Source organism: Myxocyprinus asiaticus, chromosome 30 (genome assembly GCF_019703515.2).
Source record: "Myxocyprinus asiaticus isolate MX2 ecotype Aquarium Trade chromosome 30, UBuf_Myxa_2, whole genome shotgun sequence".
Classification (NCBI taxonomy): domain Eukaryota; kingdom Metazoa; phylum Chordata; class Actinopteri; order Cypriniformes; family Catostomidae; genus Myxocyprinus; species Myxocyprinus asiaticus.
The window spans coordinates 4,609,246-4,749,721 of NC_059373.1; the positions used below are offsets into that span (position 1 = coordinate 4,609,246).

Below are 140,476 nucleotides of genomic sequence, written 5' to 3' on the forward strand. Positions count from 1 at the left end.
ACATTGGAAGTGCCTAACTGTAACTAAAATTTTTGCTTTTGAGTTGAAACAGTATGCCACAAATGCTGTCGATTGAGCTGAACTTGTATTAAACCTGGAATATTCCATTAAAAATTATATGATCATATGAAGCATGTTTCCTACTCTTGACAGACAAAACATGTTAAACCTCTTAAAGGAACTACCAGTTCTTAGTAAAATCGCATTGTTTTCCCCTGGAAAATCATTTGCATTTAGGCACCAAGCCAAATTCAGAAAATGTTTCATATTAATCTAATATTTATGGATTTCCTACTATTTTTTTTTTTTTTCAGACGTTTTAAAGTCTAATCCATTCAAAAAGTCTTATATACAAACTTACTAGCAAATTATCACATGTATAAAACTGATTTGTAGAATTTATTCTGACCTTGGCATCTGGCTCTCCAAAAAGTCATAGAAAGGGTGTTACATTTGCAGTCTCTCCTTTTGCCATGTACTTTACACTTTTAACGGTATAGTGTTGTACAGCACTTGACTTCATTTGCCTAAACAGTCAATATAAAATGAGCCTTGAAATGTTTGCATCCATTCACTGAATACGGATATGGTAGAAAATCATCATGAGCCTTACAACTGACTGATACAGACAGAATACAAGAGCAACAATGACCTGTGAATGATTTACATTGTAAACACTGTATTGTACACAGTACACTAACTACAGTAGCATAGCTCCTCTAATCTTTGATTAAACACTTTAACATCTTAATTTAGTCAAGTTCAAATGCTATAAAGTAACTGAACACTTTTAAAAAATAAAGGTTCCAGTTAGTTAGAACCAGATGTGTGGAATCATTTTAAATTCCAAATAATACATTCTTTAATCTCTAAAGAAGTTATTTTGGGGGATTTTAAATGATTTGTTTCTGGGTTCTTAAAGCACCAGTACATGTTTTCTAGCGAGTCTTTAGAAAACATGTTCTGGTGCTTTAAGAAATCAGAAACCAATACACTGATCTGAAGAACCTATATATGAACAGCTCTTGAAAGAGGTTCTTTGATGTCATTTTTATGCAAGTATGCAGTGATTTAGTATAAATGAAAAAGTATGTAAACACCCCTATTGCATGATTCTTTTTTTTCTTTTTTTTTTTTTTTTTTTTTTTTTTGCATTCATTTATTTTAAGTACATTTCAGGTATACATATAATTTAATCTATTTATAAATGTTGCATATAAGAGTGTTCGCCCTTGATATCTACCACGCGCGCCTGTGACACTACCGTGACAGGTGTGCGCGCGTGCCTGAGCAGCGGGTCAGCGTGGCATTACGTGACGTCATAATGCACAACAGGACCGCTCGCCTTTGATATGACCGTGTGCGGCGCATTCCAGACATTCCAGAAGTTCCCGACAAGAACAAATCACTTTGCAAGCTGCACGAATCAATGAATTAAATTCACTAAAGAAGCGAATAGTTTGATCTAATAATTTTGCATTCACTCTAGATCATCAGCAGCGCTCACTGCCGCCGGTATGTCCCAAAGAACCCTTCCTTTGCTGATAATAAACCTCGGCGGAGAAATGCTCTACATTCTGGACCAGCGCCTTCGAGCGCAGGATGAAAACCATGATAAAACTCAGAGAGGTAACCAACAGTAGTGTCAACCCCCCTGGCCCACAGTAGCTTCTTAGAGAGCTTAATCCCTGTAAACTGCTATTCACCAGAAATGCCCTCTATCGCTCGTGTAGTTCTTTACACATTTGTGGTAGTTTGTTTAGCATAATGAGAATAAAACCAGTGAGAACAAAGACAGTACACGCAAAAAGAGTCTATGGATCTGGACAGTTCCCTCATTAAAACAGATGATTTGGAATGCAACAACATTTATAAACAAAAATGCACGATTGTATTGACGTATATTTACATTCTATACACTGTATAAAGTGGTAACCTGCAACTCTACCTGTTCTAACTCCTTAAATACATTTTACTGCTTTAACCTAATGTATTAAGGTTGATCAGTGATGTTAAATGTTTTTCAGGTGCTACCACAAGAGGCTTTATTCAAGATATACACGGTCTATATAGTATATATGTATGTATGTATACACTATATTGCCAAAAGTATTCGCTCACCCATCCAAATAATTGAATTCAGGTGTTCCAATCACTTCCATGGCCACAGGTGTATAAAATGAAGCACCTAGGCATGCAGACTGCTTCTACAAACATTTGTGAAAGAATGGGCCGCTCTCAGGAGCTCAATGAATTCCAGCGTGGTACTGTGATAGGATGCCACCTGTGCAACAAGTCCAGTCGTGAAATTTCCTCGCTACTAAATATTCCACAGTCAACTGTCAGTGGTGTTATAACAAAGTGGAAGCGATTGGGAATGACAGCAACTCAGCCACGAAGTGGTAGGCCACGTAAAATGACAGAGTGGGGTCAGCGGATGCTGAGGCGCATAGTGCGCAGAGGTCACCAACTTTCTGCAGAGTCAATCGCTACAGACCTCCAAAGTTCATGTGGCCTTCAGATTAGCTCAAGAACAGTGTGTAGAGAGCTTCATGGAATGGGTTTCCATGGCCGAGCAGCTGCATCCAAGCCATACATCACCAAGTGCAATGCAAAGCGTCGGATGCAGTGGTGTAAAGCACGCCGCCACTGGACTCTAGAGCAGTGGAGATGCGTTCTCTGGAGTGACGAATCACGCTTCTCCATCTGGCAATCTGATGGACGAGTCTGGGTTTGGCGGTTGCCAGGAGAATGGTACTTGTCTGACTGCATTGTGCCAACTGTGAAGTTTGGTGGAGGGGGGATTATGGTGTGGGGGGTTGTTTTTCAGGAGCTGGGCTTGGCCTCTTAGCTCCAGTGAAAGGAACTCTGAATGCTTCAGCATACCAAGAGATTTTGGACAATTCCATGCTCCCAACTTTGTGGGAACAGTTTGGGAATGGCCCCTTCCTGTTCCAACATGACTGCGCACCAGTGCACAAAGCAAGGTCCATAAAGACATGGATGAGCGAGTTTGGTGTGGAAGAACTTGACTGGCCTGCACAGAGTCCTGACCTCAACCCGATAGAGCACCTTTGGGATGAATTAGAGCGAAGACTGCGAGCCAGGCCTTCTCGTCCAACATCAGTGTCTGACCTCACAAATGCGCTTCTGGAAGAATGGTCAAAAATTCCCATAAACACACTCCTAAACCTTGTGGAAAGCCTTCTCAGAAGAGTTGAAGCTGTTATAGCTGCAGAGGGTGGGCCAACGTCATATTAAAACCTATGGATTAAGAATGGGATGTCACTTAAGTTCATATGCGTCTAAAGGCAGATGAGCGAATACTTTTGGCAATATAGTGTATAAAGGTGCTCAATCTTTATTGATAAATTTAAAAAGTCCTTGCCACTGTAAAAAGTTATTACATGCAGTACTTGATTTGATCCTTAAAATGACTTTATTTGGTGCAACCTAATGCAGTCATATTAAGTCATATATTTTTACTTTAATGAGACATTTCCAAGGTTGACTGACAATTTTTTCCCCCCTATTATTTAAATTCTGCTCTAGTTAAATGTAGAGAGATTCTGATTTGGCACGCCACTTATTTATTCCTTTTATATTTTTCCTTATAAGTTCAGCTGACTTTATGTGGCATCAGTAAAAATACTTTTTTTATAAGAAATATAGTGGATGAAACCTATATCAATTACCTATATCTATACTCTAATTTACTAATTTAATAAAATTTATATTTGTCTAAGAAATGTATGGAATTTTTAAGCACCATGTCAGGATGTATAGACAACAATCTGACCAATCTGGAAGGTAATATGCGTAACACAGATTCATGTACCATGTCTAATCTGTAATTACACAAACTTACAGAACTAACCGATGGGTAATTGTATTAACTCACTCTAATGTAACACAAGAATGTGGCTTGGACTTGAGGGAATTTTACTGTGCATTGTTTCTGTTGCAGGTAGTTGGACAGAAGATGACAGAAAAAGAGGTACATTAGTTTTTGATCTCCTCTCACATCCTGTATCTTTTATATCAATGTCAGTGACCTCTGGTTGAGGACTTGATCCAAATACCTGTTGATACATGCCTTGATACGTGCTATGTGTCATGCTAAACTTTCTTTCTTTCTTTCTTTCTTTCAGTAATGAATGATATAGTAGGCACTATGTTCAGTAAGGTGTTTCTAGAGGAGCTCTTGCAGCCGCAGGATCTGTACACCCATCGAGCCTTGCGGACAGTTCTGACACGGATAGCACATGCCTCCATCTTGCGTCTCAACCCCGCCAGCATGGACAAGGTATAAAACTCACCTGGCACAAGCATGTGTCAATCAAATTTCTATTCCAATCGTGCACTTATTTTTAGTGACATTTCACTAAACATTTCAACTGGTCTATATATAAGTAATATGCTTATTATTAAAAAGTAAAGAATCTTGTTGCACTAAGTGTAGTGGACTGTTTTGACATTTAAGACCAAACTAATTGTTATTATTTGCTCCAACAGCCTTTCCAAAAGAGGGAAAAAAATACATAGAGAGAAATGGTTTACAGCATTTAGGAAAGAAAAATATCTAATTAACTGTCACTCCCTCAGCAGCTGTATTTGAATCCCCATTGCAACATGGGTGAATAGTTTTTTGTTTTTTTTCTCCCCTTTTCCCCCCAATTTGGAATGCCCAGTTCCCAATGCGCTCTAAGTCCTCGTGGTGCCGTAGTGACTCACCTCAATCTGGGTGGCAGAGGACGAATCTCAGTTGCCTCCGTGTTTGAGACCGTCAATATGCGCATCTTATAATGCGTGGCTTGTTGAGCACGTTACCGCGGAGACATAGCACGTGTGGAGGCTTCACACTATTCTCCGCAGCATCCACACACAACTCACCACGTGCCCCACCGAGAGTAAGAACCACATTATAGCGACCACCAGGAGGTTACCCCATGTGACTCTACCCTCCCTAGCAACCAGGCCAATTTGGTTGCTTACGAGACCTGGCTGGAGTCACTCAGCATGCCCTGGATTCGAACTCGTGACTCCAGGGGTGGTAGTCAGCGTCTTTACTCCCTGAGTTACCCAGGCCCCCGGGTGAATAATTTTTTAATTAATCCCAGCATAAGATAGCTCAAAGATTAATGTTATAATTGACATTAAATCATAAAAAAAAAAAAAAAAAGTTTGCTAGCTTTATGCTGCTAAATAAATACGAATCACGTGATCACAGTCTGTGAAAAAAGGTCTATTGAGTTTTCTTTTAGGCCTGTTCCATTTGTTAAAGATTAGTTTACTCAGGACAAATGCCAAATGCTTGACTGACAAATGTATGATTAAATGACAGAACAAGACAGCTGGCGTCAATGGTCTTGATTCTGCAGGAATGCATTAATGAAGAGTCAAGGCTCGTTGTCCTGTTCGACAATATGCAAATTAGACTTTGTTTTGGTTGGAATTATCACCTATACTCCTGGTGGTATTTAAACTACTACGTTTTTATATGATTGATGTAACTTAATGTAGTCAGGTTAATATAGTCCATAATGTGTTTCCATCATAGTTTATGCACATTTCTTCTTATTGAATAAAAAATTGTTTCCACCTCAAGCAAGCATGTTTTTAAGCGCATTTTGGAGATTTTATTCCCATCTTGGTGTTTCCATCAGTGGCGTAGTGGGCGAAAATTTGGCCCATCCATTTTTATTGAGGCCCACGCAAAAGTAATTTCCTGGCTAAGCCCTTGGTTTCCATCCAGTAGTTTTTATGCAAAATTCCAAAATGTGCATAAAATACGTGCATGGAAACCCAGCTTATGTTGCTGTGTAGGGCTGGTCGGGACACTCTAACAAATGGATGTTTTGATGACTCAACAGTGTTCCACTTTTCATGGAAATCAACCTACAAATCGCCTACTTATAGGTGACTTTGGATCATCTTTAATATTTATTTTATGTTTACATTTGACTGTGCTGTCTATTCTGTAGCTGTACGATTTGATGACTATGGCCTTTAAGTACCAGATCATTCTGTGTCCCCGTCCACAAGATTTACTGCTTATCACCTTCAACCACACTGACACCATCAAGGAGCTGGTCAAAGACAATCCCAGCCTAGTTAACCAGATCAACGAAGCCCAGCGACAGCTTATAGAGGTAAATGTCCACTGCTGCCCAGTGTGAAGTTATTTATGGTAAATAGTAGGGCAAAGTTCATTATTAAGATGAATAACAATAATTGTCCCACTTTACCTTAATTCACCCTACCTGACATCCCATGACAATGTTCTGGTTATACAGTGTGCATTACATTGCAAAATGAAAATGTTTTGAAAAGAATCTATTTTTCTAAGGTGTACACACCCTTATCAGATGGTGAGTTTCAACTCATTCGACACACACTGCTGCTTCTGTTTCAAGATATGCAAATCAGGGTAAGCTGTTTACCTATTGTAAAGCCTGGCCTGTTTGAAATGGATAACAGCCAAAACATACAGCTGTATGAAAATCTTAGTACTTAATGAGTCATTGCATTTTTCATTATGAAAAATAGCTATATTGTGATGAAATCTTAATGAAGCTTAGATATTTTGTGATATGATCTTCCATCAGGTCTCGATTTTCTTGAAAGAACAAATCCAGAATCTAAACGGGCGTTTTGTGCTGCCGACCTCAGGGCCAGTGCCACACGGATTTGAGGTTCCTGGTTTTATCAGGTAACGTGGCAAGAAAAGGTCAGAGGTCACAGACAGACCTCCAATGTTGCAAATCTGTCCTGACCCCAAAGTTATTGTGAATGCTTTAATAGTAGCTCTTGGAAAACACTGACACTTCATGGGAATAGGTTGACATCCTCACAATCATACATACCAATAGACAAACATATGTCTCTTTATTTCCAAATTCCATTATATATTCTCACCTCACAGGTGGTTTAACGCTAAAGGTCGCGAGGTGAGGAGAACAGGGTTTTCCAGTGGAGGAAGCTACTCAAGCGCTCTACACGAGGGCTCATTTGACCTGTCTGGAGACAGAGTCACACATTTGGGCACAAACATGTAAATATCTGAAAAAAAAAAAAAAAAAAAAGATAATAATTAGGAAGTATAAATACATTTAAAAATTCTACCATTATACATGATTAATATTTAATATTTAAACATTAATTATACATAAAGTAATAAAGTTTAATTTGTATAAATAATATAGAAACCAATTAACTGATGCATATCTAAATGTTAATTATAATTATTATTATTATTTTTCATCATTTTATATTTTATAATTCATATGTATTATATATAGTAATTATACACAATATAAAAGTAATAAAATATAATGTGTATAAAAAATAATATATTTTTTTCATAATTCTGTATTTTACAATCATCATATATTTGTAATAATTCAACTTTATAAAAAGCATATAAAATATATTTTAATAATACATATATATATATATATATACATATACAGTTTTTAACACAGATTTTAAAAAAAACAATTGTTTTACATTTTGTTATGTTGCAGCCTTTTGCTAAAATGCTTTAAATTGTTTCTTTTTCACATCAACCTACACTCCATTCCCCATAATGACAAAGCAAAAAACTGATTTTTGATAACTTTGCAAATTTATTAAAAAGAATAAACTGAAATATCACACTGACATAAGTATTCAGACTCTGAACTCAGTTCTTAGTTGAAGCACCTTTGGCAGCGATTACAGCCTTAAGTCTTTTTGGGTATGATGCAACAGCTTTGCACACCTGGATTTGGGGATTTTCTGCCATTCTTCTCTGCAGATCCTCTCAAGCGCTGTCGGGTTGGATGGGGACTGTTGATGGACAGCTGTTTTCAGATCTCTCCAGAGATGTTCGATTGGGTTCAAGTCTGGGATATGGCTGGGCCACTCAAGGACATTCACAAAGTTGTCCCTAAGCCACTCTTGCATTGTCTTGGCTGTGTGCTTAGGGTCATTGTCCTGTTGGAAGTTGAACCTTCGGCCCAGTCTGAGGTCCTGAGCGCTCTAGAACAGGTTTTCATTAAGGATATCTCTGTATTTGCTGCATTCAGCTTTCCTTCAACCCTGACCAGTCCCCCAGTCTCTGCAACTTAAAAACACCCCACAGCATGATGCTGTCACCACCAGGCTTCAGCGTTGGGATGGTATTGCACAGGTGATGAAGGGTGCCTGGTTTCCTCCAGACATGACACTTGGAATTGAGGGCAAACAGTTCAATCTTCATTTCATCAGACCAGAGAATCTAGTTTCTCACATGCTGAGAATCCTTTAGGTGCTTTTTTGCAAATTCCAAGTGGGCTTTCATGTGTCTTGTACTGAGGAGTGGCTTCCGTCTGGCCACTCTGCCTAAAGCCCAGATCGGTGGAGTGTTGCAGTGATGGTTGTCCTTCTGCAAGTTTCTCCTATCCCACACATGATCTCTGGAGCTCAACCAGCATGACCATTGGGTTCTTGGTCACCTCTCTTACCAAGGCCCTTCTCCCCCGATTGCTCAGTTTGCCCAGGCGGCCAGCTCTAGAAAGAGTCCTGGTTGTTCCAAACTTCTTCCATTTTTAAGAATTATAGAGGCCACTGTGCTCTTGAGAACCATCAATGCAGCTGATTTATTTATTTATTTATTTATTTATTTATTTTTTGTAGCCTTCCCCAGATCTGTGCCTCGACACAATCCTGTCTCTGAGCTCTGCAGGCAGTTCCTTTGACTGGGCTTGGTTTATGCTCTGATATACATTTTCAGCTGTGAGCCCTTATATAGACAGGTGTGTGCCTTTCCAAATCATGTCCAATCAATTTAATTTGCCACAGATTGACTCCAATCAAAGTGTAGAAACATCTCAAAGATGATCCAGAGAAATGGGATGCACCTGAGCTAAATTTCAAGTGTCATAGCAAAGGATCTGAATACTTATGTCAATGTGATATTTCAGTTTTTTCTTTTTAATAAACTTGCAAAGTTATCAAAAATCTGTTTTTTGCTTTATCATTATGGGGTATGGAGTGTAGGTTGATGTGAAAAAAATGTAATAATTTAAAATATTTTTGCACAAGGCTGCAACAAATGTTAAATAAATGAAGGGGTCTGAATATTTTCTGAATGCACTGTATATATATATATATATATATATATATATATATTATACTGTACATACACTGGTGGCCAAAAGTTTGGAATAATGTACAGATTTTGCTGTTTCAGAAGGAAATTGGCACTTTAATTCACCAAAGAGGCATTCAGCTGATCACAAAGTATAGTCAGGACTTTACTGATTTTTACTTTTCTAGACAGGCCCCATTTCCAGCAGCCATCACTCCAACACTTTATCCTTGAGTAATCATGCTAAATTGCTAATTTGGTACTAGAAAATCACTTGCCATTAAATCAAACAGCTGAAAGCTATTTGGTTCATTAAATGAAGCTTAACATTGTCTTTGTGTTTGTTTTTGAGTTGCCACAGTATGCAATAGACTGGCATGTCTTAAGGTCAATATTAGGTCAAAAATGGCAAAAAAGAAACAGCTTTCTTTAGAAACTCATCAGTCAATCATTGTTTTGAGGAATGAAGGCTATAGAATGCTTGAAACTGCCAAAAAATGGAAGATTTCATACAAAGGTGTACACTACAGTCTTCAAAGACAAAGGACAACTGGCTCTAACAAGAACAGAAAGAGATGTGGAAGACCAGATGTACAACTAAACAAGAGGATACGTACATCAGAGTCTCTAGTTTGAGAAATAGACACCTCACATGTCCTCAGCTGACAGCTTCATTGAATTCTACCCGCTCAACACCAGTTTCATGTACAACAGTAAAGAGACGTCTCAGGGGTGCAGGCCTTATGGGAAGAATTGCAAAGAAAAAGCCACTTTTGAAACAGAAAAACTAAAAGAAAAGGTTTGAGTGGGCAAAGAAACACAGACATTGGACAACAGATAATTGGAAAAGAGTGTTATGGATCTTAACCCCATTGAGCTTTTGTGGGATCAGCTAGACTGTAAGGTGCGTGAGAAGTGCCCGACAAGACAGCCACATCTATGGCAAGTGCTACAGGAAGTGTGGGGTGAAATGTCACCTGAGTATCTGGACAAACTGACAGCTAGAATGTCAAGGATCTGCAAAGCTGTCATTGCTGCACATGGAGGATTTTTTTGATGAGAAATCTTTGAAGTAATTTAAGAAGTTCTGAACATTTTTTCAAATTGTAATAGTAATTTTTCATGTTATTAATATCCTGACTATACATTGTGATCAGTTGAATGCCACTTTGGTGAATAAAAGTACCAGTTTCTTTCCATAAGAGCAAAATCTATACATTATTCCAAACATTTGGCTGCCAGTGTATATATACTACATTTTATATATAATATATGTATATATAAATAAAAAATAACCATGAAAAATTAAACATTTGGATTTGTGTGCTGATAAGTGGTTGGATCCTTATGGTATATCACATAAATATTGATAGTTTCTTTGTTTTTGATAATGTAAATCTCTGGTGACTTCTGTACAGGTACAGTGCACCCGCACCTAAAGACACGTACCCATCAGACACCATGAGGAAACAAAAGCAGGTACTATGAGGGATTCTAAGATGTCATGTTGAGTAAAACTAAATTTATGCTTAGGTCACGCTTATATAGCCAATGGTTATATATTTGTCAGCCTGATCTCACAGTGAAATCGGAGAGAGTAGACCGACTTTTATTTAGTCAAAATCGGTATACGTTGTACGAAATTTCTAAACACGGCCCCCAGTGGCCAAAGCGGTAAGTGTTGTAGGGCATATGGGCACATGTGAGCTCCAATGATGTCCAGGAGAGGTTGCCAAAACTAGTAGCGAAGCAAGTTGTTTTCAGCTTTACAGGACATTATACAATGAAGAGAAAAGCATACATTTATAGGTTTCTATCCCCCAACCCAAACCCAAACCTTACCTTAACCATTAGTGGAGTAAAAAGTAAAGTTAGAGGGAAAAGTGAAACCTCCAAAACAAGCTTGTCATTGATTATTTAAACATGGTTACTGTATGGCTTTGAAGCCTAGTCTCTCACACAGCTGATGCAATGCACTGCCAATCGCACCAATTGCGGAAAGATTGATACTTGCTTGTCAGCGCGTCGGCATACAGTCGCAGATCCTAGGGTACCAAAAATATCAGAAACATCATGCCGACTTCACGTGTGATCATGTTTATATTTGTTGAAGCTGTATTAGAAATGTTATACTTAAAACCTAAAGCCCTCTGGATGTTATTGTGTTTTTTATCAAATTTTGCTAGTTGACAAATAACATGTCTATTGGCTTTTTCAACATCAAGAGTTTAGATTAAAATCTATGTATAATGGAAACAAGTTTGAAAAGCTTGTTGTAAACAGGTCGACACAATTCCCAACCCTCTGGCCACAGAGGAACTGAACCTGCTTGCTAAACTCATGGGTGGAATGGAAGTGCAGAAACAACTGAATGTGGATACTGCCTTCAGAGTGAACCTGTTGGCCTTTGACCAGGATGAGGACAGCGGGTAAGTATTACTAATCCGGATGTAATCCTGTCATGTACACTCAGTACACACTGAGTAAAACTCAGCTATTGTCAGGTCAAAAATCTTTGTTTTTGTAAAAAACTGATCCCTCAAACTTTCTTCCAGTGGAATTTTAGAAGGGGCGGAGCAACAGTCACCCAGAGTTATCAACATACAAGCCACGCAGGTAAAATGTCACATACGTCACACATCTGCTGATGTACTTGCTATTTGTATTGCCCATGGTGAAGAATGTTTTATGCTACTAGTTAAATCTGTTGTCATTTACTAAGAAACACCAGTGCAGCCCCAGGGGAAGATTAGCGTGTTTTGGCATATAACTTCAATTTCATTCAAATTTATGTTACCGGGAATTTAAGACTAAAACTATAGCACTCACACATTTGTTTAGCTGTACATTTTGGAATGTTTTGTGAGTTGCTGTATAGTGTTAACAGCTCTGGCAAGTAATTTATGAACTTTTATAATGACATGACAACAAGGTTAATATATTCCATCTCATAAAAATTCCAAAGCACATCACTACAGTTATGTGTATTGGTCCCAAAAAGTGTTTAGACACTTTAGCCACATTTAAAATGCATGCAATTGCATTAGATAACAAATATCACACCAAGTGGAAATTATTTTACAGATGATGAACTACACCTAAACACACCAAAAAGACTTATGTTCTATTAGTGAAATCCATAAGAATCTTTACTAATATTGAACCTATAAGCCTCAATTAATGGTACAATATATATTTAATCAGAACACAATGTAAAGCTCTTTAATATAATGCCAATGATTAGTCGTTCCTGAGTGTGGTCATTGGAGTTCTTGTCTGTTTCCAGGATCAACTCACCAGTACTGAGCTGGCACGCATAGCAGGAGAGTTTACTGGAGAGGGAGAGCAGACAGATGGACACTGGGACAAAGGAGATGACCTGCTGGCGATGATGGATGATCTCTGAAAGACAATCATTATAGACTGTAGACCTGGTGGACAGAAGCATGTGGTGGATCTGAAAATGCCTGACATATTGTACACATTCAGAAACAGGATTAGTAACAAGCTGGATCAGTTAATACATTTTGTACATGATTTGTTATGAAAATGTGTAATTACTGCATTTTGCCTTTGCAGGGCAGTATATCGTACATCCCAACCTAGTCTCATAGAATGAACGTTACTAAAACTACATTTTTGCAAACTGACTTTTACGTGCCACGTTCTTCATTTGTTGCCATTTCCTGGTGAAATTAACAGGCGCTACAACAATTGTGTGTTTTATTTACTTTCACAAATCACGACTACAATGGCTGATTATGACTGGGTGTTACACACACACTGCTGCTATGATATCGAAACACTTTTACTACAACGCATCATTTGAAAAACTATACATTTTAATGCTTGTATTAGAGACCCACCTATATTTACACATTTATCCCAGTGTGATTAGCTTGCATGGTAGCTCACCTGAGAGAGTGTTGGATTTTGAACTCGGCAGTCCACGGCTGGAGCCCAACCAAGCCAACTAGGTATACCTGCAGGCCAGAGATCTCCAAATGGGGAATGAATCTCCATAATAAGGTGTAGTTTCTCCAGAAGAGGGTGGGGTTACTCCAAAAGGGGGTGACACCTCCACAGATGGTTAGGGTTAGGGAAAGGGTTTGGTAAATGGCTCTCTATGACTTTGCTGCCGTTTTGAAGCTCCCACCCCTTTTTGGAGTTTTGTCTGCAGCTATACCCTCCTCAGCCAAACCCAAGTAGGTATACCTGCAGGCCAGAAATCTCCAAATGGGGCGGAATCTCCAAATAAGGCGTGGTTTATCCAGAAGGGGATGACGTTACTCCAAAAGGGAGTGACACCTCAACAGACGGTTAGGGCTAGAGAAAGGGTTTGGTAAATGGCTCTTTATGACTTTGCTGCCGTTTTGGAGCTCCTGCCCCTTTTTGGAGCTCTGTCTGCAGCTATACCCTCCTCAGCCAAACCCAAGTAGGTATATCTGCAGGCCAGAGATCTACAAATGGGGGTGGAATATCCAAAATTGAGTGTGGTCTCTCCAGAAGGGGGAATGGTTACTACATTTACATATATGCATTTGGCAGACACTTTTATCCAAAGCAACTTACAGTGCCCTTATTACAGGGACAATCCCCCTGGAGCAACCTGGAGTTAAGTGCCTTGCTCAAGGACACAATGGTGGTGGCTGTGGGGATTGAACCAACAACCTTCTGCTTACATGTTCAGCGCTTTAGTCCACTACGCCACCACCACTCCAAAAGGGGGATGCACCAACTCCAAAAGGGGGTGACACCTCCACAGACGGTTAGGGTTAGGTAAGGGGATCCCTATATCTTTGCTGGTGATTTGGAGCTCCCACCCTTTTTTGGAGCTCTGTCTGCAGCTATACCCTCCTCAAGTTATACCCTCCTCAGCCAGCCAAACCAAGTAGGTATAGCTGCAGGCCAGAAATTGGGTGTGGTTTCTCCAGAAGGGGGAATGGTTACTCCAAAAGGGTGTTGCGCCAACTCCAAAAGGGTTGACACCTCCACAGACGGTTAGGGTTAGGGAAAGGGTTAGGTAAGGGGCTCCTTATATTTTTGTTGGCGATTAGGAGCTCCTGCCCCTTTTTGGAGCTCTGTCTGAAGCTATAAACTCCTCAGCCAAACCTGGAAGCTGACACATGAAACGAAAGTGCCATAGAAGCCACATGAAATGTGAAAAAAGGGCTTTTGATTTCGCATTTTGTTGGTTAGGTTTAGGTGTTAGTGTAGGGTAAGGATGTCTGTTTTGTTTAGGTTTAGGTTAAAGTTTTAGATTAGGAAGGTACATTTTACTCAATAAAACCTCCATCTAATAGTCACCTTAAAAACTTTGTCTGATTACGAGGTTTTTCACTCACTTTTGGTGCCCCTCTGCTGGACATTTCACTGAGAAACTGCAGCGAAACGTGTAATAAGGCATGTAATTTTGTTTCGCAAAAATGTTGCCATGGTCATGTAATGTTTATGAGATCAGGCTGGCATGTCTCCATTTAAAACATGTATGTGTGCATGCCAATCAGGGATCAGATATCTAGTACTATTGTATGTATTTTCTTTTTCCGTTTTATTTTACAGTGTGTCTTATTTGACAGATATTAGGCTAAAGATTTCCAGTGTTTGTTACGTCCTGGATTTCTAACCATATTATACTATTCTGCTCTAAGGGAAAACATGTTTTAGCAAGAATGACTAGATCATCTTTAAGCTAATTATACTGCAACAAAATAAAAGTCAATCATTGGAAAAAATATGCATTGTGACATTTAAAATCATGGGATGGAAAAAAAAAAAACACAATGACTTCCTGCTGTTATTTATTCAAATCTCACGGAGTCCTATTCTACTGGTACCAAACTGTTTTCATACACATAAGCTTTAGAGGGCATGACATGATTATTATCATAGAGGAGAGCGGGGCTAGTTGTTACATGCCACAAAAGGGACAAATCTTACAATATGGTTTAGTATTCCCTAATCATTCCCATGATTTAGTTTAGTTTTGTATGTTGGTTTAAACCCTAAAAAGTTTTTTTGTATCCTGGGGGATACAAGCATTTAAGTGGCTGGGGAGAGGATTGGCATGAGTGAGTCTATCAAATTTTTCTGTAAAATAATGAAAAGGGGGTCTCTAAAAATACTCACAGTCTTTATCTAAAATTAAAAAGGTAGCATTTTTTGAGAAGGCAGCTGACTTTGAGGCAAAAGCTCCTATCTTTTCAATGTTATTTTCATGATTCTACGAGCTATAAAACTGAAAATAAAAGCAATGTTTTAGAAGAATCCATGGAAATGTATTATGTGGGCCCTAATGTGTTAAAAAAAAGCAATTAGTTCATTTTCAGAGCTTCTTTTATATGCTTGCCCTTTTTAGGGTTAAAATGCTTAGCTCAAAACTTTCTTAAAGGAATAATCTGGCTTCAGTACAAGTTAAGCTCAGTCAGCAGCATTTGTGGCATAATGTTGATTACCACAAAAATGTATTTCAAATTGTTCCTTTTCTTTAAAAAAAGCAAACATCGAGGTTACAGTGAGGCACTTACAATGGAAGTGAATGGGGCCAATTTTTGGAGGGTTTAAAAAGGCAGAAAAGTGAAGCTTACAATTTTATAAAAGCACTTACAATAATTATGCTGTTAAAACTTGTGTATTATTTGAGCTGTAAATTGTTTGAATTGTAATTTTTACAGTCGTTTTAGGGTTTTCAGCGTCACGTCGTCATGGCAACGAAGTTGTACTGTACCAATGGAAATAATTTTACACAGATAAGGTTAGTAAGTGATTTTATCACACTGTGAATGTTAAAATACTCATTGTTTCAACGTAGAGCCACAAGACGCAAACAATGTGTGTAAACATTATTTTAATGTGATAACATCATTAACTAATCTTTTCTGTGTAAAGTTATAGCCAGTTTTTCAACTTTGTTACCATGACGATGTCATGCAAACAAGCCCTATAATGACCGTAAAAATTAAGGTTCAAACTTCTTTATAGTACAGCAAATAAGTTTTAACAGAAGAATTATTGTAAGTGCTTTTATAAAATTATAAACTTCACATTTCTGCCTTTAAACCCTCCAAAAATTGGCCCCATTCACTTTCATTGTAAGTGCCTCACTGTAACCTCGATTTTTGCTTCTTTTTTTTTTTTTAAGAAAAAGACGATTGAGTTGAAATGTTTTTGTGGTTATCAACATTATGCCACAAATGCTGTCGACTGAGCTTAACTTGTATTGAACACAGAATATTCCTTAAAATTAGGATCATTTTTGTGAATTCTATTCTCTAAACTAAAATTCAGATTTCATCATATTTTTGAAATAGCTGTTGTGTTAATAATTAAACACAATAAAACCACACTAGCATCAGTAAATTTAGTCATAGGTCAACTATAGGCTAATGAATGTAGATATAACTGTTCTCAGGACAAGGATTTTTTTAATTTCTTTTTTTATAAATGTTAGGTTGTCACATATTATAATTTTCTATTACTCATTAAGTACAGTTTCTATTTGCCAAAACTATGATTTGATATATTTGTTTAATAATGTTTTTCTTTTCTTTTTTTGCCGTTAAATAGCCCATAATACATTTAAAAAATATGCTTTTTTTTTTTAGGCTTTTCTGTAGCTAAGACTTTAAGGTTTGTATCTTTATAGAATTATTGACTGCCCTGACAAATACTTTCTGGAGTTAAACGTGTGACAACAAGCCCTGATTTCCTTATCATGTAATTTTTGTCAAAGAATGTGAAAGTAATCCCTCGCTAGAGGGAGCATGAACAGCGGGGCCCTTTTTGATGTCATCACACTGCTGCTCCGTGAGCCGAGGAAGCGTGCGAAACAACTCGTGATGTAAATAACACGATTTCAGCAATGTATAATGCTGCAGGAAAGATAACGAAAGTCATATTTTTACTGAAATATGCATATATGGGATACTTTGAATTCGATGAGAATAAAACATTTGTGTGAAGCAGATCGTGTCTGATCTATAGCAAGTTGTACTTTCTTGGAAGTGTTATGAACTTATTTTGTGACTTCTCTTGCCCCACAATATGTACCCACCTGTATAACCTAATATCCATATTTTGTGTGAAATCATTTCATTAGATGGAATGTATGGAACTCTCACCAGTGGCTTTTAGGAACCTGTAATTATCGAGAATTATGTGCGAGAATTAACACATCAACACATTTATATTGGATATTCGTTAGACATTCGATCCTTCCTTTAACATTAATTGGTATGTAATTGTCTCGTTCAGATAACACTGTAAATCATAATAGCAAAAGTAATGATGATGTTATTTGATAAATGTAATTGTTTTAAGCATCAAAAGTGAAAAATGCAAAACAGCGTTCCAACAAAGGCAATTCAAGTTAGGGAGTGTCTCAAAAGTGCAAAACTATGGGGTTATTTTTGTTTCATATTAACATACAAATGGAAAGAGATTTACAAATAAAAAGTTGGTTCACAAATAAATTAAATCAGATCCACAAATAAATGTAAGGAGTTTCACAAAAATAAAGTGAATTCACAAATAAATAAAATGAGATCTGCAAACCAGAGTCACAGCACTCTCATGAGCATGGAATATAGCACATACAGATAAGCTCCAAGACCGCAAACTTTTAAAGAAACGGACGCCATCAGAGGAATACTGTGACTTATTTATAAACATACTTACTTGTTATAAACATGTGTAGTGTCTTGTTAAATGTCGACAGCTGAAAATTATTATCTTTATAGCTAACCTGATTGACTATATGAGTCTGCAATTTTAATTTTAACAAAGTTTCTTGACTGAAATGTGTCATCAAAACCTTTACTCTTAATGTTACATGGTAGAGCCAAACAGACACACTACTAGACACTACAAAAAAACAAATTATTGGCATAGCAGATCTTGTACATCGTGTAATATAGGGTATTCATTTATGGTTTGTGCTCCTAAGATAATCTAATATGATTCATTTTTTTATAAAGACACTATCTGTACTACTGATCTTTTGTAGTGTCTAGTAGTGTGTCTGTTTGGCTCTGCCATGTAACATTAAGGGTAAAGGTTTTGACAACACATTTCAGTCAAGAAACTTTGTTAAAATTAAAATAGCAGACTCATACAGTCAGCCATGTTATCTATAAAGCTAATGATCAGGACAGTCTACAAATTGGCAATTTTCAGCCGTCAACATTTAACAAGACACTACACATGTTTATAACTGAGAGAAAATGATATGAACCTTAAATCACAGTATTCCTCTGATGGCGTCCATTTCTTTCAAAGTTTGCGGCCTTGGAGCTTATCTGTATGTGCTGGATTCCATGCTCATGAGAGCGCTGTGACTCTGGTCCCACACTGATAGTAGAAAATAAAATATGCTAAGATTGGTCCGAGTTATGTGGCCGTTATCTGACTGGCTTGAGTAGACGATGGGTGATGTCCACCTATTTGTAGATTTGTGTGCACGTCTTGACGCTAGATTTGTTTCAAAATCGACAAATGCATGTAGCGATCCGCAAATGCACAGGAAGCGATCCACAAATAAATGCTGGACAGAGTTGTGTTTGTGAGTTAAAAATATATTTGTAAATGTTTTATTTGCAAATCTCATTTTATTTATTTGTGAATTGACTATTTTTGTGAAACTCCTAACATATATTTGTAAATCTCACTCTTTTTATTTGTGACTTCATTTTATTTTTGTGAAACTCCTTACATTAATTTGTGGATCTGATTCAATTTGTTTGTGAACCAACTTTCTAAAGGTAAATCCCTTTCCATTTTTATGTTAATATGCAACAATTCTATCTCCATACAAAATGCACAAATATCAGTTAAGAGATGCATTATTCCATGACTACATTAAAAAGTGGTTCTTTTTACATGTGTAATGTTTATGTTGGTAAACAAATTAAGATAATTTTTAATTTTCTTATGATTTATATCCCTGTTATAACTATTTAATGTAAACTGAATGCTTTAATTAAATAAATCTATTTAACTTTCTGGCTTTTTTACCTGAAGATCTCACTTCACCTGCAATGTATTTATACACACCTGCTACATATCTTAAACAGCTTTGAGCTGTTAAGTCCTTTTTTGCTAGAAATTCTTCTCCCTGCCTAGTAGGGGGCGATATGCATGAAGAATGTGAATTGGGGAGGATAATTTACAATAAAAATAAACTTAAATATTGATCTGTTTCTCACCCACACCTATCATATCAATTCTAAAGATATGGATTTAACCACTGGAGTCTTATAGATTACTTTTATGCTGACTTGTGTGCTTTTTAGAGCTTCAACATTTTGGCACCCATTCACTTGCATTGTATGGACCTGCAGGGCTGAAAAAGTCTTCTAAAAATCTTCATTTGTGTTCAGCAGAAGAAAGAAAGTCGTACACATCTGGGTGAGTATGAGGGTGAGTAAATCATGAGAGAAATGTCATTTTTGGGTAAACTACCCCTTTAAGGATTTCTCTCTGCACACAGGTGAACATGGAGGTGACCCATTTGATCCGTGAACGCACCATAGCCGAGAACAGTTTGGTGATTCTCTTGCAAGGTCTGCATGGCGAGGTGATTACCATTGACCTGAGAGATGAGAGCACGGCGAGGGGATGTGTTATTAATGCGGACGCTTTCATGAACATCCACTTGGAGGACGTTCTTTACAAGGACCGGTGTGGACGCATGTCCAGTATGGATGATCTGTTTATCACGGGCAGAAATGTCCGCTACATCCACATTCCAGATCATAGGAATATTATAGAGACAATACAGACCCAGCTCGCCAAAATACACCGTGTTCGCAACTTTGGAGCAGGTGGTGGACAGAAAGAATATTCAAAGAAAAAATAGGTTTTGTGTGAAACACATTTTATTTTTTTGAATCAACAATTATTCATTACATTTTTAAAAGAGTGCCCTCATTAAGCAAAAAAGTAATGCATAGTTTAGTTTGATTTTTTTTTTTTTTTTTTGCCATTTGATGACTCTAGTTGTGAAATAGTTGAAAAGGTGATGACTGTTTACCATTTTACTGCTGTTTGAAAATGCAATAAATAATTGGACAATGTAACATAACTATTGATTATGAGTGGGCCTACTTCAGCTTGTGTTTCAAGTTGTGTTTGTGCGTTAATTTTATTGCTTGTTTTGCTTTCTTGTTTGTTAAAGTAATAGTTCACCCATAAATGAAAAATCTGTCATCATTTACTCATCCTCATGCCATCCCAGATGTGTATGACTTTCTTTCTTCTTCAGATCACAAACAAAGATTTTTAGAAAAATATTTCTGATCTATAGGTCCAAACAATGCAAGTGAGTGGTGATCAGAACAGAACTTTGAATCTTCAAAAAGCACATAAAGGCAGAATGAAAGTAATCCATATGACTCCAGTGGTTAAATCAAGTCTTCAGAAGTCCTATAATGTGGAGTTTATTTTAAAAAAAATGGCACTTTAAGGGCTTTATTTGTGGAATTTGTTTACACATTGTTTGCAACTTGTCTCATTTTGTGAAGATGTGAATTTTATGGTCATAAAAACAGAAAAGCTCTATAAGTTAGTAGCAGTATCACACGCATCAACATGCTTTGAGAAGTTAATCGGCCGATATTTGGCCATTTTGGGGTTATCTGCATCAGCCGATAGCCGTGTTCGCTTAGCCGACTGTCAGAAGTATTAACTTTCCCTTCTCTTAGTTTCAAAATCTACCCATAGATTTGTCAATGGATTGTGAAATCTTTTTTATTTTCTTATTTTTTCAAGTTTAAGCAAATTCGAGTAAATAATGCATAAAATAAGTGTTTGTTTCACTTTAGGAATTTTGTGTGCATCTGATTTGCTGTTGTTAAATTGTATTATGTTTATCAGCATTTATATCAGTCATCCTGCTTTCTAGATGGGTATCGGCATCCGCCTTTGAAAAGCCCATATCGGTCGACCACTAGCTGTGAAAATACCTAATCTATGATGATTGCCTGGAATAGCATTTAATGGAAAAGTCTCGACCATAGTTTTGGAAATGAGTCATGCTACATGACAGTCTGTTGGAGACTTCTAAAACTAAATATGGTTAATTGTAGCTAGAATTTTACAAAAGTCCCATATTGAGCAATCAAATGGATCTCAATAGTTAAACCCAACTTGATCCAAACTAAAATTCAAATAATTCTGTCTCTAAAAATGCTCTGCTGCTTTTGTCTCGGCTCATGGTCAATGTGGCAAGAGTGATCAAGGTTTTATGTCTTATTTTGGAACAATATTATTTTTGCTTCCAGAATTCTACATATATTTTGGCATTGGGCATGAGGAAGCGGATTTTTCAGTCTCCACATAATCATCAGCTATGAAATGACTCATAAACCCCATCGTTCAAGCCACATTCACATAAAATTCTGGTAAACACAAACATTACACAACACAAAAATATATACATTTAGAAAATTTAAGGGGTTGACTGTGATTAAACCAGTCAAATTATGCAACATCTCATTTTGTTTTCCACAGAAAAAAAGAAGCTCATGCAGGTTTGGAGCAACATGTGGTTGAGTAAATGATGACAGAATTTTTTTTTTTTTTTTTTTTTTTTTGGGTGAACTACCCCTTTAAAGGAATAGCTCACCCAAAAATGAAAATTCTCTCATCATTAATTTACCCTCATTTCATCCCAGATGTGTATGACTTTCTTCTGCTGAACAGAAACTAATAGATTTTGAAGAATATTTCAGCTCTGTAGGTCCTCACAATGCAAGTGAATGGTGATCAGATCTCAGAAGCGCTAGAAAGCACATAAAGTCAGCAATACGACTCCAGTGGTTTAATCCATGTCTTCAGAAGCAATATGAAAGGTGTGGGTGAGAAACAGATCAATATTTAAGTCCTTTTTTACTCTGAATCTCCACTTTCAAACAGCCCTCCTAAGCACTCTTCTCTCCTAAGAGTTCTTCTTTTGTTTTTGGCGATTCACATTCTTTGTGCATATCACCACCTACCGGGCAGGGAGGAGAATTTATAACAAAAACGGTCTTAAATATTGACCTGTTTCTCACCCACACCTAACATATCACTTCTGAAGACATGGATTTAACCACTGGAGTCGAATGGATGACTTTCATGCTACCTTTATGTGCTTTTTTTAGCTTCAAAGTTTTGGGCACTGTTGACTTGCATTCTATGGCCCTAGAAAGCTGAGATATTCTTCTGAAAATGTTAATTTGTGTTCAACTGATGAAAGAAAGTCAAACACATCTGGAATGGCTTGGTTGTTACTATCCCTTTAACCTAATCTGCATTCCTTCATATATTGAGCTGCCATGTTCATGTCATAAATTTACCAGTCCTGAGGCCAAACAGCATGCAGTTATGTCTCTCTCAGACACAACAAACATACTTATTAGAATAGCATGCATGACCCCAATTTACTGTTAAACTTTACAATTGAGTCACAGCTAAAGGGTTGAGACAACACATGAGTCAGTTTAGTCTCTTCAGGTGCCTAACTCTCTTTAGATTGAAACACAAAGAGCTCTTTTAATCCAACGGTAGCCTGAAGCATCAGGCACTGTGCCCGCTGCAGCTGTTTCCTGTTCTACCCCACGGGGTTAAACCCTGAACACTCAGAGCTCTCTGGCATGTTGGACGTGGCCCGCCCCACAGCCTGGGCGTTTGGTCCTATTCAAGCCTGCACAGGCAGAGAAAGACATCATTTAGGCATCTGAGTCAAAATTAGAAAGACGTTTTACACACTCAAAACAATAATATTAAGATTCACACATTTCAATTTCATAACAAAATTCCATTCAGATTATGTTATTAATTTAAGTAAAAAAAAATTGAGTGCATGTGTAAGCTGTCACATTATGAGCCCTGCATATTACATATGAGGTTTATATTGCTTTGTAAAATATACAGTGGCCCCCAAAAGTACAAACTTAATGTCTGAATGTCATCGCATTAGATACAAAGTATCAAACCAAGTGGCATCTGCAAACAATTAATGCTAGAGCATGTCTCAGAACTAACTTCACTTTTCTGCGTCATTTCTGTAATTACTTTTAACCATACTGGTGTTGTATGAATTCAGTTCCCCTCAAGTTCACGCAGGTGTCCTAGCTGAGTAACAACAGGTGTAGTTCATCACATCAACTAAGTTCCACTAATGTTTGATGACCAGAAAGTGTCCATATGCATTTTATCTTGAATTTTTACCGGTTAAAGTAAACACTGTTTTTAGCATTGGGAACTCCAATTCATTTTAGTGAGTCGGTTCGTTTGGACGTTTCATGTATAATATGTAATATTTCACGTGTAATATAAAATATGATGCTTTCTAGTTTTTATTAGTTTCTTTCGAATAGTTCGTTCAAATGAACCGGTTAAAATCAAGGGCGTAGCCAGGAAATTACTTTTGGGTGACCCCAATGAAATTGGATGGGCCAAATTTTCGCCCAATTTTTTTTATTTTATTTTTTTTTTACAAAATTTCCCTTAACAACAGAGAAGCGGCACATTCAAACAGTTCTTTCACACTTTCAGAAATCAGAATACGTGCATTTTTAAACTACCTTTATAAATATATATTTGAAGTCAAAGAATAGTCTCTAATATTCTGAGTGGGCCTGGGTCTAATTTGGGTGGACCCTGGCCCACCCGTGGCTACGCCACTGGTTAAAATAAACTATTCAGCTATTCAGCTATTCAATTCATTTTGGTGAGTCTGTTCGTTCGGATGTATTTAACATAAATGATTAACTGATTCACTTGAGCGGCAAACCTTTTGTAAGTAACTTGCAGTGTAGCTACTTTTTTAAAAGAGTCGCTTGACTGATTTAAGTAGCTTGTGGTTTTTATATTTGATCATATCTTACCAAAAAAAAATCCTAGATTTTTCATTATGGCTTAAAAACTGTTTGGAGCCACAATATATTGTATAAACTATAGAATAGACTATATATTTTAGGTACTCAATGGTCTAGATTCATGTCCACTTTAAAGAAAACTTTGAAAGCAATACAAACTACATTTAGCACAGCATATGTTCTATATACTGCCTGGGCTTAAACAAACAGACATAGTGTTAATGTGGCCTGCACACCCACACAAAACATTCAAAATACATGTGTGCCCCAATATTAGAGGTTTACACTGATCCAGTAGCCAGCGGGTGTGAAATGTGGCCTGAACCATACTGCCATTCCAAGGGTGTAAATTCTAGTCTCATGCTGTGCACCCCTCCCTTACTCCATTTTCCCCTCTGACAGGAAATGCCTCCCTTTAACCAAAATGCTTTTCTATCATCTTGCCCCAGACAGAGAGAGAGAGAGAGAGAGAGAGAGAGAGAGAGAGAGAGAGAGACAGAGAGAGAGAGAGCGATGTGGACGTGTGATCACAGAGGGCTGCTTGAGTTTCTACAAAGTTTTCTCTGATGTCAGACGTGTGTGAAAGAAGACGTGTGTGAAAGAACAGAGAGACAGAGAGAGAGAGAGAGAGAGAGAGAGAGAGAGAGAGAGAGAGAGAGAGAGAGAGAGAGAGTGTCAGTCTGTTTGATTCTGGCTCAACCGAGGAACTTAAACACCTCTTAGCGATTAGTGTCCCAGCATGGTGAGGTCACAGTACCTTTGCCCTCTGGTTATGGGATTCATCTGTCCGACAGTCCATGTGTTTTATAATGATGGTTCGTTAGCAAAGGTGAGAAATATTTTACTTTTCTTTTTTCTTTTCTTTTTTTGGAGGGCTTTGAGATTTCTATCTTTGACATTTTAAATTGACCTGATCTGATGTCAGTTAAAATTGTGACATAGATGGCTGGATTTGTTTACAGTGTCTTGCTGGCATATTTACTTAAAGGGATAGTGCACCCATATATGAAAATTCTGCTGTCATTATTTACTCACCCTCATGTTGTTACACACCCTTATGTCTTTATTTCTTCTGTGGAACACAAAAGAAGATGTTAAGCACAATGACAAGCGCTCAGTCACCATTCACTTTCACTGTATGAAAAATAGACGCAATGGAAGTGAATTGTGAGCGAGGCTGTCATTCAGCATCAAATCTTTTGTATATTATGCTTATTTTGATATTTAGTGAACACAACTCATCCTGCACTGTTGCTAAGGAACGGTGTGCTTTAAAATAAAAAATATGGCAGAAAAATTACAATGAACTTGCACTGAGGGAGGGAGCTTTGCCACTTTTAGGGGTCAGAATATCACATCACCCGAAACACATCTAAAAACCAGGTGTAAACAGGGTTTGTAGAGACTTGGGGGGAGTGCTCATTTGACTTGGGCAGGTAAGCAATCACGAGTAAACACCCAGAACACTAGCAATGCCTTATCTTCCACCCACAGCACACCAGCATTAAGTGTGTGCCTCGAGAATATTTTTGATGCCCCCGCCCTGACTTACAGCGAAACGATCAAGTGGTACTCTGCCCCCTGGGTGGATGGCGAAACGATCAACATCGCACCCCCCGTTGCATGATCGCATCCTAGTACCAGCCCTGAATCCAACACACTGAACCAAATAAAATAAATGATTCACTTATATTCAGCGTTGGGAAATCCAATTCATTTCAGTGAGTCAGTTTGCTCCAATACTTCATGTAAATTAACTAGATCATATAAATGATTCATTGATTCACTTGAGCCCCGCCCAGCCTTAAAGGGGCTTTCTCTTTTTTTTTTTTTTAATTGCGGCTGTTTATCACTATATTTCGACTCAGTAATATAAAATACAGTGTTTTCTAGTTTTATGTCTTTATATTTATTATATGTTCAATTATATATTTAAACAATATTTTCTTCTTTAAATATCTTCAATGTAGTTAGCTACTTTTAGTTAGTAATTTGTAGTGTAGCTTACTGCTTTTTTTAAAATAGCAGCTGGACTGTAGTTTAACTACATTAAATTATGGGTAGCTTAGCTTAGGGTACATCCACGCTAATTCGTTTTTTGTTTTTTTTGTTAGTGATTTTTTTAAAACACATTCATTTTGCTATGTTTACACCTCTAATGCACACTTGAACGATGTTTTCCTCCACTTACAAGACTTTTGAAAAATGCTCCGCATTATCACATACTTTGGAAAATGATGACGCAGAGCCACTGAAAGCGGAGTTTTCAAAAAATAAAAATAAACAGATTAGTGTGAATGTGCACCACTCAAATATTCTTTCATACAACAGCCTTTAAAACTAACATTTTCAGGTTTGTTTTGATTATGACAAAACTACAATCCTGAGACAATGAGCCCTATGATACCTGACACATGACTTTAGAACAAGATGCTCATACAGAACAGAGCTGGACTCTGATTGGGTGCTTTCAGGTGAATGTACAGAGAAACACATGAGCTCAGCAGCTTTTCCAAGCATCTGCCACTACATGCCTTCTGCAGGTTTGCTCTTCTGGGAATCGGTCTGACGGGTGGGAGATGGTATGCTTCAAAGATGTTTTGTATTTTTGGAGCATGTGGCATACGTCCCACATTAATTGCTGCTTGGAGCAGGACATGACAATGTTAACAAGCTTCTTAAGTAATCTCTCATTCCTGGCATCCTAGTTTGCGTTTGCCATTTGTTTGTGTGAGAGAATACAGTTGGGGTTTGCCAATCCGCACTGACTATCTTCAGAATTGGAGGGGCTTCACAGAGTGATGTTGAGTCCAGGAGGATACAGAAATACCTGCTTGAAATTTTTAACGTCTTGAAGCATTATCTCTCAAACACCCCAAAGGAAAATTGAATTGCTCAAAGGTTGATCTTTCAAAGCTGGATTAACTTTGTCTCAGGTGTTTCTCTTAACATTGTTTGGGAGAAATAAAAAGACACAATTACGACACTGGTTGATAAAAAGTACAAATAAAATGAATGTGGAGGATATACAGCTCAGATAATTTGGAAGAATTTGATGAGAAATGCTTGCTTAATTACTGAGATTTTTTACATTGATTGCTGACTTGCAGGCGAGTCTAAGTTTAATATGAGACACTATTTCGATTTCTTCTTGCATCTGAGATTGTTAAATCTTTTGCTTAGGAGAAACACCTCATGTGTGTCTTTTTTTTTATCAACATCTATAAAATATTTTAATTATCTATAAAATATTTCTCTGGGCATCTTTGAGGAGGTTTAGAGGATTTTAACCATGAAGATATGTAACTGCAGTGAACACAATGTACTTTGCTCTAGTGTACTTGAATGTGTGCCCTTGTTCTGCCAAGAGCGTGGCAGAGAGCGATCAAGGCGGCTGAGACTTTGGGAGTTAATGGTGTAGATTAAAGTTTGCTGTAATTACAGGCCCCAAGAGGAAACAAACAGGAAGGCAATAACATGGCACCTCTTCCGTGATCTCGGCATGGTCGCAGCGACTGTGGATTTTATGGTGTGGATGCTCACAGGAAGTCGCCTTATTTAAAATCTCATGGTTTTTATTGTTTCCTCATTGGTGCTAGAGGAGATTCTCACCCAGCACACATCCAAGACACGTGTAGCTCTGACTGACACCTTGGGAAATCCTGATCCCAGATGCGTTGCATTTACTAAGTTCGTTTTTAGTTCTGTTTAATTTTCGATTTTTCCTTTCAATTTTGTTCAGCTCTCTTTATTATTCACACTGTTCGTTTTTAAGGCTAATTTATACTTACTGGGCAAACATACTTTTTTATTTTGCCTAAAATTACAGGTGCATCTCAATAAATTAGAATGTCGTGGAAAAGTTCATTTATTTCAGTAATTCAACTCAAATTGTGAAACTCGTGTATTAAATAAATTCAATGCACACAGACTGAAGTAGTTTAAGTCTTTGGTTCTTTTAATTGTGATGATTTTGGCTCACATTTAACAAAAACCCACCAATTCACTATCTCAACAAATTAGAATACATCACAAGACCAATAAAAAAAAACATTTTTAGTGAATTGTTGGCCTTCTGGAAAGTATGTTCATTTACTGTATATGTACTCAATACTTGGTAGGGGCTCCTTTTGCTTTAATTACTGCCTCAATTTGGCGTGGCATGGAGGTGATCAGTTTGTGGCACTGCTGAGGTGGTATGGAAGCCCAGGTTTCTTTGACAGTGGCCTTCAGCTCATCTGCATTTTTTGGTCTCTTGTTTCTCATTTTCCTCTTGACAATACTCCATAGATTCTCTATGGGGTTCAGGTCTGGTGAGTTTGCTGGCCAGTCAAGCACACCAACACCATGGTCATTTAACCAACTTTTGGTGCTTTTGGCAGTGTGGGCAGGTGCCAAATCCTGCTGGAAAATGAAATCAGCATCTTTAAAAAGCTGGTCAGCAGAAGGAAGCATGAAGTGCTCCAAAATTTCTTGGTAAACGGGTGCAGTGACTTTGCTTTTCAAAAAACACAATGGACCAACACCAGCAGATGACATTGCACCCCAAATCATCACAGACTGTGGGAACTTAACACTGGACTTCAAGCAACTTGGGCTATGAGCTTCTCCACCCTTCCTCCAGACTCTAGGACCTTGGTTTCCAAATGAAATACAAAACTTGCTCTCATCTGAAAAGAGGACTTTGGAACACTGGGCAACAGTCCAGTTCTTCTTCTCCTTAGCCCAGGTAAGATGCCTCTGATGTTGTCTGTGGTTCAGGAGTGGCTTAACAAGAGGAATACGACAACTGTAGCCAAATTCCTTGACATGTCTGTGTGTGGTAGCTCTTGATGCCTTGACCCCAGCCTCAGTCCATTCCTTGTGAAGTTCACCCAAATTCTTGAATTGATTTTGCTTGACAATCGTAAGGCTGCGGTTCTCTCGGTTGGTTGTGCATCTTTTTCTTCCACACTTTTTCCTTCCACTCAACTTTCTGTTAACATGCTTGGATACAGCACTCTGTGAACAGCCAGCTTCTTTGGCAATGAATGTTTGTGGCTTACCCTCCTTGTGAAAGGTGTCAATGATTGTCTTCTGGACAACTGTCAGATCAGCAGTCTTCCCCATGATTGTGTAGCCTAGTGAACCAAACTGAGAGACCATTTTGAAGGCTCAGGAAACCTTTGCAGGTGTTTTGAGTTGATTAGCTGATTGGCATGTCACCATATTCAAATTTTTTGAGATAGTGAATTGGTGGGTTTTTGTTAAATGTGAGCCAAAATCATCACAATTAAAAGAACCAAAGACTTAAACTACTTCAGTCTGTGTGCATTGAATTTATTTAATACACGAGTTTCACAATTTGAGCTGAATTACTGAAATAAATGAACTTTTCCATGACATTCTAATTTATTGAGATGCACCTGTATGATGTAATGCACTTTTGTTCTGCTAGGGTGTTCCTTTTGGTGATATTTGTCCCATTCTGGGAGAACTCAGCTAATCAAAGGGGTGGTTTGAACGTAACATTCTGTATTTACATTTGCGCGTACCAGCTGAGGAGATTGTAGCTGGCTAGGTTACTCCACGTTAACGCTAAAAGTAATGCTAACATTAAAAGTTGATAGTTTTGAAGCCTGTTTCAGCTCAACGCAACTTTGCCTCGCATAGTAAAAACATTTTGTGTGCTAAGTTTGCCTAGGGAGCTTTAGTTCGTTCAGGGAAAAGATAAGTTTTCTGTGTATTTTAGGACAAAGTTAATGCATTGACTGACATAATTTAAATATGTTTAATAACGTCAAATTTCTCAAGCCTATCTAGTGTTATCACCATCTAGCGGCATTTGAAGGTGGGTAATAAAGGTTTAAAATTTTATAATTAACTGTGTTAAAAACTAAAATTGATTTCATTAATAATTGTTAAAATTGACAATTAATAAAATAAATTGTAAAAAATTAATTAATTTAAAAAATCAGTTTTGGAGTCATGAAAAGTAGTTTAGTTTTAAAAAAAAAATTCAGATATGTTTATTTCTATATTTACTTTCTTTAGTTTCGTATACATTTTCAATTTAGATTCTGTTAATAATAATAACATTGATGCAGGACTTGTGTGGTTCCGTCACATGACGGTTGAAGTTTTCTTGGGAAATCCTGATCCCAGATGTTCAGCTTTAATCCTCCCCATCCTCACTTCCTTCTCAGAGAGAGTGACACAAGCTGGAATCTTCCCAGTTTCCCAGGGAAGAGTCCCAAATGGACCCTGGGCATGCATGTGAAAGTCGCCATCGATTCTAGTTTCCTGTGGGAAAAATGGGAAATCTGTCAGCGAGCGGAGAGTGAATCTTGGGTCATTGCAAGAACAACAACAGTTACAAATGGCCTGTGTGGAAAGAAACGGATACATTTCTGCTCTGCTCATTCAGGCAACAAGGCTAATGGCACAATTAGTGCAATTAAAAGGGCATATTTGTCTAATTGTGCATGGAAGAGCGTGTTTGTTCAGTGCTGTTTGTTTATGCAAGCATCGCAGTTATCTAAAAAACTAATATGTTAACCATACAGTTCCCCTTTATAAATCATCTATACAATACATGTGTTTTTCGCAACAGGGGCTGACCGTGGTGCAATAAATTAACAAAAAGAAAATAAATCGTCTACAGCCCGCCAGAAAGAATCAACATGAACCCAATTCGGAAAGACATGGAGCTGCTGAGTCACAGCATGGCTACTTATGCCCATATAAAAGGTAGGACCACTCACCATAAACACCTCATTACAACCCAGGTTAAGACATCAAATTCTGAAAGGTACACCTGGTTGAGATCTGATATAGAATTGGATCAGTTTCATTGAACTTTGTTTTTAAAATAAGATTTCCTCACACTTCTTACCCCAAGGACAAAACAAAAGCCCATTCCAAGGACATCTGTTGGATTTGGCTTCACACTTCTGAAAAAATGGCTTAAGTGTTTATCAAAGAGAAAGGGTGAAAGGGTGAAAGGGTTTAGGGTGAAATTAAGGTTTTTATTAGTCTTGTTAATGTGCAAACCATACAACAATAGAAAAAAACTGAAGAACTTTAATCTTAAACATAAGGGTTTAACACCTAAAGTTGATTAAAGAAATAATTTCTTTCCAAGAGCCATTGTTCTTGGGTTGGCTATATGGTTCTTTATAGATTAAAAACGTTTTTGGTCATACATTATCGGTTCTTTATGTGAATTTACGGCAAGTTTGCAAGTGTTTTCACACTTAAGATGCCTAAACTCAGACCCCTTTATGTGGAGTAGAAATGTCTACTGAAGTTCTCTCTGCATTTACACTATCACTGACCTCAAATTTGGGTTTATTAGATCTTATTTCAGTCCATTAGTTAAGAATGGGTCTCAGTCCACTTTCCATTCACACTGACATCTGGACTAGAACCTGGAACATGGCTGAGATGGTCCCAGTTCAGTTCCATTTTGAAGGGGTTTGAGTTAAGCTATAAATTCTTGCTGCCCATATCTCAGACCCCTGAATATTAGTGTAAAAAAAACTAAAGCACCAGTAAATCGATGGTTTTCTAAAGGACTAGAGAATAGACGTTATTTGTGGAACTTAAAGGAATAGTTCACCCAAAAATGAAAATTTGCTGATAATTTACTCACCCTCAGACCATCCAAGAGGTATCTGAGTTTCTTTCTTCATCAAAACAGAATTTAAGATTTTTAGGATTTCATTTCAGGCCTCCTCCTCTAAACAATGCAAGTGAATGTACTCCATTTTTTGATGGTCCAAAATGCATATTTAGGGAGCATCAAAATAATCCACACGACAAATAAAGGTCTTCTGAATGCAAACGATTGATTATTTTGAGAAACAAAACAATACTTATATACTTTTTAACTACAAATGTTCCCTTCCGTACATCTCTGTGACGTGCGCTCATGAGACGGATGACGTAAGCTCGTTGGTAAGGTCACGCATCACGTGGAGGCGGAGTCAGGAAGCGTGTCATTGTTTACAAGAGAAACTTGTGCCGTTCACAAAGCAAAACAGTCCAAAACAATATAAAATAATAAAACAAACAAAAAAAAAATCATTTCCAAATAATAATATATATGTAAACAATGACACGCTTCCTGACTCCGCCTCCACGTGACGTGTGACATTACCAACGAGCTTACGTCATCCCTCTCATGAGCGCACGTCACTGAGATGTACGGAAGGGAACATTTGTAGTTAAAAAGTATATAAGTATTGTTTTGTTTCTCAAAATAATCAATCGTTTGGGTTCAGAAGAACTTTATTTGTCGACTGGAGTCATGTGGATTATTTTGATGCACCCTAAATATGCATTTTGGACCGTCAAAAAATGGAGGACATTCACTTGCATTGTTTAGAGGAGGAGGCCTGAAATGAAAAGTGTCCTAAAAGTCTTAAATTCTGTTTTGATGAAGAGAGAAACTCAGACACATCTTGGATGGCCTGAAGGTGAGTAAATTATCAGCAAATTAAAATTTTTGGGTGAACTATTCCTTTAAGAAGGTACTTATGTGACATCAGACTCTAAAATCCTTTTTTGTTTCTGACTTTAACCTTTATTTTTACAATTGTTTTTCTCTTTTCTCTACTTCTTGTAGATTGGACAAACTGGTACCAAATTCTAACATTTTTCAGTTGTGGTGGCATTTAGAGCATTGAGATTGTATTCTGGCTTAATGCTGCATTTACGTTGGAATTGCTGCTATTACGAGATGGCAACTGTTGACGTCCAGGGACCTCAGAAGTTATTAGTTTCTATGGCAACAGTCATAATGCCAAAATGGCCAAAATATTTATAACTACATTATTCACCTCTATATGTTGCTGGAAAATGTTTAAGAACAAATAAAATGCTCCAGGTAACAATGGCATATCATATGTGTTCACTTTTATTGTTAAGGCCGCTGCCATATTGGTTCTTTTTACATGACATCACGACTGTTAAGCCTGAGCTTTCATACGGTGCGTTGACGTCAAGTCGGATTAACTGCAATTACGAGATTCTGAATTGTACAAAACATTCATGTCTTTGTAAAAATCTTAGTTACAAGTTGTGCTTATAATGTAATTACAATTTGACTGTCGTGACGTCATATAAAACGAATTAAACTGGCAGCGGCCTCAACAGTTTAAGGTAGTTTACATATATTTACAGTATGTTTGATATGCCATTTTTATTATAGCAAGTGTTACCTGGATTGGTGTCTTTGTTCTTAATTTTGCAAGAATGCAAATTTTACCACACATAGATCCACTGACACACATGAATCTCGAATAATTTCCAAGGTTCAAGGTCGTGACAGCTCCAAGTAGAATCTCTGAGTTGTCATCTTTTTTTTTTTTTTTTGCAGTAATTCCAACATGACGTGAACACATAAGTGGAGTTAGGAATATATGGCCATAGTCTACATGATCTTTTACTCATGATTCATTATTCTCCCCATGTATCCAACACAGAAAACATGGAGAGTTTTGCGCTGTACTTCATGTTGGGCGTATGTTCGGGTCTTCTCCTGGCCCTGGTCCTCCTGATCCTCGGCATCGCCTGCAGACCACACTTAAAGAAAAAGACACCCTCATTACCAGACAAGAGACGCCTTAAAGAGTCCAGCAAGGAAGAGGAAGACAAGGATGAGGAGGAAAGTGAAGCTGGAGATGTTGAGGACTTAGAAGTCCAGACAGTCACTGAGAGCCCCATAAGCGATCAGAGTGACTGGAATGGGACTATTAAGAGTGTAAACGTCTTTACTTCAGCAGAGGAGCTGGAGAGAGCCAGGCGATTGGAGGAGAGAGAACGTATCGTCCGGGAGATCTGGCGGAATGGACAGCCAGATATTTTGGTGACCGGCTCGGGCACGCTTGGTCGAGTTCACTATTGCTAGTGCCACGATTTCTCTCATGGACAACACTCTCTTCGTTTGAAATAGATCTGAAATGCCAAAGGACATTAAACTATGCAACAGACTTGGATGAAATGCTCCTTTAAAGACACCATGAAATAAAAATGGGAGTTTTGTGGCTTTTGGTCCATACGCATTAGCTTTTGCAGCTGTCGATGTGCTAGAACAGTGGTTCTCAACTGGTCAAAAATGGGTTGGAGGTCTGTTCTGATATGGTGGCGGAAAGAAAGGACAAACAATGCAAAATGCAAATAATAAAATGAAACTAAAAGTTTAATGCATAATTAGGATAGTAAAACAGGCTTATTAACTTTCAAAAGGGTGGAGAATACGCTTCCCATATCTTTTTGTTGTTGACATCAAATGCTGCACGATCAATCAAGTTCTACCATATTTTTTCTCAGATTTATCTGTCCTAATATGGTTAATACTACCGCAATATCTGGGCCAGTTTTTGTTTCATTGGGTTAGGCTGGTAAATCGCACTCCAATTGTTATTTATGCATTTGTAAAATTTTAAACGATCATTTTCAGTCTGTCATGTTAATAATTCGGCATATTGTTGAATCTATGCAGTTCATGGTAACATTCAAGGTGCTGTAAGCGATTTTAGCATTCTGAAACTTTCACTTGAGCCAATGAATTAGCCACGCCCCCTCGTTCCAAAATCCCGCCCTCCAAAGATAATTTGAGACCAAAACTGAGCAAAAGAGTAGCACTGTTTGTTCCTGTGGCTGTCAGATTCAGTAGTGGTAGTAATTCTGTGTTCTATTCAAAGTCGTATGTAGGGTATTCCTTCTTGATATTTCTGATCTCTGACCATAAAGTAATTCAGCTGTATGATGTTCGGAATACCAGACAAACTGGCAATGCTCCTGTTATCTTAACAGTTGTTCAATGCAACTAAGTTGTGGAGGATAAGCGATGCTATGCAATGCTAGCATTTTATTTTATTTTTTACAGGTGTACGATTATCTAAAGAGATTATAATTAATCATGTTTTACACACCGATTTTGAAAAATGATTGCTAAATAAGTTGTATTATTATGTAATGTTAGAACTTTGACTCATTTATGCTTTTTATTTGCTTAAAAGTGAATGTTTATTATTACAGTTGCCAGCATTCGCCACTGAATAATTTTCACATGCAAATGAGCTTTGCCGCAAACTCTTCACTGTCGCCAAAGGTTTGCTGCAGGTTCACCACTACCGGTGAAGAGCTGCAGACTTCTGGCAAACATTTGCGGTGAATAACAAACTGATTTGCATGTGAAAATAATAAGCGGTGAATTTGCCACAAGTTTGCAGCAATTTTGCGGCAACTCTAGATTACATGCAGCTCCTATCTACTTGAATGGGGAAAGGCCAAAATCTCCCAAATGGTTGGTCAGGATTACAATCAAAGAACATATTTCAAATCAGCAGTCAAATCCAAGGGCGTAGGATTTGGATTGAACATTGGGGTGGGGGTTACAATGTAAAGAATTTACATGTTCCCATTGATCACGGTATAAATATGTGGGGGTGGGGTGGGGTGGGGGGTTCTGATAACAATAGCATCATACATTTTGCTTCTTTAGCTCAGATCACGCAAAATAACACTATTTTTCCAGGTTGGTCCAGCTAAAGCGCATGCACTTTCTCGTTCACTGACAGGCGATGTCTGTATCTTAAAGGTGATTGGCTCTTTTTTTTTTTTTTTTTTTTTTACATCCGCCATATTGGGCGTTCCAATTTCTCCTATTCATTTCTCCCATTCAAGTGCTCCATCTTGGGCTATTTTTTTTTATTTATTTATTTTGTGGTTGGTTTTACAAGCACTTGCTTGTTTATTTTGATTTTAAAAAGTGCTTAATATTTGATGTATCTGTAAATACAGTATAGCATGTAAAACAAATTAAAAAAAATTATCAATACCAATGATTAACACAAAATTTTCACATTTGGATAACTGCTTGGCAGAACTCTTAAGTCAGTGTATTAGAAATGAGAATGTGCCACAAATGTCAAGACGAAACCTCCAAAAGGAAGAGAAGGCCTTAATGCCATAACCCTTAATATCTCGGCTCTCAGCTCCCCTTTCTTTTTTCATACTCCTGCTCTGTCTGAAAAACAGTTTTCTTTTTGTGTCCTTGGAAAGTGTTTTCTTGAAGGCATCTGAAGAAAGTGAATCTAAAGTCCCTTTAAATGTTATTAGTTCCATTCCTTTAAACTTCCAAAATGCTCCAGAGATGTTGGCAGCATTGTCAAGTTGACCAAAGACAGATATTGACTGTCTCATCTACTGCTCTGAAAAGTATAAGGCTAACTGTCTACTGCATACTATTTTTTATTAATAGTATGTGAAACAGTAGGCATTTAAAACATGTATCAAAGCATTTCACATCTCATTGCATAACTGCAGCTGAACCTCTTCATACAATTGTTGAAAGCAGCTGTTACAACTCATGTCTTAAAGGGCCAATAATAGCTTCAAACAAAAACAAGACGACTTATAACAAAGGATGGATTTATTTCAAAATCAACATGGAGACTGAAAGCACTGACTGAGCAATTTGTAAAATGCTAACAGAAGTTTTGAGTCACAGCATTACAGTTATGTCATCACATCAGTTGTCTAAGGGACAGAAAGAAGCAGAGTCCTATTTGAATTCTCTCAAATGCAGAGAATTCCTTAACAGATCAGCAAAGTACAGTGGAGCACACAAATGTTAATGTGATTATCGTCAAATGTATCACGGTCTGATCTAAAGACATGCAAGTGATAACTATTATACATGTTGGTTCATAGGTTTTGCTTAAATAAAAATTCCATGCAGCTGCTTGCATGTTCTTGGATTGTAGTAATTATCTACTTTAAAATCAGATGAATATTGATCTAAAAATTATAAGATTTTTTTCCCTTAGAATCTGACACTTTATTTCCTCTCTTTTTTTTTTTCTTTACATTTTAAGTTGTCATTAGTGGTGTCATTTATGGGAAGAAAATAAACTAATTTAATTTGGAAGTCACACATGAACGGGAACCCATTTACTATGCATTGTCTACAGCCAAACTTTAGAGCTCCAGTGTACAGTGGATTGGTCCAAATAAGGATATGCACCAATGATACACTAAAACCTAGACCATTGAGACTGTAAAGTAAAAGGGGAAAAATTATAAACGATTGCATCATAATTTACATGTAATAAAAAAAAAAAGAAAAGGGGGGGACAATCTATCAGCAAAATATTAAAAAAGCTAAAAAAATAAAATAAATAAAAAACAAACAAACAAACAGTAAAACTGCTGTTAAACCTAAGGCACAAGTGCATTGATTTTTCTATTGCACTTTTTAAAAAAAAACACACACATAAAAAAAAAACAACAACAAAAAACATACGCATCTGTATGGATCACAAACAACATATTTGTACGGAGGCATTCTTTGCAGGGTACCTTCTCTTTACAGGATCAATTTCAGTTTCAACCACTGCATAAAAAAGTGATTATTTTTTACAATCACTCATAAAGAAAACGAACACCTTCCATACCCTTTAAACAAAAAAACAAAACAACATCAGAGATGATGAGGAAAAAAGAAACAGAAGCAGTTTCCCCATTGTAAATTATAGAATGTTTGATTATATAACCCACATCACTCTGTACAGAGCTTTACGAATGCATCAGGGACACACTTCTAAGGGTGGCTCACTTTGCGCTAGCTGCTGTTGAACTACAGTTGTCGAGAGACAGGATGGGTAAACAGATAGGGAAAGTTTACCCAAAAATGAAAATTCTGTCATTTATTATCCTCATACTGTTCCAAACCTGTATGACTTTCTTCTGTGGAACACAAAACAAAATGTTAGGCAGAATGTTAGTCTCAGTCACCACCTTCTCATGGAATTAAAGAGTCGTGCAGGTTTGGAACAATAAAGTGCATAAATAAAAAAATTAAAATCATTTTTGGGTGAACTATCGGTTTATTAATAATCTATGGCTTGGAAGCAGTGTTTTCCCCTGACTTGTCGTCATCTTTGAGGCTGTGCTCTGTGCTGCCATCTCCCATGTCTCCCTGCTCGGCGTTACCCTGGAACATGTCGTGGGTCCATTTGGGGCTGCCGCCACTCTTGCGAATCATGAAAGTGCCTCTGCCGCGTGGGAAATTTCCTCTGCCTCGCCCCCGAGTTTCCAACCACTTCATTTCACCTTCCTTGTCCCGGTCATCATGCTACAGTCGGGCGAGAGATTATGAGAAACAAAAAAGAACAGAAAAAGAGGGGGGGGAAAAATGAAAGAATGAATTGAAATAAGGGTTTTCCTTTTTGTTCACTTTCAAGAAATAGAAATGTGTAAAATATTCAAAACAAATTGATAATTAACAAATTAACTAATTGAAGGGTGAATCGATCCTAAAGTACCGATTCTTCTGATTCTGATGTTGTATCAAGAGGATCAATCCTCACATAAAAATATTGATACTACGGGTGTGTTCACACTTGGCAGGTTTGGTTCGATTAAAACGAACTCTGGTGCGATTGCTCTGTTAGTGCGGTTCATTTGAACAAGTGTGAACGCTGCCACCCGAACCTTGGTGCGCACCAAACAAGCGGACCGAGACCGCCTGAATAGTGGGTCTCGGTCAGCTTCCAAACGAACTCTGTTGCATTCATATATCAATCAAACCGCACCATGGACCAAAGACGTCTAAACGGACCAAAAACAGGAAGTAATTTGCCTAATACTGACCTCAAGCATACCTGGTTCTTCTCATCATAGGAGCTATGTTGCCCATTACAGTTCGGTACAGGCGTCGGTACCGCCGTCAGACGTCCTTGCAGCATATCTTCGTTTGTGTGTGCAACGGAGGAATTCCTGGCGCTGTTTTGACTCCTTTACACATTTTATTAGCTCTTCGTTTGTTCTCAGCTGGTAAAAATACCACCATATATACATATATAAATATAACGAGCGCATTTCGCCCAGCAGCCAGCATTGTTTTGGATGTTCAGCAAGTTCCGTCGCAAAACATATGTCATTAAAGCTGTCCAATCAGGTTGTGATTTTTCCTGATGCCGTTTGTTGTTCGGTGTTAAAAATGCCAGTGTGAACGCTAAGCGAACCAGGACTAAATGTATCATTTTCTTTTTTGGTCCGGACCAAGAGAACCGAACTACAAGTGTGAACACACCCTTAAGATATTTACTAAGCTAGTTATTTTTTTTAATGTATTATTAACCATGAAAATGATTGCGTTTCATTAGATTCAACATGAAAAAAAAAATCTAAGCAATTAGTTGTCTATGATTAATATATTTCTCCTTTCGCTCATTTTAGTGACAGAAAAGCTGAAAGACACAAGCATCTGCAGACACGATCAGTCATAACACTTGTTATAAATTTAATGAGATTAAAATCTGCTAAAAGACTGAAAATGTTCTGTTGTTGTTAAATTATAAATAAAAATAGATATCGGATCATTTGCAATTTAGGCCTATAAATAAAAAACAATGACGGCTTTTAAATAAAACGTTAAATGGCTAAAATGATCCATTTTATCCTCAGAAATTGCACAAAAAAAAAAAAATCAGTTTCAGTATCGAGATAAATGATATAGGCCTTGATAGAACATAGCCTTAATTTTCTGTACATTTCATTTGCCATCATATAATTATGACAATATCTACAGTTTGATATTATATTTGTATATAAAAAAATAATAAAATAAAAAACATTGGTTGACCACTTGGAATGTCATAAAAAAAAAAACTATACATTGATTGGCACGTTATTTTCTCGATACGTTTCTTGAGGCATCAATATATTAACAGACATTTAAATTAGAAGCCTAATTTGTGTGCTTTCCAACTCACTGTCAGTTGGCCTTCTGTTTAATGTAGACTGGTGTAATAGCTTTGGGAGACCACAAGGGGTGTAATATAACATATACTGAAGCCTGTCGTACACTGGACAAGAAGCGCCGTGTTGCGTGCATCAAGGAACAGTTATCACACACAGGACGCGTCGATGCGGTGCAGATGGCAGTCCAAAGTTGTGAATCTAGTCACCATATTCACAAAAGTTACGAAGGTTTTTGTACTTCTTCAAGAATGAACAGTGACGTCGATGAGTTTGCAGGTTAGTGTACGAAACTGGTGTAACTGCGCAGACTGAACAATTTGAAATAGTGATGTTTATTATGCAATTTCTCTGTATGTAGCCTTGAATAGGTTTCATTCAAGCTGTCAAACCACAAAAAGACATACTTGTAGGCTATTTTAAAAATAAATATGCACAATATATCATACAGTGATGGCTAAATTACATAATCTTTGTCTTTTGATAATGCTTTGGGTAAAATTTTATGTAAAACTATGTCCGTGGCACTGCCAGACAGCAAGCGACAGTGGTGTGCGTACCTTCATAGAAAATAATGGTTTCTAATTTTAGTACGCGCTGTCGTCTGCCAGATGCGTCCGGTGTGTGACCCCCTTTTAAGTTACCCAGTTGCTCAAATTTCACCAAAGTTGTGTTGAGAATTTTGTACAAAGATACAAAGACTATAAGCCCTATTTATATCAGAAAAAATGCCTATGTAGATCGATAACCACTGGGCAACTTTTATGATTATCGATGCGTGAAAAAGGCATCGAATCCAACCCTACTGACCACTAATAACCGTCAATATGACATGGTTTGATCAATTCTGAAGCTCACCTGGAAGTACTTCCGACTCTTGGGGGTGTATTCAGGGTCCCACTCCTCATCTTGGGGGCGTGGGGGGGCGGCCATATTCTGAGGGTTATTGTTGGGGTTGTTGCCAGGGTAATTTCCCCTATTCCATCCTCTACCTCTCATTCTGGGCTGCAAATACAAAAGAACTACAGATCAGCTGCAGATAGACCATATTTTACAGTCACAAACAGTAGCAACCTGGCATTCAAAACATAAATGAAAATATCATTTGATAATCTTTTAAAATAATTCTTGTGACAAATCAATAAGCCCCATCAATGTCACATAAAACATTGGAGTACTTACAAATCCTCTGTCATAACCCCCACGACCCCTGTCGTATCCTCCTCGATCATAACCTCCTCTGCCCCTCTCATAACCCCTGTCCATATGACCCTCATAGTCCCGAGGGCCGCCGCGCTCCATGGACCCGAGATACTCCCTGGACCCCAGACGAGCCTTATTAAACCCCCCTCCTCCCTCCATGTGCTCCTCCCCATGGAACTCCCTCCCTCTGTACAAACGAGGGGAGGGAGATGATGATGAAGAGGAGGAAGAGGAAGGAGAGCGCTCTCGTTTCTTTTTGCTTTTCCTTTAGAAAGGAGAACAGAGTTAAAAACCATCTATTCAATCAGCTACTGAGAGATAATGAGTCAGCACTTAATATATGGTTTGAAATAACAGAGAAGCAAAGAGCTGTAGTTATTCAGATTAAGATTACAGGGTGTTGAGAAAGGTGTCAAAAAACGTAGCCATAGTCTGTCCAAAATTAAAACACAATTCTATAATCAGTCCTACATAAGCAATGGCCCCATTTACACGGGTTTTAATATGCGCTTTAGGATCTGTTTGAAACTGGACGATGGTAAAAACAGGCGTTAACCAGGTTCAAAATATTTTGTGATTTGTCCACTTCAACCACATTTGAAGGTTGTCAAAAGAGATCGAAAAAGCATGTGACTACACTGGCCTCGTAGTGTAAACAATCATCCGTTCGAATAGCAGTGAAGAATTGGCAACTCGCCCGTCAATCAACCAATGCGCTAAAGCCCAAAATGAACTTCAGTCAGATGCGGGAAGCAAATATGGTCATCAGAGTGCTCAAGTACTGAATGCGCTCAGCACATTTTTTCTAGCCATGCGTTAATGCTTCTGGAATTATTTATTACAGCATTCAGCTATGCGTAGACACTCTGTGTTCGTGTCAAAACCGAAGTATACAAGAATTTTAACGAAACGTGTGGTTTTAAAGAAAATAACCATTCGATTGGAAAATTGAAAACATGCAAACATAACCATGCACAATAACCTCACAGATCTTCTGCAGTTCACATCTGAAGCTCAGTTAATACAGGTAACTCCTCAAAATAACATTTGGATTCATAGCAAGTATAATGGGGAGAAATGGAGCAAAACAATTTTCACATTTCTTTTTACCTTTATTTTCTTTTACTTTATCATGCAGTAATATACTGATATGGAGATTGATGTATGTTGTCATGAAATCAGAGACCTTCCCCTTGAAATCCGACCAAGTGATTAATGGAGATGCATACAGTTGAAGTCAGAAGTTTCCATACACTTAGGTTGAAGTCATTAAAACTAAACTAAAAAAGTTTGAGTTGATTTATTATCAGCTTCAAAGGCTATTTCAAGCAAAAACAACTACAGTTGCACTCAGCTTCCACAAGCTTCTCACAATAAGTTGCTGGAATTTTGGCCCATTCCTCCAGACAGAACTGGTGTAACCGAGTCAGGTTTGTAGGCCTCCTTGCTCACACATGCTTTTTTCAGTTCTGCCCACAAATTTTCTATTGGATTGAGGTCAGGGCTTTGTGATGGCCACTCCAATACCTTGACTTAGTTGTCCTCAAGCCATTTTGCCACAACTTTGGAGGTATGCTTGGGGTCATTGACCATTTGGAAGACCCATTTGCAACCGAGCTTTAATGTCCTGGCTGATGTCTTGAGATGTTGCTTCAATATATCCACATAATTTTCCTTCCTCATGATGCCACCCCCATGCTTCAGGGTTGGGATGGTGTTCTTCGGCTTGCAAGCCTCACCCTTTTTCCTCCAAACATAACGATGGTCATTATGGCCAAACAGTTAAATTTTTGTTTAATCAGACCAGAGGACATTTCTCCAAAAAGATCTTTGTCCCCATGTGCACTTGCAAACTGTAGTCTGGCTTTTTGTACTATGGCGGTTTTGGAGCAGTGGCTTCTTCCTTGCTGAGCAGCCTTTCAGGTTATGTCGATATAGGACTCATTTTACTGTGGATATAGATATTTGTCTACTTGTTTCATCCAGCATCTTCACAAGGTCCTTTGCTGTTGTTCTGTTATTGATTTGCACTTTCAGCACCAAACTTTGTTCATCTCAAGGAGACAAAATGCATCTCCTTCCTGAGCGGTATGATGGCTGCATGGTCCTATTGTGTTTATATTTGCGTACTATTGTTTGTACAGATGCACGTGGTACCTTCAGACACTTGGAAATTGCTCCCAAGGAAACCAGACTTGTGAAGGTCCACAATTTGTTTTCTGAGGTCTTGGCTGATTTCTTTTGTATTTTCCCATGTCAAGCAAATTGGCATTGAGTTTGAAGGTAGGCCTTAAAATAGATTTACAGGTACACCTCCAATTGACTCAAATTAGCCTATCAGACTCTAATTGTCTAAAGGCTTGACATCATTTTCTGGAATTTTCCAAGCGGCTTAAAGGCAAAGTTAACTTGGTGTATGCAAACTTCTGACCCACTGGAATTGTGATATAGTCAATTCAAAGTGAAACAATCTGTCTGAAAACAATTGTTGGAAAAATGACTCGTGTCATGCACAAACGACTTGCCAAAACTATAGTTTGCTAATATGAAATCTGTGGAGTGGTTAAAAAATGAGTTTAATGACTTCAACCTAAGTGTATGTAAACTTCTGACTTCAACTGTAGATATCAAACAATCGATAAACGCATTCCATAAAAAATGATAGTGTATGGGACAAAGAAGGTTAGTCAATCCTCTACAATATGACAATTCTATAAAAGATTCTTTAGCTTGTGATAAATATTCTAAAAGCTTTTTAAATGGTGATGTGTCTTGCTTGTCAACTTTTGATTGGACTGCCCAAAATGCATCTTAGTACCAGGTGTAAACAGAGCCATTGATACTCATTTCCAGTAAAAGTGTCTGAAGAATGAGGATTTATGAATAGATTTACATTCCCTGGAGTGAATAATCACAAAAACATCTTTGCAATGCAAGACAGATATAAATGGTTATATAGACACAAGACCGAAACAGTTTAGCATGCAAATAATTGCAATAAAGATGATTAACAATTCTTAATGCACATATTGCAAAGACATCAGCATTGTTGATTATATTTTGGATGATGGATGATGTTACAATGTTAACCAATACACTAACAATGTCTTCTAAAAAAATAAAGGTTATAATAAAATAAATAGCACAACTAGGTTTGAATGAAGTCTGTACGTGAGCTGCTTCAAACTCATTGCAAAAAAACCTGTGAAATATGTCATACTAAAAAAAAAAAAAAAAACTGTTTTAGATATTAACAAAGTCAATAAACTGTAAAATGTAAATGACAATAGATAAGTTAAACGAACTTGATATCATTACAGTATCTGTTAAGAACAAAGGCTCAAATGAAACCTACTTTGACTTCTTATGTTTGGAGGATCTGTCAGGGGAGAGCTCATGGCTAGGCGTCCGTGACCCAGCTGAACTCTTTCCCCCATCTCGTTTAGGGTCCTTTTTACGGCGCTCAATAGCCAATCGAAGGTCCAATGAATCACCTTCATGCTTTTTACCATGATCCTGTGGAGACACAACAATGACCCGAAATGTTAACAAATTTATTTGAATTGATACAGTGTACACCCAGTAAACTTAAGATAAAACTTCTTCAAGCCCAGATTAATGCTATGTCAAAATAACCGTAATTTCTAAAGGACAAACTCCAAATATTAGTTTTTATGGAAACGCTCATAATGGCAAATAGATCCACGTGCGACTTTTTAATTGATGATGGCAAAATACTTAAATTCTCTACATTCTTTTACAAAATCCTGAACCAAAACAGCGCACCAGGTAATGTTGGCTAAAACAAAATAACATATTAAACAGACATACAGTATGTAGCCATCTTTAACGGTTGAATCTGCTGCCATTTTGGTTGTTTTTACATGACGTAAAAAGGTCAAGGTAGAGAAATACATAAAATACGCCATTTCCAACTTGTAATTATGAGTTTGACTTGAACAGTTTTTACTAGTCGGAAATGTTACAGTAATCCCAATGTTATGTGAATGCAGCATAAGGTTTGCCAGACCAAGTTGGACTACAATGCAATTTCAATAATCATGTTTTGAACTGAACTTAAAATTAAACTTTGACTTAAGAAAAATGTAAGGATTTGGGTTAACCTGGGCAAAGAAAGTAAAACATTTAATTGATAGCTAAAGTAAAACTAAATGAACCAGAACACATTGAGAACGGTTTACTCACACTGTAAAGGCAGATTACTATAATCCTGACAGTCAAAACCCAGCTGAAAAATTCCATCTAATGGCCACTTTAGGAATAACCTCAAAATCCAACCTTATTTTATTCAGTCACCCTCTCTGACTTGAAAAGTATTGGTTGGTCTCAGAATTTAGTTTGGCCAAGATGTAACAACCAACGATATGGGTTTGTGTAATCTGAGAGGTAATATGATGTTATATACCATATCATACATTGAGACATCCACTGAATTTGTGACATACATCTAACAAGTGACTTGATGACAGAAAACGCACAAATCTCATGAGAAAGCAGCATGCTCCTTGCTTTCCTCATATTGACTAGTACTGAGCCTCACGTTTGTTTATTAACACATTTTTGAAGAGATATACTTACTATTGCATTGGTTAGCGGTCCAGTGAAAGGCTTGGACACAGGATCAATTGTCACTTCCATTTGATTAGCCATTTTGTTTGGGTAAGTATGTACCCACGATTAATCATACGACAAAGGCTGGAGGGTAAGAGCATAAAGCTCAGTAATACAAGACTGCAATTGGGGTTCTTGAGTATTAGCATTAGAGACCTCATTGCACATTTCTGCTGTTTCAGCTGGTACACATTTGGGCAGGAATTTCAGATTTGAAAACGCTCTGTCACCTTGTAGCCGCTCTCTTCGAAATCCTCAAACAGGTGAGAGTGCTTCTTAAAAGCACTGGGAGACACATCGATTCTCCTGTAAAAGAACACTGAGGAATTATGAATGGGAAAAGAAAACAAGGCAAATAAACCATAATTAGGAAGTATTTATGGGTGTTTTTATTCTTCGAGTTGAACGGAATCAGAATGCAATGCACCTACCTGTGGATCTCAGGACTCTTCTTTGGCTTCATCATTTCCATCTCTGCTGCTTTTCTTTGGTATATTCCAAATCGTTCATTCAGAGTCATCCCAGATGACTGGAAATGTTGAGCTATATTCATAGGGTAAAAAAGTAATTTCCTGGATGTCATCATATTGAAGTACAAGTACAAAAATTAAGCCAAAAATCTCATTACATTTCACACAAAAATGGTCCGAGGACTGAACCTTGAGGGTACCTCAAAAAACACCCTCTCTTGTTGTTCCAAACCAAAGCATTCAGAAACATTTACACTAAAATTAAACTATGGAGATGTAAGGTAGAATGCTAGCCTCAGTCACCATTCACTTTTTTCCATACATTCTGCCTAACATCTCCTGTTGTATTTCACTAGGGGAAAACTCAAATATGTTTGGAATAACATGAGGGTGAGTAAATGATGACAATTTTTATTTTTGAGTGAACAATCCCTTTATAGACTAACAAGAGTTGTACACAACCACTAGCTTAGACAGGAATTACCTTTAATATGATGTACTATGGTGACTATGTGTTGAGCAAATAGCTCCGAAGGGCTCCTGCGAAGCTGAGCAGCCTGAATATGTTGGAAGATTGAGCGAAACTCCTCATGATCTTTTTTACCAGGGTGCAAGAGATCCCGTGATAAATGTCTTTCTTTACCTAATGCACCTGATGAGCTGAGGGAAAGCAATTAGAGTGATACACATGCATCCAGCAGTCATACAGAAATGACAACAAAATTAGCATGACTAGAAAAGCAGTAAATGTGATTTCCAGAAACAACATTTTCTATGCATACCTCTCTCCTTCATCAGTAAATGCTTTTACACTGAAATTAAACTTTGGTTCTCTTTTCACTGTGGATTTAGCTGGGGGTGAGGCCTCTCTTCCAGCTGGGAACACTGGCCTGCCTATAGAGGGCGACAGAGAGGACGGACTTATCCTGCTCTTTTTCTTTTCCTTCTTCTTGGCGGCCTTCTCTTCCTTTCTTGTCGCGTGCTTCCGACTGCAGTAAAGTTCCACATCCAGTTCCTCCTCGACGTCTTCATCCCTCCGTGAAGAAGCTTTGTTGGAGAGATAGACAGAGTCGTCCCATTTGCCGAAACGCTCCTCGCTAAAGTCTCGCAATGAGAGAGGGACTTTGTCTTTATACTTGGACTCTTCCTCATTCTTCCTATCTTTCATTTCCTGGCGGTACTCCTCCTCCTCAGGGTCGAGAAAAGGAAGTCCTTTATCTGTCTTTGAGCCATCATAGCCAGACTCCGTTGTGTCGAAAATCCCTCTCGACTTAACGCTGCTCTTTTCATTGTCAGGGTCTCCCGTGGATAAAGCCTCATCCCTGCCATTATCCCTGTCTGATGAGGGCTTTTTCTTTTCTGCCAAAAACCTGGTAAAGGATCAGATGTAAATCATATTTTCGTACATCAAAGAGCAGACTGTATTGGACTACATTGAGATTTTCAAAACATTTGACATTGAGTTTGACACCTTTGAATGTTCACAGCAAGATAAGAAAAGCTCCTTACAACATAAACGATAAAGACAAAACACATGCGCAAACTTATGGTTCAACTTTGCAGAAATGCAGAGACGACTAACCAGGATGGGGGTTTTTATTCCATACTTACATCATTAAAACCTTTTCTCCTAAATTATTGGATTGCAAACAACCTCATAGCACAGGTAAATGCCCAGCAAGTTTTGGATTGTGACATTTGAGTTTGTAATTAGCTGGTTTCCATTATAAGCTCTATTCTTCCAAGGATCTTTGTCACTGTACAAGGACTAAACACATTTGAGAGAGTGGTGATTATCGTTAAACTGCCAGGAGGACAAAAGGAAAGAGGGAAAACATCCAAAAGACAAAACAAAAGAAGAACCAACATACTTTTTGAAAGCAGTTGAGATGGAAGCGGACTTGTCCCCTGCCTTCGTTTCTTCCTTGGAAAAGAAGCCAAAGCAAGCTGAAGTTGACTCCTTTGCCGGCGGGCTTTTGCTGGCAGGACCGATGCTTCGCCACAGTGAACCACCATTGCCAGCACCTCCAGAAAGGGACACTTTAGCCTCTGACTGACCGCCAGTAGATGTTGCATTGCCCGAGCGTTTGGGGCTGCCATCATAATCACTCAGGCCTTCCCATTTACTAGCAGATTCGTCAGGGGTACTTCCCGCAGGCTTGGATGCTTCCTTGGTGGATCCCTTACCCTCGCCAGGTGAGACCCTTCCCTTGGAATCTTTTGAATGGGTTCTTCCAGAGCTAGAGTTGCGTCGTCGTGGAGACGAGGAGCAGGAGGAGGAGCTAGAGTGTCTGGAACGGCCAGAGGACGATCTGTTGGAATGGCGTGATCTGCTTCGACTCCTTGAACGCTTGCGGGGCGAGTGGGACCGAGAGCGTCCCCTCCTGGGACTGTAAGAGTGGTCATAAGGCTGCTGCTGGTCTCTATGGCCATGCCAGTTGTTGGAACGGTAACCATAGGTGCCACCACCTCTGTGATAGTTACCTCGCGGGAAGTAGCCGCGCCCTCTGCCCCGGTTGTAATGGAACGGCCTCCGGTAGCCACGGAAACCACGGTTATATCCGCGATTGCCCTGAAAATCTCTAGTAGAGTAGTTCCTCTCTTTGCTATGTGAACGGGATCTTGATCTGGAACTAAAGGAAACAGATGGAGAGATACAATTATGGTTCATGGCCACTTGAGGGCACCATAGAATCACTGTTGTATTTGCAATGTGCAAGCAAAGACCATTTGGCTAAGTTATGTGCTTTCATTGACAGTGCTATATCATTTCCTTTAAATTTCACAACACATGCTGTTCTTGCAGCTGCTTTTAACACTGACTGTATGATTATGCTGCATAAATGTATGCCTTAATCATAAACTTTCCAAGTTACATAGGCTATATCAACCAAAACAATACCATATATATACTGGAAATCACCTGAAATTTCCCATAAAGGAACTGCAAACTTCACTATCTACATAAAATTCCAATCCATGAAATCTGTCACTCTCTTTCTACAATTACCAATTTCCTGGACATAACAAAAAGCACAAGGGCTTTACTGAAGGTATTATGATCCAAATTTACCACCAACTAAACCAAACACATTCACTACACCACCAACACAAAGCAAGTCTTTTCATTGGAAAAAGGTTATTAAGAGTAATGTTAACGAATCAGCATAGCTAACTTCCTGACTGCGGGAAAGACATGCGAAGACTTCGGAAAGCACACAAAGTGGAAAGAGGTAGTCACCCCAGACAAAAGGGAAATGTTTTTAATTCTAACACTCACAGGACACATACAAAAATAAAATTAAAAAACAACACAAAGAGACTGACAAATGGGAGGAGCAGCAGCCTTGGTACAGCTGAAGTCAGAAGTTTACATACACTTAGGTTGAAGTCATTAAAACTCATTTTTTAACCACTCCACAGATTTACTATTAACAAACTATAGTTTTGGCAAGTCATTTAGGACATCTACTTTGTGCATGACAAGTAATTTTTCCAACAATTGTTTACAGACAGATTGTTTCACGTTTAATTGACTATATCACAATTCCAGTGGGTCAGAAGTTTACATACACCAAGTTAACTGTGCCTTTAAGCAGCTTGGAATATTCCAGAAAATGATGTCAAGCCTTTAGACAATTAGCTTCTGATAGGAGGTGTACCTGATGTATTTGAAGGCCTACCTTCAAACTCAATACCTCTTTTCTTGACATCATGGGAAAATCAAAAGAATTCAGCCAAGACCTCATAAAAAATGTGGACCTCCACAAGTCTGCTTCATCCTTGGGAGCAAATTTCCAAATGCCTTAGGGTACGCAAAGTATAAACACCATGGGGCCACGCAGCCATCATACCGCTCAGGAAGGAGACACATTCTGTCTCCAGGAGATGAATGTAGTTTGGAGTGAAAAGTGTAAATCAATCCCAGAACAACAGCAAAGGACCTTGTGAAGATGCTCATGGAAACAGGTAGACAAGTATCTATATCCACAGTAAAACGAGTCCTATATCAACATAACTTGAAAGGCTGCTCAGCAAGGAAGAAGACAATGCTCCAAAACCACCATAAAAAAGCCAGACAACAGTTTGCAAGTGCACATGGGGACAAAGATCTTGCTTTTTGGAGAAATTTCCTCTGGTCTGATGAAACAAAAATTGAACTTTTTGGCCATAATGACCATCGTTATGTTTGGAGGAAAAAGGGTGAAGCTTGCAAGCTGAAGAACACCATCCCAACCGCTAAGCATGGGGGTGGCAGCATCAGTTGTGGGGGTGCTTTGCTGCAGGAGGGACTGGTGCATTTCACAAAATAGATGGCATCATTAGGAAGGAAATTATATGGATATATTGAAGCAACATCTCAAGCCAGGAAGTTAAAGCTCGGTCGCAAATGGGTCTTCCAAATGGACAATGACCCCAAGTATACCTCCAAAGTTGTGGCAAAATGGCTAAAGACAACAAAGTCAAGCTATTGGAGTGGCCATCACAAAGCCCTGACCTCAATATTATAGAAAATTGTTAGGGCAGAACTGAAAAAGCTTGTGCGAGCAAGGAGGCCTACAAACCTGACTCAGTTACACCAGTTCTGTCTGGAGGAATGTGAAAAAATTCCAGCAACTTACTGTGAGAAGCTTGTGGAAGGCTACCCAAAACATTTGACCCAAGTTAAACAACTTAAAGGCAATGCTACCAAATACTAACAAATTGTATGTAAACTTCTGACCCACTGGGAACGTGATGAAAGAAATAAAAGCTGAAAAAAAAAAAAATCACTCTCTCTATTATTATTCTGACCTTTCACATTCTTAAAATAAAGTAGTGATCCTAACTGACCTAAGACAGGGAATGTTTTCTACAAATAAATGTCAGGAATTGTGAAAAACTGAGTTTAAATGTATTTGGCTAAGGTGTATGTAAAATTCGGACTTCAACTGTATCGTATCATATCCTGGTTGTTTCTATTTGAATGTTAATGACCTTAAATCAAGGGCATGATAGAGCGCTTAGGTGCAGCTGTTTTCAAACTCAGCTATTTTCTGAGCTGTGACATTACAGTGGTTTAAAATCAGCCCATGTTAATCCACAACAGCAGTTATCTGTTTTTTATATGCCAGTGTACTCCTAAAGGGTCAAATGTGCTTAAGTGTTCTGAAAATTATGTCACAATGCAAAAAAAATCCTAAAGGTCCTAAAAATATATATATTTATATACAATATTTTTTTTTATGAAAAATGTAATTTCATATTTTTGTCAATTGATTTGCGGTTAAATGTGACCAGAACATTTTCTTCACTGGTTTCTTGAGAATCTCTTTTTGGGACAACAAACCAAAAACATTGCTGTTTCATCTCTTACACACTGGCATACAAATTTTTGTCCAACAAAATGCTCTCTAGAATGAGAATTAACTATATCGGCCACCATATCGGTAATCTGTGAATTTTCCCCCTCTAAAATCGGTATCGGTCTCAAAAATCCCATATCGGTCGGGCTCTAATTCATTCGTTAGACATTTATTTATAGTATTATTTATAAATGCTTGTTTAAATTCCAAACAATAAGAGAAGCCCACTGGTTTTACTATTAAGCAACTGATAAATTACCAACTACTTTAGAATAGTCAAATTTAGGACTTTGTCTACCTGTAGCGATGCTTCCTGGACCTTGACCGAGAGCGGCTCCTCGAGTGAGACCGAGTGTAAGACCTTGATCTAGACCGGGACCTAGATCTGGACTGGGAATGAGATGCAGAATTCGGGGGCTTAGACATCTTTGCACTCACAGTATCTTCAGACCTAAAAGACAAGGAAACCGAGTTATTGCCAAACTGCAACATATAGTACCACAGTTCTCTCGAGCTTGCAGTATTACAATGTACCATTATGATACAAAGAATTGTGGGGGGAAAAAAGGACACCACCATGATACTTACGACCAAAGTTTGATAGACCTTAAGTGGTTGGAGACCCTTTAAACACCACAAAACAGGCTTTTAGTAAACTTGTCAGTGGGTTTACAGGTTTCATTGGTTCAAACACAAGATGTAACGTTCTGATAAACTTGAATCAAATAGTTCTAGAATTTCCCGCCAGTGTTTAAGGAATATTTTGGGTTCAACACAACTTAAGCTTGTTCAACAGTATTTGTGGCATAAAGTTTATTACCACAAAAAATTATTTTGATTCATCCCTCCTTTTCTTTAACAAAACAAAAATCGAGGTTACAGTGAGGCACTTACAATGGAAGTGAATGGAGCCAATTTTGGAGGGTTTAAAGGCAGCAATGTGAAGCTTTTAATTTTATAAAAGCACTTACATTAATTCTTCTGTTGAAACTTATGTATTACTTGCGCTGTCAAGTTGTTAAAATCTTAATTTTTACAGTTGTTTTAGGATTTTACTGTTTACGAGTTACGTTGTCATGGCAGCAAAGTTGTAAAATTGAACATAACTTTACACAGAAAAGGTTAGTATGCAATTTTATCACACTAAAATCATGTTTACATGCATATTGTTAATGTCTGGTCACTTTGGCGGTCCAAAAGTCACATTTAGGCAGCATAAAAGTAATTCACACGACTTCAGTCGTTCAATAAATGTCTTCTGAAGCAAATCAATAGGTTTATGTAAGAAACAAGTCGATAATTAAAACATTTTTAACTTTAAATCGCCGCTTCCGTCCAGGGCTCTGATGCTGTTTGAAATGGCCGAACTCTCACGTGACATTCATTCTGTTGTAAATAAGCACCACTTCCAAATTCTCACATGAAATCACCGACGCGCTTACATCACATGACAGCAACGTGATGTGTCAACTGCCGGCAGTTAATGATATTTTAATTGTCAATGTATTTTTTACACAAACATATCGGTTTGCTTCAGAAGACATTCACTGGTTGACTGGAGTCGTGTGGATTACTTTTATGCTGCCTAAATGTGACTTCTGAACTGTCAAAGTGCTGGCACCAGTTTACTTGCATTATAAGGACCTAACAGAGCTCTATCTTCTTCTAAAAATCTTCATTTGTGTTCTGCTGAAGAAAGACAGTCATACACATCTGGGATGTTATCAGGGTAAATGAATAATGATAATTTGATAATTTTTGATAAAGTGCTCATTTTCATTTTTGGGTGAACTATTAATATTCCTGTAGAACAAGTCAGCAGAGAGCTAACACGTCATGGAAATCTTTTCATTGGATGTAGCATCCGTCAGTTATGAAAATAGCTTTTAACACACAATTCATTTAGCATTTTCTGTATTTTTAAGCTATTCAAATTAACTGTCCGTATCTGTCTTGAGAGCAACAATTATAAATGGAGAGTGTCCATCACTGGGATCGCAGCATCTTTAAAAATACATGGAATTAATTGAAAAATAAATACATTATATGTATCTTAATGATAGTACAACCATATTATATATATGTATACACACACAGACACACTGGCAGCCAAAAGTTTGGAATAATGTACAGATTTTGCTGTTTCGGATGGAAACTGGTACTTTCATTCACCAAAGTGGCATTCAGCTGATCACAAAGTATAGTCAGGACATTACTGATGTAAAAAACAGCACCATCACTATTTGAAAAAAGTCATTTTTGACCAAATCTAGACAGGCCCCATTTCCAACACCTTATCCTTGAGTAATCATGCTAAATTGCTAATTTGGTACTAGAAAATCACTTGCCATTATATCAAACACAGTTGAAAGCTATTTGGTTCATTAAATGAAGCTTAACATTGTCTTTGTGTTTGTTTTTGAGTTGCCACAGTATGCAATAGACTGGCATGTCTTAAGGTCAATATTAGGTCAAAAATGGCAAAAAAGAAACAGCTTTCTCTAGAAACTTGTCAGTAAATCATTGTTTTGAGGAATGAGGGCTATACAATGCTTGAAATTGTCAAAAAAATGAAGATTTCATACAAAGGTATACACTACAGTCTTCAAAGACAAAGGACAACTGGCTCTAACAAGGACAGAAAGAGATGTGGAAGACCAGATGTACAACTAAACAAGAGGATAAGTACATCAGAGTCTCTAGTTTGAGAAATAGACACCTCACATGTCCTCAGCTGACAGCTTCATTGAATTCTACCCGCTCAACACCAGTTTCATGTACAACAGTAAAGAGAAGACTCAGGGGTGCAGGCCTTATGGGAAGAATTGCAAAGAAAAAGCCACTTTTGAAACAGAAAAACAAAAAGAAAAGGTTCAAGTGGGCAAAGAAACACAGACATTGGACAACAGATAATTGGAAAAGAGTGTTATGGATCTTAACCCCATTGAGCTTTTGTGGGATCAGCTAGACTGTAAGGTGCGTGAGAAGTGCCCGACAAGACAGTCACATCTATGGCAAGTGCTACAGGAAGTGTGGGGTGAAATGTCACCTGAGTATCTGGACAAACTGACAGCTAGAATGTCAAGGATCTGTAAAGTTGTCATTGCTGCACGTGGAGGATTTTTTGATGAGAACTCTTTGAAGTCATTTAAGAAGTTCTGGGTTTTTTTTTTTCAAATTGTAATAGTCATTTTTCACGTTATTAATGTTCTGACTATGCATTGTGATCAGTTGAATGCCACTTTGGTGAATAAAAGTACCAATTTCTTTCCATAAGAGAAAAATCTGTACATTATTCCAAACTTTTAGCCACCAGTGTATATATATGCCTACCTTTAAATTATAAATATAATCTCTTCAGTAAACTGGTATAGCACTGTCAGCTCAAGGGAATACAGCACCATTGATCATGCTCACCTGAAATAACTGATGGTAAATATACTGCACAGTTCTTACCGTAACTGATGGTACTAGGGAACCAAGTCCAAAACAATATTTATCATCAAACATGTGTGCTTTATTTCATACTTATAAACAGATAACCACATCATCAGTGTGTGTGTTTTTGTTTTTACCTTGACCTACTTTATTTAAACCAATGGAGGGAAGAACTGTGTGGCTGCAGCAATGGAAGAACCCTATTTACTGTGTTGACTGTTGACCAGAAAAGCAAATAGCTAAGCATTAACAGAAGACAAATCTAAAAGTATGCAGTAAATAACCACAAGGACGAAAGTCAGGACACTGTTTACACAAGGGGCCGGAAATCCACACCCCCAGATCACAGGGCAGCATAGTTTCAGATCCTTAACAGCATCCAGTAGTTTCAGATCCTTAACCAATGTAAACAGACTTCCTAAACAATTAAGCAGGTTTGCAATAATTGCAATAACAATCCACTGGTTAACCATTATTCTACTACATGATTCTAAGCATTTACAAAAGCCTGCATGAAGGCTACTGAATAAATCGGCCTGCTTTGCTTTCTCCTTTATTGCATTCATCTAGTATCATGAGAACCCTAGTGAATTGAACTGCAGTATTATTCAGGTTGGGAAGACATTAGGGTGTGTCTGTATGCATGACAGACTCTTATGTGTATATAGTCCATGTATTTGCATTCACAGTAAAAGCAGGAACTGGAAACAGCCACCAAACAACAATTTTAACTCAGTCCTTCAGGGTTTTGGTTTTCAAAGTTGAAATGCAAGAAGAAATCCATCCCAACCGGTGCAGCTAGTTTTCAATCAATCCAGGACATGCATGAAGTTAAACACTTCTGCGTTGATCTAATCATCAGTACTGACTGAGGACAGTTTAGATAGGATGATTCACTGGCTGTGTCTCAAAACCTAGTGAGCTGCCTACCTACACAGCATTTTTGGGTATCTCAGGAGTGTTTAAAGCCTAGATCACAAGCTTTTGAGAAACATTGAGATACCTAAAATGCTACCCATATAGGCAGGTCTCCAAGTCCCTAAAGTGTTCTAATTAGTTGGCTCACTAGGTTTCGAGACATTTAGAAAACCATTCTCTACATAAGCAGCTCACTAGGTACCCAAAATGTCATCTAGATAGACAATATACTAGGCTGTGAGCCATTGGAATACCCCAAAACACTAGCAACTCTGTGCCTAAAATGCTGTCTAGATAGGGAGCTCACTAGGTGCCTAAAATGTCATCTAGTTAGGCTGTGAGCCATTGGAATACTCCAAAACACTAGCAACTCTGTGCCTAAAATGCTGTCTAGATAGGCAGCTCACTATGTGCCTAAAATGTCATCTAGACAGATTATTTACTAGGCTGTGAGCCATTGGAATACCCCAAAACATCAGCAACTCTGTGCCTAAAATGTCATCTAAATTGATGATTTACTAGACTGTGAGCCATTGGAATACCCCAAAACATCAGCAACTCTGTGCCTAAAATGCTGTCTAGATAGCCAGCTCACTAGGTGCCTAAAATGTCATCTAGGTAGGCTGTGAGCCATTGGAATACCCCAAAACTCTAGCAACTCTGTTCTTAAAATGCTGTCTAGATAGGCAGCTCACTATGTGCCTAAAATGTCATCTAGATAGATTATTTACTAGGCTATGAGCCATTGGAATACCCCAAAACACTAGCAACTCTGTGCCTAAAATGCTGTCTAGATAGGCAGCTCACTAGGTGCCTAAAATGTAATCTAGTTGTTAGGCTGTGAGCCATTAGAATACCCCAAACACTAGCAACTCTGTGCCTAAAATGCTGTCTAGATAGGCAGCTCACTATGTGCCTAATATGTCATCTAGTTAGGCTGTGAGCCATTGGAATACCCCACAACACTAGCAACACTGTGACTAAAATGCTGTCTAGATAGGCAGCTCACTAGGTGCCTAAAATGTCATCTAGACAGATGTATTTATCTAGGGCTGTGAGCCATTGGAATACCCCACAACACTAGCAACACTGTGACTAAAATGCTGTCTAGATAGGCAGCTCACTAGGTGCCTAAAATGTCATCTAGACAGATTATTTACTAGGCTGTGAGCCATTGGAATACCCCACAACACTAGCAACACTGTGACTAAAATGCTGTCTAGATAGGCAGCTCACTAGGTGCCTAAAATGTCATCTAGATAGATGATTTACTAGGCTGTGAGCCATTGGAATACCCCAAAACATCAGCAACTCTGTGCCTAAAATGTCATCTAAATTGATGATTTACTAGACTGTGAGCCATTGGAATACCCCAAAACATCAGCAACTCTGTGCCTAAAATGCTGTCTAGATAGGCAGCTCACTATGTGCCTAAAATGTCATCTAGACAGATTATTTACTAGGCTATGAGCCATTGGAATACCGCAAAACATTAGCAACTCTGTGCCTAAAATGCTGTCTAGATAGCCAGCTCACTAGGTGCCCAAAATGTCATCTAGTTAGGCTGTGAGCCATTGGAATACCCCACAACACTAGCAACTCTGTGACTAAAATGCTGTCTAGATAGGCAGCTCACTAGGTGCCTAAAATGTCATCTAGATAGATGATTTACTAGGCTGTGAGCCATTGGAATACCCCAAAACATCAGCAACTCTGTGCCTAAAATGTCATCTAAATTGATGATTTACTAGACTGTGAGCCATTGGAATACCCCAAAACATCAGCAACTCTGTGCCTAAAATGCTGTCTAGATAGCCAGCTCACTAGGTGCCTAAAATGTCATCTAGTTAGGCTGTGAGCCATTGGAATACCCCAAAACTCTAGCAACTCTGTGCTTAAAATGCTGTCTAGATAGGCAGCTCACTATGTGCCTAAAATGTCATCTAGATAGATTATTTACTAGGCTATGAGCCATTGGAATACCGCAAAACACTAGCAACTCTGTGCCTAAAATGCTGTCTAGATAGGCAGCTCACTAGGTGCCTAAAATGTAATCTAGTTGTTAGGCTGTGAGCCATTAGAATACCCCAAAACACTAGCAACTCTGTGCCTAAAATGCTGTCTAGATAGCCAGCTCACTAGGTGCCCAAAATGTCATCTAGTTAGGCTGAGAGCCATTGCAATACCCCAAAACACTAGCAACTCTGTGCCTAAAATGCTGTCTAGATAGCCAGCTCACTAGGTGCCTAAAATGTCATCTAGTTAGGCTGTGAGCCATTGGAATACCCCAAAAATCTAGCAACTCTGTGCTTAAAATGCTGTCTAGATAGGCAGCTCACTAGGTGCCTAAAATGTCATCTAGATAGATGATTTACTAGGCTGTGAGCCACTGGAATACCCCAAAACATCAGCAACTCTGTGCCTAAAATGTCATCTAAATTGATGATTTACTAGACTGTGAGCCATTGGAATACCCCAAAACATCAGCAACTCTGTGACTAAAATGCTGTCTAGATAGGCAGCTCACTAGGTTAAGAAAACACTACTATTCTTCAGCTATATATAGTAAATTGTAAAAACACTTATTTTAAAGCCATTTAACAGCAATACTGGGTTTTATGAGCCATTATCAAAACTATACAAAAACACTTTCATTTTCACTTTCCTCACCTAAATGGGTGGAAACAATGAATTTAACGCGTATCAGACACATTACAGTTGTACATTTAGACTGGATTTGATCTTCAACATTCATACTCTTTAAAAAAAGGTTGATTATGAGTGTTGAGGCTAAATTTAAGGACATTAACTGACAGAAATTACATGTATATCAACCAACATGCGGTCAGAACGATAATATCTGGCTCCACTATAAATTACATTATATCGTCATTTAGAAGTACAGTTGCCAGATATTACATATTAAATCCTCAAATTATGCGGCTAAAAAAAACACAGAACATTGTTAAATATCCGAGTAAACTGGGGTGTTTCGTTGATATTAGCTACTATGCTAACACCAGCACCATTAGCTCATCTGCAACGAGCAAAAACGGCCACAAGGACATGAAAATAACACAAAAGCAACATTTTAGTAGTTTAACAATCAGAATATAAGTCACATTCGAGCGTTATAGTGTAAGAAAATTGTAAAGATAGACTAACCTGCTAGTCGAACGTGATTAGCGCGAGCGCACAGCAGTCTGAGCAATGCGTGCACGCGACGGAGCAATGGCGTGTGTAACAAACACTCAATCAATATAAGTCTTATTTTCTATAAATGTATCCTCTTTGTCTTATTGGCTCTCCTAATTCTGTAATTTAAAATGTTTGATTAAACAACATCTCTGAGAAGAAGCCATTTGTTCCCTTCAGAAAACGCAAGAGGTTTCTGGGAGACAGATCAAATCTTCCAAGTGGTCGACACACACACACACACACACACACACACACACACACACACACACACACACACACACACACACACACACACACTTAATTGTAATTTAATACGACTAAAAATATTTTTAGCATTCTAAGCAAAGTTTAATAATTAATACTATAAATAATAATAACTAATAATAACTAATTACAGCAATAACATCAATAATATTATTAGGCTCAAAACCATTTTAATAATTAAATAATTTTTCTTATTTGTTTGTTGATTTGTTTTATTTTGTTCCCACACAAATTTCTCAAATTTGTTTCATTGCAGCTAAACGGTTCTTGAATTCTTATTTTAAACTTTATAAAAGCTTTAACTGTTCAATTTAAACTGTTTCAAATTATTTAATTGTAATTTAATATGAATTTAAAAACATGTTTCGCCTTCAGAGCAAAGTTTAATAAACAATACATAATAATATAATATAAAATAATAATAGTAATAAATCAATAATATAATTATAATTATATTATACTAAATATCATTATAATATATATTACTATAATATATATAAATATAATATATATATATATATATATATATATATATATATATATATATATATATATATATATAAAACTTCAGAAGACATGAATAATAATGACTATTATTATTACTATTATTGATTTTAAAACAATATGATTATAATTAATAAAAAACAATGTAAAAAAAATTATATTTTGTTTTTAATTAAAGGAATAGTTCATCCAAAAATGAAAATTCTCTCATCATTTACTCGCCCTCATGCCATCCCAGATGTGTATGACTTTCTTTCTTCTGCAGAACACAAACGAAGATTTTTAAAAGAATATTTAAGCTCTGTCGGTCCATTCAGTGCAGGTGAATGGTGACCAAAACTTTAAAGCTCCAAAAAAAGAGATAAAGTCAGCATAAAGGTAATCAATAAGACTCCAGTGGTTTAGTCATTGTCTTCTGAATCAATCCAATCAGTTTAGGGTGAGAACAGACCAAAATGTATTTTTCAATGGACATCTTGCCATTGCAGTCTCTAGATAATCATGATTTCAAGCTTGATTACACTTCCTAGTGCTTGATGCATAAGCAGAGCACTAGATGGCGCTGTAGGAAGAGTAATCGCGCTTGAAATCATGATCGCCAAGGATTATGCTGTCAAGACTTATAGTGAAAAAGGAGTTACATTTTGGTCTGTTTTCACCCAAAACTGACTGAATCACATCAGAAGACATGGATTAAACAACTGGAGTCTTATGGTTTGTTTAAGCTGACTTTGCCTGCTTTTTGGAGCTTCAAACGCCTGGCCACCATTCACTTGAATTGAATGAACCAACAGAGCTGAGATATTCTTCTAAAAATCTGAATTTGTGTTCTGCAGAAGAAAGAAGAAAGTCATGCACATCTTAGAGATCATGAGGGTGAGTAAAAGATGAGAGAATATTCATTTTTGGGTGAACTAAACCTTTAATAATAAGTAATAATTTATATTAATAATAACATGATAATAACCTTGATGTAGGACTTTGTAGGTAAAACCGTGAGTGGGGCTGAGTTACAGCTTTCTATCTATCACTTCTGTCAGAAATATATGTTGGCGTCTTGGTACAATACCCTTTGTTGTAGAGTTGTAGATTCCCTCATTCATTTTTATCTAAACTTGAAAGTTGGGAAAGACCAAAAAATGCCTGTCAATGGAATATAAAGCCTTATTCTTTCCTCTGAGCTACACTACGACATCTACACAAAACAGACACGGTGTCTCCATTTCAGACACCTGTTGGAGACTTCTCAGAGTGACAGCTGTAATCACTGGCCATTGAGCCGCTTCATATCTGTCCAACACCAGGCAATATTTCACTGAGAGGAAATACTACCGAGCCTACATATGCCAATCTATAACCACTCTCAGACATGTTTAATGTAATGATACATTAACAAAACAAAGCCACAGCACAGCTAAATATAGTTCAATAACTAAAATATAAAAAACTCACTCTATACGGTATGTTCTTGTTTTTCTCTGCTGACATTTTATGACCCGAATCAAACTTGGAGTGATTTAGTGTTCACGGGTCATTCTCTATAAAGAGTAACAATTTCAGCTAAACATTTATGCCTTTCTTGTTTTGTGGTTTTGTGTTCAGTTGGTCTAGAATAATTTTGTTCTGGTCTAAAAACTAAGCTATTCTTCTTTTCTCTGCAGTCTGGTCAAGTACAGTAGCTCAACATATAATACATTTTAAAATCATGCTTGTTTTTTATTTGTGGTTAGATTGTCAGTGGCAGATGCCATTGTAAAAGCACATAAAATGTTCAAAGCATCATAACAGAGCGAATATAATGCCTCATGGTTTTTACTTTGCATGCATTTGGTCTCTAAATGAGTGAAAGTGGCATGTTTTATTATTCTGGATTTGACAATAACACACTAATTACACGTTATGCCGCTATTTCAAAGAGGAGATGCATTACAAACCATAGGCTACACCACATCTGCTGAAAAATGCATTGTTTAGGACACAATATTCATATTAAACAAACAATCTAAAAAAATAAGAAGAAAAACTACATGAAAGAGATAGAGTGAAATATATAGGATACTACTTTTCTTGCAGTGTATGTACAGTATGTCAATTTCTAGGCCATGAGACCACAAAGTATATCTCAAAACCAATCAAATGGCCTCATAACAACCATTATCACATCAAATCACTCTCAAAACCATTTAGAAACATGCACACGAGATATATGATGAAAAACAAAGAAAGCAGCCTCACCTCTGGTGTTGGAGAGCATATAAGAGAAAATGAAAGTAAGGATTGAACATAGAGCTTCCTGTGTTTGAGGGATGGGGCTGCAGGCTACTACGCATGTGCTACATGCGCCACAGTAGGTCTAAATGAATAAAAATGTATAAAGTGGGCTAATATGCACATGACATAACTACAGTAAGTGTTATTTATTGACATATAGTCTAAACACTTGATAGATATTTGGTGGGGGTAGTCAAATTTCTTTGATCCAATGGTTCAAAGATGCAAAGATCTGATTCTTTTAAATGTGTTCATGTAAATCACATCTAAATATTAATTACTTCTTAAATTCCCAATGTAATCGTGGTGAATGTTTGGAAAAATCTTGTTGGTTTGCCTGAAAAATGCCTTTAAATTATAAATTTTCAAGTACTTTAGATATGAAAAATTAAATAATAATAATACAAATATTTTAATTTGTTATCTATTAAAATTAATATAACAAACAAGACATATTAACCCCGAAGTATTGTTTGACCTATACGTGAAGGGAGGAAGCAAAAGTTTTGTGCGAAACGTATTTTATTCCTAGGGGGGAACGCAAATGGTTTGCAAGAGCACGCAAAATAATTAGCAAGAGATCGCAAAAGTTTTGCGAGCGAACGCAAAGTTTCTCGGGGGAACGCAAATGTTTTGTGAGAGAATGAAATGCATTAATTTATTTTTTTCCCCACCCAACTAATTTCCCCCACCATCTTGTTCCTTTAGGGGCTATGTAAGATAAATATATAACTTTAAACTTAAAAGAACAAAACTAATGTATTGGGGTGTGGTGGTTTTATGGTGCCTTGGGTGAAATCCGCTTCAAAATGCCCCCAAAATTGTTGACCGTGGGGGGGGGGCATCCCCCCGCAAGATGCCACCCTGGGCAACTGCACATGTCGCCCATGCCTAAATCCTCTACTGTGCATACTCACCCCACACATATTTACACACAAAAGACACTCATAGACACAACTATGTGAAGGAAACACTTATCAACGGTAACCAAAACAGCACCACAACAAACAAACTATGAATTAGTTGTCTTCACATTTTACAGTGACTGATAAAATGTACAGTGAGCCTGTGACTTGATATTGTCCATTGCAGGGGGTAACAGCTGGGTCCTCAATATGTAAACAAAGGGGAGGTGGGGAGTCAAAATCAAAAGTAACAGTCAGTATCTGATGTGGCCACCAGCTGCATTAAGTACTGCAGTGCATCTCCTCCTCATGAACTGCACCAGATTTGCCAGTTCTTGCTGTGAGATGTTACCCCACTCTTCCACCAAGGCACTTGCAAGTTCCCGGACATTTCTGGGGGGAATGGCCCTAGCCCTCACCCTCTGATCAAACAGGTCCTAGATGTGCTCAATTGGATTGAGATCCGGGCTCTTCGCTGGCCATGGCAGAACACTGACATTCCTGTCTTGCAGGAAATCATGCACAGAACGAGCAGTATGGCTGGAGGCATTGTCATGCTGGAGGGTCATGTCAGGATGAGCCTGCAGGAAGGGTATCACATGAGGGAGGAGGATGTCTTCCCTGTAGCGCACAGCGTTGTGATTGCCTGCAATGACAATAAGCTCAATTCGATGATGCTGTGACACACCGCCTCAGACCATGACAGACCCTCCACCTCCAAATCGATCCCGCTCCAGAGTACAGGCCTCGATGTAACGCTCATTCCTTCGATGATAATCGCAAGTCCAACCATCTCCCCTGGTGAGACAAAACCGAGACTCGTCAGTGAAGAGCACTTTTTGCCAGTCCTGTCTGGTCCAGCAAAGGTGGGTTTGTGCCCATAGGCGGCGTTTTTGCCAGTGATGTCTGGTAAGGACCTGCCTTACAACAGGCCTACAAGCCCTTAGTCCAGCCTCTCTCAGCCTATTGCGGACAGTCTGAGTACTGATGGAGAGATTGTGTATTCCTGGTGTAACTCGGGCAGTTGTTGTTGCCATCCTGTACCTGTCCCGCAGGTGTGATATTCGGATGTACTGATCCTGTGCAGGTGTTGTTACATGTGGTCTGCCACTGCGAGGACGATCAGCTGTCCTTCCTGTCTCCCTGTAGCGCGTTCTTAGGTGTCTCACAGTACGGACATTGCAGTTTATTGCCCTGGCCACATCTGCAGTCCTCATGCCTCCATGCAGCATGCCTAAGGCACATTCACGCAGATAAGCGGGGACCCTGGGCATCTTTCTTTTGGTGTTTTTCAGAGTCAGTAGAAAGGTCTCTTTAGTGTCCTAAGTTTTTATAACTGGGACCTTAATTGCCTACTGTCTGTAAACTTTTAGTATCTTAACGACCGTTCCACAGGTGCATGTTCATGAATTGTTTATGGTTCATTGAACAAGCATGGAAAACATTGTTTAAACCCTTTACAATAAAGATCTGTAAAGGTATTTGGATTTTTACAAAATTATCTTTAAAATACAGTGTCCTGAAAAGGGGATGTTTCTTTTCTTTCTTTTTTTTTTTGCTGAGTTTATATTGAGGAATAAAACTCAGAGTCAGGTTTTGCAATAATTAGTTGAGAGAGTTTACTCTGATTGTTCTCTGCAGGTTGAATAAGCATCACTAGTCGATGAGATACAACAGTTAGAAAGACAGGAAGTCGAAGTGAAGTTTTACAAACATTCCAAGGAATTATAGTCATATGCAAATTACATTAAAGGTGTCATCATACCACAATTTCTAGCATTCTGGTAGATCAGCTACTTCAAACATTTTAACATATTCCAAATATGGACCGTTTCTGTCTTGGTGCAAACAATAATTGTTAGCCACAAAATTAATCGAGGTCCCATCCTTGGTTGAGACAAACTTATGATCAGATATCAGAGGTTAGCTATCAGTTATGACTACTCCTTATTTCTTTACGTAAAAGGGGTACCAAGGAGAGCAATTAAAATCCTTGGAAGTTATTTTCGACTATGGCAAAGTCACATTTGAGAGGGCACAATAACCATAAATAATTCAGAGATATAAGTTATCTAGACATTCATTGTATCGGTGCTATCTTCTCCTCTGGAATAGAGGTCTTCTCCCCAAAACTTGCTGGAATGTCAGGACTCATCATCTGAGGAATATTAGGACATAGATCAGGAGAAAACACAGAAAGCATACACAAGGCCAAACGAAACATAGTATAATATCACATTAAAGAAACTAAAATCTCTCTCTCTCTCTCTCTCTCTCTCTCTCTCTCTCTCTCTCTCTCTCTCTCTCTCTCTCTCTCATACAATTAATAATGACTGAATAAAACAGAATACAATGGTTTCAGATACAGTAAATGCATATTCTCCAGAAGCTGAGCTAAATGAGTAATCACTGTTACTGCACTCCTGGCATAAGCCAGACACTCAGTCACCCCTCAGATCATAACAATAAATGAGGACAATAAAAGATAAGGTATAACTTTTACAAATAAATAAAAGGATTTTGAAAATCCACCCCTTCACCATCTTGAGTGTCAAGGGGCTAGGGCCCTCATGAAGGGGGTACGCTAAGGTCCTCCATGGTATAGCGTCACATTCCTGTAATATTTTTGTCTCGGGCCCATTGAATTCTAGCGATGGCACAATATTACCTCTAATAGTCTGAGAAGAATTATTCTGTTCCCAACTTCTGCTGGAAATGTTGCAATTCAAATCTTTTGAGATTAAACAGATAATCTTGTTCTTTGCCTGAACTGCACAGTTCAACCCCAACAGCAACATCTATATTTCATTAAGTTTTCTGATATATACAAGATTTGTACAAGAATGCAATCTGAGCATTAAAATGTTGCTCAAAGTTATTCAAAACTAATGAAAACAGTTGACGTGTTTCAGTGGCCTACGGTGGTGTTGTGTCACTCATTCAACTCCTGTCATTTAGGATGGGGTCCTGTTCGTACTTTTCATGCCAAATGAATTAACACCGAACTGGAAGTGTCCACTTTGATCATAAATCAATTTGTGTCTGTTATCACCCGTCTAAAAATACAGAGTTTGTCATGACTAGTATACTCTGCTCAGGGCCAAGAATGGGTCTATGAGAAAAATTCTGATGTCAATGTGTGGTGTGTGGACCATCCAAACATTGGATGGTCATTGCCAGAGTTTGACCTGTTTGAGGGAAACAAACTATACTTTTATAAGAGCAGGCTAAATATTACACAATATAATATTGCTATACTGTCCTCTTTTCTTCATACATAACCATGCATGCACAGACACCCACATGAGGACAGCAACAAGGTTTAGGTTGTAAATATGTACATACTGTATACATACACCAACCTGTATTTATCATAAATAAAGTTTATAGTTTCTGATGCAAGATGAATATGCAACGTGTACTTTAGTTAATGCACATCATAAATCAAGTGTGCATAAGTCTGACACATGATGAATACAGAAAATTGCACACTACTTAATGCACATCAAAAATCAAGTGTGCATAAGTCTGACACAGGGTAAATACATAAAGTGCCAACTAGTTAGTTCACATCATAAATCAAGTGTGCATAAGTCTGACACAGGGCGAATAGGCTACGTACAGTGCACATTCGCTAGTGCACATTAAAAACCAAGTGTGCATAAGTTTGATAGAGGGTGGATATGTAAAGTGCACACAAATTAGTCCTCATCAAAAATCAAGCTTGCATAAGTTTGACACAGGGTGAATCTGTAAAGTGTACATTAGTTTGTGTACTTTATAAACCAAGCAGGCATTAGTGTGACAAAGGGTGGATACATAAAGTGCACACTAGTTAGTGCGCATCATTAGGTTATGATACACGATGCATATGGGAAGTGTTCACTAGATAGTGCACATCATAAATCAAGTGTGCATAGCATGAATCTGATAAATGGTGAATCCGTAAGTGCACACTTTTAGTGCACATAACAAATCAAGTGTGAACATTATAAATGAAATAAGTCTAATGCAGGGTGAATATGTAAAGTGCACACTAGATAGTGCACATCATAAATCAAATATGCATACATCTGACATATGTATATAGAAAAGTGCACACTAGCTAGAGCACATCAACATCAAGTGTGCATAGGTTATGATACACAATGCATATGGAAAGTGCTCACTAGTTAGCACATCTTAAATCAAGTGTGCATAGCATAAATCTGATAAATGGTGAATCTGTAAGTGCACACTAATTAGTGCACATATCAAATCAAATGTGAACATTATAAATAAAATAAGTTTTATGCCGAGTGAATGCATAAAGTGCATACTTGCAAGTGCACATAATAAATCAAGTGTGCATACGTCTTACACAGGGCGAATAGGCTACGTAAAGTGCACACAAGCTAGTGTTATCATCGATCACATTGATACAGGATGAATATGTAAAGTGCACGCTTGTTAGTGCATATCATAAATCAAGTGTGGATTGGTTAAGATACACACTGAATATGGAAAATGTCGACTATTTAGTACACATCATAAATCAAGTGTGTATAACATAAGTCTAATGAAGGTTAAAATGGTGAAACTGTAAGTGGACAATATTTAGTGTACATTGTAAATCAAGTGGGAACATTATAAAATAAATAATTCTGATGCATGGTGTGCACACTGTATACTAGTTAGTGCACATCATAAATCAAGTGTACATATCATAAATCTAATAAGGCTGAGTACATACAATGCACATTAAGTTGGTGCACACCATAAATCAAGTGTGCATAAGTCCGGGATACAGGGTGAATACATAAAGCGCTCACTAGTAAGTGCACATCGTGAATCAAGTGTGTATGAGTAAGACAGGGTGAACAGGCTAAATAAAGTGCAAACTAGCAAGTTCACATCAAAAACCAAGTGTGCAGTAGTCTGATGGATGGGTCGATGTGCAAAGTGCAAACTAGTTAGTGCACATCAAAATCAAATCAAGTGTGCAGAAGTCTGACACAGGGTGAATATTTAAGGTGCACACTAGCTAGTGGACATTCTAAATCAAGTGTGCATAGGTCTGATACAGGATGAATATGTAAAGTGCACATCATAAATCAAGTGTACATAAGTCTAAAAAAGGGTAAATATGCAAAGTGAAAACTAGATAAGTAGTACATAAGTGAATAAACACAGCGCACACTAGTTAGTGCACACCATAAATAAAGACTTTATAAATGCATGATGCAGGTTGAGCTTTGTATATGAGCTTTTCTTGTCTGATTCAGGGTTGAAAGATCGTGCTGCCCTCTACTTGCTGAAATTGATCAGTGAATCATATCACAATATAAACGAAAAATATGTACTCCCACACACAAAACCCTTTCATAAAGATTTATTCCACAGGTATGTCATAGTCAGGCAAATATACAATAAAACACAGAATATCGCCCTCCTCTGATGCTCCACACATTAAATAACGCAATAATTCAAGACATACACTTTTTCTACTTAAAAAGAACAGTACGATACATCATAACAACAACAACAATAATTCATATCATAATGATAGCCAAACATTGTGTATTTCCATGATTAATTTTCTTCCTAAAATTCATTATATAGTGACTCTTTTAAGGTGCACCACATAATCCGCAGGTGACTTTTTTAAAAGAAACTCAACAATGTTGCACCATGACACACAGTGAAATAGACAGACTTTTTGCAAACTATTTATATGTATAAAAGTGTCTTTTTTTAAGGTTCTCCTCCCCCTATTTCAGACCCACAAAGTGCTTCCACAGAAATTAGAGCTTTCAGTCTTGCAGTGTTTGTAAAGTTAATGCAGTCTAAGTTGGTTTGGCACATGTCACAGGTGGAAGCAGTTGCTCTCTTGAGCACTATAAGCGTAAGGCTTTCCTTCTCTTTCAGAGAGATCCGCACTCACAGAACCTCTGCAGGGGAAGGAAGATAGAAAATAGCATGTAAACAAATTAAATTTGGCTGTTAACATAAGTACACATTCTTTCATATTTTGTAGATGAAATTGTCACACAGAAATATACATTATAATTTTAAGTTCATAAACATTAGTGTTGAGAAATTTGAATTATCCCAGAAACTCGGTTTTGAATCTGTTCACCAAAATGATTTGTTCATATTAGGACACTGATTCATTCAGTGACCATTTCTAAAAACGAGAATGGTTCATTGAATTAAAAGATTTATTCAAAACACTGAGCCGTTCACAACGGAAACAATGGAAGTGAACGATTTGGTCACTTAAAAGATTTGTTCAAAACAATGAGTTGTTCTCGACCGAAAAAATGGAAATGAACAAGATGTTTTGATCACTTAAAAGATCCATTCAAAACGCTGAGTCGCTCACATCCGAAACAATGGAAGTGAAGGTGAGCGATTTGCTCCCTTAAAAGATTTGTTCAAAACACTGAGTTGTTCATGACTGAAACAATGGATGTGAATGACAACAATTAATTCACCAAAAAGATATGTTCAAAACAATGATTTGTTTGCGACTGAAACAATGTTAGCATGAACGATTCTTTCACTTAAAAAATTTTTTTAAAACATTGAGTCGTTCACGACCGACACAGTGGAAGACAACGAGAGTGATTCGTTCACTTAAAAGATTTGTGTAAAACATTAAACCGTTCAAGACTGACACACAAACTGAACTAAACACAATATGATTTTAAAATGTTACAAATGACTGCTAAGCTAATGTTCAATAACTAAGCTAATAAGTTCAATAATTGTATATTCTTTAATTGAACATTTTTAAACAACTCTAGACAGTTCTGCAGAATGTGCTAAAAATGTCAACTATGTTACCTTTTGCCCACTATATTACCTTTACTGGGTGACATTGTTAACCAGTAACATATTTCTCCCCAATTTGGAATGCCCAATTCCCAATGCGCTCTAAGTCCTCGTGGTGGCGTAGTGACTCGCCTCAATCCGGGTGATGGAGGACGAAACTCAGTTGCCTCCGCGTCTGAGACCATCAATCGGCGCATCTTATCACGTGGCTTGTTGAGCGCGTTACCGTGGAGACATAGCGCATGTGGAGGCTTCACGCCATTCTCTGCGGCATCCACGCACAACTCACCACGTGCCCCACTGAGAGCGAACCACATTATAGTGACCACGAAAGGTTACCCCATGTGACTCTACCCTCCCAAGCAACCGGACCAATTTAGTTGCTTAGGAGACCTGGCTGGAGTCACTCAGCACACCCTGGATTCGAACTCGCAACTCCAAGGGTGGTAGTCAGCGTCTTTACTCGCTGAGCTACCCAGCCACCTGACCAGTAACATTGTTGACGTTTTTTTTTATCATTTAGGATCTTTACTCAACATAGGGGGCCTAGAACTACTGAGCACATGGTCTCTTTGGAAATGCATTTTCAAAAATATTGAAACATTTTTAGTAATTTTTTCTTTTAAAGCGATAAAACTTGAGTAACACTGTTGACAGTCGATTAATCTACTCTTGACTCAGGCTTGGCTTTATAACAAATATTTGGGAAAAAGAGAAATAACATAACTTTAAATCCTTCATCCATGTGTTTCCTGAAAAAAATTACACCATGTTGTGCAAGTCATGTGATATTGGGACAAACGGTTCCTTTTTGAAGTGGGTGATTCAGATTGGTAACTTAGTTGACAACGCTTTTTCAGACTAACACAAAAAACTTGTAGTGCATAAAATGTCTTGATAATCTTGAAATCTATATAAAGGAAGAAGTATGAAAATCATTTATGTTTGAGGTCATTTTCATGCATATTTGCAAAGTAGAATGACCAACTCTACAAAATTGGACTGCTGAATACCAAGGTTTTATGTCCCATACACCTTATTTTTGAAGAAAAGTGATGGCTTTTCCAACAAATAATGACGTGATTTGGAAAAATATAATTATGTACTAAGAAAATAAGCATTGGTACTATATCTTGATGAAAATGCATTAAACATATATCCCACGGGCATGAAATGTAAATGCAATTATAGAATGACTCATATATAGTTAGTCTAAAGATCTTCAGCATATCACATAAGGCTACATCCACAACGTGAATTAAGGTAAAGATATGTGTGACCTCCAGACCTCCAGAATCAAAGCACATGCTTATTCGTAATTCCGAAACTTTACTGTGATAAACCATTTAGACTTTGGTTATAACCTGTTACCAACAGTCAAAAATAACATTTATAACATTTTTCGTTCATTTGAACGTTTTCAGTCCCTGGTTACAAGTAAATAACGGTGCTTTTTATGCTTTTACATTGTATTTAGTCATGCTGTTAATGAAACACAATCATACCTGCCACATGTTGAGGTTTAATAGGCCCCGCCTTCATCATGAACGGTTCCCCACCCTCAAAGGCCATGATTGGGTCAGCAGGTTGACCCTGCCCACTGCTACTGCCACTGTGATTGGACAGCTTGATGATTTCCTCAAAATCTGCTGTCTCTCCATTGGAGGAAAGTCCATTCTGATGCTTGTTGGTCTGGACACCATTAATTATTGGCGATGAATCCCAAGACATAGGGCTGAGAAACAAACATGAAATAAAACACACATTTGGGATCTATGGCTCTGATTTACAACAAAACTCAAACAATCTGGGAGTCATTTTCATTGTTTGATCTATAGTCAGATTTTAGCAACAAGTACTTTGGCTACGTTCAACATGACACTAATTACACCGATGGACCATAAAAACTATGAAACTTCTGTGCTTTGCAAATCATAACTATGCTTACCTTGTTTTCATGTCACCCTGTGATTGGTTTAAATTTGTCGCACCACTATGGAGAGAGTCTGAAGGATTTTTCTGGATTACTGAAAGACATATATTTCTCACTCAAACTCAGTAAACAAACTCTCCTCACCATTTACAGATATGTCAGATGACTATTAAGATTAATCAAAAGAGAAAAGAGTTATTATTCAAAAGCTATACCACATGCACAATACTAAACAATACATGAAAAATCAAAAAGTGTATAACCAGTCAATATTTACCGCTGTCAGAGATTTTGCCATTCACTTGCGCTGGAGACTTTGCATCCTTCTGCAAAGAAACAAATAAGTGAAGTTTATTTACCTGTCCATCTGTGTTTGTATGTGCATGTGACATACATTTAGACTAAATTAAAAACAGATTTATCCCACCTGTCCTCCTGCATCACTCTTACGAGTCCTTTTCATGATTTCCTCTAGACGCTAGAGAGGTCAACAAAGACACGTTAGTCACACTTATCTACCAGTAGGGTTATTTAACCCTTATTTTGTGTTCCGGTCATTTTGATGCAGATGACTTTTGTTTTCGTAGTTTTTTTTTTTTTTTTTTTTAATCCATTAAAATTCCTTGACTTTGTTCATATATGGTATCTGATTATTTGTTTATTTTTTTGTACAATTTTCTTTACTTTTTTGGTTTTATTTCACTTTGTTACACTTGTTGTGCTCCCGGTCAAAAATGACCGGCCATTGGAAATGAATGAATTAGACTACAAAATACAGAAATAATTTAAATATAATAGTTTAGGAGCATCCCAAACCTTCAGATGAGCAAATACGTGGATGTGTGTTTGCACACACAAAGTCCACAGACATGTGCACACACACACACACACACACACACACACACACACACACACACAATGTGTGTTGAGTGCCCTTTTTTGCATCGTCTTTCCATGTACACTCTTTGAGGAATATTTCAAGATGTACTTATCATATTATGTTGTATTTGGGTTTGTTTGAATCGGGATAGTCTGCTGTAAGTTACGATATGTCATTGTCTACATTACATGTATGTGTACTGTATGTTTCAGGAAGAAATAAGGAAAAACCTGACAAAAAGCCTCTCCTGTTTATTATATTTATGTGTATAAGTGGTCATTATTCATTTATTATGTAATTATTATTATTATTTTATTATTATTATTATTATTATTATATTATCACTATTGTTTTCCACAAGGAATATATATATATAAAGAAAAGAACAAAACCCATCATAAGTACTAAAAGAACAAAACCCATCATAAGTACTAAAAAAGAAGTTATAAAAATATCTAATGTAATATCTTGTGATAATATTTGCAATATGAGAGATTTGTAAACAGTCTTAATGGGCTGGTCATTTTTGACAGGGAACACAAAATGTGTTAGCACAAAACGAACACAAGGGTTAAATGTCTTTTTATATAGCACTGAAAAAAGTCAAATTTGGATTTTTATTTATTTTTTTAATAAAGGAGTGTCCTATGAAACACAGTGTGCTTGTGACTAATTATACACACACAGATATAGACAATTAAAACAAAAAGTATTTTGTCTATTAGCGAACATTCCCTCTTTCTCTCTCGACTTACCTTCTTTCTTTCTAGGCGCTCTTGTTCTTCTTTCTGGAAGTGTTTCTCCCTCTCAATTCTCTGTCTCTCTGCTTCTTCTCTGGCTTTGGATTCGGCATCTTCTCGCTGCAAAGAAACACTTGAAATTACATAACAAATTCGTTACACAACAAACACTAACAAGCCACGTTTAATCAAGTCAAGTCAATTTATATGTCATTTGCACAACTTACACAGGTAATGGGCATTGAAACGCTCACGACACAGCCCAGAACCCAGACAATGTATCAAAAGAGGAAATTAATTATATTATATTCATAAATGTATGTATTTATCAAATTGCATTATATAATATCAAATGGTATAGCAAAAAGGTGAGTGTTGCTTTCAATAGAGATGAAACATTTCAAGAACCGATGCCCGATATATCACACATCTAACGGCGATGTAGTCATGCCAGAAATGACTTATTATCAAGTTCAAGAATAAAACAAATTAAAGTGGACAGTTGAACTGTTTTGTCCTCCAATATATCACAAGTAGTGATTTCAATTTAACTCCCAGCCACAAGGCGGAAGCAGAGAGCAATATTTCTTCTGTGTAGGAATGGTTGTGATGTAACTGATATAAATGATATACTGTAAATTCATGGTATACTTTCTATAAGATCAGACTAGACCAAGTATCTTTCAAAGGTTTACAAGTATTTGTATTATATGTACAATAACAAATGAATAAAGTGCACTGCATATAAAGGTTCCTCTTAATCTTAAAGTCATTTGGGCTCAGATCCAGATGCTGCATCAGTTCAATCTGCTTATGTATATCTAGTGTCTTTTCTCATATCAGAAGATTAAACCTTGAGAAAATACTTTTTGATGCTTCACAGAAACCACAGATGTTCTTTGCACTGTACATCCAGAGAGCCACAGACAGCCTTATTAAGCCTGTCCTGCATCATCAAATCAAACCGCACTGCATCCCACATACACAGACAGAATACACATTACATGGGCTCTGTGCGCACTGACACAGTCCTGTTACTCTAATGATCCCATTAAGAGCATCAGCTGAGTGTTGCCCGGGGGCTCACAGGACGTCCTCTCTTGTGCACAGTTCTCAACAGCAGCTCATACACTGCAGGGACTCTTAACTGAGACTGTCATTAGAAAGCACTCACATTAAACACCCCTTTGTCTGCATGTGCCTCGGTCACCTTGATGCTTTATGTTAAAATTGAACGATTTTACTGAGGACTGCACTGAAATAAAGTTGGTAACACTTTAAAATAAAGTTCTATTTTCTCACATTAGTTAATGCATTAGGTATCATGAAGTAACAATTAACAATATTTTTAACAGCATTTATTCCTCGTTGTTAATTTATCAAAATTTTGTTCATTGTTTGTTCATGTTAGTTCATGTAATTAATGATAATGAGTACAACTGTAAAAACACATTAGTGAATGTAGAAATTGTATATTATTATTATATTATATTAAATTAGTTATTTATTATGATACATTATGTATTAGTATAATATTTACTATTATTACATTGCTATTAATATTATCTATATTATATTATTATCTAATTATTAAAATAATGTATTATCATTTTATTATTTATTATTGCATTATGAATATATATATATATATATATATATATATATATATATATATATATATATATATATATATATATATATATATAAATATAATTTTATTTTATTTTATTTACCTGCTTGGCCAATTAACAGAAATGTAACTTTAGAAATGTAATATTTAATATTTTTTTAATAATACAATTAAATTAAATTAAATTTTTGTATAATGAATGCTTAATGGTATAATTAATTCTAGTCAACTGATCTACATAAATTAGTCATAAATGGAGTCTATTACCCATCATGCTCTGCTCACCTGTCTCTGGAGTCGCAGGTTTTCCTCCTGCTCGGCTTGTGCTCTCTCCTGCGCCTCCCTCTCCTCCTGTAGACGCTGCTGCTCTGCCATGAAGCGCGCCTCCTCTTCCCTTCGCCTCCTCTCCTCCTCCTCACGCTTGGCGTGCTCCTCACGCAGTGCTCTGAATGAAGACAGGACTGTATTAGCATTTATAGTCTAGATAGTGATGACCAAACACATTTTGTCTCAACCACAGATGGTGCAACTACGGACCGTCTGACCAAAATCGCTTAATTCTGATTGGCTGGTTTAAACAAAATTTTGGCATTGTTGTTTTTAGACCAAAGCTTGTCAAGGCTGGCAGACCAACTCTAATCAGTTAAGACCAGCAAACCAAGTAACTGACCTGCTCCTCTGCTCCTGTTCTCGTTTATCTTGTTCCTCTCTTTCTCTCTGCTCACGGGCTTGACGTCTCTTCTCCGCCAGCACCCTGGCTGCTTCCTCAGGGTCACTGGTCCCAGCTGTTGGCTTGGCAACCGGAGGTCCGGGCTCTGGAGAGAGAGATCTAGAAGGTGTGGAGACCACTTTGGCCACCTCTGGAGTCTGAGGAGCTGTTTTGATCGGCGGAGAGACAGTGGAGGGCGTGGCTGGAGCAGAGGAGACGGTGATGTCAGGAATACTGGGTGTTGCTAAACCAAAAAAAGAGGAGAAATGTTTATAAAACAGTGCAGGCCAAAGGAACAGATATTTCATAAACTCGTAATAATAAATAAACTCCTTAAAACACACTTTTTACTTTCTTAATAATTAGTAACTAATATTTTCATGTCAGTTTAGAAAAGTACCGACAGCCTTGTGAGTGGATAATTTTGTACTCTAAACATGAATTTTGTTGTAAATTATTATGCATTTCTCCGTGAATATTGTGCAAAATAATTAAATATTAATTTCATTTTAGCTATTTTGTAGGGTATTGAATAAGGTTTTTACCATTATATATTTATATATAATTTTTTTACATGGTTTTCTGGAATACTTGATTCTGATTGGTCACTTACAGAATTCTGTGGTCAGATATTTTTGTATGACTGCTAAACGTTATAATTAGCTGTCGTCCCAAGCAACCGATGTTCTACATAAATTAGTCATAAAACACACTTTTTTACTTTTCTTACTATTTAATAAAACATTTTTTTTTACACACTTGGCACTCCCTTGAAACTTCAAGGTAGTTTATGTTTCAATTTATTTAGAGCATGTAGTCTGCAATATTACTTATGCTGGTTAAATCAAAGATGCTCTAAATCCAGTCTAAGTACGTCACTTCCTAGTGCTTGACGCATGCGCAGAGCACAAGATAGCACTATTGGAAGTGCTATCGAGCTTGAAATCACAATCGCCAAGGAGACTGCTGATGTTAAGATTTATAGTGAAAAAGAAGTCATATTTTGGTCTGTTCTCACCCAAAACCAATTGGATCGCTTCAGAAGACATGGATTAAACCACTGGAGTCCTATGGATTACTTTTATGCTGCCTTTATGTGCTTTTTGGAGCTTCAAAGTTCTAGTCACCGTTCACTTGCATTGTATGGACCTACAGAGCTGAAATATTCATCTAAAAATCTTCATTTGTGTTCTGCAGAAGAAAGGAAGTCATACACATCTGGGATGGCATGAGGGTGAGTTAATGATGAGAGAATTTTCATTTTTCGGTGAACTTTGACTTTAAGGCAACTAACTAGACAAAACTAACCAAGAAGCCCTGAGACAAAACACAAAATTGCAATCTAAATCAGATTACAATCGTCATTAAGTTATTTATGATGGTGTTTTTAAAATCTGTATGGTTTAATGACATAATGTCAAGACTAACAGCACTATCAAAGTTGAATAAATTGGTTTTATTCCGAGAATTATGGAATGTTGTCTCTACACAGAGATAGCACTCACAAAGCACAATAGAGCACAACAGTGATCGCCCACTTTTTCAGCCACCTTGGTTCCAGAAGCATTTTTCTCATATATTGTTTTCCATAGGGATTTCATAAAAAATCCTTCATTAAAGGGTTTAAAGCCATGAACCGAACCAATCAGCCACAAGGTGAATCACAGTTTTAGTAAAACATTTTTTTTATGCTCTTTGTATTATTTGACAAAATTACCAGTTGACTGGAAAAGAGGCACAATAAAAATAATCACAAATGAGATTTACTTGATTTTGCTTTGTTTTCTTTGCACATCGCATTCTTACACTTTTGTCTCCTTTGTAACCAAGTACACTAACTTTTTGAGAAAAAAAAAAATTATTAAGAAATGACACTGCAATTGTTGTAATTTGCATACATACACACACACACACACATTAAATGTGCATTTGAGAACACATTCAGCTGTCACAGAGATTTATCTGATAGTAAAAGCAACTCTTAAGAGCTCAAGGAAGCATCTTTGCTTTGGTCTTCATGATGATCACACTCACCATTTGTCTCCTTGGGAAGGTCAGCCTGACTGGGCTCTTTCTTTGTTTCCACAGCGACAGCAACGACGGCAGGTTGCTGCACGCGGGCGGGAGTCTGAGCTCGTTTAGGTCGGGTCTTGGTGCCAGGAGGGGTCCGACCAGAAGATGAGCCGGGTTTAGAGGACACTGTGGGGTTGGGGGAGAGTGGACGACTCCTGGGGTTCGCAGGTGAAGACGATCTGTTTTTGGCTTTGACATTTGGACTGAGAAGAGATTAAGAACATATTACAATCTAGACTAAAAACAACTGCCTCCAACACCAATTCCTAACCAGGTACAATCTGATTGAGTGACAAATGATAAATCTCATCCATGGTAACCAGAGTCCTGCGCAGCCCCACCCACAATGAAACCTCACTGGTCCAAATCCCTGCTAACAAACTAGATTTTTACTAGGGCCGAAAATTTAACATGTTAATTTAGAGCAATTAATTATACAAAAATGGATGGAATGCAAATACCTGGGACAGATTGATAAACTCAACTGTAAAATGGATCGCTGTGGACTGTAGGCCAGTTGTAGGCATATGTTCAAAGATATGGAAATAAAACAAACAACATATTGACTTTTTGTATTGTCTAATCAACACTTTACTGGTCTGTCACAATAATGTCATGTATTTGAATTATCTGAATTTATATATATCTTTAAAAAAAAAAATATATATATATATATATATATATATATATATATATATATATATTTTTTTTTTTTTTAATTAAACATTTTAATTATTTATTGAATTATGTTTATTTTTATTATATTTTTTATTTTATTTATTATATTTACTCGTCTGTCACAATAATGTCAAGTATTTGAATTATCTGAATTTATATATTATTTTTAATAAATTACAATTTTAATTAAAAATTATATTTATTTATTGAATAATGTTTATTTTTATTATAATTTTTATTTTAATATATTATAATAAAAATGTAATTTGAATTTTAATTATATACTGAATTATCTTTATTTGGGGTGTGGGGGTGTTCTTGGCAAATAGGCTTTATTGGTCCAAATCTATTCTAACAAACTAGATTTTTACTAGGGTCGTCAATTTAACAAAATCATTTAGTGAGGTTAATTCTATAAAAATGAATATATGCAATTCATTCGATTAATTAATTTGCACATCATGTAATTTATTCAATAATAAAAAAAGAATCTATTGACAGCTCAAATTTGTACAATTTTTTTAAGAAAATTTGGAGATTGCCCATGCAGCTGTCGCCGCCATGATGCTAGGGTGTTTTGGGTGTTCGTGAGGGCATTTCTATGTGGTTGCCATGGTGTTCTGAGTGGTTGCTAGGGCGTTATTAGGTAGTTGCTAGGGTGTTCTGGGTAGTTGAGTAAAAAGTGAAAAGAGTCCACCCCCATGTCTCTATAATATTCTGGACTATTGAAATGACTGTCCTTCAGTGCAAGTCTATGGGATTTTATAGTGTTTTTGCAAGTCTATGGGAACTGTTTTGTTGTCCGCCAGGAGAAAATCATAAGTTTGATAGGTTACAAAAGTAATGGCACCCCTCTCCTCACTCAACAAGCCACACAATTTGTGTGTGTGTGTGTGTGTGTGTGTGTGAATCACCAGGCTTCTGTTTTTGTTCTGGTTATGCTCTGGGACTGTCTCTTCTTCTCTACTTGATCTTTAGACAGAGCATTCTTCTCCTTTTCATTCTCTCGTTCCTTGTCTTTCTTTTCTTTCTTCTTCTTCTCAAACTAAATGCCAAAAAAGCAATGCATTAGTTTCAATGGGTCATATCATGGATAATGGAGATTGATGTACTATGTAGACATACTTTAGCGTTCACTACACAAAGTACCCTCCCTAGTTCGCCCAGGCCATTTATAAAAACTGCTACATTTGTGAACTACACTGGTAAGTGAAGATTCACTAATGATAGCAGAGGTCTTAAAGGTACAGTAGCAAAAACAGCATGTTTAATTAAGTGAGAGCGAGGGTGGATAATGATCTGCTTTTGGTGCATGAACCTTAACATTATTAGTTCAGTGTTAAATGTTTAAAGTTCATTATATTGAATAACATTGTTTGTGGATGTCAGGGGGAAAAAAGTGTAGAATAGTGTAGAATATGGCCCTTTTAATACTTAGTATATTGAGATTTCTTCACATTAATAGCTCTGATTATTTTTTCTAAATTATTTTTAAAAGTTAATAGTTCATGACCTGAGCGTGTTGTTCTGTGACTGGACTTGTTTGTGTTTACGTGCTTACCCATGTAGCGTTGCGTCTGTGTTGGCGCTGTGTGATGTCAGGCGTGCTGGTGGAGACTCTCCAGCGTTCAGTGTTGTGCTGGTGAGGACGATGATGAGAGCAGCCCGTCAGAGGAGACACAGACGAAGAGCGCGAACACTGATCTGAGATCAGACACAGACATCAACAAAGACGATACTTTATATAACCTCAAAACATTACAAACTGATCTGAGATCAGATAGAGAAGATGTCTCATTCAGTTATTTGATCTCAAAACACTACAGTATATACTGATCTGAGACCAGACAGAAATACAAAATATATCAAAAAATTGAGAATTCCGTTTGGGATATCAGATAAACAATTACATCAGGTATAAAATACACACATTAAGCGAACTGCAAAAATAATTTTCTTACTCAGTATTTTTGTCTTTCCAGTAAAAATATCTAAAAATCCTTAAAACAAGAGACATTTACTTGAGAAGCAAAATGACAACATATTAAGTCTTGTTTTCAGAGAAATCTAACAAAATTAAGTTAGGGTTTATGCTTAAAACTAGAAAACAATGCCCAGTGGGGTAAGAAAAATACACCTAATACAAAGCAAGGGCATAGCCAGTAAATTATTTTTGGGTGGGCCTCAATAAAAAGGGATTTGGCAAGTTTTCGACCAATAATTTTTTATTTTTTTTTTTACCAAATTTTCCTTAAAAACATTCAGAAAGTTCTTTCACACTTTCAGAAATCAGAATTTATGCATTTTTTAAACGATTTATGAATATATATTTTAAGTCAAAGAATAATCTGGGTGGTATAATGTGTAACTCACGGGGGTCACTGCTGTTCTGTAGGGTGGCTACGCTCCGACTCCGAGCCAGAAAGGAAAGAGTAGGCATCATCAGTCTCTCCACAATGCGGCTCTCCCACGGGCTCAGATGCAAACTGCGGGCTGATACAAGAGGGCACATCAACACACACGGACACATAGAGCAGGTCACTTGACAAAGGACCTTCAACCACTCAGCTGGCTGTTAGACCCAACGACAGCTTAACCAATCAGAGTTGCTGTTTTGTCAGGAGTGCCTTTCGTTGAGAGAACACTGAAATCAATTTTTTTAGACTCTGCTGGTCTACTACTGGAGACCTAATCTACACTATAAGTTTTGTGAATGCTCATGTCTTCTAAATGAGTGAACAGCTGTGATTCTGATATGCACGCACGCACACACACACACACACACACACACACACACACACACACACACACATGTTGATGCGGCTATCCTTATAAGGACTCTCCATAGACATAATGATTTTTATACTGTAAGAACTATAGATTCTGTCCCCTAACCCTAACCCTACCCCTAAACCTAACCCTCACAAAAAAATTCCTGCATTTTTACATTTTCAGAAAAACATTGTTTAGTGTGTTTTTTTATGCAATTTGAATTATGGGGACACTAGAAATGTCCTCATAAACCACATTTATAGCATAATACCCTTGTAATTACCAGTTTGTGACCTAAAAAATGTCCTCGTAAACCATCCAAACCCGCCCACACACACACACACACACACACACACACACACACACACTTGGACACTCCCTTGAAACTTCAAGGTAGTTTATGTTTCAATTTATTTAGAGCATGTAGTCTGCAACATTACTTATGCTGGTTAAATCAAAGATGCTCTAAATCCAGTCTAAGTACGTCACTTCCTAGTGCTTGACGCATGCGCAGAGCACAAGATAGCACTATTGGAAGTGCTATCGAGCTTGAAATCACGATCGCCAAGGAGACTGCTGATGTTAAGATTTATAGTGAAAAAGAAGTCATATTTTGGTCTGTTCTCACCCAAAACCAATTGGATCGCTTCAGAAGACATGGATTAAACCACTGGAGTCCTATGGATTACTTTTATGCTGCCTTTATGTGCTTTTCGGAGCTTCAAAGCTCTAGTCACCGTTCACTTGCATTGTATGGACCTACAGAGCTGAAATATTCATCTAAAAATCTTCATTTGTGTTCTGCAGAAGAAAGGAAGTCATACACATCTGGGATGGCATGAGGGTGAGTAAATGATGAGAGAAGTTTCATTTTTGGGTGAACTTTGACTTTAAGGCAACTAACTAGACAAAACTAACCAAGAAGCCCTGAGACAAAACACAAAATTGCAATCTAAATCAGATTACAATCGTCATTAAGTTATTTATGATGGTGTTTTTAAAATCTGTATGGTTTAATGACATAATGTCAAGACTAACAGCACTATCAAAGCTGAATAAATTGGTTTTATTCCGAGAATTATGGAATGTTGTCTCTATACAGAGATAGCACTCACAAAGCACAATAGAGCACAACAGTGATCGCCCACTTTTTCAGCCACCTTGGTTCCAGAAGCATTTTTCTCATATATTTTTTTCCATAGGGATTTCATAAAAAATCCTTCATTAAAGGGTTTAAAGCCATGAACCGAACCAATCAGCCACAAGGTGAATCACAGCATTACAATCCTTTATTTAAACCAAAAAAGTATTTGAAAATCAGACAAAAACACAAAGGTACAAGACTGTGAACCTACCGTCTGTCATGAAGAAATGAACTTTTCTTTTTAATCGAAATAAAAACAATTAATTTTAAGGTGTTTATTATAAGTATAGAATCAAAATATTTAAAGTATATTGCAAAATATTCAGATAAGTACAAATATATAAGTAGTTTGAGAGTGTAGAGAGATTGACTCGGTTGTTATTCACAGTGTGATGGAAGTGGGCGCTCGCTACAGAGATCTTTTGGCGCGCTTTGATTGCCAGGACTCTCTGATTGGTCGATTTGTTTGCTCAGGATCATGGGTAGTGTAGTTCATTACCAGGAATTCCACTATTAAACACGATATTTTCAAACTGATGGTTTTAACAGTAGCATTTACAATCAAGTGATAACCTCAGAAGTCACAGTAGGTCTGTCTTTAAAGGATAATAATATATCATTAAAAAAATCTCTTATGGATATATGTGAAAATTAATGGGATTTTTTTATTTCCAGAACCAGACTGTTGCACTCTATAGAAATTTCCATGACTTTTCTAGGCCTAGAAATCACAGTTTTAAAATGTCAAGGTTTTCCATGACTGTGGAAACCCTGGATATGTTGATGTATTACATTAATAAGACAACAATAAAATGAGATCAGATAATTTGGGCTGTCACAAAGATGATTGAATGACAGTCATTGCGATCAGACTCTGCAGAGATGAGACAGTTTCAATTAGTCGCTTCTCTACAGACATGAGAAGACACGTGACGAACATGTGATGTGACGAAGGAATTAATCTGTGGTCTTGGCTCCACTCCTCCACCAAATCACCATTTTATCCCTATAAATACAAACACACACACACTCCCATTCAGGCACAAACGCACTTCAAATTCAATACACACAGTATCTGACAACCATGTAACATTCAAACAATACTGTGTATCAAAACGAATCCTTGTTCGCAAGCATCACAGCGAGTAACAAGGTGGTGCTCCAATCTGACACTTTGGAAACACAACAAAATTTACAACATTTTGTGACAGCTGGTCACTGGCTGTTGCTAGGCAACAGCTGCCTTTTTATTCCACCACTGCGGCAAAACACTGCTGTTGCCTGAACTACTGTAACAGAAGGCTTCATCATGATCTATCATTTAGATTGTTGCTTCAAGACAATCTTCACACCGTACGTTATAAAATGAAAAGTGGATGAACAAATACAGTAGCCATGGTAGCCTCTAACAGGAACATAGTTATAAATCTTGAATGTCAACTATCTCAGTAACAGCTCTGGGAGGTCTTTTTTTTCTCTCCCAATTTGGAATGCCCAATTCCCAATGTGCTTTTAAGTCCTCAAGGTCGCGTAGTGATTCGCCTCAGTTTGCCTCAGGAGGACGAATCTCAGTTGCCTCCACGTCTGAGATCGTCAACCCGCGCATCTTATCACGTGGCTTGTTGAGCACGTTGCCACGGAGACATAGCGCATGTGGAGGCTTCACGCCATCCACCGCGGCAACCACCACGCGCCCCACCGAGAACGAACCACATTATAGTGACCACGAGGAGTTTACCCCATGTGACTCTACCCTCCCTAGCAACCGGGCCAATTTGGTTGCTTAGGAGACCTAGCTGGAGTCACTCAGCACACCCTGGGATTTGAACTAGCGAACTCCAGGGGTGGTAGACAGCGTCTTTACCACTGAGCTACCCAGGCCCCCTCTGGGAGGTCATTTCTAATGATAGAGATGTAGATTTCTAAACACTAATTTCAGACTATGAGCTATGCAGTTAAGTACTACCATGCACAATGCAGTTATTATGTTGATTTTTGTGCATCTGCACAATCATAAGTTGCTACATTCAGCTGTATGTGGATTCCAGCGTTCTAAAAAGCCATTATATCCTTGCAGAGAAAATTACAGAGACTATGCTCAGAATAGCATAGTACCATACTAATTTTACTATATGTATGAAGTATGCCATTTCTTGGATATTGCCTACAGGCTATTGGTTGAACCAGTGTTGTTATATCAAACTAACCAACAGATTGCAATTCCGTTTGTGGCATAATGTTGATTACCATAAAAATGTATTTCGACTCATCCCTCCTTTTCTTATAAAAAAGCAAAAATTGAGGCTATAGTGAGGCACATACAATGGAAGTGAATGTGGCCAGTTTTTGGAGGGTTTAGAGACAGAAATGTGAAGCTCATAATTTTTTTAAAGCACTAAGAAAGTTGTGACAATTGAGCTGTAAAGTTGTTTAAATTGTCGTTTTTAGGGGTGTTTCTGGTTTGTAGGGTTTACGCGTTACAACGTCATGGCAACAAAGTTGTAAAATTGGATATAACTTTCCACAGAAAAGGTTATTAAGAAATGTTTTTCACACCAAAATCATGTTAATATGCATATTGTTTACATCTTGTGGCTATACTTTTGAATCAGTATTTTAATGTTTACAAATTGGCCCCCTTCACTTCCACTGTAAGTGCCTCACTGGAACCAAGATTTTTACTTGCTTTAAAAAGAAAATTAGGAGCGAGTCTAAATAATTTTTTTTGGTAATCAATATTACGCCACAAATACTGTCAATGGAGAGTAACCTGTATTGAACCAGGAATATTTATTTAACCTTTAAGACATTTTTACACAGGAATGGATAAAAAAATGAAAATAACCACTAATGTGACAACAATGTAGCATAATACTGTTTAATATGTGTATCGTTGCTTAATGCAAACTATTTCACATAATATTTTTTGAAAAAGGTAGGCAGTAGTTTAAGCTGCACAGTGTGCTAATATTTCATTCCAAATATTCAGCCAGATTTCACGCCCATTGCTGCTTCTTATGTATACTTAAAGGTTCCCAGATGTATGACTTTCTTTCTTCTGCTGAAAACAAGTGAAGATTTTTAGAAGAATATCTCAGCTTTGTAGGTTCACACAATGCAAGTCAATGGTGACAAACATTTTGAGGCTCCAAAAAGCATATAAAGGCAGCATGAAAGTAATCCATCAGACTCCAGTGGTTGAATCCATATCTTCAGCAGCAGTATGATAGGTGTTGATGAGAAACAAATAAATATTTAAGTCATTTTTTCTATAAATTCTCCTCCCTGCCCAGTAGGTGGCAATATGCACAAAGAATGTGAATCACCAAAAACGGAAGAAGAAGAATGTGAAAGTGAAAAAAGAGATTTATAGTAAAAAAAGGACTTAAATATTGATCTGTTTCACATCCACACTTATCATATCGCTTCTGAAGGATATGGATTAAACCACTGAAGTCTTATGGATTACTTTTATGCTGCTCTTGGAGCTTCAAAATGTTGGCACCCATTCACTAGTATTGTGAGGACGTACAGAGCTGAAATATTCTTCTAAAAAAGTACAAATCTTTGTTTGTGTTCAGCAGAAGAAAGAAAGTCATACACATCTGGGATGGCATGATGGTGAGTGAATGATGAGATAATTTTCATTTTTGGGTGAACTATCCCTTTAAAGAATGCTTTTACATATTGTATTAGTTTGACTACTTTCAACAGTTTCACAATATCAGTCATCTGCATTAATTGGCCAATCAATTAAATTGATTATAATAAGATTAGTAAATTAAAATGACAAATATTATTGATCCTAACTAGCATAGCAAGTCCTTAGCAATCAAAGTTTTCAGTCAGTCTCAATATGATTATTTGATGATCAGCTTTTCAAATCACACAATCAGGTTAAAAATCCACCACCAACATCACAATCCACAACCCACACCAACAGTGAAAGTGATTTGTGACACAAAAGAAAGAACTTGAAACAAAAATATATTTTCACCACTTACTGGACCACAGATAAAGTAGCATCACAGACTATGATGTAACAATGTGAGCACCATTCAAAAAGTGCACAAAAAAGAGATTACCCACGATGCAACACGAGAACGAGGGGTTGTGGGGTGGGGGGTGGATAAAGGGTATGTGAAAATGACCACCGATCACCAGGCACAGGCACAGGCAAGCAGGCCAGCAGAAATGAACAAAGCAAAATGAAAAAGAAAAAAACAAAAAAACAACAGAACTGAAGAACCAGAAACCAGACGGAGGGTTTGGGAGGAGGTGAAACGCGGGAGTCGCTCCATTCTTACTTCTGCAGGGAGAGTTCCAGAGTGTTGCAGAGGACTTGGACAGCCTGTTGTTTAGCACAGGCTCCGTCTGTCGCGGCAGGTTGACCGTGGAGGCCGAGCATCTGCCTGCAGAACGCAACACAGAGAGCAAAGCGTTCATACTGACCGCGAGAGGTGAGGGGGCGGGATACTGGAACGAGGTTATTCCCGAAAGAAACTCCTGGAGAGCCATGCAGTCTTTCAAGGGAAGCGCTAGAAGGGGGGCTGGAGACTCTTATGTAAACATGAAAGCCGATCATTTAAGATGATCTTATATTTAAGATGAAATTCCATATCATGCTGACAACCATTTTTACAGTTTTTCTCAATCGCTTTGGCTCAATTCTCGAATTAGAATAATTTGATTCAAAACAATATGTTAAACTCTCTGAACAGTTAGTTTCTTTGTTCACACCAGTTTTGAATTTCTTATTCATTTAAGCAAATTGCACGTGTTTTGGCACATGTGTGCAAAAAAGTAAGTACAATTGTCTACAATTTGCACAATAACTAAATGCACATGGCTTGCTGATCAAAACCGATGAGCTGATTCTCAGTGAAATTGTCATACTATACTATATATGACTTTACATGTAAGAAATGTGCAAAAATGGACATGCAAATGTGAATTTTCTGTTTACTTGTAACGCAGTGCTACAAAAATAAATGTACTGTATACATACAAATGTGCATATCCTTTTTCTGTATACTACAGTATTGTACAGTATTGACTTTCCCCAGTACACTTTTACCTACTGTTGAAATCGGTATCTAAAAAGTATCGGTATCTCAGTGTGATACACAATAACACTCAGCTAGACAAAACTAACATTCTTGTATAGTACAGTAAGCAGTCAGTGTCAAAAAAGTAGAACAAAAATGAAATTTGTATATAACAAACATTTCCAGGGTTGACTGCCATGGTGAAAAATCATCTAAATATTTTGACCAGTACGGCTCACACAATGACAAAAAAACTTTTCATTTTGGTGGCATTGGCCAATTTACTGACGCAATAACTAGGTTTTGAAGCATGAATTAAATGTTTTGGGTGAGTTATTACATTTTGCAGACATGCAATAGAGTTGTGATGTCTCATAAAACAGTTGTGACAATTGCACTCACAGTTCAGAGAATGTAAAGACTGTTTCAAAAAATGAGCCAAAGCGATTGAGAAAAACTATAAATGCTGACTGACTTTACAAACTGTGTCTTTTTAAAGAAATATTCTGGGTTCAATACAAGTTAAGCAACTGTAAGTCGACAGCATTTGTGGCATAATGTTGATAACCATAAAAAATTATACTTATTTTATATATAAAATAGCAAAAATCGAGGTCACAGTGAGGCACTTACAATGGAAGTGAATGGGGCCAATTTTTGGAGGGTTTAAAGGTAGAAATGTGAAGCCTATAATTTTATAAAATCACTTACATTAATTCTTCTGTTAAAACTCATGTATCATTTGAGCTGTAAAGTTCTTTAAATTGCCGCTTTTACTGTCTTTTTAAGGTTTAAGGGTTTCCGGCATTACGCTGTCATGGCAACAAAGTTGTGTATATTAACGTTTACGGATTGGTCCCATTCACTTCCATTGTAAGTGCCTCACTGTAACCCAGATTTTTGCTTTTTTTAAAGAAAAGGAGGGGCAAGTCGAATTATTATTATTATTATTATTATTTTGGTAATCAACATTATGCCACAAATGCTGCCGATTGAGCTTAACTTGTAATAAACGCGGAATATACCTTTAAAGGCAATGATACTATCACCTCTAAATGCTAACCAAAGGATCATTCCAGTGTCTTTTTGAAGTTAAATATCTAGATAAATACATAATATCTACATTATCTATTGTAGTACAATACTACCCTACTGAAAAGACCAGCTTTATGTTACATGTGGGATGCTGGTATGACTTAACCAGCAAGACTTCCAATATCATCCAGCTTCACCTTTAAAAAAAACATGTCGGTCAACCAGTATGATCAGCTCCAAACCAGAACTGCCTGGACCGGCAGGTCTTTTCAACAGGGCAGGACTGTGCAAAGTCAATCAAATCTTAACCACACTAACATGATGTCACTTCCTGCAATACACACTTGGTCACATCAGACACCGACATTTTATATATAGAAAAAAGTACTCGAATCTGAAAATCCTATGTTATGACTGTATAAACCCTAAGGGGCCGTTCAGACCGAATGTGTTCTTATGATAAAAAAGCAAGGCTCTATGTAATGCATATAACAGAACACAGGTGTCTCGAGGTGCACATTAAAATGTTGCTGTCTTTTTAAACCAGATACAGTGTCTAAAAACGTAGCCTCCCTGTGCAAGATGCTGAAAAAACAGCGAGATGTGGCACAATGGTCAAAGATGTCTAGCGCATGTTTATATAGCAAAACAATGGAAAAACAGCACAGACGGACGCAAAAACTCGTTCAGTTTGAACGGCCCCCAACACCACTCTCAAACTTCTTTTGTCTGTGGTATGAGGAATCACATCTTACAGTGAATGATGAAGAATATGTCACAATCCTTTACAAACGTATACATCGGTTTAACTAATTACACTAACAACAATCAATTCACTGTGAGAGTGTCAAAAAGCCCATCAATGTTTTGAAAGAATGCCAACTATAAAATAACAATGATGTAAGCAAGTTTTGTGGTGGTGAAACCAACGTCATATTATTACTTTTCCCTCATGCTCCAGTGTGAACTAGATGTGAACTAGAATTGAACCAAAAAACGGACACATATTTACCGTCTGCCTATAAAACAAATAGAGTTGTAAAATCTCAGCAGTTATTTTCCTTCCACTATGAAGACAAACTGTTTGATTTACATTATCCTCATGGACACATGACAAACAGTGCTTGAATTTGACACATATGAAGTAAAATACAATGTTGTAGCAGCAGAAGAAGTTTCCAAATTTATTCAGGTTCTCTACTCCTTCCTAGGTACTGCTGTGGAAGGTATTGATAACTCTAGTACTAATTGTAAAGTTGGACAGGACTGTAAGGTGAATAACGGGTGATGACGCTTACTCTCTCTGCGTGAAGTCTGGTTCAATCCACCGGCCCACGACCACCTCTGCTGACGAATCTCAGCCCATGTTTTTTTGGTTGATCTCTTTATGGCAGACTCATAACGCTCCTACAGTGAGAAACACAATTGCAAGGTCAGGATGAACTTCATTTTGGTTCATTTAGAGTCAGAAACAAAATAGCTTTTATTCATCAGCACATGTCTGGCATTGCAGAATTTGCTACGGTACATTGAAATATACTCTACAAGAAAACCGTACACAAATAACACTACCAGTAAAATGTTTGGACACACTTGACTGAATCTATGATACTACTGATCTTAAAACCCTTTTGATAGTAAAGCTAATGCCTAAATGCTTGAAATTAGTTATGGAAACATGAAATCCGATGTCCAGCATTAATGGGGTCTCTTTCAAAACGGTTTAAAAAGCATCCCAGGACACACCTCACAAAGTGAGCTGAGTGAATGACTAGAGTGTTCAGAGCTCGCTCAAGAAAATATTAATACTGTAACTATATAGGTAAAGTTTGTGATGACAAACTTTGATGTTGGCTTAACAAAGCCTTGTCTGAAACTAGCTTTATAATTTTAAAGTTTGATGGATATAAAGATATTATAGTATGACAAACACCCAGCTGCCTAGATAGTCAGACAGACTGTCACTTAAAGAGTCAGATAAACCATTAAAAGGCCTTTTGTGGGTTTGTTTACATTAGAATTTTTGACAGTTGTAGTTTAACCACAGACTATTTAACAGAAACAGGTCACATTTATGAAAATGAATGGGAGAAATTGGAACGCCCAACTGGTCAATGGATGTAGAAAGGAAGTCCTCCCTTACAGGTAAATGAGCCAATCACCCTTTAGATACAGACATCCCCTGTCAATCAACTCGAGAATGTGCATGCGCATTAGATAAGTAAGCCTGGAAAATAGTTTTTTTTTAGCGTAGTCTGAGGTAAAGAAGCGCAATTTATGATACCAGTGTAGTCAGATTTTACTGCTGATTTGAAATATGCTCTTTGATTGTAATCTTGATCAACCGTTTTGGAGATTTAGGTCTTTCATGCCGCTTGTTTACATAGAAAATAGTTGCCCGGGAGCGTTCCAAAGATGGCCGCTGAGTGAACTAACTTGCTAAAAAGACTTCGGTTTAAATTAACGAGCATTCCGTTGGCCCATTTGAAGATTCCGTCAATGTAATTCAGGCCTTTTCTGGGTTTGTTTACATTTGAATTTTTGGCAGTTGTAGTTTGAATTAAAGAGCATTCCAATGGCCCATTTGAAGATTCCGTCAATGTAAGTCACACTGTTCCAGAAAAGTCTGAAGGTCTGTGCCAAGTTTGGTGGATGTCGCTTGAAACTCTAGGAGGAGTTCATGTTAGACATTTTGGTCTCAGTTTAGGGATTCTGAAAAAATCTTACCCAAAGTTTGTAGAATAACAGTATGCTGGCTTCGTCAAGCCATCATAATAAAGAATGAGTAGGTGTGTCCAAACTTTTGAATGGTAGTGTACATTACTGCATGTCAACACTTAGCTGTTAATATGGGTGGCAGTGAAATCCATGTAAATGTGGAAAGGGGTTAAGCCAGATTAAACCGTGATCTTGAGTAATGACTTGCCCTGATCTAGGCCAGTTATCAGACACAACTGCATATATACAGCATATTGACTCAATTAACGTCTAACACCTTGTTCTTTTCGAGTTTCAGTCTCTGTTTCTCCTCCAGCAGGGCTCTTCGTTTTTCTGCCTTCAGTCTTTGCTCCTCCAATTTCCTCCTGCGTTCCTCCAGCTGGCTTTCACGCAAACGTCGCGCCTTCTCTTCCTTCTCCAACCACTGAGCTTTCTTCGCCGCTGAGAAAAACAGAGAGAAGGAAAGTCTGTGATGAGAGTAATGTCGCTTGCAGTTTATTATGCAATTTAATTTCAGTGTTTTTTTGTTTTTTGTTTTTTTTGGTACTTTGTTGCTCAATAGTTGCTCTTTCATAGCTCAGGAGACTATAATGGAGTCCTCAGTGATTTTACATATGAGTATCAACTTGGTCTCAGATGTTTCATCTAAAATTCCTTATGAGATGTAAAAATAGACACAAACGAGACAGTTGTTGACATACAGTAAGAGTATAGAGTTATAAAAAAAAGCTTAGATCACATTTAAATGAGAAATGTTTATACTGACATTTCTGAGCATTGATTGCAGACTTTTGCCAAATCGGATCACATTTAGAGACATTGTTGAGATCTCTTTTGAAAGTCTAGAGAAAACACATGTGAGATTACTGGAGTCTTTTTCTCATGAGAAATATCTGAGAAGCAGGATACTTCAGCAAAAAGTCTTGATTTTATTTCCTTTAAATTTCATTGCAGTCTAGGAGACAATTGAGTATATATATATATATATATATATATATATATATATTATAAGAAAATCAGACCTTCAATCTGATTGTCTTTTTTTTTTTTATTAATTTTATTCACAAAAGTAATAATCACAAACAATTGTCCAATCAATCCCAATGCTGTAGATTTATCTTTCACAAAGAACAGTGGTTTTGTACTTTTAAATCACATTTTTTTTTTCAATCACTTGAGACACAGAGGAGACACAGAGACACAGAGGAGCCTCAGTTTGACTTCAAAAACAATTAAAAGCCCATCAAAGCTCTTTATTTAAAACTCCAAGCATGCTATGCGACAGCTGTCTGCATTCTGCTCACAGGCCCGACTTAAGAAACACACAAGACATCACACTGTGGAATTTCCTGTTTTCCAGTAACCTCAACCATAACTAAATCTATACACTGTCACACACACACACACACACACACACACACACACACACACACACACAGCAGCCCTGATGGGATTTAAGTTGGGCTGCTTTCATTCACAATATTGCTTCAGATCCATGGGGTGCTCTACTGTAATTACTTTTTCCTATTTCATTTCAAACACACATCTGCCTTATTAACAAAGAAAAAGTGTCAAAGATATGTACTGTAGTGACTCATGATGAGATGTGCAGTGAGTCAGATAAAGGCTACATGTGTTTGATTATCACTGAAGTTCACTGAAGTAAGGCAAACCATATAGGCAGAGATCTGAGGACAGAGAAAATGTGGCTGTACTGTACTGTATTGTGTTGACTGACATCTTTTTAGCCTATTGAAGTTCTAAAGGGAGATAAGTATTCACTTACAAAAATGGTTTTGGACATGGTACCAAGTTTTGTGAACATGCAGCATGATAACAACATGGTTTTGTCAGCATGTACTATGGTAAAACCATTGTATGCTTTGAAGTACCTTGAAGATGAAAGATGATACTAATCATTTAGTATAATGGTATGGGTCACTGCCATGAAGGTAATTTTCTTTTTTTTGTCCGGATCTAAGTTATTCAAAAATACATAAAAAACTGCAGTTCACACAAACAATTACTTGAATACACTTCTACAATGATGAAAATAATTTCTGAGTTCCGGTCATTTTGATATCTATTTTTTTTTTTTGGGTTAAAGTAAAAAAGGTACATTTGTTCAGGTCAAATGGAGTGACCCTAAGAAAACTTCTTGATATTTGTGACTCAAAAATGCATTATATTTGTAAATATAAAAAATGGTATCACCATCAGACTGTCACGCCCCCTTCGGTCTCCCACCCCTCCAGCCATCAACTGCTCCAGTTCATCCACACTCAAATCAGCCACAACTGTTCTCAATCACCTCATCAAAGACTCTATGGCTGTCTCGTTTGGAAGGATGCGTCCTCCGGGGGTCGCATTTGTCAGCCGCATACGTCATCGAGACGGACACTTCGAATGCAGCCTTTGAATGCAACCTCCTTTCACGGGAATTCGGAGGATGCATGAGGTATATCCTTCGTGGGCACTCACAACCCACAATTCTTTGACGGAAATGTCTAAAAAAAATAATGCCAATTTGCCCGTAAATATGATGTTCAAACGCAATTAATGTTAATTCCCAAGTTGAAGTACCTCAGTAGATGGGTGCAGAGTATATAATGTGTATAATTATATTAATATATAATTAAAATAAAGTATTAGACTAAAACTACACCTGTAATATCTATATTCTTTCTCTCTATATCATTATAACTCTCCTAAAATTTACCACATACATTCCCTTCTAAAGGGACTTTGTTCCCTTCTCACTCAAAGCACTGCCGCTTGTTAAAGAGTGGCGTGCTATCATAGCAACCATGTTACGTTCTGTTTCCGTTTGTCCTATGAAGGCCGTCTTGTTTAAACGAGACTTGTTTAAAGGAGGACGCTCGGTATACTGCAGCCTTCAAAAGGAAGCGTCCTACCTAGCATGCAGCTTTTGAAACGAGACACAGCTTTTATAAACTCACCTCATTCACTCAGTGTTTATCAAGTCTCGTCTCAGATCACTATCCCTTAACCCACTGCTAATATCCCTTATATGTTAGTAGTTGTTGTTGATATTCTTCTTCGTTTAGCCATGTTATGTTATTCTTCTTTGTTTTACCTTTAATAGTGCTCAGTGTTTTCTTTGTAGTTTTTACGTTGTTTGCTTTGTCATTAAATGCATTGCAGTTGGCTTCACTCCGACTCCCGTCTTCGTACTCCTTCCATTCAAAGCGTGACAGAACATGAACCCAGCAGAGTGCCTTTTTTATTTGGACCAGGGGAATCATTCTCTGGAGGAGTACGTGGTTTACCTCTGTGAGTAAGTTAATGAGGTTGACTTTAATGATGTGGCTCTAAAGGACCTTTTTCTCTGTGGACTAAACGAACCCGTAAAATCCCTTATGCCTCATGGCCAAATCATATGGACTCTGGCCCAGTTCATTGATTTTGTGCTGTTCATGAGCGGTTCATCTTTCATAGTGTGAGTGGCTGAGGACCTTGGCACTCCTACAGTGAACACACAGCCAGAGTCCACCGCCACAACCTCCACCTCAGAGACTACGTCCACGCCTGCCACGGTCCACGAGCCAGCGTCCACGCCTGCCACGGTCCATGAGCCAGTGTCTACGCCTGCCAAGGTCCACGAGCCAGCGTCCATGCCTGCCACGGTCCACGAGCCAGCGTCCACGCCTGCCACAGTCCATGAGCCAGCGTCCACGCCTGCCACGGTCTACGAGCCTGTGCCCACGCCTACCACGGTCCAGCGTCCATGCCTGCCACGGTCCACGAGCCAGCATCCACGCCTGCCACGGTCCATGAGCCAGCGTCCATGCCTGCCACGGTCTACGAGCCTGTGCCCACGCCTACCACGGTCCAGCGTCCATGCCTGCCACGGTCCACGAGCCAGTGTCCATGCCTGCCACGGTCCACGAGCCAGCATCCACGCCTGCCACGGTCCATGAGCCAGCGTCCAAGCCTGCCACGGTCTACGAGCCTGTGCCCACACCTACCACGGTCCACGAACCAGCGGCCACGTCTGCCTCGTCCGTCCCAGAGTGGGCGCTTGGAGCCTTATCTGTCCTAGAGCAAGCGCTTGGATCCTCGTCCGAGCCTCTGCCTTGTCTGGCCCTCCTCCCAGGCCTCTGAACCCCGCTCCCTTCCTGGAGCCACGGCCCTGGCCCCTGAACCCAGCCCCCTTCCTGGAACCGCCTCCATGGCCACCGGACCCCATTCCCACATTTGGGCTGCCCCCTTGGTTTCCCTTGCTATCCACTGCCCCCTCTAAATCCCATTATAAAGAACTCTGCAATCCTTTATAAATTATGTAACAATTCTGTTTTATATCCTTGAAGTAAGACATTAAACTTCAGTTTAAACCTCAGGTCTCAGCTGCAGGTAAAAGTCAATGAGAAGAAACAGGCGGTCGCTAATCCTTTTAGCTTTCTACAGTGTGCTTTATGAAGAGTGGGACTGTGCACTGAAAAACAGATTTTATTATCAGTGCAATGCAAATAGCAGCAATCCATCATTACAATGCTCACTTTCATTCTAAAAGCTAAGCCAGGTTTATGTCTTTGTAATACACAACACTTGTCAAGCTAGGATTTTGTAGCCCTGCCTGAGCTACAATAAACCCTTTTATGTAATGTGAGACTAAGTCTACCACTGTGGTACATGACTGGATTTATCAATTTGATAAAAATCTGGCCAGAAACAGTGGATTATCTGGGGCTTTCCACCTGAAAGAAAACCGATAGCCCAATAGCAAACATAATTACAGCTAATCTGAGAGAGGCACGGGCAACTGAACCTTAATGACGGCACATTTTTCACCTTGTGCCTGGAGGGATCTGTGGAATGGGGAAAAATTGAGAAGATGAGCTGGCATATTGATTTATGAAGGCAGATTCACAAGGAAATTATCAAATATGCATGTTTTTCATAATAATTAGCTTCATAGGATAACCAATGTCATTTTGGCACTGTCATTAATGTTGGAAATTGTTTCTACTGTTAAATGGCTACTTGTAACAGATCATGAACTCCTTAAATACATGTTTATTTATTATCATTATTATTGGGATTTTTGACCCTGCTGGAAAATTCAGCTTGAAACATGGTGGCTAGTTACAAGCTAATGACCAGCTTGGGATGGCTCGCAACCAACCACAATGTTCCAAAAAACAGTTGAGCTGGGATTTTTAGCATGGTTAACCACTTTAGTGGCAGAAACAGTAGAAAGGACATGTTATTGGGAAAAGAGATGGAAAATTATATTAACCTCCTGAGACCTGAGCCTGACTGCTGTGTGCATTGTCCATTTTCCTTTTTGATTTTTAACTAGTAGCACTTCCCTTACAAAAAATCTAAACTAGCCGCAAATTTGCTGCAAATTTTCACATGTAAATGAGCCTTTGATTCACCTCAAATGTTTGCAAGAAGTTTGGAGCTCTTCACCGGTAGTGGTGAACCTCTGGCAAACCTTTGGCAACAATGGACAATTTGCATGTGAAAATTCTCAGTGGCGAATTTGCCATGAACACTTGAATTTCACAAGGACTAATAAACAAGCAAAAAAAAAAAAAAAAAAAAAAAAAAAAAGATGAGAGCAAATAGATTTCCTAAAAATTATGTCCACATATGTGGACAGTGGAACTAAGTTGTGAAATTTTAAATAATACCAAGCTATGGAAAGTCAGATTTTTTTCATCAAATTGTTTAATATGTTTCCAGAAGTGTTGTTTATTCATGTTTTTGAGACGATAAAGACATTAAAGCCGATTTTCTTTAAATCTGAATAAACAATACTTAATAAAATTAATGGCCAGCATCATCCAATCACTGCCAACCAAGTTAAAATAAAATGTTGTCCCATGTCTGACAAACATGTTGAGTGGTCCAAACATCATCTGCAGCATGAAACTGAACTTTTGGTCTGATTTTAGGATTGAATGCACTTAGCTGCATAGAAAGCTATAGGACGCTCCCATGCTCCCTATTTAGAGAATGACTTAACCTCCAGTGTGCTGTCTGTCTGCACTGGTCTCAGAACAGTTTGAAATGCACCTTATTTGGATCTGAACTCCATTTAAAAGCCTCAGAAAGCAACATTTTCAGCTTTTGGATGAATAAACTTATTCTCAATATGACAATGCACAGTAAATATATAGGAATGCATTTACTAATGTTAATGAATTGAACCGTATTGTACAGTGATAACAAAATAAAATATAACAAAATTTATGTTAAAATGAAGCGAAATGACCCACAGCTGTGTTAATGTTGAAAGTTATTCAAAATAACTAACATGTTTTTTTTCAACTTTTGAGGGAATAAGATTCCATTTTCCACATATGTGGACTTCATGTGTACCAGCGGGCTGATGTGCGAAAAATTAATGGATTTTTTAAAGTGGCATATAAAACTAAACTAGAAACGCTACTCTTAACAACCAAACAGGTTTCAATCAAAAAACTAAAAGAGGTTTCTTACCAGGTGCACTTTTGTTGGCGCTGCGCCCCAAGGAGCGCTTCACAGAAATTGACGTCATGCTGTTGTGTCACGTGACGCGGTGCGGCAGAAATTCTAGAGTGTTGTGAGCAGTATTCAGTCAGTTTTAATTCATTTAAATTATGCGTTGTGTATAGCGAAGCCAAAATACAATGTCCACACATGTGAACGTAGGGTCGCACAAGGGTAATATATAGGACACAGGCTGGATTTGAAATTGTACCTCCCAATCAAGCACCACTACTCAATGTGTAATAACCACTAAGCAACAGCTCCATCTAGAATGCATATTTCAATGATCAAATGTGTGTAGGCCTATATATCCATTGCAATTACATTTATATTTATAAAGACAGTCATTTAATCATAGGAAACCAGTGTGAACAAAAAATTAAAAATGGATTTAATAGTGCAAAAATAGTCAAATGAATAGACAAAGAAATAAGCAAAACTGATGCAACCAAGGAGGAAAAACAAGAGGACCCATTGAGCACAGGCATGAAATAAATGGAAACAATTCACTAAATCAGATTATTGGTCCCCGTGACGTAGCTTACCTTGCTCCTGCGTTTTCTGTTCTGCAGCAGTAAAAACAAATCACAAGCACATGCGTCAGTCACTGCCAGTCATTACGGTTAAACGATGATGCTGACTTTACCGTATACGAAAAATGGTTGTCTCTCTAAAAGATCAGTAAAAAGCCCATTGGCCATGTATTGCATTGGCAGTTCCAGTTTGATTACTTCATTACAAACAGTTCACATTTCACATGGGATTTGTATATAATTGGGATAATTATTATTTAGCCTCTCATTAGCTCTTTAGTCTATATTTATCTTGAAATATTTCAGCCGCTATTTATGCATCGCACAGCATAAACGTATGATTATCTCTACATGGCCAAACCTGTCCCAGGACAAGAGTTTGTATTTATTATGCCTTACCCAGATATTTGGCTCTCTCTTCTCGCCTCTGTTTGGCCTGTTTCTGCCGTTGCTCCGAACTTATCCCATCTGTTGAGGAAATGAACAAATGACACTTTAAAATTTCTTTTTTGTTTTGTTTATTATGCCACAAATGCTATCAATTGAGCTTAACTTGTACTGAACCTGGAATAATCCTTTAAAAGTAGCCAAGTAGACATATTTCATTTAATTTAACTCTAATCATAAATCTGACATGGCCCCTTTAAGACCGGAGTTTTGCAACACCGGAGTTTTGCAACACCACAGTTTTGCGGCACCCGCTTTCCAGCACTCTCTTGTATTAGAGACGTGAGAAGATACATCGTGCAAGAAAGTTCCCATTTTTGTTCATCATTTGAGAATTCTTGGGTAAATATAGAATTTTACACAAAATGCTTATAAATTGCATTAAATATGTGTTCAGAAGAGTCATATATGCAAATTAAGTGTTTGTTATGGATTATTTTTGAAGGATGCATGTGTGGAGTTTGACCACATTTGCTGAACATGCATGAACTGGGTATGTACATTTAGAATTAATCATATCTCATTTAATGATTTATAGCCCAGAGTATTTCCCAGTTTAGTGAATAAGAGTAATACGTGTTATATGTGAAAATATTAATGTTATTGTTTTAAACTGTTATACATGTTCTTAAAGCCTGGCTAAAAATGCATAAAATGCTTTGAGTGATTTAAGCATATGTTAAATGCATAAAATACTGAGTGTTTAAGCATGTGTTAAATGCATAAGATGTTTTGAGTGGTTTGAGCAAGTACTTATGTGCATAGGGTGCTGTGAATGATATAAGCATGTATTAAGTACAGCATGTGTTGAGGCATGTTTGTGTTTTCTTTTAACATTAGCCTCTACCGTATATTCGTTGAACCATATTTAATTTTTGTATTTCATTTCTGTTTTTTTATTATTATTATTATTATTATATATACAGCCCCATCGAGCACTGTGTTTTTCACTTTTATGCAAACAGCTGTCAGAACAAAATCCCAAAAAGATTTTTTTGTGTCCTGTATTGTTTCTTTACAACCACCTTCTACATAAAATATAGTAAGAAAACAGCTACAGAATTGTAGTATATGACCCTTTTAATCTGGTGAGAGCTGCTGGACCCAATACATAAGACATATGTTGAGTATTTTCTCTCAAAAATCTAACCCTTCCCTTCCTTTCTCTTTTCTTGCACATTAGAGGTTTATAGCTGACGTTTCCCATTTTCTTCAGTGAGACATTCAGTGAGATGGATCAATTCTGATCACACTGATCAAATGTACAGGACACTCTTCAAAGCTTTCCTTCGATTAACACACATGCATCCTATTTCATCTGTGCGTTCTTCTCGTTAAGCGTGTCACACATGTAATGCAATATTCATGCAATATTTTCCAGCAAATCGAACTGTTACTATTGCAACCGCTCTGCTTTGCGCCCACCATTAAAAGAACTCAGCTAAGCCTTATACACTCGAGAGAGTAAGACTGTTCGAGAACACTCAACAAACCTTCTCTGCACACGCACGCACAAACACTCACACACACTTCCTATTATTCGCTCTCTGCTTTGATGCATGGCCATGCCGGGTTTCCACGTCTCGGCTATTTCACAAACAATGACTTGGCCTGCAGCCACGATGGTTTAAAGTCGGTCTGATAAAATTAATGTTCACATGCAGTTTACTAAACAGTAAGCTTTTTCCTCCATGCTGTCATCTTTCTACTGTAGAAGTTCTGAAAATGAATAAGTCACTGGAGCATCAGTGATTTGCTTTACTTGAGCTTTACAAGTGAATACAAATTAAGCTCAATCTACAACATTCGTGGCATAATGTTGATTACCACAAAAAATAACTTCGACTCGCCCCTCATATACTATATATATATATATATATATATATATATATATATGTATATAAAAAGCAGTTACAGCGAGGCACTTATAATGGAAGTGAATGGGGCCAGTCCATAAATGCTAAAATACACACTGTTTCAAAAGTATAGCCACAAGACAGAAACATTATACATGTTAACATGATTTTAGTGTGATAAAATCACGTCCTTACCTTATCTGTGATAAGTTATATCCAATACTGGGATTACAGGGTTTCGTTGTTGTGGCAACAAAGTTGAAATATTGAATATAACTGTACACAGATTAGTAAGCAATTTTTCACACTAAAGTCATGTTAACATGTATAATGTGTATGTCTTGTGGCTATACTTTTGAAACAGTGTTTATGGACATTTCGCTCTTTAAGAGCCTTACTGTAATCAAGATTTTTGCCTTTTATATATATATATATAAATCAGGGGCGAGTCAAAACATTTTTTGGTGGAAAATGACATTATGCCTCAAATGCTGTCTATTGAGCTTAAAGGAATATTCCAAGTTCAACACAAGTTGAGCTCAATCGACAGCATTTGTGGCATAAAATTGATTACCACAAAAATTTATTTTGACTTTCCCCTCCTTTTCTTTAAAAAAATACAAAAATCTTGGTTCCAGTGCGGCACTTACAATGGAAGTGAATGGGGGCCAATTTTTTAATGTTAAAATACTCACTTTTTTAAAAGTATGGCCACAAGACATAAACAATATGTGTGTTAACATGATTTAGTGTGATAAAAATCACTTACTAACTTCTCTGTGTAAAGTTATAGCCAATTTTACAACTTCGTTGCCATGACGATGTACTGTCGACAAACCCTAAAATGACGATTTAAACAACTTTACAGCTCAAATAATACACGAGGTTTAACAGAAGAATTAATATGTGCTTATATATAAATGTATAAGCTTCACATTTCTGCCTTTAAACCCTCCGAAAATTGGCCCCATTCACTTCCATTGTAAGTGCCTCACTGTAACCTCGATTTTTACTTTAAAAAAAAAAAAAGAAAAAGGATGGACGAGTCAAAATTATATTTTGTGGTAATTGACCTTATTGACCTAAACTTGTACTGAACCCGGAATATTCCCGGAATAACTGCGTTATTTGTAACAAGACCATAGTAAGCACATTGAATTTGGATTTTCACTACCATGGTTAGAAGTAACTCGATTTATATAAAACAAACCCTAGCATATTTTGTAATTATAAACCATTCAAAAACAATAAATTCAAGTTGTAACAAAAATGAGTGAAATTCCCTCACTCCCCTATGTTGCCTATTACAAATTTAATAGAGCTGAAGTAGTGATATGATAATACTTATCAATCTATTTCTGCCTGAAGTACAGTTAATTACTATAGTAAATTCAAGGGGCGGTGATGTCGAATTCTGTGCCGAATTCAAATGGTTTCCACGTCTCGCCCCATGCTTCACTGGTTCTCGCAGCGCTGCGCAATTAAGAGCTCGAACCGGTCTGTGAGTAAAAACACACCTGCTCTGTCAGTTGAGCCGTATCCAACTGCAGAGCCATACAGGTACATTAGCCGAGGCTGTGACTCCACCTGTCTATCTGATGCTGCAAAACCAGATCCTTCAGATCAGAATCAGATGAACCGTGGTACAAATGCGTACCAACCTGTATAATGGAGAACTGGTAGGCTAATACTACAAGTCCAGATAAACGTTTTTTATGCAAAGACAATCTTGACGATCGAATTGATATACAGTATGACTGATAAACGCCCCCAATTTGTGACCTAACGCCCCTTCTCTTCTAATTTGTTCTCAGTGCCCCGTCTTCCTTTGAACACCCCCTGGAGGGTGGTACCGCCCCCATTGAGAACATCTACTTTAACTTGTACCCGAAATATTCCTTTAGTCCATTATCAAACGGTTAATCTTTTATTTTAAGATCAGACCATTATTACCAAATCAAGCAATAGTCACAGGATTCGTGATTTTTTCAAGAGAATGTGAAATATTAAAATTAATCAAAATGCAGGGCTCGAAGATTTTCTCTGCTGGCCGGGTTGGGCCAATAGTTTACAGTACATCTTTACATGCCCCACATCAAAAAATATTCAATTTTATTTTTAGCAATGTATTTCTAAATGTGCCAAGACATAAAAAATAAAACATTTGTCATTAAAGCTGATGTAACTTTTTCAGTGTTAAAATACTTCCTTCAATCCCAACTTAATGCAGAGACAACTATAAGTAAGTCATTCAAAGGTTAATTTTCTCAAAAACTGTAAACGCTTTGTCTCTGTGGCCCCAACAACCTTACTCAACCAATAGCGTGAGTTGGAAGCGGGATTGCCACGAGAGTTCTGGAAAACTTGCCGCAAATTCACCACTCATTATTTTCACATGCAAATGAGCGTTGTTTCAAACTCCTCATTGTCGCCAAAGGATTGCTGCAAGTTCACCACTACCGTTGAAGAGCTGCAAAGTTCTGGCAAACATTTACGGCGAACCGCAAGCTTATTTGCATGTGAAAGTAATGAGTGGGAAATTTGCGGCAAGTTTGTCAGAACTGTAGATTTAATGTAAGGGAAGTCATTCTCACATTACACATAAAAATGATGACTTGACATCTAAACTATTATTTCATTTTATGAAGAAAATGTGAGTGGTTTGCCCGTGGTTGCAAGGGCGCTGTTATGTGGATGTTGTGGTATTTTGGGTCATTAAACAAGCCATCCCTTACAAAAATTGAGAGTTCACTGCAAATTTGCAGCAAACTTGGGGCAAATTTGCCACTGATCATTTTCACATGCAAATGAGTTTTGCGGCAAACTTGCTGCAAATTGTCCATTGCTGCCAAAGGTTTGCTGCAGGTTCACCACTACCAGCAAAGAGCTGCAAACTAACATTTGCAGCGAATCACAAGCTCATTTGCATGTGTAAATAATGAGTGGCAAATTTGTGGTAAGTTTGCGGCTAATTTTCCAGAACTCTAGATTTTTTGTAAGGATTTGAAACATTGGAGAGGTCTTTTGGTCACATTATCAGTACCTTTTTTAGGCAGGGAATTGGCTGTGCCTCCAGGTGTGGTGGGTCTCGGGTCAGATATGATTGGTTCCGTTTTTGAGGGCGGATCTGTTATGAGGGAGGAGTCTGTGACCGTTGTGTCGTCAGCTTTCAGGATCTCGCTTTCCATTTCATTCTCTTTCTCAAGAATGCCACTGGTCTCTGGAGGAGATGTGAGAACTGGTGAAATACAAGAAACAACAAAATAATAATTGATGAATTACATTTCTTATCAAAAACAGAATCTCTACAGCAGATGAGAAGAAACTAGATGCAATACACTGTGACCAAATCATAGCATGTTGTCGTTAAAGTGCAAATTCAATTTAGCAAGAGTTTCAATTTTCTGAATTTATTCATTGCCTTAGCAAGCAATTAGAGAAAAAGAACTAGAGTAACTAGTATAGTATAAAATAGTATTTTGGCGGGAACTATGGTCACCATGGTCACCATTGTAAATTAGGAATATTTTAAACAGCCACATCATTTTGAGCATCATTCCCCTGACAAACTACTGCACCTTTTCAAGGTTATCTTCTGGGTTTGTGTGCAACAAAAACAGAATCTCCAGGAATTCTAATACAGTAATTTGTATGCATCCGGCATACTAAACATCACTCATACCTCGCTAACTAAAGACTTAGTAGGACATTAGCAAGCATCCTGTTCACACTTTACTCACACATAAAACACATTAAAGACGCATGCGATCTCCCTCCCTCAGGCTTTACACATCAGATACCTTACACACTCAGTGAGGAGAGACTGAGAGAGGAAACATTAGCCTCCTGCGTCTCGCCTTTCTCTGAATGTAAAGGATTGCATGAGACCTAAAGGAATAGCTTGCTACGCTAATGCACTGCATGCAGTGCTAACTACATCATGGCATGATGTGCTGTGATTTAGAGGAATACTGAGACAAATATTTTAAGAGTGTTTTTAAGACAACTAGACGGTGGTTATGAAGTCATTATGAATTGGTGCTGACAACCATCCGGCGAAAACATGCAGGGCGTGACTTCATTTTATCTGAAATAAATTGGAACATGAAAAGTTGTCTCTATGTGACTGGCAGTTGGAGGGGAGGGGCTAAAAAGGTCTTGGTGAGATTTTTGAGAAGCTGAGCAGGTTATACATTTTGATGAAAGATTACGAACACAGCAGTTTTTTAAATTATATTAATGTTGTGAATAACACGCACCAATAAATTGTGCACAAAAAGGCTAGGAATGTATATTAAAGGAATAGTTCACCCAAAAATTAAAAAAAATCTATATTTAAGTCCTTTTTACCTATACATTCTCCTCCCTGCCCAGTAGGTAGCGATATGAATGAAAAATGCGAATGAAAGAAGAAGAATGTGAAAGTGAAAGTGGAGATTTATAGTAAAATAAATGTATAATTATTAGTAAAAAATATTGATCAGTTTCTCACCCACACCTATCATAACGCTTCCGAAGATATGGGTTAAAACACTGGAGTCGTATGGATTACTTTTATGCCACCTTTAAATGCTTTTTGGACCTTCAAAGTTTTGTTCATCATTCACTTGCATTGTATGCACCTACAGAGCGCAGATATTCTTCTAAAAATCTTTGTGTTCAGCAGAAGAAAGAAATTCATACACATCTGAGATGGCATGAGGGTGAATAAATGATGAGAAAATTTTACTTTTTCAGTAAACTATATCTTTAATAAAGTATAAAGGCCATGTTTATAATCTATTCCATAGTTATGGTGCAGATTTTCAAGCAGAATCAGCACAGAAAATGCGAAAAAGTCTGCAGATTCCATCTGTGTCTGTGTAAAACCATTGTGTCGTTGAGTAAGAATCATGCAATCAAGTTTCTACAGGGAGATTGACCCTGTAAAGTCTGATTTATACTTCTGCATCGAACCTACGCAGTAGTCTCTATGCGGTGGCCTACATGGTGGTTTGCATTTACAGCTCTGCATTGGTATGTCTGTATCATCCTAGGAGTACATAGCCAAAATGCCAGTGTATTGAAAAAAAAAATGCCTTAATTTCTGAAATAATTATACATTTACACTGTAAATAAATGCAAATATAATTTGTTGATTCAAAAGTATGTATCAAATTATTGTAGCATTAAAAGCTTAAGTTCATCAACGTATGCATATACTGTACTTTATACTATAAAATATGTTGGGATTTAGGTACAAATTGTTTATTATTAGAGCTGTTGATTTAACAGGTTAATTCAGTGCAATTAATTAAAAAATAATGCATAACATTTTTTTACTTGTGTCCCCAGACTGTAATTAGTAATATTCCTACCATCGGAGAAATTCAAGCTTGAAGTATCACCTGTTTTCAGCAGGGGGCAGTACGCGAAACTCCAGCTGTATAGACAAATCGCAGTTGTAAAAACAACAAACCACACTCAGGTTAGCTTGTCACTGACTAAAGCACAAGATGAGAACCCATTCCTACATTCAAAAACAGCTGAATGGAGCAATTCTTAATGCAGGGATCTCAAGAAGTGTTTTCCTAAGTTTCAAACTACGTTTAACTTGACATAGCAACCTAAAAACGCTTCTGGAGCAACCAAAATGAGATGCTCCAAAAGTGTCAATCCTTAGAAAAGCCCTTATATAAATCTATTTTGGACAGACTGACAAATTCAATTGCTGGATTACTGTGGACTGTAGTCCAGTGATAGGCTTATGTTCAATAATATACAAATAAATAAATATATTGTCTTCTAAAGCCACTTTTTGTATTGTCTTACAAATGCTTTACTCGTCTGCCACAATAATATAATACATTTTAATGATCTAAATTGTTATATTTATCAAATATATTATATTTATAATGATTTAAATATAACTATTTATAATTATTTAATCAATATATGATGAATTATTGTTATTTGAGGGCCTTTCTCATCAAACATTTATTTATGCCATACATTACAGGGGGCAGTAAGCCCCCTGATCTGTAACCCAGAGCCTTTAACCGCTAAGCCACCACTGCCCCCAATGGTGGCTTAGTGGTTAAAGGCTCTGAGTTACAGATCAGAAGGTTGGGAGTTCAAGCCCCAGCACTGCCAAGATGCCACTGCTGGGCCCCTCAGCAAGGCCCTTGACCCTATCTGCTGTAGGGGTGCCTTATCATGGCTGACCCTGCACTCTGACCCCAGCTTAGCTGGGATATGTGAAAAAAAAAAGAATTTCAGTGTGAATGTATGATAAATAAAATTAATTACATTGCAATTTATTCATTTAATTAATCAGCATCTCTGATTAATTCTATATAAAAAATCATACCGATTTACAGCTGTATTTATTACACATGTTTTCTGTGATGTAGAGGAAAAAATAAATCAGACATACTGTGTGCTTGCTCTTAAGTCGCTTACATAATAACAAATAAATATTTTGGCATATTTTGACGCTCTGTGTTGAAAGAAATCAACAAATTAATAAACAACTACTCCTTGACCAACACAACATGGCGGCAATCGCCGTAGCTATGCGTAGCTTACGTCGTAGGTTTGATGCAGAAGTATAAATCGGACTTAAGTCGCTTCGAAAAAAGTATAGGCTAAATGACTACCAACTTGACCTCTGACCTTGCATTAATTATTTGTATGGTGTCACACCAAAATATTAGCCTATATCAACCCGGTTTTTTGAAGTTAAACGCAGGTTATGGTTAAAATTTACCTGCATCTTCACCTCTGACCTCACAGGGTAAACATGAGGTCAACATAGGGTGTAAACATTTTGTGTTAATCAGAGGGCAGGTCTGTGTTTGTCCAGTTGTTTCTGAGGTCACTGAGGTTTTAGTCTTTATGCAGCTGTTGCCTTCTGAAGGCCGATGCGGTAGATCTCATGGCATCCATGAGAGAAATACCAAACATGTCACTGCCTACAGGCAAATGGCTGTTTAGATGAGGAAAAGACATAAGCTACTGTACATTCTACTCTGTGTATGGACTATAAATAACTCTGGGTGAAATATATGTCAGAAAAACCACGGTTTTCACCAAAATACAACAGTGAGTACAGATAATAGGAAATATTCAAGGCTTTGCCTAAATAAATCTTTCTAAGTCATTTGTCTCTTGCACTCTCTCTTTAAGAAGGAAAAGCCACACATCAAAGTCAGATCATAAGTCCCTCCGAGCTCTTTTTAGAGTGCTTGTGTTCAGTCTGTAAAGGTTAGCAGCAGGCTAATGTCTCGCTGTACTCGTTTGCCAAGACTGAAAGGACAAACTGTCTGTAAGAGTCTCCATCTGGCTCGGCAGCTAAACAGGAAGCATGTCATTTTTCTCCTGCTAAGAAGCAGATACGGTCACACTAATCAGATGTTAAATTACTCTAATTTGGAGACTGAATTAATGAGTTCTTTGCAGAAATAATTACGTTGGCGATACACAAGGCATGTTAGATATGAGATACAATACGTAGACGCAAGTGTATGTTATCACAACGATATGACAAATTTAGGATGGAGTCTCTTAAGACGACAGACAAGTCAGGGGCAAAAAATCAAATGTCAAATGTTCCATGTAAAAACAAGTGCAAACTCCTTCAAAATAACTCAACGCAGTGGTTAGTTCTGATTTCTAGCGATGTGTTAACTACGTTTATAACTACTTAACTTGGAAATACTTTACATCATGGAAGTAACATGGGTTGTGAACACCATTTGTTGACTTTAAGCAAGTAAATAGACTTAATTTTGTCCATAATGACCCATAAGAAAGTCAACAGGAACCCAGACAATATCTCCCTAGAAGCACTCGGTGAGGATGTATGGAAGAGGTCGAGACTTTCGTGAACATGAAAGAGCAAGAAACTGCATGTGATCCACGGATGAGACAATGTTTGGGCAGAGGGACAAAAAGATAAAAACACAGCTGTAAACCCAAGACTAAAGCAGGAGAAGGTTTAGGACACGTCCATGCAGATCATCAGAGATAGAGATGAGAGATCAGGCATTTCAGACAAAAAAAAAAAGCTTTTGTGTTGCAATCCTTGGCTTTTCAGAGAGAAGGAGGCCAAGGAAATCTCCATTCGGATTCTTCTGTCACACAGAAAAGAGTGTTTGATTCAGGCGTGTGTTAACACAAACACCCTACCAGATCTGGTCGCTGTGAGCTAAACATAAAGACACCTGGGTTTGAGTCCAAAAGTTCATGTGACGGGCTTCTCGACACGTGGACACAGATCTGTCGTGTCCATTGCTGCCGACTCATATTTCAGCTCTAACACAGATGCTTGCAGTAAAAATAGACCTCACAATCCCTTATCAGCCATAAAAGGAGCTAAGATTTCACACAGACTCTTTTGAGAAAAAAAAAAAGAAAACGTGTGGACAAAGGAAGTATAATGAGAGAAGAATTGATTTTGTGAGAGGTGCACTGCCCAACCTGATCTTAATGAAAATGATGTGACTGTTGCAACATATTTGCAAAATTACATTACGTGGGCAGTCATGAGGTGAAATGTCCACTGAGTGGCGCTTAAAGCGAGTTCAATTTTCTCCCATACAGATAAGGTTTTTAAGGTTAATGCTCTATCAAGTTTTAAACCAACAAAACCGATCTCTCTACCATAAACCTAAAGCTAACTTATAGTGTCATAAAAGCAAATGTAAGATGAAAAATGCATTTGCTGAAGCAACCACGTCATTTTGTGGTGCTTCTATGATACTTTCGGCTTACATTTTGACTCAGGTAGCTGAGTTGAACTAGCGCACAGTTAGATTGCTTTGAAACAAGCTTGTAAATGTAGTTGGTTACGTAAAATTTATCGTTTCACAAGTCATTCACAAGTCATTTTACTACCGTGCAATTGTTTTGATGTCAAAAGATAGCACTGTGTGAGGAACAGGCTAACAAAATGGGTGTTTATGAAATGATAATGCTGTTTTGCTTGTGATTTGAGTGAAAGCTAGTAAAAGTCACTGTTTTCGTAGCACCTCTAGTGTTCATTTCACCATGACTGCAGCGATACAAACAGCGAGCCACGCAAAGATAATTTAGCAAACATGTTGGTACAGTAATGTGATTCTATTTATCTATCTATCTATCTATCTGTCTGTCTGTCTGTCTCATGTATTTTCTCTTTTTCCCTACATATTTAAATATACTGTTGTATGTACATACTGTGGTTTTGCATTAGCATATGTGCTCCGAGAGTCAATAAAGGGATTTAGAGACACAATAGTGTGAAATGGGTCAGTTGCCCTTCCATAACAGGTCTGTGTCTCTGTTTCTGTGTGTGTGTGTGCAGCGGGAGGAGCACATTCCTGAGATCTGTGGATCTGGGTCAGTCAGACCTCTGGCATGTGTGGCATGCGGCTCTGCTGTCTGTGTGGATGGCAACAGGGCACAACATGGCACAGGATGCCTGTGTTCTGCAAACGCAGATGCACATGACCGACGGAGAGGAGCGGCAAAGCTAAACAAGGACACTAAGAGAGAGACTAAGACAGACAGCTTGTATATTTCTTCCTCTGTGTACATTCGATAATGGTGCAAACCCTTAAAGGAATATTCCGGGGCTCAATAGAAGTTAAGCTCAATCGACAGCATTTGTGGCTTAATGTTGATCACCATAAAAATAATTTCGACTCGTCCCTCCTTTTCTTAAAAAAAAAAAGCAAAAATCAAAGTTACAGTGAGGCACTTACAATGGAAGTGAATGGGACCAATTTTTAGAGGGCTGAAACACAGAAATGTGAAGCTTATAATTTTATAAAAATACTTACATTACAGTTTTTCTCAGTCGATTTTATACATTTCTCCAAACTATAATCAGTGCTCTCAAAACAATTCACACAGCCGTAGAAACAGACACTCAAATTTGCAGAACAATTAAATTTCACTGCATAATGAAGCAATGTATTCTTTTCTGATAATGCATTTATCAAAACTAAATACTAATATCAAAACCATAGATGTGTTCTCTATTAAATTCATAACATGTTCAGCTATATACACACAACTCTACTATTGAATTAACACATTAATCATAAAAATCCACTGTAAAGACCTTTTTCCATGTGCTTTCATAAAATGTCTCTAAATTTCTAGTTGTCCCTGCTCTTCCTCTTCCAATGCCATTCCTCCCTCTTCTTCTTTTTTGTTGAGATTGCAGTCACTGTAGATCAGCTCACATTAGGCCGAACACTCTGTGTGTTTAGAGAGACCATAATTCATAACATGATCAATTAGAGGGACTCGCAGATCATTTGAGCCTTCTTTAATCTTCCACCCTGATGTCCTCTTTCTGTTCACCATCATTACACCATCTCCATTTGGTCTTTCCCGAAGTCTTTCCATGCACACACCTGAAAGAGTTGAGAAAACTTTCCCCTTTTCTCATCACTTCTTCCTCAGATTTTCTCTTTCTTTACCCACTCTACCTCTTCTTCCTCATTGATTGTTTGCTCTGAATTTTCATATTTTACCCCTTTTATAGATAGCAGAGTCATGAGAGTTGTGTGAAAATTTTAGTAAATTGCATTTCTTTTGCTGTGAGCATTACTAACAGAGCAGATAACTATATAAAGGGATTTGACAACCTGACGTGCATTTGTGAATATGACTTTAATTTAGCTGTTTGTGTTAACTGCTTAGAAAGCATAAACCTTGGATCAGAGAAATTTGTATGTAGTTGTTCGAGAAAATGAGGAAAATCAAGAAACTTGCACAATCTGTTTAGGACAATTACAAAGTTTTCAGATGGCTGTGTTAATTGATTTGAGAGCATTGACCTGTGTTTGGAAATATGCGTAAAATCGATCGAGAAAAAATTTAATACTTCTGTTAAAACTCAACTGTATTATTTGAGCTGTAAAATTGTTTATATCGTCGTCTTTATGGTCATTTTAGGGTTTATTGCATTATGTTGTCAAGGCAACAAAATTTTATGTAAAATTGTATGTAACTTTACACTGAAAATGTTAGTGTCACGTCACGTCATTCTTGTGCAAGAGACTCTTAGTTTGAAGTTTTTCCTCTTTTATGTCTGTCTTCCTGTTCCATTGCCCTAATTGTATCACAGGTGTTCCTCGTCATCTTGTTAGCCCTTTTGTGTATCTATGCCCTATTGTTCGTTGTTCCTTTGTTGGTTCTAGAGTGTTGTAAGCCAGCATATTGCTGTAGTGTGTTTCTTTCTTCTTTAAACATTTACCTTTATAGTTGTATCCCCTTATTTTGTTTACTATTAAAGTTCTGCATTTGGATCACCACTCTCTCGTCTCTTCCCTGCACAAACCCTGACAGAAGAACTGACCGCAAAATGGATCCAGCAGAACTTATTGAGAGACTTTCCCAAGGGTCCACTCCTGCGGTGGAGTACTGCCTCAAATTCTGGAATCTAGCCTCCCAATTGAACTTAAATGAGCGATCCCTCAGAGCTATGTTCTGCTTTGGACTCAATGGCCGGGTGAGGAAGCTGGTCCCTTTGGATTGTGATCATCTGTCTCTTCAAGATTTTATCACTGAAATCTTAAGGGCTGACCTTCTGCTCTCAGCTCCGGTTGTCCGGGAGACCCCCTCGATGGAGGCCCCTCTGCTCCTAGCTCCAGTGGTCCCAGAGACCTTCTCAAGGGAGACCCCTTTGCTTCTGTCTCCGGTGGTTCAGGAAATCTCCTCAATGGAGGCCCCTCTGTTCCTAGCTCCGGTGGTTCTGGAGACCCCTCGACAGAAGTCCCTCTGCTCCTAGCTCCGGTGGTTCCGGAGACCCCCTCGACGGAGGCCCTTCCGCTTCCCGCTCCTTCTCCAATGACTCTGCCCGCTCCTCCTCCAGCGGCTTCGTCAGCTCCTCAGCCCTCCGAGTCTTCGGCGACTCCTCCGAGTCTTCGGCGGCTCCTCCGCCAGCTCTTCCTTCTGAGACTCTTCCTCCTGCGGCTCTGCTCACTCCACCTCCAGTGGCTCCACCCGCTCTGCTCTATGAGTCTTCTGAGGCTCCACCCTCTGTGGCTCTGAGCTCTCCGTGGCTCCACCCATTCTGCCTCCTGAGATTCCTGCCGCTCCACCCCCTGAAAGACCTGCGGCTCCATCCCCTGAGCCTCCCGTGGCTTCAACTCCTGAGCCACAAACTGCTCCGCCCCCTCTGGCACCACCTCCTGAGCCTCAATTCCCTGAGGCTCATGCGGCTCTGCCCCCTGAACCCTTGACACCATGGCTTCCAGACCCTCTGCCAGTGCTCACGGCCACGAAGGCCATTCCCCAATCTCTACCAGTGCTTCCGACCACGGACTGCCCAAGTCCAGTCAGACCCCTGTCCAGCTGCCGCCCCTTACCTGGATCATCATCCCTGGCTGTTAGACTCTGTCTTTTTCCTGAGACCTCCTCCTAGGCCTCCAAACTGTCCATGGGCCCCCTTCTTGTAACTACCTCCCTGGCTGCCAGATCTTGCTCCCCTCCTGGAGCTATGTCCTAGGCCACTGGACCCTGCTCCCTTCCTGAAGCCACTTCCCTGGTCACCGGCTCCACCATGGACTATTGTCTTTTTTTGTCATGTCATTCTTGTGTTTTTCCCCCCAAGAGATTCTTAGTTTTTCCTCTATGTCTGTCTTCCTGTTCTATTGCCCTAATTGTATCACAGGTGTTCCTCGTCATCTTGTTAGCCCGTGTGTATATGCCCTCTTGTTCCTTTGTCAGTTATTGTTTGTACATAGCGTTGTAAGCCAGCATATTGCTGTAGTGTTTGTGTCTCTTTCTTCTTTAAATATTTACCTTCATAGTTGTATCCTCTTGTTTACTATTAAAATTCTGCATTTGGATCCCCACTCTCTCACCTCTTCCCTGCACAAACCCTGACAGTAAGTGATTTCATTACACTGAAAATCATGTTAACACCTATTGTTTATGTCTTGTGGCTATACTTTTGAAACCGTGAGTATTTAAAAATTGACCCCATTAACTCCCATTATAAGTGCCTTACTGCAACCCTTGCTTTAAAGTAAAAGAGGGACAAGTCAAAATGAATTTGTGGTAATCAACGTTATGCCACAAATGCTGTCGATTGAGCTATAACTTGTATTGAACCTGGAATATTCCTTAAAGGTATTGTTCATCCAATAATATAAATTCTGTCATTTATGCACCTTCATGCTTTTCCAAACTTCAAAAGTCCGTATGACCTTTTTCCTCCGTGGAACACAAAAGTAGATATTATGCAGAATGTTATTCTCAGTCACCATTCACTTTTATTGCACATTTTCTCCATACAATGAACGTGAATGGTGACTGAGGCTGTCATTTTCCATAATATTTCCTTTAGTGTGCCACAGAAGAAAGTCAAATAGGTTTGCAACAACATGAGGGTGAGTAGATTGTGACAGAATTTTCATTTTTCTTTTGGGGTTCATCTGAAGTATCTAACCAAGTGGCAGCAATCAGTATCTGTCTCATTTATCAGCACTCCGATTAAGCTGGGTTGCCCACATCTGTAGTGATACACACACTGTACACCAGAGGATGGCTTGTATCGTCCAAACACCATTAATAATTAAACAACTCTCTGGATCTCTCCCACTAAATGAACTCAGCCAACCGCTTGCGCAAATGGAAACTCTAGAAACAGTTTACACAGTCTCTTGAAATACGGTATCTTGACTGGACACAAAAAAGATGAGCATTCTTAAACCAGCAAGCTCCAATCTGATTGGTTTTGAGTTTTGTTTGAGGCATTTAGCAGCAGTTAAACAAATAACATCCATGAGAATGACTGTACATTCTTCTTTGTTATCAAAGTTACATCTTTGAAATCATTAGTACTTTTTACTTGGGGTGGACAAATATTCTGATCTGCATACATTTTCTGCTTATTTATTTATTTTTTATTATTATTTCTGAACAACTGTTCACGCAGACTACCCCACCATTATTTGAATGTTTATTATTTAAGGTTTTTCTACGCCAGTGTATTTTATTATTTGGTAATTCCATGTCAAATTAGCCAAATCATTTTTTTTTTCTTGAGACATGGAACGACCCTACTGTGGTTTCAACAATTAGATTAAGCCCCTAAACAATATGCAAATACAAAACACAGTGATTGGGTAAATAGTAAAAAATATGGCTATGTAAGACTATTGAGTATGTGTCTGCCTAGCTGGGGTACAAACTGTTCTAAAAACTTGGAATACTGTGGCAAAAAGAGAAAATTGATTCCAACTGAAATAAGGACCAAACAAACTGTTTAAACAGTTGCCCCTGATTACACACATAACAAAGACAACAACAGCAAGTGTTTAAAAGCCACTGCCCGTAAGCATAATAATGCGCCATTGCAAATTGGTCTCCTACCGATTTGTTTCCAGCTGGTTTGGTGTGTGACAGATCAATTGTCCAGAACTAATCAGCTGAAATAAATGTTTTAATTCATTCAGGGCACAATGATGTTCCAAGAAGTCATATTTCATGGGATATTACTATCCAAAAGAGCCTCAAAACATCCAAAGAGCCTCTGACCTATGACCATAAATGAGATAAGCCACATTAAGGATTTTACCATTATTAAATCTACATTAGAGCTTAAGATGATTTAATGGAAAGAACACCCACATGTACTGTACATATGTGTGTTTACTGTAAACTGTGTGGCTATGTAGCATATCAGAATGTTGAGTTTGTTGACATGTGCACTGACCCACATCTATCGGTGTGCATGTGTCAGCAGCTGCCTGAGAAAGAGAGAGGGTAAAAAAGGTCATCAAAAATGAAATTACGCCTGTCTTGGGTTCAAGAAACCTGGACTATACATTACAGATGTGCTTGCTACAAAGAATAGAATATAGCCCCTATAAAAACATATTTTAAAGATGAAGTCTGTAATTTCTGTGCCACTAAATAGCCAGATAGACAGACAGACAGATAGATAGATAGACAGATAGAATTAAATAAATAATAATAACATTTAAGAAAAAAAAATACTTTCCAATAGATAGACAGACAGACAGACAGACGGATGGATGAACAGACAGACAGACAGATAGATAAGAGATAGATAGATAGATAGACAGACAGACGGAGAGATAGATAGATAGACAGACAGACAGATAGATAGATAGAATTAAATAAATAATAATATAATTTAAAATATCATCCATTTCAATAGACAGACAGACAGATAGACAGATAGATAGATAGATAGATAGACATACAGACAGATGGACGGACGAACAGACAGACAAACAAATAGACAGAATTAAATAAATAATAATAAAATTTAAGAAAAATTATCCTTTACAATAGATAGACAGACAGAGAGAGAGAGATGAGATATAGATAGACAGGCAGACAGATAGACAGACAGACAGAGAGATAAGAGATAGAAAAATAGACAGATAGATAGACAGACATGGAGAGATAGATAGATAGACAGACAGACAGACAGACGGATGGATGAACAGACAGACAGATTGATAGACAGACAGACAGACAGAGATAAGAGACAGATAGATAGATAGACAGACAGACGGAGAGATAGACAGACAGACAGACAGACGGATGGATGAACAGACAGACAGACAGATAGATAGACAGACAGAGAGAGAGATGAGATATAGATAGATAGACAGACAGACAGACAGATAGATAAGAGATAGATAGATAGATAGATAGACAGACAGATAGATAGATAGATAGACAGACAGACAGAGAGATAGATAGACAGACAGACAGATAGACAGACAGATGGATAGATAGATAGAATTAAATAAATAATAATATAATTTAAGAAACAATCATCCTTTTCAATAGACAGATAGACAGATAGATTGATAGATAGACAGATAGATAGATAGCAGCTATTTATTTTTAATTATATAATTTTCAGGGGTGTGTATCAGCTGCACGTATGCCAGTGTTTCTTAGTTGATTAGCGCCACCAACACACTAGATTGAGCAGTTGCAGTGACTGACAAAAAGCTCTCATCTCATTGGCCAGTCAGTTTTCATCGCATTCCGAAGACAAAAAAAAAATAAAAATAACAATCGGAACACTCTCCGAAAAAAAACCTTTGGATTGTCGGTGGACATTTTTACCATACAAAAGGACATTGTTACCGTTCGTTTGGAACGAACATTCGTACCGAAAACAGGACTTGGTGTCAACAGACCTTAACAGTATGTTGGCTTTGTCAAAGAGCAGTAATTTCCATTTTATCTATCGCTGGCAGGTTTAGTGGAGGGTATCTGGGATTGGCTATGCCACGTCTATCCATTTCTGTGTGCACTGAAGCGGTAGAGGACAGATAATAAACATGTAAAACAGAGCACACAGCTGATGCCTGTCATAAAAGCTGATAGTGGAAGAATAAGGACGTGTGTCCTCTGCTATAACACTTGCTGTTAAAAATTACTCTTGTAGAATCATTAAGATGATTGAGAAAACAGAGCAACCAAACCTGCTTGGAAAGTGAAAACCATAAGGCATGCCAGGTTTATGGCCTAAGTTTAGGTCTCTTGCAGTGATAATTTGGCAGGTTTGATCCCTGGTACTGTAAGTGCGACCTGTGTTTAGTTTATTAAAAAGAACAATATTGTAACCTTTGAGCAAGCTACTTCAGAAACCATGGTTCATTTCCATAAGGGATGGACAAAGCTATTGTGAGGGAACCCAAAATTATTGCAAGTTTTGCAATAATTAATTTAAAAAATATAAAAAAAAATAACTATTTCAAGAAAGAAACTCTCACTGTCCCCTAAGGGGCAGCTTTGAGAGTAATGTACCTGCTTAATAAAAAAGTAATTGTCTAAATCTAGCCAAGCAAAGCTATGTGTTTAAGAGGAAATGTTGCTATAATTCCCTAAACTTCCCTGCATGCTGCTTCCATTTAGAAGCCACTTGATACTGAGGTCCTTTTCTTGGAGGAAGGACTTGTATCCTTGACTGAGTCTCTGGAAGCCAAGATGAAATTGGAAATGACACCACCTATCTAAGCCATCATGACTCACCCTTTAAAACACATCCCAACATTACAAATCTAGAGCCGAGCAGTTCTGACAAGCGGATAATATTACGTTCTTTCTATGACCTTATATAAAAATACCAACAAGTCTGTTCAGTTGCACAGTGGGGAAAGTGTTAACTTGCCATCCAATGGCACATTAATCAGTGTTCATTTTAAAAGCTTTTAGTGTTTTGACAAAAATGTCCTTTTAATTTCCTCATGTTATATTTGTTAATTTTACTTCATTTTACACTGTCTGAAGTACCATTTAATTCTAGTCTATGACAATAACATTTAAGTTGACAATAATATGAAATTCATTTGCAGTTCAATTTACCCGAACATACAATGAGTATGTTTATATGCACAATAATATCCTGATAACAATCACAAATCAGCTACAGTAATAAAAAAATAAAAAACGACAATGCAAGAAAACCAGGTATACATGAGACTTGAAATGATCTGATTATTCTCTGCTTTGATGTCAGAACCTAAACAGTCAAGCGCACAACACTTGCGCATCTTGGATCAGCCGGTAAGAACGACGGTAAAGGTGTTTACATGCAACAATGGCCAAAAATCTACGTGCGACGATTGTTTTTTAAACTTAGACTTTAGACTTAAAGCGTTGACCAAACCCCAATTAAGGTCATGCATGTGAAAAAGCTCAGTGTTCTTCTTCTTCTTCTTCTTCTTCTTATTATTATTATTATTTTCAGTTTTCTTTTTAGTCATAGTTTTTATCTTTTAACAAAAAGTCCTTAAAATTTATTAATATTTTGTATTGTAATATTTTTTAATTTTAGTTCATCTTACTCTAAAATGTCTGATGTTATTTAATTTTACAACAATATTGTCTAAAACAATATAACGCTTATAATAATGTCAACTAAAAACAATAAGTTTGCAGGCAAAGAACAAGGTCAAACAGAAGCAGATGTGATGGCCGCTCCAGGCTGAGAACATCAGGGAAAGAATCCAAGAAATTCTGAGTCATGTGACAGTCAACATCTGAAATTCCCAACGGGAAACGCCCTCCACGATCAAAACACGTGCTGATAATGAAATAGACGATTCACTTAATAATGGCATAGAGCGGATGTGTCATCTGTTTTAGATTAAATTACTTCTGCTGGGTTTAGGTGTGGCAGTACTGACCCTAGACCAGTGTAATAAAGAGTTTGTGGGGTCCAAACTCATCTGCGCAGCTGTGCCACTAATATAAGCAGCCCAGTCCTGTGACCACACTGGAGTGTGACAGACTGAAGTGTGTGGACACACAAAAACACACGCTAACGGCTTGTTTTCTCTTTCTGATACACACACACACACACACACACACACATATCTCTTGTCAAAGTCACAACGACGGCTATAGCTCTTGGTGAATCCGAATTTATGCAGCACTAAAGGCACCTCAAAAAGTTCATACCAACAACTTTACTGTATATAAACTATATAACAGCATTGTAAACTAATACATAATGTACGATGCCCAATATAAACAAACTAGGAATGGACTTTCTTCAAAGCCAACTTAAACAAACAAAGTAAACAAACATGACTGCAAATTTTTTCAAAGTTGAACTACTTTTAAATTGGCATGGTGTCTCGAAAACGTGGTGCTTATTGAAAATAGCATCACATAGAATCACATTACTATATCTACATTTTTGCTAAATTAATTTAGTGTGGATCGTTGTACATATCGCAGCAGTTTCCTAGTGAAATGAAACACTAGAGGCACTTTTGCACAAATCACAATGCTATCTAATGACATTAAAACACATACTATATAGCATGTCTTGTAAGGTGGTACATTTTTAAGTTTGCATTACTTAACCAACTAGATTTACAAGCTGGTTCGAGTGCGATCAAATTGTGCGGTAGCTCAACTCCTGAAGAGTCGACACATGTGAAGTGTCATAAAAGCACCACAGAATAATTCAAAACTAGCGCTGATGCTTTATCTGCTTATTTGTCTGCCATAGTAACACCCATATCACCCAACACCCATCTTTACTTATTTAAAAACAAGTACAAAACCACTTTTCCATGATCTTACGTAGACTATTTTTACAAATTCCATCATAAATAACAATAAATGAGGGTAACAGATGCATACTATGGCCAATGAATGCAGCATGTGAACATTACAAATTACACATTATCTGCTCCATATATCTTACTTTCAATTATCACTGAGTGGTTTTAAGAGCTTCTTTTACTTATCTCATGTGGATTCCATTCAAAGAATGAGGAAGAAATCATGATATTTATTAAATATGCAGCCTGAAGCAAATGACCCGTTTAGAGACAGATGCAGAACTGTTCAAGTATACAGACGACAAACCTATAAAAATACCAGCTATCGCTTGGAAAATATTGACAAACCATATATTTTCTTAATCGTCTATTTATTCATAAAGTCTCTCCTCAGTCTAAACGTTATTATTATGCTTTACACTGATTTTATAAGGATAATGTCCTTATATGTTGAAAGCAGAGCTTCTAAAGTTAGAACAATCCAGGAGCAAATTGCATCGTCTTCTGCCTTTGGACATCACTAAAAGTACTAAAATGTTTACATCTGATCTGCACCAAAATCAACGTGTAAAGAATGTAAGAAATGGCTTTTTTTTGTTCCTGTTGTGTGTCTCGCTGTTGACAAGCTAGTTAGCTGACTTCTTTGACACGCTACAAGGACTAGTTATGTCCGATTCTTGAACGTATCGTTCTTTTGAGACGATTCTCAGCAAGTAACCGGTCGAGCCAGTTCACAAAATCAAACTGAATCGAACTGTAGTTCCGGGTTGATGATGCAAGACGCACAGCAGAAGTACTTGTACTGGCAACGCAGCACGTTGAACTGTCCAACTCATAAAGAACCGAATGAGAATGTCCCACAAACTGTTGAAGTTTGCAGAGGATTACCGATGACTTGCTATGTGTTGAGACGTTAATGGCAGTAGCCGAAAACAACATTTATAAACCTAATGATGTTTGTTTCTGTATTATTTTTGGAATTATTTTAAAAAATATTTGCAAATGAAGGTATCGAGAATTAAATAGACATTTTTACTCGATGATGTTAAGAATACAAATTATTAGTAATATATACTCGATTTATTGTTGAGTTTGTATGTGATGGAAAATTTCAAGAAATCTGAATTTCATTAACCTACACTCACTGGGCACTTTATTAGGAACACCATGGTCCTAATAAAGTGCCCGATGTGGTCTTCATCCGTTGTAGCCCATTCACCTCAAGGTTCGATGTGTTGTGTATTCTGAGATGCTATTCTGCTCACTACAATTGTACAGTGGGTTTATCTAAGTTACCGTAGTCTTTCTGTCAGCTCGAACCAGTCTGGCCATTCTCCATTGACCTCCCTCATCAACAAAGCGTTTCCATCCACAAAACTGCCACTCACTGGATGTTTTTTGATTTTGGCAGCATTCTGAGTAAACTCTAGAGACTGTTGTGCATGAAAGTCCCAGGAGATCAGCAGTTACAAAAATATTCAAACCAGCCTGTCTGGCACCAACAATCATGCCACGGTCGAAATCACTGTGATCACATTTTTCCCCATTCTGATGGTTAATATGAACATTAACTGAAGCTCCTGACCCGAATATGCATGATTTTATGCACTGCACTGCTGCCACACAACTGGCTGATTAGATAATCGCATGCATAATCAGGCAGTGTAGACCGGTTACTGAACCAAAGTACCCATTCGAAATGAACAAATCAAACCTACAGGCAGAATCGAAAGTGAGCTTTTTGGTTGTGTCCGACTCAAAAATATCCGAATAAGCTGGTCCAAATAAAGTAACCGTCTTTGGCACGGAGGGCAGGGCCGGGCTGGAATGAGGCACGCCTGGACCCCAATCAGCCTGATGAGGCAAGCGAGGGATAAAGGCGACCAGAGACGACAGTTGGGGAGAGAGAGAATTACAGGCAGCTGCCCTGTATGTGTTTATGTTTGTGTGTTTTTGTTTAAGTTTATTATTAAACTATTATTTATAGTGTCAAGTCAGTTCTCACCTCCTCCTTTGCCTCTAACCCCTTTACACTGTCGAAGTTTGCCGAGGAATACCGAGGAGTCCAATAAGTGAGCTGCTGAAACTATGAGCATGCGTGTACCGAGGACTTGAACGAGTCTGGGGCGAAATGTACGTTTCTTTAATAACAAACAAAATGTACTGAAAATATGCTTATGACTAGTTTTGTTAAATACAATTTTTATTAAAACATGCAACAACTTTAATTCGAGAGATATAAGCTAAATCATGGTTTCTGATGAGTTGATTAAGACTACAAGGAGAACATATCCACGTTTGTGCATCAGTGTCTGTATTGGGTGCTTTAGGTGCAAAACATTAATGTAGGAAACTTATCCAAGATGTAATCAGTATTCGACATGCAGGATCACAGAATGAAACACTGATGACAAACACCCTTATTATTATAACTAAATTGAATAAAAGGTAATAATTAGCAATATCCATTCACATATGAGTTTATTTAAATGTTTCAGCATGAACACCTTGAGTCCAGGATGTTAGATGTATATACTAGTGAAGTCATTACATGATGATATAAAAGAACCGCTGAGTCATTTCTTTTTACCAGTTCATTGAAACAAACCGTCTAAAAGAGCCATTTTTTTCAGAAATCAATCAGACTTCCCATCACCTAATATGACGCAAAAGGTCAACCAGAAACAATCTACACTGCCCCAGCTGACGTCCTTCATATATACTTGTTCAGAGAGATACCCTTACAAAAAATCTAAACTAGCCGCAAACTTGCTGCAAATTCACCACAAATTTGCCACTCGTTATTTTCACATGCAAATGAGCTTGTGATTTGCTGCAAATGTTTGCCAGATGTTTGCAGAGCTCCACCGGTAGTGGTGAACCTCCGGCAAACCTTTGGCAACAATGGACAATTTACCGCAAGTTTGCCGCAAAGCTCATTTGCATGTGAAAATGATCTGTGGTGAATTTGCAGCAAGTTTGCGGCAAATTTGCAGTGAACTCTTAATTTTTGTAAGGGTAAAGACTGTAGCTCGACTATGCTAAAACCCGCGGTAACTCGATTATAACTGCCCATGTAAACGTACTCTCTGTTTCAATTGTATCCAATGCAATTTAGATCTTTAACTAACTCCAAATGTGCCATTAAAACCTTTAAAATCAGGCATATGCACAACCATTAAGGAGCATTAGTCCTGCAAAATACTATTTTTGTTCATCGTGTATTCTATAATGTTAAAATACACAAAAATTTGGGTCATGACATGCTATCTCTGAGGTTCACTGATAATGTCAGTAAAGTTGTTTGCACAAAACTGTCATATTGTAGCAATAAATGATAATTTCGGCCAATATTTTGACTGGCTAACATCGTGCAGCCCCTCAAATTCAGCCATATTTGAAACTCAATCGGAAGAGAATAAACAAGCTCTCCACAACATTATAAAACTACATTTCAGGGTTTACACATAACGCACATCCAACAAATTGCATCTGAATATAATAAACTGTTCACATCAGCAACATATTGTAACTATCAAACAGTCATAAAATATGAAATATTCATAAATGAAACTCATGGTTTTGCGGTCAAGTCCGAGTGTTTTTAACTGCCCGATTTTTCAATAACTGTTCCTTTGCTAAGCTTGAATCGTATTTTGACTGGTTAACAAGCAGTTCACACTGATATTAGCCGCACATATGTAACCAGTCCTACTCAACCCGCTCTGAGTGGGATTCGAACCAGGGTCTCCAGCATGGGAGGCGGGCACGCTAAAAAAGAGGCTAAAGGCTATAGCCTCTAATGTTAGTCGCTAATGCGCCTCTTGAGGCAAGGGGAGTGAGGTTTACACACTGCACAGCTACCTTACCAGCTGGTTACCGTTATACTCACCCCCCTAAACCTCACTCCCATCCAGGCACCTGGTCCTACTTGACCTGCTCTGAGTGGGATTTGAACTGGAGTCTCTGGCATGGGAGGCGGGCGCACTAACATGGAGGCTAAATGCTACAGACTATAATGTCAGTCGCTTGTGTGCCTCTTGACACTGCACAGCTACCTTACCAGCTGGCTACCGTTACACATACACAGTCCATAGCACAGTAAAACATGACACACACACATAGGTGTACTGAGGCGCAGATTGCCAGAAACGCATCCAAATGGTCAAAGACGTCCAGCTAGTGCTTGTTTACATACACCAACAATTAAAAATAGCGCAGATGGGCGCAAGAACAGCAAGACACAGAGCAGCTGAATGAAGCCGAACAGAGTCTCTTTTTCTGAGTTGTAACTGACAACGCGTCTTTTAAAAGTGATGCGATAAACATGACAATGGTCAAAGACATCTGTGTAATGCATGTTATATGCACAAAAAACTTTTAAATAGTCTGGAATAGTGGGTCACACTAGGCCTGTCTATCTCTCTGTTTATGATATGAACTGAGCGCCAATGGGCGGGGCCAAGGGTGCGATGACACATGTTGTGGGGCATGTAAATACAACTGAGCAATGTCTCGCGATGTCACATATACACAGTTTTCAAAATGACACGTTTCACACATGTGGTAACTACAAATGCTCTTTTAAGACTGGGGAGGAAGTTTTGAGTTTTTAAATTTACAGTATGTTTTTATAGTACAGTTTGTTCTTATATGTCTAAATATCAAGGAAAATTATATTTTCCATTGCATGACCCCTTTAAATTAGACTGAACATAATCATCATTATATTACATTCAACAATGGAAACAAAGTTCCTCTGGTCTGACAAATAGGCTATAACTGGTACGGAGATCACATCCCATCTTCTTTTGTATTGCAGAAATAGTCCAAACATGCTGGAGTCTCACTAACCACACCATAGTGATTCTACTTCCTTCTTGTGACCAGCAACCCAACAGACAAACAAAAAAATAAACAGAGGCAGCAGACCGCTGGAGTAAACTTTGAGAGCTCAGACCAACAAAAGAAAAAATTGGAGTCTGAAGGATTTATTCAGCAAAAGTTCTATATGTCACAGCCGTGCTGGAAAATATAGCTAACACCAGCTTAGCTGGTTTCTAGTTGATCCAGTCTGATCGTAAGCTGGTCCAGACTGGTTCAGGTGGTCTATTGGTAGACCATCTTGGGCTTGGACTCTGCTGAAAAAAACATGTTATACCAGCTTAATGTGGTCAAGCCTGATTTTCGACCATGGTAGGGTTTTGTAGGACCAAGACAGCCAACCACCTAAACCAGCATGGACCAGATACTATGTGAGCTGGTATTAGCTGGATCCACACTAATCTGTTTTCGTTTGAAAACTCGATTTTCAGTAACATGTTGTTTTCCAAAGTCTGCTTGGATAGTAATTTCTAAACGCTCCATATTCAGGGGAGGAAAATGCCATTCAAGTGTAGATGAGAAAATTAATGCAGTTTCAAACATATTAGTGTGGACGTGGCTTAAAATGCTTTAAAAGAGACTCTAAAAGTGCCCTTAGAAGTTTGGAATATTGTCTAACTCTATTATGTCATGGTGCAATCAATGCCAAGGTCATGGGTTCAGTTCCCATGGAACACTCAAACTGAAAGGAAAAAAAAAAAGTATATCTTGAATGCACTGTAAGTGAATAAAAGTGTCTGCTAAATGTAAATATAAAATCCCTTTTTGGTCAAAGGGAATTTGTGGAAGAAATCAGACTTAGTGTGATGCAAACCAAAGTGCTGAGTAAAGCTTTACTGAAATGCCACAAGCTTCAAATTAATTGAGCCTAGACCCCGGGCACAAAAAGTTGTGCCTAATTACAGAGAAATTAGCTGCATTTCTGCATAAATCTTCATATTTAACGACACTTTTTAAACATTCTCTCAGCAGCACACAAACAATGAAACGCATTACGCAAACATTTTCGGATTGTACAGATATATAGTCCTGGATGTTGGTAAACACATGCTCATTCTGGTTTATTGAAAAACTCTGGGTCTAAAGGTGATCCTTTTTTTTTTCATGTTTCAACGCAAAAAGGAATTCACACGCCCCACTTACGTAAGAGGAGACAGAGTACCACTGTTTTCCTGCTGCCAAGACAAAGTCATTGTGCAAGAATGTGCACAGTGAAGACGTGATCTAACCAGACAAATTCTCAAAGTGTTTACATTTCAGATGCTGGTCCAAAACAGTTTTGCCAAGAAAAAACTTTGACGGCTATGCAGACTCGTTATTAAAGTTTTAGCAGAACTACTGATTAAGATGATAACGGCATAATTTCAAGGTTCGCACTGTCAGCTAAGAAGGAAATGGCTAAGAGTCTCAAGACTTTCAGTGTACACCATCATTTTGAGCTTTAAAGGAAAACAGAAAACTGCCAAGAAACCCAATTTAAAAAGAATATATACTGTATGTCTATTAGGCCTGTCGATTGAACACACTGATTCACCTTTATGTTTTTACAAGTCTTGGTCAGCAGGGGGCAGTAAGCGCAACTCCAGCTGAATAGGCAAAGTGCAGCAATAAAGACAACAAACCGCATTTAGACAGCACAAGCTGAGTTCGGAATTGCATACTACCATACTACTCATACATGTAAGAGCAGTATGTGTAGTATACCATTCCAAACTCAGCCAAGAACACATTCTCACATCCAAACACAGCTGGACGGAGTGCAACTCAAATGCAAGGGTCTCGAGATGTGTTTTTCTAAGTTTCAAACTATGTTTAACTTGACGTAGCGTCCTAAAATGCTGTGTTTATGATGCAACGCAACCAAAATACGACTCATCAAAAGCGTCCATCTGATGCATGAAAAGCCCTTATAATATGCCTGCCTCGGACAGATTCAATTGCAAAATGGATTGCTGTGGACTGTAGGCCAATGATAGGCATATGTTCAATGATATGGAAATAAACTATTTATTGCCATCTAAAAACACTTTTTGTATTGCCTAATCAATGCTTTACCTGTCTGCCACAATTATGTAATGTATTTTAATTATCTCAATGATTATATTTATTTTAGATTATCTTTAAAATGATTTAAATATAATTATTTACAACTATTTTACCACTATTTATTTAATTATTTTTATTTGGAGGCATTTTTCAGAAAATATTGATATATGCAATAAATTCCAATTAATTTGCTTAATTAATCAGCACATCATGTAATTAATTTGAATAAAAATTGTAATCGATTGAGAGCACTAAATTATATATACTATATTTCTTACATCTATATATCTAAATCTCTCTCTCTCTCTCTCTCTCTCTCATATATATATATATATATATGCAGTAATGGTTAAGGTGTCACAGCAAACCTATTAAAACTACTCTAAAATCACTATAATACAATCTGTTATTTAAGCAGATTTTTTTTTTCTCTGGATCTCGCCATTTTCTCTTATTTGGTTTCACTTCCGCCCACATAAAAACGTAATATTTCTGCCCCTGAAGACAAACATCTTGCATTCAAATGAAATCCTTCCCAGCTGTTGCTTCCTTCCTCTGACTATTCCTTCCTCCCACCCCTTCCCCTTTACTTTGCAGCCTTCCCTCTCGCTTCTGACTGTACACACAGCTCTTGCCAAAGATACCTCCAAAAATAGAATTCATCCCCTCTCATTACTGAAGTTCTTTGAACAGTCATCATTACTTGCAGACGACACCAACAGCCATATTGTTTGCAACACAAAAACACAAAGTGCTAACCGTATGAGATATGCTGAAAACTACTCGTATTATCCACTGAAAGCAGAACTGTAGATGCAGTTTCTTGGTACTGTGGTTATATAGCAAGGCCTTGGTTGGTTACGACAACACATTGAGAGATTTTTAAGATACAGTTCAAATTCACCCTGGAAACTTTATAGGAGAGATGATTTATACTGTAGGTTTCACTGTGGACACATACAAACATGGCCTTCTGCATGCTCTCAGTTGGGTAATGTTATTTTTAATGTCTTGCCTGTCGTAAGAATCTTACGCAGTCTGCTGAGCTGGCCACGTTGGCCAGGTATCGAAATTTCCAAACCTCCAAGACCTCTCGGGGAAAAAAAGAAAAAAACAGGAAATATTTCGTCATTGACTCTGATTGTCTGAGAATGAGAATATCCATGGCACACAATTATTAACCCAGAGAAGAGCCTTTATCAATAACTTCAGCCCAAAGGAAACAAATCATCTGGATGTTCTCATATGTATCTGCTCTTAAAAATAAAGGCTCTTCAATTGTTCTTGCCAGCACTTTCAACAAAGTAATTTCTTCTGATCAAGAACCATTTTTCAATGCAAAGGGTTCCTGAGTTGACAATATGATTCTCTGGAGATTAAGTTCTTGATGCTATTTCTTTCTTTAAAATAAAGGTTTCAATGAGAACCAATAAAGGTTTATATACTGATGCCATTGGAGAAGCTTTTGAAGTTTCACAAAGAACTTTGTATTTTCTAATTCTTTAGCAATACATCTATGTACTGGTCAGGGTCAAAAATTAAGGGGCCACCAAAAGTGACAAAAATACCCCTTAAAATGAAAAATTCTTGCTTGGAAAAGTAAAAGCACAACTTTCCTCAATAAGCTGCACAATTTGAAGTATTATCCATGTCTGTAGCAAACAAGGTTTGGAGTTTATTCAAATCTTGAACCCTAGATATGAGCAATAATTATTGTGTTGCTTACCTTGGCATCAAAATATACACTTAGCATCATCAAATCTTGCGGACTTGTTCTCAGTACAAAATACTGTGTGAGAAATGCAAACCTTTGAAGAAAGAGATCTGTTTTTAACACAGCCATTAAATAAGAATGTGTTTATGCTCCTAAAATGCCAAGTCAAGACATTTTCATTTGTATAGCGCTTTTCACAATACATCTCTGAAATATTATCTCATAAAATATTTGTTTATTATTTATTTTTATTTCCTTTTCTCCCAATTTGGAATGCCCAATTTCCACTACTCAGTAGGTCCTCGTAGTGGCACGGTTACTCACCTCAATCCAGGTGGCGGAGGACAAGTCTCAGTTGCCTCCACTTCTGAGACCGTCAATCTGCGCATCTTATCACGTGGCTCACTGTGCATGACACCGCGGAGACTCACAGCATGTGGAGGCTCATGCTACTCTCCGCGATCCACGTACAACTTACCACACGCCCCATTGAGAGCGAGAACCACTAATCATGACCACGAGGAGGTTACCCCATGTGACTCTTCCCTCCCTAGCAACCGGGCCAATTTGGTTGCTTAGGAGACCTGGCTGGAGTCACTCAGCACACCCTGGATTTTAACTCAAGACTCCAGGGGTGGTAGTCAGCGTCAATACTCGCTGAGCTACCCAGGACCCTTACATAAAATATTATTTAATGTTGATTTAATTTTCTGTATAGGAGATAACATATTCTCAAATCGAATTATTCAGATTGAGAACTTGTTGCCAAATTTATCAAATTGATTCAATAGAATTATTTGAATTAAAGGATGAGAGTACATATATTTTTTTATATGTTTGGGGGAAAAATGCCCTCAAAAAAATAAAAATATAAAAATGCTCATGAAATATTTAATCCATGGGGCATTTTTGCCCCAAATGGAAAAGTTTGTTTCTGACACTCCCTCTTCAGATCAGTGTATAGGTTTCAGGGTTCTTATTGACCAGTTCATAGATGGTTTTCTATAGAACTAGAGAATTAAAAGTTATTTGTGCAACTTAAAAGGGTTCTCCTTTGACACCAGGCCCTAAAACCCTTTTTGGTTAGAATTGGAAACTTTCTTTTAAAAAGTATGGACCTGTTTGCTCTAAACAGACTTCAAATCCAGCAAAATAAAGATCTGTCTTATCAAGCACAATCCTAGTACACTAAGTGTACAGAAAACATCTTCCAGTGTGTGAGAGAGAAAGCCTGATAGTTTTTGTAGAGAGAGCCGTGTTGTCTCATCTTGTTCCCTTTGAACAAGTTCAGTCTTGGAGAGGTTTGGTTCTGCACCCAAAACATGCACTACAAAGCAATCAATGTTGCTGTACAGAGGATTCTCTGACCCGTCTCTCTCTCTTTCTTTCTCTGAGCCTCAGGCTACAAGACAAGGCCTCAACCAGAGCTGATAATAATTCCACACTGGTGTCAGTGACTCAAATGACCCAAGGTATGAGATATGCAGCTGCCACTGATCTGGAAGCAGCTTTACATTAACAGGATGTGAATAACTGATGCCAGAAAAAGACTTGGGAAGGAACCAGATCAGAACTAAATGACAGCCGTTCAAGAAAATATGACGTTTTTAGAAATGCGAGAATAATACAGAACTAAATTTTTACATTTTCTTGTTTGCCTGTGTAAAACTCGCCACCACCATGAGTTAGGGTGATTACCATTACTTGTCTATGCAGTTGCCAGGGTGTTCTCTGTGGTTGCTAGGGCATTGTTAGGGTGTTCTGAGTGGACACTTTGTGAACGCTTACTGGCTCAATCCAAAAGACTCCACCTCCAAGTCTCTAAAATATTCTGGTCCCTAGATATGTCTTGGACCCCCTTTTTTTTTCTTTCCCTTTTTCACCCAATTTGGAATGCCCAATTCCCAGTGTGCTTTTAAGTCCTAGTGGTTGCATAGTGACTTGCCTCAATCCGGGTGGCGGAGGATGAATCCCAGTTGCCTCCACGTCTGAGACCATTAACCCACGCATCTTATCATGTGACTTGTTGAGTGCGTTGCCATGGAGACATAGCGCATGTGGAGGCTTCATGCCATCCACCGTGGCATCTGCGCTCAACTCACCACGCACCCCACTGAGAACGAACCACATTATAGCGACCACAAGGAGGTTACCCCATGTGACTCTACCCTCCTGGTTGCTTAGGAGACCTGGCTGGAGTCACTCAGCACGCCCTGGGATTTGAACTAGTGAACTAGCGAACTCCAGGGGTGGTAGCCAGCGTATTTTACCACTGAGCTACCCTGGACCCCCCTTTTTAAAATATAAGTCAATCATAAGTCTGTTTGCTTAGAAAAGTAATAGAACAACTCAACAAGCCACAATTTGAGGTGCCACTCATATCTGTAGCATAGCATTAAAGTTTAATACTTATGGTTAGGGGTTTTTTTTCCACATCTTTAACCTGAAATATGAGCAATAATAATTGTGTTGCTTGCCTTAGCATCATTAAATATCCTGCAAAATCTTGCAGACTTGTTTTCAGTACAAAATGTTATAAGAGAAATGCAAACCTTCGGAGAAGGCGTTCTGTCTTTAACACAGGCACCACATAAGTATGTGTTTTATACAATGCCTATTATACACTGTGAACCCTGATGTTTTCATTTACAGGAAATGTCAAGTTGTCTTAATTAAACTACTTGAAATATCAAGTTTTGGGGCTCATACTGTTACTCAAATATCTAAGTTCCTTGAACTTATTTTTCTTAAAAATCCAAAGACTTAAGATTTGTGTTAATTACTATTGAGCACAAAAATGAGTTGTCTTGCGCTTGAATTATTTAATTTTTTGTTTCTTGGTCAAAGGGAACTTGTGGGTGCATTTAAATAGTTGTTATTCAGAATTAATATAGGTTTTAGCTCTTTTGTAGTATTATTTATGTTGTTTTGTTGCAAATAGTTGTTTCGTGTGATGTCACCATAAGGGTGATCTGTGTCCCCTTTAGTCAAGTTGGACCCTGTTAACACTATCTCAGTTCTCCTTGTGCATGTGCAACTGAAGTATGCATTTCTGAGGTGGAGATTGAACTAGAATCAGTTATAATCTTCATTATTTAAGCTGTGTTATTGTACGACCTATGTTTGAGTCCATTCCATTAAAATTATTGAGTTGAAATAACAACATTGAAAAAGAAACTCTGAGGTAAATCTACTTGCATCTAGTTATATTAAAGGAATGTTCCGGGTTCAACACAAGTTAAGCTCGGTCGACAGCATTTGTGGCATAATGTTGATTACCACAAAAATAAATTTTGACTCGCTCCTCCTTTTCTTTAAAAAGCAAAAAACAAAGCAAAAAATCTAAATTTGAGGTTAAAGGCAATTACAATGGAAGTGAATGGGGCCAATCTTTGGAGGGTTTAAATACAGAAATGTGAAGCTTATAATTTTATAAAAACACTTGCATTCATTTTTCTGTTAATACTCATGTATTATTTGAGCTGTAAAGTTGTTTAAATTGTCAATTTTACAGTTGTTTTAGGGTTTTAGGGTTTGTTGACACTACATCGCCATGGTAACGAAGTTGTAAAATTGGCTATAACTTTACACAGAAAAGATTTGTAAGTGCTTTTATCACACTAAATCATGTTAACACACATATTGTTTGTCTTGTGGCTATACTTTTGAAACAGTGAGTATTTTAACGTTCAAAAATTGGCCCCCATTCACTTCCATTGTAAGTGCCTCACTATAACCCAGATTTGTGCTTTTTTTTTTTTTAAGAAAAGGAGGGACGGGGGGCCTGGGTAGCTTAGCAAGTAAAGACGCTGACTACCACACCTGGAGTCACAAGTTCGAATCCAGGGCATGCTGAGTGACTCCAGCCAGGCTTCCTAAGCAACCAGTTGGCCCGGTTGGAGGGTAGAGTCACATTGGGGTAACCTCCTCATGGTCGCTATAATGTGGTTCTCGCTCTTGGTGGGGCGCGTGGTGAGTTGTACGTGGATACTGCGGAGAACAGCGTGAGCCTCCACACGCGCTATGTCTCTGCGGTAACGTGCTCAACAAGCCACGTGATAAAATGCACGGATTGACTGTCTCAGACGCGGAGGCAACTGAGATTCGTCCTCCGCCACCCGGATTGAGGCGAACTGCTATGCTACCACGAGGACCTAGCGCGCATTGGGAATTGGGCATGCGAAATTGGGGAGAAAAGGGGAGAAACCCCCCCCCCAAGAAAAAAGAAAAGAAAAGGAGAGACGAGACGAGTTGAAATACATTTTTGTGGTAATCAATATTATGCCTTAACTTGCATTGAACCTGGAAAATTCCTTTAACTTAAATAGCAAAGTTCATTCCATATGAACATCAAGTTAAGTGAACTTAATTACACAAGTTTTGGGGACACCATTACTCAATTCAATTGAGGGAACAAGTTAACTTATTAGGGTTTTCAGTGTATACCGTTTAGGGCCACACAAGTCTACATGCTGTAGAAACAGCTTGCATCCATCAGACTAAGAGACAGGAGCTCAAACTATGACCTGGTGAGATAATGACTGGATGTTGCCTTAGCAACACACGCTGATCTACTGGCATTGGTCTACCTGCAATCACACAGTTGGAAGCCGCATTTGACCTTGCCATTAAATGTGACATGTGAATATACAGTAGGCAATCTATTGCAAACTGTGAGGGATTGCATCCAATTTCAGACTAACTAAGGACTTTTCATGAAACATTCACTTTAATCCAAAAGAGACTTGCAGCACCTTTATTTTTACAACTTTTTTTTTTAACCCGGAACATTTGGGTTTCAACTCAAGGCTACTCCACCCATGTTAAATAAGGTCCATTACAAAAATAAATTCTGTCTTCCATATAAATGATAATGAAACTCACTTCATGGTGATGCGTTTGCCTTAATATCAGTGCATTCACCATTTCAGCATGCTTTTTGAAATATAGTGCTGCCTCAGTTTACAGAGAAGATCTCAAATCAGTCACTTAATTCATGGTAACAATGAAACGCCAACGGGTTTCCATATGATGCTGAAAAAGGCTTTTAGTGAAGGGAGTTGGACCTGCGCATAGATCTGACCGGCTGCTTTTGCGCATACCGGCGCTGCGCGTAAATTCGTTAACGTGGACCCTCATTAAATATTGACAAGCACCGAAGGTTATTTCCATGAAATATCGTTATGGTGAAATCTACAAAAGAGTGAATCTCCAATCCAAAACGCGTTATTAGTCATAAGTAAGAGCATTGACATTAATTAAAAAAAATAATGCGCACAGAAATGCGTAAACCCGTTATCCAGGTCATGCGCAACTGGACCGCTGTTTTTATTGTGTTCTGACGCGTTTTAACGACAGGTGGCACGAAAGCAACCATCAACCACCTTTGACTTATTAATGCAGTCATGCATAACGCGATAAAACTAAAAATATAAAACTATGTTATTCTGGAAGAACCATAAAATGTGCTGGTCGCATGTGGGTTAATGGGCTACAAAGGAAATATTGAGCGCATTCGGCGCACCCGTGGGCTTATCCAAGGGGCTTTTCGCGCATTCGTGGACGTGTTGTGCATATTTCTTCAATTCCATAGTACTTACCTTTTTCCGAAAGCGTGAGTTTTTCTTCAAAACTGCTCTCTAGAGCCTTGTTCTCCATTTTGTTCATGGTTTGCAGTCGGTCATTCCATTACAAGGTCCAAAAAAGACGCGCAAAAAGAGGAACTCCCAGATCATACAGATATTAAACACACCCGAATGGAGTGCCCCTTTAAATCTGATCAAAAACAACCAGCTGAGTACAAAAAAAAATAAATAAATAAATAAATAAAAAAATAAATTAAGGAAAAAAGAACGACTGTTGATTTAATCTGATGGACGCGCAATTGTCTTCTCTATTCCCATCGAAATGTGTGATTTTAGCAAAGCTGTGAAAACTAAACTCGAGGAGAAAGAAAGGGGCCCAGGTCCGGGGCCCTTCCCATAACAGAGAAACCGCTTACGGAATACAGTCGCTCTGTGCGGGACGGTCCCTGCCTTGCAAATGGACTGTTCCATTTCACTGGACGGGGGACAGCTATACACAGTCGCCCTATGTAGAAACATTATCAGCGTTAAGATTTCATATTTTTGATTTAATACTACTAAATATTGTACAGAATAAACGAATGGGAATGCTTCAGTTTCTTCAGCTGGTGTAAAGGAAAAGGTTTTTCTAGGTTTGGCAGAATGGCTTCCCCTCTCTTGTTGATGGATGGACTTGAGTTATGAGCCACACATCCTTTAATGTTCCCCACTGGATAACTGGACTCCTCTATTTCAGAAATCCTCAAAAATACTGGCTAGACTGACATGTGTCGATACAAACAGTATATTTATTTTACTGATGATCAAAAAAGGACATTCAGTTGTGTATTGTAGGCTATTAGTAGAATGATTATACACTCAAACAAATAATTTTAAGATTTACATTTTCATAACAAATGTCCATCATATTGAATCGAGTAAACTTTAAACCTTAAACCTTAGATATTTTTAGTTTTATTAATTTAGTTAAATATTTTAGATCATTTCAATTTGATGGAAATTGTTAAGAAATTGAAATGCTTAATTCTTAAAAATAGGCTTAAATATTGTTTTGAGCTTATGGCTTATTTAATGTAAATAAAACTGTCCTGTGTAACATTTACCTATTTTCATAAATGTAGCTCTTAAATGTTGAATGAGGTTAGGTATTTCTTTTTAGTATTAGTATTTAAGTATGGTTGAATATTTTATATATTTATTAGATATATAAAAAGTGTGTATATAGATAGATAGACAGACAGACAGACAGGCAGATAGATAGATACTGTAGATAGATAATAGATAATTATCAGTTTCTCTGGATTTACTATTTATAGGTATGTGTTTGAGTAAAATGAAGCACCCCCAGATCATCACTGATCCTCCACCAAATTTCACAGTGGGTGCGAGACACTGTGGCTTGAAGGCCTCTCCAGGTCTCCATCTAACTATTAGACGACCAGGTGGAGTATCGGTGATGATCTGGGGTGTTTCAGCAAGGCTGGAATCGGGCAGATTTGTCTTTGTGAAGGATGCATGAATCAAGCCATGTACAAGGTTATCCTGGAAGAAAACTTGCCTCCTCCTGCTCTGACAATGTTCCCCAACTCTGAGGATTGGTTTTTCCAGCAGGACAATGCTCCATGCCACACAGCCAGGTCAATCAAGGTGTGGATGGAGGACCACCGGATCAAGACCCTGTCATGGCCAGCCCAATCTCCAGACCTGAACCCCATTGAAAACCTCTGGAATGTGATCAAGAGGAAGATGGATGGCCACAAGCCATCAAACAAAGCCGAGCGGATTGAATGTTTGCGCCAGGAGTGGCATAAAGTCACCCAACAGCAATGTGAGAGACTGGTAGAGAGCATGCCAAGGCGCATGAAAGCTGTGATTGTTATTCCACCAAATATTGATTTCTGAACTCTTCCTAAGTTAAAACATTAGTATTGTGTAGTTTAAAAATGAATAACTTGTTTTCTTTACATTATTTGAGGTCTGAAAACACGGCATCTTTTTTGTTATTTTGACCAGTTGTCATTTTCTGCAAATAAATGCTCTAAATGACAATATTTTAATTTGGAATTTGGGAGAAATGTTGTCAGTACTTTATAGAATAAAACTAAAATGTTCATTTTACACAAACACATACCTATAAATAGTAAACCAAGAGATACTTATAATTTTGCAGTGGTCTCTTAATTTTTTCCAAAGCTGTATATATACATATATATATATATATATATATATATATATATATATATATATATATATATATATATATATATATATATATACAAAACTTTGAAACTGTATCTGTAATTAACACAGCATCCATTTAATTTCTTTAAATAACAGCCCTCCCTTGACACAGATCAGTAACCATCTGATATCCATTTTGTTTCTCTTGAAATAACTACAAAACGTTAATTTAGATTTAAAATGATCAGTGGCAGACAGTGGTTCAAGAACTAAGGCTATCCCCACAAATACAAGCTAAAATGAACCATGTTCAAGTCCCTCAGGTTATAACAGATAACAGCACCAATCAGAGACCCACAGAACCTTATAAAAGATACATCACCAATTTGAGACTGCTAGAAATGTCATTCTGATTGCCACTGGAGTGGGCCATGTGTAAACCAGTGTGAAATTACGTCAGCAGAGTGTAGTCTTTTTTTAATACTTTAACTAGAGCTGTTAAGGGTTGAAATCAGGCCATAATAGCAGCATGGAGCAAATCAGCCATCTGGTACCACTGATACAACCCTGCCAACAATACCAGCACTAAATTAGCAGATGATGCCGTTCTCTGTTGGTAGTTATCTACATTTCCAAAACATAATCAAATGGTTAATAAAACCTTAAAATCAACCAAAATAAAGCTGATGCAGACACAGAAATAACACAGCGGTCACAAAACCGCATGCAATACAGTCAGGAGGGCAGTTTTCACAGACTGGTTTTAGTCCATGCTGGTGGGTACTTAGAGATAAACGTAGATCTAATCAGTCATGAGTTAAACAATTGAGATCTGTGCAGCTGTAATGTCTGAGTATGAGTATCAGGCACTCTGGCGCAGTCCATGCGTACTAAATCTAAAATCGGCTCAGTTATGTCTGGCTGCCACAGGGAATGGTTAAAATGTGATAAAAAGAGGCTTTGTCGAGATGACACGGGTCAGAATGCGGTCAGTTTGGGCCACGTTGGAGCTGGTTAAAATTATTTCATGTTGGAATCCTCCTTTAATGTCTTCTGCAAAATTACAGAAAGTGTCCCCATATGCAATTGCAAAAATAAGCATTGTTTTCAAACAAGTTTCCCAAACACTGTCCCCATCTGCCAGTGGTCGAAAAAGAAATTTATTCCCAGACCTAACTCATTCAATTCGTTTGTGCCAGTGTCGCTTTGTCAGGCTAGTCAGGATGCACAAAGTAACAGCAATGTTTTGATAATGCCATATTACTACAGTTTTAAACACTCAAAAAAATTTACTTGCACAATTGTCAGTTTTACTCAATCCTCCCATGTTCATATGACTCCTAAAAATTCATGCAACCATGGGAACTTATATTAACTAAATTGATTCAACTAAAAAAAAAAAAAAAAAGTGTCTTGTCAGCTTTACTAAATCCATTTGCATTGGGACAACCTTAATATTTTTTGTTTGGTTAACTGAACCTGGCAGAGGATTTCTACTTACTAGCATGCTTTGCATGGCCCCCAAATGGCTAGCACTGGCACTGGTGACCAAGTTGCACTCAGTAGTGCTTTCATTCAAATGCATTTCCTCTGGGTCTCAGCTGTGGCCTTCTGGCATCTAGGCAATGCAATCTCTCAGTGCTTTATACATTATGATATTGAAACAGGATTAATTTAAGAGGTCAAAACCACAAACTGGATTAAATATTCCATTCTCATTGTGGCTGAGAGTCACTCCAAGAATCCAATAAAAGTAGACAGCGACAGCAACAGCCATCTTGGAATAAGATGAATTAATTTACACAAAAGAGAAAATTCTGTCATCGCTGCACAATCTGAACGTGCTCAGAGTAATTGGAAACAGTTGATGCAATCTGTATATAATATACACAGAAATACATTAAAAACAGAAGCCTTGTCAGACAATGATGAGGTCAGCATTTGAATATATCCACAGCTGCTGATAAGGGGTGGTCAAAACAGCTGCAACACACATTTGGCATTATTGGTCTCTTATTACTGCTCTCTATTTCAAAATTTTCATCCATGGCACATCAATTTACTATAGACCTCCCATACCGACAAATTTAGGGTCATGAACCAAATAAAATAAATGCAAATGCAAGACTGTGCAACAGTGCCGGCCAATCTTGGTTCCAAAAGTATTTTTCCCTATTCATTTTTTCCATAGGGATTTAATAAAGCTCTTCATAAAAGAGTTCTAAGCCATGAACCAAAACAACAAGCTACGAGGCGAATCACACCATTAAAATTTGTAATTTGAAGCAAAAACATATTTGAAAATTGGACATAAAGACTTTAACGAGGGAATGAACTACAATCCCATGAAGCTTTGCGAATGACGAAATTAAGCAAAAAATGACGGGAAAATATAAAACTACTGATTATAAGAACAGAATCAATATATTTAAAGTATATTGCAAAATATTCAGATATAGAAATAAATAAGTGGTTTAAGAGTTGCGCAGAGCGACTCGATTGCCTCATTCACAGCGCGTCGTGGAAGCGGGCGGTCGCTGCAGAGCTCTTTTGCCGCACTTTGTTTGCCGCGATTCTCTGATTGGTGAATCTTTCTCTTCAGGATCATGGGTAGTGTAGTTCCTCACCAAGAATTCCACTATTAAACACGGTTACTAAAAAAGGAAGTTGAAATAATGCAGATTAACAACCTTGGAGCTCATTGTAGGTCTGTCTTTAAAGGATTGTTAGTTATCACTAACAAAATCAATTTCCCTATGGAAAAAATGAATGGGAATTTTACTTCCAGAACCATAATGTTGCATTCTTACATAAGTAGATATTATTTCAAAGCTTTTAAAGCAGACAGTACACGATCCCCTACTTGTTGTCATTATCTACATAATCTGCAACCTAATGAAATCACAATCTCAAACAACATCTTTAGAAGTGTGACATCAGCTGTTAAATCATCATAATAATATAAAAATAAAAACAGATCATTGCATGCATTAAACTATTTTATGAATAATGTTAACCTTGGGCAGGGGTCATTCACTGAATCTGCTGAGCACAATGTGAAGTCATGAGCATTCGGTAAAATCCCCTCCTATATTTTTACATTGTTGCAATGAGCGCACATCTCCACGCCCTCCTTTAGTCCTGCAACCGCTGATCTTGCCTTTGATAACAGCACTGACCCAGGAGCAGTTGAAACACATCACTCACAACAACATTGTCCCTGTAATGTTACTCCAGCAGATGCACGATCAGTTGTTGAAGGATCAAGAGTTGAGAAGGATCTCAGCTGTGTCTGCTGTATTCAGACTTGATTCACACCATAAAAACAGCTCAATACTTTTATTTGAGAGAGCTTTCTTATGTTTAGATCATGGCAGAAGTCCATCAAAAGCAAACAGACATGGTTTTCTTTTTAGGATGTTTTGCCACTCATCCAAGGGATACACTGAGTCATACAAAAAGACTACAAACGAAACTGGAATTTGCTCTTTCTATTTGACTGTTTCTCAAATGTAAACTAAATGCATTATATATTTACTTAAATACATGTATATATATATATATATACTGTATATATTACATATATATTATATACAGCATATATAAAAATTAAGCATTCAAGGCTATTGGCTTACTGCTTAATGGCCCCTGAATTTTCCATATCGTAGTAGCCCTGGTGTAGACTAACATAGCCATTTATGACAAGTGATCAAAACATACAAATAGTTAATTAAGAATTTTTTTAATTCATTTTTTTTTACAAACATTTGTCACAATTTTGACAATTATTTAAGACGGTATCCAGTTTCTTGCAGGACTGTACAAGAAAGATGTCTTTGACAGGGTCGTGGGTTCATAGAAAACTGGGTACATGAAATTTAGATCACTATTCCCAAACAACAAATGTGATTTTTTGGATATTCTGTGTTTTTATTGAAGCAGAGATGACACAAGTGTTACCTGGACCAGGTATTTCCTGTCCTTTGGTTTCCTGCATCAACCTGCGGCGGGAAGGCGGCGCTGGACACGAGGAGATTGACGGGATCGTTATAGTTCACTATATCATTGTGTCCTGGAGCGGGAAAGGGCGGAGCTTTAGCGGGAATCAGAGGTGGCGCTGATAATCCCAGGTAATGTCTCCTCATGCACTGAAATCAGATTTATATAACAAAAATAAATCGCCTTAATCCATTCTGAAGGATATACTGAGACTGACCTGGTATTTGAATATGCCAACTTCCACAGTGTACCAAAAGCAGAATGACAAATGTAGCACATTTTAACTGATCACTTACAGTAGAACGGTTCTCTTCACAGGCTCTGGTGTTTGATAGGGCTGTAGGTCCCGGGACCTGGGATGTCATTTGTCACCGGAGCCTGAATCCAGGTGGTGGACTTAAACCAGGAGAAAGGAACTTGAGGAGCCTTCTTCTGGACTAAAACGTCACTCACTTTATAGTGATCTTTAGAACAAGAATAGAGGTGGTAAGGTTCATAAACAGAAGCCTCCTTGTATCCAACACCTCTTATTTATCTGCCAAAGTGTCCTATGAATGCCTCGTTACACTACTGCGGGAATATGCCTCTAACTTTTCAGTTTGTATATTGTGTAACATGCAAACTGTGTAAA

The 140,476-nt window shown here is 37.8% G+C and overlaps 5 protein-coding genes and 1 pseudogene across 14 annotated transcripts; 3 read left to right on the forward strand and 3 right to left on the reverse strand.

Moving 5' to 3' along the window:
* Positions 1-1,388: 1,388 nt before the first annotated feature.
* On the forward strand, positions 1,389-14,914 carry oscp1a (organic solute carrier partner 1a). 3 transcript variants are annotated; one of them, XR_007893890.1, is made up of 12 exons: positions 1,389-1,629; positions 3,968-3,997; positions 4,152-4,306; positions 5,985-6,152; positions 6,350-6,430; positions 6,609-6,712; positions 6,926-7,054; positions 10,531-10,591; positions 11,396-11,541; positions 11,668-11,728; positions 12,399-13,891; positions 14,136-14,914. XR_007893890.1 is itself a non-coding variant. In XM_051663473.1 (11 exons), the coding sequence occupies exons 1-11, from the start codon at positions 1,518-1,520 to the stop codon at positions 12,516-12,518; spliced, it is 1,167 nt and encodes a 388-aa protein (XP_051519433.1). In that variant the 5' UTR covers positions 1,389-1,517; the 3' UTR covers positions 12,519-14,914. The 3 variants fall into 3 exon arrangements, 2 of the variants coding, with proteins under 2 accessions (XP_051519433.1, XP_051519434.1); XM_051663473.1 differs by having other exon boundaries at positions 12,399-14,914; XM_051663474.1 differs by having other exon boundaries at positions 1,547-1,629; positions 3,972-3,997; positions 12,399-14,914.
* Positions 14,915-19,604: 4,690 nt separating this feature from the next.
* Positions 19,605-19,967, forward strand: LOC127420904 (U7 snRNA-associated Sm-like protein LSm10). The gene has a single exon (XM_051663512.1). It carries the CDS (start codon positions 19,605-19,607, stop codon positions 19,965-19,967), a length of 363 nt encoding a protein of 120 aa, XP_051519472.1.
* Positions 19,968-24,473: 4,506 nt separating this feature from the next.
* Positions 24,474-35,410, forward strand: LOC127420901 (protein eva-1 homolog B-like). The gene is made up of 3 exons (XM_051663508.1): positions 24,474-24,799; positions 30,563-30,699; positions 33,438-35,410. The coding sequence occupies exons 2-3, from the start codon at positions 30,633-30,635 to the stop codon at positions 33,860-33,862; spliced, it is 492 nt and encodes a 163-aa protein (XP_051519468.1). The 5' UTR covers positions 24,474-24,799; positions 30,563-30,632; the 3' UTR covers positions 33,863-35,410.
* Positions 35,411-35,678: 268 nt separating this feature from the next.
* LOC127420857 (thyroid hormone receptor-associated protein 3-like) lies at positions 35,679-62,002 on the reverse strand. Of its 3 annotated transcripts, XM_051663439.1 has the most exons (12): positions 58,895-59,146; positions 54,949-55,027; positions 51,672-51,824; positions 47,900-48,661; positions 46,811-47,398; positions 46,513-46,688; positions 45,990-46,101; positions 45,789-45,864; positions 44,282-44,442; positions 40,906-41,191; positions 40,582-40,728; positions 35,679-38,095 (listed from the first exon to the last, which is right to left on the reverse strand). In XM_051663439.1, exons 3-12 carry the CDS (start codon positions 51,797-51,799, stop codon positions 37,859-37,861), a joined length of 2,673 nt encoding a protein of 890 aa, XP_051519399.1. In that variant the 5' UTR covers positions 51,800-51,824; positions 54,949-55,027; positions 58,895-59,146; the 3' UTR covers positions 35,679-37,858. The 3 variants fall into 3 exon arrangements, with proteins under 3 accessions (XP_051519399.1, XP_051519397.1, XP_051519398.1); XM_051663437.1 differs by lacking the exons at positions 54,949-55,027; positions 58,895-59,146 and adding an exon at positions 61,931-62,002; XM_051663438.1 differs by lacking the exon at positions 54,949-55,027.
* Positions 62,003-68,227: 6,225 nt separating this feature from the next.
* Positions 68,228-134,070, reverse strand: LOC127420864 (MAP7 domain-containing protein 1-like). Of its 6 annotated transcripts, none has more exons than XM_051663447.1 (19): positions 133,681-134,070; positions 103,428-103,604; positions 98,481-98,549; positions 98,094-98,114; positions 91,325-91,488; positions 89,628-89,736; positions 86,554-86,658; positions 80,704-80,823; positions 79,892-80,034; positions 79,245-79,375; positions 77,614-77,855; positions 75,541-75,823; positions 75,156-75,315; positions 73,256-73,360; positions 72,048-72,098; positions 71,898-71,946; positions 71,636-71,714; positions 71,193-71,422; positions 68,228-68,801 (listed from the first exon to the last, which is right to left on the reverse strand). In XM_051663447.1, the coding sequence occupies exons 1-19, from the start codon at positions 133,745-133,747 to the stop codon at positions 68,791-68,793; spliced, it is 2,316 nt and encodes a 771-aa protein (XP_051519407.1). In that variant the 5' UTR covers positions 133,748-134,070; the 3' UTR covers positions 68,228-68,790. The 6 variants fall into 6 exon arrangements, with proteins under 6 accessions (XP_051519407.1, XP_051519406.1, XP_051519408.1 ...); XM_051663446.1 differs by having other exon boundaries at positions 103,428-103,622; XM_051663448.1 differs by lacking the exon at positions 98,094-98,114 and having other exon boundaries at positions 103,428-103,622.
* A 5,565-nt stretch (positions 134,071-139,635) lies between these two features.
* The window catches only part of LOC127421621 (O(6)-methylguanine-induced apoptosis 2-like), a 5,987-nt pseudogene continuing 5,146 nt past the window's right edge, over positions 139,636-140,476 (reverse strand).

Excerpts from the sequence above, each read along its gene's own strand:
- LOC127420857 (XM_051663437.1), bottom strand. The coding sequence starts at position 61,980 with ATGTTCAATCCTTACTTTCATTTTCTCTTATATGCTCTCCAACACCAG. Across the intron at positions 51,825-61,930 it reads TATGCTCTCCAACACCAGAG|GTCTGAAGATACTGTGAGTG; the intron begins GTGAGGCTGCTT and ends CTTGTCTTTTAG. Across the intron at positions 45,865-45,989 it reads AAGAGTCCTGAGATCCACAG|GAGAATCGATGTGTCTCCCA; the intron begins GTAGGTGCATTG and ends GTTCTTTTACAG.
- LOC127420864 (XM_051663446.1), bottom strand. The coding sequence starts at position 133,747 with ATGAACAAAATGGAGAACAAGGCTCTAGAGAGCAGTTTTGAAGAAAAA. Across the intron at positions 86,659-89,627 it reads CCAGACTTCACGCAGAGAGA|GCAGATGCTCGGCCTCCACG; the intron begins GTAAGCGTCATC and ends TGCGTTCTGCAG. Across the intron at positions 80,824-86,553 it reads CTGGAACTCTCCCTGCAGAA|CCCGCAGTTTGCATCTGAGC; the intron begins GTAAGAATGGAG and ends CTCTTGTATCAG.
- LOC127420904 (XM_051663512.1), top strand. The coding sequence starts at position 19,605 with ATGGAGGTGACCCATTTGATCCGTGAACGCACCATAGCCGAGAACAGT.
- LOC127420901 (XM_051663508.1), top strand. The coding sequence starts at position 30,633 with ATGAACCCAATTCGGAAAGACATGGAGCTGCTGAGTCACAGCATGGCT. Across the intron at positions 30,700-33,437 it reads TACTTATGCCCATATAAAAG|AAAACATGGAGAGTTTTGCG; the intron begins GTAGGACCACTC and ends TATCCAACACAG.
- oscp1a (XM_051663473.1), top strand. The coding sequence starts at position 1,518 with ATGTCCCAAAGAACCCTTCCTTTGCTGATAATAAACCTCGGCGGAGAA. Across the intron at positions 6,713-6,925 it reads GAGGTTCCTGGTTTTATCAG|GTGGTTTAACGCTAAAGGTC; the intron begins GTAACGTGGCAA and ends CTCACCTCACAG. Across the intron at positions 7,055-10,530 it reads ACACATTTGGGCACAAACAT|GTACAGTGCACCCGCACCTA; the intron begins GTAAATATCTGA and ends ACTTCTGTACAG.